The 126,546-nt window shown below is 36.5% G+C and overlaps 4 long non-coding RNA genes across 4 annotated transcripts; all 4 read left to right on the top strand.

Annotated features, from left to right (window-relative positions):
• The first annotated feature begins 7,465 nt into the window (after nucleotides 1–7,465).
• Nucleotides 7,466–18,295, top strand: LOC309671151. The gene is made up of 3 exons (XR_014269110.1): nucleotides 7,466–7,669; nucleotides 15,498–15,565; nucleotides 18,263–18,295. It is a non-coding gene; the product is annotated as an uncharacterized lncRNA (long non-coding RNA).
• Nucleotides 18,296–19,470: 1,175 nt separating this feature from the next.
• LOC309671407 lies at nucleotides 19,471–37,769 on the top strand. Its single transcript, XR_014269132.1, has 3 exons — nucleotides 19,471–19,539; nucleotides 25,298–25,486; nucleotides 37,730–37,769. It is a non-coding gene; the product is annotated as an uncharacterized lncRNA (long non-coding RNA).
• Nucleotides 37,770–45,422: 7,653 nt separating this feature from the next.
• Nucleotides 45,423–84,134, top strand: LOC309671041. Its single transcript, XR_014269098.1, has 5 exons — nucleotides 45,423–45,450; nucleotides 46,782–46,962; nucleotides 47,567–47,611; nucleotides 49,543–49,642; nucleotides 84,070–84,134. It is a non-coding gene; the product is annotated as an uncharacterized lncRNA (long non-coding RNA).
• Nucleotides 84,135–112,410: 28,276 nt separating this feature from the next.
• On the top strand, nucleotides 112,411–126,119 carry LOC309671309. Its single transcript, XR_014269122.1, has 5 exons — nucleotides 112,411–112,785; nucleotides 117,361–117,568; nucleotides 122,769–122,859; nucleotides 123,364–123,633; nucleotides 125,959–126,119. It is a non-coding gene; the product is annotated as an uncharacterized lncRNA (long non-coding RNA).
• Nucleotides 126,120–126,546: the final 427 nt, after the last annotated feature.

Genomic DNA, 126,546 nt, shown 5'->3' with positions numbered 1-126,546 from the left:
ACTCTACATAGAAAACAAGTAGCTTCAGAATTAATCGTGGCCCCTGAAAGAGCTGAAACTACATCTACTACTGCTTCATCCTGCATTTATTGCAGGTGTTTCACTGGTTTACTTAATATTTTGTGTGTAAAGAATGGTGCATTGGGGAACGCGTTTTGGTCAAAATAAAAGCAAAAGGAATTTCACGTGTTCCACTGTCTTTGTAACGAGACAACCAAAAGCTTAAAATGTCACAATTTGAATCGAGTTAGCCATTCCTTAGTCCCGTGTCCCTACCATCATTAATATCAGTATCTGATTTTATACTTTAATATATGAAAAAAGCCCCCCTGGTTTAGACCGAATATGTTTGCCAAGTGCCAAATATATTTGTCTGTCCCCCTGCTTTTTTTTTTTTTTCTTCACTGAAAACACCAGATTGTATTTACTCAGCTGAGCCTCTTATGCCAATAAACTGCAGGCGTGCTGACACCTTACCACAGGTCACCAGGGATCTGGTTTCTTGAATGTATTTGAATATTCTGTTGGCTGATCAAAATACTGATGTTGTCAAAAGTAGAATATGGATGTGCACGTTCTGCAGCTCTTACTTATCATGGGATGTTTCACATGAAATGAGAAGCAGAGCAGAGTTAGTCATGTGAGAATCTCTCCTGCTTTCTCTCTCTGCTTCACTGCTTCTTGTCTCCATCTGTGAAAGCTATACACAGCCTTTGAACACCCAGAGTGAAGTGCTCAAATAATAAAAGATAAACTCTTAAATAAGTATGTGGAAACCACCAGCACGTATGAAACCTTATTTTCATAAATCATAGGTTTAAATGGGATGTACTGGATTTTTAAAGAATTTAATACATAGACAAATATTGTTATCATTTTTTATTCATTTTTTTTAATGGAAACAGCATAAAAGGTATTAGAATTAAGCATTTATTAGAATTCTAATAAAAAAAATCTTCAAGCCATTACAAATGAAAATGGCACTTAGAGCTCATATCTTTATTTCTTTGTCTGTGACCTCAAACTTTTGTTTGGCAGTTCAACATGCTGGAGAACTGGGTAGACGAGGAATTGTTTAGGCCAGAGGTTATAGTAAAAATAGGTGGCATGGAAAGTTAAGAAATATTTTTGGTGGGAGGTGTAAAGTCTGTTTATAGGAGAAGGAGTAGATAGTTCAACTGAAAAGAAGGATATACTAACGGATTCTATTTGACAAATAATTTAAAATAATTTGGTTTGTTCGCATGTCGTGTTGTTATTCTAATTTAAGTCAGTGTCTGAAAGAAGAGTGCTTTGAGATAAAGAGCAAAGTTTCACTCTGAAAATACTGAAACAGAGTACTCAAAAATCTGTTCGAAAAAGTGAAATAGATACTTGACATTTCATATTTTTCCACATCCTTTTTTATGCTAAAACTGTCTAATGGAACTAAAGTTCATGTCTGTGACATGACATATACCAGTTTTACATATATACAGTTTAAGCTCATCCAAGAGTTTCCATACTTTAGTTTTAGAAACAAAGAAATGAATATTATTTTTTTACTGTTTAATGAGTTGCATAAAATTAAAACCTGGTTATGCAGCTTCTGAAATGAGTAGGCCTAGACATATTTGCTTTCACACAGAGAGACATAATGAAAAGCAAAGATTTTCATATTGCGAAAGAGATTCAACCTGTTATGTTTAATTGAAATACTTCAGTGACATTCCAAACAAAATTTTCAAATAGTGCCAATTCAATTTCATATTACTATTACTAGTCATCATTACAAATTAATGTAGTTTTCTGACAGGTAATGATGGATATTCTTTTTTACATATACTTTAGAATAAATATATTATTTCCCAGTAAGTGTGGAGGATTTAATGTGAAATACAGAATATCAGGACTTAAATAAATGGGTAAGATTGTGTTTGATTACTTTGTAAAGTTTGGTGTTTTGTTGGTAATTTACCTTTTTATGTTTTTCATGTTTTCTCTATTTTCAATTTATTGGCGTATTTAACTTCTCTTAGTATTGAGCAGACTCTATGCAAAGTTCTAGAGCATAAACTGAATGTCGTTACTTTCTCCTGATGGATCATACTTATAGCAAATATTGCATCTCACACTTCTTTTGCGACACATGCGATATGTGTCAATGAAGTCAAAAGCCTGACTAGCTTCTTCCTTCCTGTGAGTTCATTTGTATGTTAAAACCAGAAGCTGTAGACTCTCTGTTAAGCAGTAGAAACCTCTGTGATAAATATTATTAAGTAATATGAAATATAAATTGAAGAAGGGGGAGGCAGAAGAAGCTCGAAAGAGATCTCATTCCTTTCTGTGGTTTGAATGTGATATGAGGGAAACTCCTGATAACAAAAGAAATGTAACTGTGCTGGCTTTATAAATCTGAATGCATATGAAGTACATCTTCTTCGCTTATTTTACACATGTAATTTTGTTTGTGTTGCCTGTGTTTTAGCGGTGAACCTCTAGTATGCCCTTTTATCCAAGTTATCCAAAAGCATTATAGGAGAAAATGTAGTCTAAGCCTTATCTGGAAAATAAATTTTGAAAAGCATAGAAAGAAAAGAGTTATGGGACAAATTAAAAGTGGTGTCCCTGTACCTCAAATTACCAGTACTAGAAATTGACATCATACATTCATAAAATTCAATTTTGTGACTGCACCGTATCTTTCTGTTTGTTATTGACTTGTCTTATATCAGATAACTATGTAATATAGCTTGCCTATGAGGAAGTTTATAAAAACAGTATATGATCATGGCTTCTGCAATAGTTTCATGAAAAGAATAATTTGAATAGTCCTCTTTCATTGAAATAAATTCTTGGGAATTAATGATAACTTTCTGGGTATTTTGTAATTTAAGTATTAATTATAAATTTGAAATATACCTTTTATTGTTTGGTATGTAGGTCTTTTAAAAATGAAATAGCACACTTTGAGCATTTTTTCTTTGAATTCCAATGTTATTCTTCTCTTAAAAACAACAAATTCATTTTACAGAATTGTGTTACTACTTTTGTTTTTTCCTGTTCCCTGTGCCCCATCCCACCCCCCACCGGCTGCCCGTAGTTGTAAAAAAAAAAAAAAAAAAAACCCAAACAAAAAATCAGAGTAGTCAAATGGCCTTATATGAACTTGTTTGCAACAATTTTAAAATAAGCTCTTTTATTGCTATTTTAATTTGGAAGTGAGCCTTCTTCCTTCTTAATTTAATTCCATAAACTCTCAGTTTAAACTGAAGGTTTGTCTTAATGGGTTTTTAAATACCATTGTCAGGATGCCCTGTGGCAATCTGGTTCTGATCCTTAATGGCATCCAGCTGGGCAGGAATGGTTGCATCAAGATGTCCACTGACATCAAAGAATCTTTTCAGCTTGGAAGTAAAAATCCAGTGTTAATTTTTTGAGTGACTCTAATCTGCATTTCATATTCCTTTATGCAGGTTGTTGAAGGCTGTCTCCAGAAAAGCCATAGCCAAAGTAGGTGTGCTGACTTGGAGCTTGAGGACCTCAAAGAGATAAGTATCGTGGAAAAAATGTCAGAGGGAGAAAGAGGTTTTCAGTTCACATTGAATTGTAATTCCTATAACAACAAGGAAATTCTGCCCTTGGTTTATTCCTGATAAATTGACAAGAGAAAGGAAACGTCGTACTTTGAGGGATCTGTTACCTTCCCTTCACTACTTCTGTTTGCCTGCTCTTAGTGACACCCTTGCTTCTATGAACAATAGGTCTTTCAGCATGGTATTAGCAGATTTGCTAGCATTACAGTTCCATATCACAGCTGCTTTATGATGTAGGCAAAAGCTTAGAAAGAGGCCATTTGAGCTCACACATGGTTATACCAACTTTTCAAACAGCCTAGTGTGGTGAAAAGACAAAAGAAGAGTACAGTTATACTCCCTTTGAGGATATTCAGTGAAAAAACAACCCTATCTACAGAAATAGGATTATACAATCCACACTTTCTAATTGTGGAGAGATGAACAGTTTATTGGTTCATTAACTCAAATTAGTATTTTTATCCCAGGATTTTCCTGATTTCTAAATTGAAATTGATTAAATATGGTATATGAACATGTCCCTATATTCAGAACAGAAGGACAGGAATTAGTAAGCACACTGAATATTTTGTGAGGAGGTTTCCGCATCCATACTGGTCCACAGATTTGGCGATTGTTTATAAAATGTGATTAACAATATGAGAGGCTGCTGTAACATGAGGTTAATCCTCATTTTCACTTTTAGTGGGATTTGATAATTGATTACTGTTGTTTTGCTTTTCTGATGGTACAGATGAGACTTTCATCAGCTCAGATGAGCAAATCACGATAAATATCATTGCTGTGTGTGCAGTAAAACTGTTTTTTATATTGGTAAAAGTGCAGATTTCATTTGCATCAAATGCACAGCTGCAAGTATCCTATGATGCATGATAAAACAGTTGTTAAAAGCAAAGAGATGATAAATATCGGCAATCTCTCCAGTTACACAAATAAAATGTCATATTCAGATTTAGCATGGAACAATTATGATATCCCTGAAAAATTATGCATGAGCATGTTGTAAACCTATACGCTGTTCTTTTCCATTGAAATAACACTCAGGGACAGCGAGTGCATGTTGATTTGGAGATGCTGGATAGAAATAAGTTAGTAATTTTATTACAATTCTTTAAAATGCAGCTGAAAGTGCAAGAAGACTTCCTATGGTAGTGCAAGCTCATTTTTCTGTCACTTGGTACAGGTCGAGTTCCTGAAATAAAAGACTATCATATACAAAAGAATAGGTCTGCTTAGCTATGGATAGCTTTTAGTACACTTACTAATGTTTTTTTTAGTCATTTCATCTTCAGTATCATTCGTTTTTTTTCATTGCTGAGCTCTTTGTCTGTTACCCCAGTCCTAGTTTTTCACATGCTGAAAATCCTTTGGACTGTGATTTTAAAAAACACGTGCAGAATTAAAACACCTGTTTGATGAAACAAACAGAGAAAAAAGCACTAATCACCACCCTGCTTCCTTAAAACTCCTGCGTAAGGACTGTAGAAAGAAAGATTTTGGAGACTTCCCTAGTTATTAGACCATCAAATACATTTTTATTTCTCATCCTTTTTTTCAGATTTGTTGTAACCTTTAAGCACTGTCTTTTCCTACTTCTAGTATTTCCTTTTCATTGCTATTTCTAGATTTCATTTTGATTTTCATTCAATTTAAATGTCATTCTTTCTATGCACCCAATAAGACTTCGATCAGTAGTTACTTTGTCATCTTAAAACGTCTCTGTTTATTTTTTCTGCTACTTTTTTGGCACAAAGTAAAATCCTTTCTCCTTCTCCATTCTGATTTTTTTTTTCCTTTGAGTTCACAAGCTACACTGAATAAACTGCTTTGACTTTCAAATGCCACACTTTCATTTTCGTTCCTTGCAGATTCATTTGCTTAGGACAGCTTTGAGATCAGTACATTCTGCTGAGGACCAAAGGCAAATTTGAACATATGGTAGCACTCCTAAACTGTGAAGATAATTCACTAACCTACTGTTTCTACCGACAATTACTTCTATTTCTCATTTATTTCTATTATATGCTGTTTTTAAGAAGCATAAGTTTCCAAATATACTGATATCTCAAGCAATTTCCATTATTTTCTCATGAGTACAAACATACAGCTCATTGTCCTATATTGAAGTCTAGAGTAAATTTTTCTCTGTGTTTACCCAGTATTTCAGCATAAGCATGAGCTAAAATACTTGCAGCCTAAAAATGGAGGAAGCTATTGAGCAATATTGAGCCCTTATATGTGTTTTTTATTCAGTGAGTCATCGAATCTGAAAAAAGTATATGCAGCTTTAACAACTAACAAGCTCCCCCGTAAAAATGGACACAATATTGGGTTGTAGGCTTATTTTAAATAATCATCGTTTTCTTTCTCTCTTCATAAAAAACCCAAATCATCTTAATTCAGAACATAAAAGTTTATTGTTTGTTAAATTAAAAAAAAAGAAAAAGCACCTTTGTTTCAGAGCAATTGTTTTTATAGTACAATAGCTGTGATTTAATATATGACTGCAAATATTTTTTCATAAAACAAAAATGCATTTTAATAATAGACCTCTGATCAAACACAGACTGCGATGTAGGAGAAAAGACACTTTGATCTTTGAAGTGAAGAATAAAAATACAAATCTCGCATTCAATAAAAAACATTCTTGACTTGGAGAGAAAACAAATCGAATCTAGGATAAACAGCTTACTAAGTAAAGAGAAGAAATGACTTTTTTGAAGTTACGTTTAGAGTTTATAATAATGGCACAGGTAAAAACACACTTTTTTTTCCGTTGCTGGGATATTTAAAAATCTGCCATTACAGTAACTGTCATCCATTTCTCTTTTAGGTAGAATACATACTAGATGCTGAGTAAATTAGTGTTTATTATTTTACTTCCTACATTATATATGATTTTGTACTTGTCATGGACACTGTCAGTAAAGAAAAGGTACGAAAGACAATGGTCCTGTATATAAATAGCATACTACAGCTGATAATGGTAAATAACATTGATAAACACACAGGTTCTGAGTATATTTATTAAAATGGATACCTGATAATTAAATTTAACAGGCATGCCATTTTCAGTGTTTAAAGTAGAGTGATATTACAGAGAGTAAGATAAAGTACATAAGAAATGTACAATTTCTATAAATCATGTTCCCGAGACTGTGTTTCGGAAGAGGCATAGTGGAAAATAAAGACAAAGAGATCTTAGTCATGTTGAATTATTCATATTGTAGTAACTGGACAATATTTATTCTCAGTAATGCACTTGTACCTCTGGAGAGCTGAAATGCATCAAAGCTTGTTTATTGTTGATTTATGATGACAAAAAATAAGAAATATTCTATCGTCATAATTTTGGAAATGATCAAAATTTCCTCCAAGAAGACAAAGGGGGATGTTTGTGGTAAGGAATTCCACTGAAAAAATAAGGCTTATGACAAAATACTAATCATGACTTGCTTCTGGCTGGAGCTATTAAAATTAAATTTCTCTGTTCTGAATACAAGTATATAGTGTGTTCTACTTTTCTGAGTAAGAAAAACTACGTATTTGTGGGGTTTTATATCTATGTAGACTAAAAATAAATAATGAAATGCTTTAGCCCTGGAATCTCTGTAAAGTCTGGCATAATTTTATGAGATCAGGCCACTCAATTCAGCACAGGTATACTCACTAAGGCTACTTATCACCAACAAGAAAACCAACATTTGATAGGCAAATAGATTTTCAAAGCTATTTGACACTGGTGAACCTCCACTGTAACCAACAGCAGATGTTGGGTTAAGAGCTGTGAATGTGAGAAAGAAAATTAACTGCGTGTTCTGGGTTTTTTTGAGCTGCTTTAGCGACTTTCAGGGTCACTGCTCTCTCTGGCTGCCTCCCTTGGCTGGTGACAGGGGACTTTTCACGGAGGATGACCTTCGGAGGATTTGCCTGCCGTTTGCATCAACCAAAGGAAGAGTATACTGCCTTTGCAAAGGAGTAGACTGATTCCAGGAATCTGCAGTCCTTACAGTCTGCTCACCATCATCTTTCACGAAATATCCCTCCTTGGCTGTCACCTGGGCTGTCCGTGTGAGATGTCACATTTCAGTTGGGTAAGCAATTGACTTACAGCTCTAAATTAAGAGAGGTGTTTAATTACCAAGAGTAGGGCCTTGTGGTTGTTTTCTCCCTCTCACCCCATCAAGATGTGTCTTGTAGTAGATCAAATGTGACATGATAGAAAAGTGAAAGTTGCTAGCAAAAATGTTAGAGAAATGTCTTTCATATACATGGATAACTTGGCATGATTGACACGGCAAGGAGGATTGAATGGTTGCTGCCTATAAATGCAAACAGTGTTACTCACTAAGAAAGGGAAAGAACTAAATACAAATAGTATAAAAAGATGAATAGTTATCACCTGAGCATAAACAAAAATAAATTAGAAGGCCCTTAATGTCTTGCTAAAGCTTGCTAGCAAGTAAAAGCTGTCTTTGACTGGAAATACAGGCAACAGAAGTCAAATGATAAGAGGCTTCTAAGACAGGGATCGATAATTTTATGAAGGCAATTTTGTGACATGGGTGTCTGATGTGACAGAATAACTTAGGAAATCCATTTCTGTTCAACAAAGCCCATATTGGCTTTTTTTATTGGCTCTATAAAATATAGCTTGCTTTAAACAAAGAACAAATCAATAACACTGGAGAACACTAATCAGTAATAAGGGAGTTTATTAGGTTAAGTATTGTGGCTTACTATGGACTAAAAATCAGATTTTTTTTTTCAAGGCAAATTTTGAAAAGAAATTGACAGTCATTTAGAAGGATCTGAACAAGGTATTGGTTTCAAAATATGCTCTTCTCATCCGGTGCTCTGATTTTCTTTGATTTCAACGGAGGCTAATGAGTTCTGTAGTTCTGTTCGTGAGCTATTAAAAATAAGATCTTGAGTAGCAGCCATAAGCGTGAAATTCTTGAATGATTTGAAGTCTATTGAAAGTCTTTGCTACAGCCTTTATACATGCTTCAGTTTCTCTGCTCTCCATGCTGTAAGGTCGAATGAATTAACCTCCACCCTGGGTTTAGCACTGAAGAAACAATTTTCCAAGGCAATATAAAGTCTTAGAACTGGAGATAAGGATTTGGAGTTGGAAGGCAACTTGTAGACAGAAACAATAGAAGTCCAAGGGGGATTGTGTGGGTTTTAGTTCCTTGTGGGTGCGGCAAAAGTGTGTTTGACAATACAGTCCCACAAAACTGAAGACCATTTAGCTGAGGGCTTCTACGGGACTTCTCGTGGCCCTGACTATCTCCACTTTGCAGCATGTGTTAGCACCAGTACTTGCGTGACTTCAGAGTGAGCCAGCGTGGGAAGGCGATCCAGCTGAAAACAGAGTTGGGTGTGGTTTTTTTTTGGGGGGGGTGGGGGTGGGGGGGGTGGGCGAGAGTGCCTATGTTGGTGGGGGAAGATGGCAATTTTCATTTAGAAAGAACTCCCCGAGCTATAATCCTCTGAAGTCACAGTGGCATTTGTGGTGGCAAAAAGGTGATGCTGGGAATGCATAGTTGAGGATCCTGCATCAGCTGGATAGACTAAAATCTCTCTAAATTGCTGAGAAGAAAAAGACAATGAGAAAAAGTTGCAGCAGGATAGGTGTTAGTTCCTGTCCCTCTCCTTGGTACAAACAGAATTGGATTGAGTCTGCTGCACAGTAACTGACGGGTACTGGGTCCCTCATTACAGTTTACTTTTGGTCACATATACTTCTATTCAAGGTTCTCCTCAGGAACTAAGCATATTTCAGCTCATACTGGGACTATTGGGTTAAAACTATACTGTGGAATTCTGTTGAATACAAAATCTTACAATGAAAGAATCTGAACATTTTACAAGTTGCATCTGATTTTTTTTTGTTTAAAAAAAGCATCTGTGAAATGCTTCTTAAAGCAATCCAGGAAAAAAATTCAAAATATGTGCTGTCTCATTCTTTATGAAGTTTATAAACCAGGCCTCCAGCTCAGCAACACACACTCCAAGACTTCAAGTACTTAAACAGGCCTTTCTTCAAGGCATGTCGACAGACTTTGCAGCATCAGAATGTATCAAACACTAAGTAATAATGACTACAAAACAATAAAATTGAAATTAGTATGCTGAAGGAAGGAGATTAAATTGATAGGCATTTACTCACTAAAGCTTTGGCAAGCAAAACCTTTCTTGTATTTTTTGCTACTTTTTGTTCTGATCATCCTCTGAATTGACAAGACTAAAGGAAGCTGTTAAAAAGCTTTAGTGAAACTTGACTATGTTGTGGATTGGAAGTTGTCAGTGGGATGTAAGCAGCAAAACCCTTACCAAATTGTAATCAAAATCATGAAACAGAAAGTGTTAAGTTTGAAAACCCTTTGAATTATTATAGTTCTCATAATTTAAAAAAATCAGTGCTATCACCACCAAGAATTCTGAATTAATAATTATAAAAATTTCATTATTCCACTTCATCTTTATTAAGAGCTAATTTCAGGAAAATTGCGCTATAGCATGAAATCTTCGTAGCTATTTCAACATTAATGCAGAAGAACTTTTCCAATATGTATAATATGTGGAAATCATATGCATTGACCATGTAATAGGAGAGCAAGTGAGATAATTTTTAACGTTAAAAGTTAAAGTTTTAATGTTTAATGTTTTAAAGTTAAAAAAAAGTCTGGGAAAAGAAGGGAAGGGACAGCTGCATCAACATTCAATTAGAGTAAGATTTCTCTCGGAATTTGGATGATACGCAATTGGTAGATTTTTGGGTGGGGTTTTGGTTTTGGGTGGTGTTTTTTTTCAGACAATACCCAAGACGTCATTGAACATTGGGCAAAAGAACAGGAAAAGATAGAGTAATTTAGTGGTGTTCTCTAAGAGGGTTCTTAACGGACCAGCAGGATACTGAAAATTTTGTCAAAAATCCATCAATTGACTTAAGAGCAGAGACTGGAAATATTTTAACATATAACTTCTCACACACACACAAAAGATGTTGAAATGATAGAGGAATCCATTATGTGAGCTTTTCTATTATGCTTATGATAATGTTAAAGTCAGAATATTAAACAGAGAATATTTAAATGCACTGTCGTACTGATTAAATTAGATCAAGAAGAATGGCAGACATAAGAATACAATTGCAAAAAAGCAATCGATGTGTCCAAACCCATAGGCAAACCTGTAAAAAAAAGTGAATCAACTTTACAAAAAAGAAGTGATTAGAAAGCAAGATGGGAAGCGATATATTGTCAATAAATAAGCACTGTTTCTTTGGATATCAGTGCCAAAAATATGTCACATGGGCTCATATCCTAAGGATATCTCAAATGAATTAAATGAAGAAAACAATGTGGTGTAACTTCTGCATCTGAATGAGGCAGAAGGAAGCAATGTAAATGTTGTTTTTATATACAAAATACAAAGAACAGCTTCTCTAAAGGACATAAATTACTTCCCCCCCCCCCAAGTTATGAAGCATGGAAGTTCAGCTCTAGCCTACTGTTATGTGTGTGCTCTGAAACTTTATGAGCTTAGTTACCCGAAGACTCTCAGATCTAAAATCTTGAAAGCTTTAACATCAAAAACACATTTATGTGGTTCATAAAAAGAGTACGTGGTAGATAAGTGTTTGTCACATGGACAAAAGACAACCAAAAAGAAGTGCTCTGAAATACATTGTTCTTAGACAGGAGATGTTTGAAAATAAAGAAATTTAGAAACCCAAGACCTAATGATTTTTTTCCTGGGAAAAACAGCTTTTGTTTGAAAAATCACTCTTACCAAAGGATATTACTCTCCAGTTAGTACAAATTAGCAGGGATTGAGTAAGCATTGTGTTCTTCCACAATCTTTCTTCTGCAACATAGCATTCTCACAACAGCATTGCTTTCAGTTGCTATTGGTGTTTTTGAGGCTGCTGTCATCTCACTGAGGCTGTCATATTTCTGCGCCCCTAGGAACATGTGTACCCAGTGGAAATGAGTGTCAAAATGATTTTGACTAAGGGTTCTGGAAAACTTTCATGTTAAATCACAATTATACTTACATTTTAATGTGTAGTTTGTTCTCATACTGTGCTGATAAATTTTAGTTTACTAAAGAAGAAAAGTTATTAATGAGAATGGAAATACCAGTTTTCCTTCACTTGTGTTCTCAGAGTATCTAAACCAGTTTCAGAAATTTCTGTTTAATGAGGTGAATCAAAAACAAGGATTGTCTGAAAGACACATCTCAAGGAAAGCCAGGTAGGTAGGTAGTTCCCTGTGATTCTAAATCAAATTCTGCGGTTCAGTTTTCAAAACCTATTTAAAGAATAACTAGCAATCATAGAAACCACAGTATGCAAATAAACTGTTCAATTTGAAATCCTAAGCTGGATGTTCTTCCAACAGCTGAAACAATATCAAAGTGTTCCTTTGGTAAATCTGCAAAACATTTTCAGGTGTGTGAAATTTTATATTTACATTTTTGTCGGGTTCCTGATTGTTTCTCCATCAGTTTTCTGTGGGTTTACTGTATTTCAATGAAAAGTGAATAAAACTGTGAAAACCTGTGGAATATTATTCTTCCACAGTTGACATTTGGAGAATTACAACCGGTAATGTGATTATCCAATAGGTTCCACATTACAGTTGTCATACATGATTTCTCAGAGCCCCAGTGTGTTCTCAGACGTCTTGCCCTTGTTACCTGTAGAGCTTTGCAGAAATTAATCTGGAGGAACATCCAACACCCCGTTGGAATGCCTCACTTAAAAGGAGGGGCAGCTGTTCTAGGAAAAGAGAAATATATGAAACTTGACACGGAACATTTAGGGCATACCTGAGTATTTATCAAGCTTGATTTTTTGATAAGTACTTAGTAATTATTTTACATGATGGGACCTCTTTATATTTTGTACATTGAAAAAACAATGAGGTGTTTTATTTATGTATTTAAGATGTGATTGTCATGAAATGGTAAAATTTAAATTGCATGTTGTATTACAGTTTAGGATTAATTTGATTATCCTACCATGACTCTTCAGGTGTAGCACTTGGGCCAAACCCTACCTATAAAGCCCTGATGGGCACCTTCATGACTAAACGCTGCTTGTAGTGGCTGTTGAAGTTTAGGGAGGGGTCAGAGGACTAACGTCGAACCACCCAGTAACAACAGAGCCATAGGTGGTAGAAGAAGGAAGGGAAGCCAAAGAAAATGAAACTGCAAAAATTTCTGTCACGTGTGGGGTACTGGAACAGGGATTGTGTGAAATAGCCCAGTATCACCTTGGAGCTACATACATAGAGCGTGCGGCTATGTCTAACCTTCTCCCAATTTAACTCCCTTAAAAGCAAAAAAGCCCAAATAAACAAGCGCTGTCATTGATCTTGGTTTAAGAATATTCGTAACAGTAGCTGTTGTCCTTAGACATGACAAGCACTTAAAAGAGATTTGATGTTTTAAGTGGTAGATGAAATTGTTCTTTGCTATAACGGATTCGGTGTGCCTGTAACTTAAAAGTGGAATGCCTGTTTGTGTTGGTGGTTGCATTTGGTATAGCGTAATCTGTAGATTACTGGAGGCAGTATTTCTTTAAATTGTGTTTCGTCTCTCTTTGGAAATTGCTGTAACTTCTCATAAACACTTAGACTGATCTGAATCCTACCGTGGTTTCTGGAACTATCGCGTTTGTTTAAAAGAATCGTTTCCCTCTTTAAATATTTTCAATTTCTGCTGTTTGCTGGGTCCCTCGTGCATTTGAAAGGTCGCTGTCAAGCATCTGTTTTTTTCCATAAATTAAAATCTGTGATGCAAAAAAAATTAACCATATTCCTTCACATTGCTGAAAAAACTGCAGTGTGAGAAACAAAATATAAAATCTGCCCCATCTGAATGTTTTTCAGTGTTTAAACCCATAAATATATTTTGATAGGTACTTGACTAAAATGGTATAAAGTGAGTGTTGCTGTTGTTTTGGAAACATGTAACATTCTGAAAAGTAATAAAGGGAGCTTGTATTTACCCAGAGAAGGAATTCCCCCATCTCTTTCCATTTGCTTGTTTTGCATAAGAAAATGAGCTTTAATAGGGGAACACTTGATAGAGATAAATTAGTGTCATTTTATTTGACGCTTTTCTTAGTTTTTTCTATCTGAAGTAAAGAAAGAAAATAGAAAAGCAAATTATGGTGTTCTCTCACATTGTGTGAGACTCCTCTGCCACTGTAAAATCACAACAGAAGAACATTACTTCAATAATCTGTGTTATTTAAAGAAGCTCATTAGCACCTTTGTAAATTGCAACATTGCTAGTGTTGTAACTTTGCATCCAGAAGAGCTATTGTAGGAAAAAAAAAAAAAAGCATGTCCCTTGTGCAATTAAGAATTGAAATGTTCTGAGTAGTTTGAACTGAATTTTACGTTATAAAACTTATCGTTTCAATTTGAAATAAGGAGTTAGCAGTGATAGGCATTTATACTGCTTGTAAGGGATTTATCATCTGAATAAACTAAAGGTTATACAGTTTTTGAAGGCAAATAGTGAAAGTTCATGTGGGCAGCTCTGTGAGAATAAGAGTCAGTGGTCTCTGAGTGAGTCTTATGCTTCAGCAAAATACCTTTTTTTTTTTGGCTCATTTACCCATCTACAATCTGCACTATCACTGTACCCAGTCTACTATCCAACTGAATAAACAGCTTTTTATTTCAGAACTATTATCTTTCTTTCAAAGTACACTTACTGTTTTTTTCACGCCGTCATGAATTGAAAACAAAGACATTGCATGCAAAATTTGAAAAATATTCAACTATGCAATTCTTAGGAATTTTATTTCTATACATTATTACTTATGCTGACACAGTATTATCAAATAGATTAGGATTACTAAAATGTTTTTCCTGCGATCAAAAAAGGAGAGAAGGACTGGATCCCTTAGTGAGTAATTTTATACACTGTATACAGTTGGAATTTAATTTCGTCTTGCAATTTGAGAGATTTCCATCAAGAAATGTTTGATTAGCCAGTTATTGCACAAATACAAACAAAATATAGTCTCTGCTCTCTTACTGCACAAATTAAATGACAAAGCAAGGCTATTAACTGGTAGAAAAAGATTGCAGTTTGAATACCAAACTTCTGTTCTTTGAAGCAGAGTTTATCTGAAAAGCCATGTAAGGTAAGCTTTTTGTATTATTTTTTTTCTTCCCGTTCCTAAACTCCTCTTAGCCCTGTAGATTTTGTCTAGTAAATTTTTGTTAGAGAGTTCCTTATGGCAGAGATTACATGTTTGTACTGTACTTGGTGTAATAGATTCCTACTCTAAATGGAGTCAATGTATGTTGTCAAGTTGGAAAGATAACAAGGTAGTTTTAATATTTTACTTCACAAATGCAATGAGAGTTTACATCGTCTCTGAATTTAACTGAAAGGGTGCACTATAGAATGAGTTGGTTTATACTTTTACCCCTCATGCACCTCAGGACTTATAAATCGAAGAACCGTTTTTAAAAAATAGCACAAAATTAAAAATTAAAACAATGAAACCCTGTATAGGGGATGTAACAATACAAGAAGTCCTGTAATTTATTTCTGCTAAGAACAGACGTAATAACTCTGTCTCCTACAACCGATGTGGATAAGGTGTTCATCTGATGAGAATGTAATTGTGATATTGCTGAAAAAGGAGTCCCTGAATCAGAGGTGTCCGGAGAACAGTTCAGTTTCACTGCAGTTTTCGAGGTTCTTGTTTCTGTTCTGTGTTGGAATGAAAACAAACCTTTCCGATATTTCCCTGTTCTATGTGGATTGAGTCTTTTTGTGTTTTTTCCACCTTGGTGGATCCCCCTATGTCGTCCTTCAGTCTCCACACATACTTGCAGAGCAACACTGAAGACTGTTCTCCTTTCTCTCTCTGTGTCCTAGGAGGTGGCTCTGGTCTCCACTTCAACATGAGGCTGTGAATTTCTCCTCCGTGCTGTGCTGCTGCTTCTGTAAGTCTCTGATTTCATTCCACATACTGAAATCCTGGTCACTTACACAGAAAGGCACTGGTCTTCTTCAGTGGTTTGTGATTGGTGCTTATTGTTAACCCTTGAAGATGACCTGGGTCAGTCTGTGTAGCCATGGGTCATCAACTGCTTAAACTTGGGCCAAATGTCAGTTTGTAATGTAATGCATATCAGTTTCTCAAATCTTCTTAGAATGTTCCTAGAATTGCACTTTTGCCAAGGTTTACTTTTGTTGAAAATATGACCCTCTCTATCCTCGAAGTTATCTTACACACTTCTTGTAGCAAAATAAACTTTTAAGATGGTGTTTTAAGCAACCTTGATAGAATGCTTATGAACTAGTTGAGGATAAAAGATACAGGAACTGTTAAATTCTCTTGTATTTCTGTAAGCAAAATAAAACAAGGTTTGAGGAACCAGAAGATGGAGAAATAAAAGGCTCACAGAACAGAAACCTCTTGAGACTAACTTATGCTCCCAGCTTCTTTTGCCACCTACCCTTTAAAGATTTCTTTCTAGATGGTATTTCAATCAATTCAGTGTTGAAATACTAAAATTTAGACCTTTCCCATTACAAGAAAGTTGGCTGGTATAATTCAATTTTTATAAAGTCTTTTATAAATCCACAAAATCCTACTGCTGCGGACATAGAGTAGAAGTAACTATGTACGGTCATAGAAGGAGAAATATTTATCATTTTTTTTACTACATAGCATGCTTTTTTTGTGTGTCTGATATTACTGGAACGAGTCCTGAGTGATAGTTCCATTGCTGCTTTTAAGACAGCAGTTAATTACAGCAGACTGACTATGCTGAATATAATGTACACAGTGTGCTTGACATTTAGTCAGAAGTTCCACCCCTATTCTATGTACAAATACAGTGAAGAAGCTGTTGTCTATGGAAGCTTATTTTCTAGATTATAAATGTAATATTGCAATGACACAGGAAAAAAACTAAGGTTGAATACTGTGTACTTCTCTCATATAAGGAAAAAATAAATAAAATAAAAAATTAGAAAAAAAAAATCCCAAACCTGTTTGCCTCTTTAAAAGAACTATGGAGGTCTTTACTGTGCCTTAACTGAGTCATTCATTATCCCAGGAACAACTAATTTTATTTTTCTTATCTTTGGTATAATTGTTACAGGTGTCATAGATAATAAGAGAATTATCAGAATGAAATGATCTACATATCTTTGAATGACTTGAAGTTCAAGACATGTTGACTCAGTGAGTTACATTGATTTCAAAAGGAGAAGTATTAATTCGAGTGGAAGCTGCTTTATGTTCATCTGGTGTGTAATTAAGCTTATCTACACATGCATTATCTATGGAGAAACTTCCCTAGTTTCCAATTTACTTTTTTAAAATGTTTTACCTGTATAAATGTATATAATTAATACACGTGCATACAGGTGTGCAAATTCATATGCATATAAAATCTATAAAATTATAAATATGAAAACCAAGTATAGATTTAGGAGACTAAGTTGAGCTTTTTTTAAAATACAGTCTGTGCTTTCAAGATTAAAAATAACTCTGATGTGGGTGATGTAAAGGAAAGGATATCTGCCCAATCCCTGGAAGTGTTCAAGCCAGGTTGGATGGGGTTGGATGGGCAAGCTGGTCTAGTGGGAGGTGTCCCTGCCTCAGGCAGGGGGATTGGAACTAGGTGATCTTTAAGGTCCCTTCCAGTCCAAACCATTCTGGGATCCTATGTAATATGTTGTTTTTACATTGAAGCAAGCAAAAGAAAGGAGAGTGTTTAGATAAAGAACTTTTTTGTAAAACACGTACCTTGCTCTGTGTTATTGGGGTACCTCTGACATCCATCCTCTAGATCCGAGGTCTAGAAAAGCTTTATTGCATTGCAGTGGAGGCATAGAAAAATAGTGACAGTTATTTCATTTAATAAGTTTGAATAATAGGCAGTAAATAAGTTTTTTACTCTCACTTCCATTGGTGAAATTAAAGCAGAGTAATTTATGCCTTGCTTCCTTGTTGAGTTCTTTGTGCTGCACTTCATCCATCTCACATCAGCCTTCACTCATACGAAAAGAGTGTAATTTTATGTGAGAAAAATGGTACCTGCATCAGACTGATTGTATGTTCATCCTTGTTTAATTCCTTATTTCATATTTATGAGAGGGTGAAAAAATAGTGGATATTTATTGTTTAGCAAAGTACATTTTTTTCCCCTAAGAATTCACTATAATTCTGATTAACCCAGTATCCTGAGGAACTTGACATTCTAAGGGTCTTGTGTGTTTGAAGATACAGAGGGTGGTGGATTGTTTAAAGGGAAAAAAAAGCTAGATCAAACAGTAACACATTAATCAGGATGGACACTTACAGAATGTGTTCCTAAGAGATACATTTGATTTTGCTGAAAGTGAGATCTTATTGTTTGCATCACTGTCATTACAGAGGGAATTCAACTAATTCTTCCAGAATGAAGCAGCAGTTTATAAAATAATTATTAGTGAGGAATAGCATTAAGATCCAATACTTCTTTAGGGCTTGCTTCAAAGAGATTAAATGAGAAAGATTGACATTGCATGCATAGAGATCAGGGATTTGAAACAATGCCATAAAGTAATTTTTTTTTTTCTTCTGTGTGATGAATAAGTGTGTCAGTTAATAATTAAGAGGAATAATTATGCCAAATATTTTTTAGATATCAACGGTGCAAAGTGAGCAAGAGGAAGTCTGCTTTTGGGAAATGTAAGCTTGGGGTTTTTTTTTGTTTTTTTTTTTTTTTTATTTTACTGCTAAAAGATTAGGTAATTCTTTATGGGAACACTATATATTATTAGTTACAGTCAGGCTATGGTAGAGTCAGGCATCCAGTCCGGCCTGAGTAGAGAAGGCAACAAAGCTTACTCTGTTCGTAGACCAGTCCAGAAAGAAAAATAAATTAACTCTGTGAACCCAAAAGTCCACTTTCCCCACAATGTCCTTTTTTCAGTGGCGAAGCAGTATAGAAGAGAACAGAGGAGTACTACTCCCTCTTCAGATGCTGAGTTTGGGTTAATGAATATATAGGAAGTGAGAAGGGAAGAATAAATTATGTTGCTACCAAATTTCTGGTCTTACCTTTGCATTCCTTTTTATTTCGGCAAGTTATTCAATAAATATAAAGTAGTCCCCTGAACCAGGACTAAATAGTGATCAAAAGCAGAAAAAAAAAAAAAAGGGGGGGGGGTGGGTGGGGTGCAGGGGGTAGAGGAACACAATAATTTGTTGCATGTTGGGTTTTTTTTTTCCGTTTTTAAACAAGCTATGATTTTCCGTTGCTTTTTGAGTTAAGAAAAGGTCTTTTTCTAAGACTCAGACTTTTTGTTTCACTTTCTGAATAGTTTATTGCAATTGTTTTGCCCTTCGTATGCGGGAATCTCCTGCCATTATGCACCACTTCATGAATGGATGAAAGTATCCAAAAATTAGAAGTTTCGAAGAACAGTGCAATGAGGAAACGGAAAAGAAAGAATTATTTTACCTATTTTTTCCTTATCTGAAGAGTTTAAAACTTGGAAATCTTTTTTCTTTAATTCTTTCTTTTTCTGATCTTTACAATATTAAATTAATGTCCTTATTAAAAGCAAGAGTCCATTTAACTACGATCAAATAGTCTTTCAAGATACAACGATAACTTTGAAGAAGCAGACCTGGTCTCTAAATCAAGCACAGAAAAAAATTCTTGTAGTCTTGTGGTGTTTGCGAGCCTCTTTCTCTGACAGCCGATCTGCTGTGAACCTCATTGGAAAAGCAAAGTATAGGAAAAGGATGGTGAATTGCCCAGAACAGCTGTCAAAAGAAAAGTCTATCAATATGAATGAAGCAAGATATATTCCAGAGATACTCTTTTTTTTTTTTTTTTACTAGGAAAACAAAGGAAAAGTCAAGTCACACATCTGCATATTGGGGTTTTTCTTTCCACTCTTCGTGACGCATGTACGTGAGAACTTGCCTGCTTTTTCTTATTCCCCATTTTCTTACATACAAGTATCATGAAAAGGCTTGAACTTTAAGAATACTACAAATTTCAGGTAAATGTATTTTTTAGATAGCTGTACGTCTTGCCTAAGGAAAGATTTTGGAAGCTTGCCTAGGAAGTATAACTATTGAGTCATGTTTGAAGGTCAACTCTGAATTTACCACGGACCTTTCACACGTTCTTACTGCTGTAGTTACAGTTGTGTAAACAGACTGAGATGTAATGGAAGTCACCCTTTATAGGAAGGGAGACTGTCTGTTGTCTTGCATACTGATTTGGAAAATGTCTTAGATGTCCTGGTTATAGCTATTGCTGTTGAAATACTGTTTTGAGAAGACAAAGGTCAACTTGAAACTGTAGAGAAGGAAATAATAAGTCAAATTAAGTGGATAATATATTCTGCTGAGGTGGATAAACAAGTCCATAGGACATTTGCTGGAGTGCAGTACCTACAATACAGAAAGGAAGTTCACAAATTAGAAATTATTTGGAAGGGGAAAAAAAGCCATCAGAATGATTTGAGAAACGGAAATTCTGATGTACAGATTGAAGAGTTTAATTCTTTTACTCTACTTCATCTGTCCAAGGCTAGTCTGGGAGATAATTAAATTTATGGTATATTAACATAAGTATGAGGAAAAAAAACTTTTGGTGAAGCTCTTTTGTCTGAAGAAAAAGCCATAGCAAGGTCAAGTGACTGACAACCAGTGGTTCTCTGGTTAAACTAGAAGTATTATTAAAGGATTTTTCCAGTGATGGTAATAAATCACAAAGCGAATCCCTCGCTCAGAATCTTAAATCTAGAAGGTATATCTTTCTCGAGGTTGCATTCTAAGTTCAATCAAAAATTTGATGTACTGTTTACTTGACATGCACTATGCATTAGCTCAGAATTGATTTTAATAGTCCCTACTGGGCATAAAACATACAAATCTTTATATGATATATGATACCATGGTTCTGTGCTAATCTACAGTTCATGCAATGATACGGAGATCAATTAAGATCAATTATGGAGATAAAATTAAGAACAATTAGAACAACTTGTAAGCACAACGTGTATCCAAATTCATCCATATAGGATGCTACAAACGTAAGTTGAAAAAATATTGTAGCACTCCAGGGACTTATTAGAGCTGGATAACATTTAAGTCCTTTGAGAAAACAGACTTAAGTGGGATTTTTGAACTAATGCTGACCTTGGGATTTTGGGACATGAACAAACAATGAAAGCAGGCAGAATAGAGACCTCGGGAAAGAAAAATTCAACAAAAGATGATCAACTTCTAGAAGGCTGTCCAGCCTTTAGAATACAAGGCAGGAGTAGGAGAAATTAGCATACTGTTTATTTGCTTGCTTTCCAAAAAGGAAGGAAGCTGATAGTGGACCCACTAATTAATTTTATGTTTTCTCATCTCCCTCCTTCCCTTTCCAGCTCTTTAACATAAATATTAAGGCTACGAAAAACAAAAATGTATAAATAAAACAAAGCAGCCATGGCTGAATTACTTACAGCTCCTACAGTTACATATTAAAAATAATTCTCAATCTGGTACTAGTCAGTCTTTTGATATGAAGGTACTGAGTCATCAAAAGGATTAAAACTGTTTCCCAATTTTAATAGAATTGAATAAATACAATTTTATTTCATTAAATATAAACAGAAATGTTAAGAACAATCTAAATCATTAGATTTTTTATTTTTACTTTTAAGTAGTCTCTGATATTACAAAAGTCAGTGCACATAGAAGATACCACATACTGTGTGTGTGACAAACCAAGATCTCACCTGGTGCAAGTCAAAGAAAATATTTGTTCTGTACCATTTCTACTGATTTTGTTATTTCTTTCTTGATTCAGATGTATAGTGATGACATGAATATTTTTTAATGTCTTCCCCCCATAAAAGAATAAATATGTGTCAGTCTTGTAGGAGACAGTGTTTTTATTCAGCCTCTTCTCCCAGACGAGTGATAAGGTATATAGGCAAATTCTTAAAGGAAGACATATGTCCATGGTTTGCCAAATCTTTTACAGCTTCCATAGATGACTATGACTACTAGTAATTCATAGATAAACTCAGGAATCAGTAGATCAAACACGTATGTGCCTCTGGTTCATGCACTTGAAAAGTGAAATACGTTAAGCATTTTTATGTATCTTTTTGAAAACAGTCTTCTATTCATTTATGAACACAGGGAAATATTGACATATGCAACTTATTTTATAAATTATGTCATCTCATAATGATGACATCAACACTTTGATAGTAATAGTTTCTAGTTGAAAAGTTGTATTTCTTTACATTTTGAATTATACATTAAGGCAACCTTTTACAGTCAAGGGATTTCATGGACCGAGTGTTATTTAGAGAAGTAGAAAGCATAAAAATCCACTGTTTGTGAAAAGTGGTGATCCTTAAAATAAGTTTACCTGCTTAGCATGGAAAGCTCCTGCTACTTACTCAAGGAAAAGATGTTGTCCTTACCACATATTTCCAGCCAGTCCAACATTTTAGCTTCTTTGTCATAGAGGTCAAGGAAGGAATTGTAAGCAGAACATTTTTTTTTTTTTCTTTTTCCTGAACCTTTTCATCTTTCTTCGTACTTGTCACTGTTAACAGTTTCACACAAATTCATTCCTTGCATCTATAATCTGGGGATTATTTTTTGTATCTTTTTCTCCTTGTCCAAAGTAGTTAGGGTATTTCTAATTATTACTTTACACTTTACACACACGATAAATATTTGTTGCTTGGCTTCTGTCTCTTATCATTGTTTAGGATGATGGATTCACCACAGTGGATTCAGTTAGGCAGTTTGGTGATACTTCTGAAAATATGAAACCTGCTAGGAATAACTAGCAGAAGCTCTCAGGGTGAAGGTGGCTTCAGTACATTATACTACAGATTTATGTAACGTTTGTCAGGTTGAAAGCATGAAATCTGTCAACTGATTCAAGATGACACGATAAGAGCTGTCATCTAACAAATTATGAGTGAGTTCTGCTCAGTGTGATGACAGCTTCTGTAGCCTGGTGCACTTCATATTAACTTTGTAAAACTTGAAATTAGACTTTCCAGAATACTGCTCTTGGACTCTTTATTCCTGTATGCACCTCTTTCCTTAGAAACATGAGAAAAGTTGGAGAAGGTGGAGACTGTGTGTTCAGGAGACGATAGTGAATTTCAGACAGGAAAGGGATTGGCAAAGCAGTGAGAATGAAGGAATGTGATGTATATGCTTTTTATCTACTGGGTTTATTCTTCCTTTAGAGTACCCATATACCTTGCTTTTAAACAAAATAAATTAAGTCACTGCAATTTTTTTCCCCCACTGTAAAAAAAGTCCAGAGTTGCGTTTCAACATTTAGCACTTAGAAAGTTTCAAAATGTTTTACAAAATAAGTACCATCCTATCCATTCAACAAATAGAAAGATTGTGGTAATCAGCTGGAACACAAGGAAGAGCAGGAAATGAATGGGAAAATATCTACATATGCTAATTGCTAAACATGATAATCCTTCCAAAGACCGATTCTTACTACTGGACAGATGCTATCATCAGCAATCTTACCTTTGGTGAAGTTAGCTGCTTCCAGCCTTGTTTGCACAGTTTGTAATGTAGTGCACTTTATGGTTTAAAATTGGAAGAACTGAACTGTTTTGCAACATCCAGGAAAACTGCTGGTTGTTTTTAAGACATCTGCATAACTAAGCAGATTTCTAAAGTGTTGTATTTCCTTCAAAAAAATTACCTTGGAAGTATTACTACATTGGAAATTGAATTCTTGCTTTATGCAGTTAATTTTTCATGCTAAAATTCATTTTGTATTTATAAAAATAAATAAATTCTGTCGAGATAATTATGGTCTAAAAATTAAGACAGCTAGTAAAGAAAACTACTTGAGATTGGAATTTAGAATGAGGAAATAAGGCAATTCAATTTCTTTTCACTCACAAGTGAAATCTTTCCACATACTAAGTAAATTACATATCTTCGAAAGGATTGATTGAATGCTATGTCACATTCCTAGCTTCGAACAGAAAGTTTTTGTAAAATCCTGGAGGTTGAGTGAAATGATTCCGTACTCTTTGTATGTGTATTCTGATGAAAACAAGAAGAAATTACAAGAGGCTGAGATCAGTCCTAACAAAGCCACATCAGAGAAGTCTGGTGAGAAATGGAGTTGGCCATTTTGCTCCAGAGTTTGTGCTACCAATTCTGTAACGAAAGAGTCTTGTTACATACCTGCTCCACAGAACTGTAGAAAATACTTCTGCTGTTTCACAGCAGAGCTATTTGACAGGATTAAATGTCCACTAGCATTTTAAAGAAGTTTTCAACCCTGAGGACTGATACATTCTCTTATTAAGCAAACCATGTTAAACCTGTACTGAAACTTTGCATTTTCCTGTTTTGTAAACATCCAAACCTACTCAGAAGAAAATAGCCAAATAAATTCGAGAGATTATAGAACAGGAAAATATTTAGGAAAAAAAGAACATCAGAATCCTATCTCTGTCCAAGGATGATTGGAAGGTTGTACTTGTGCTTGTACAAACCTACAGCATAAACATCACATATCCAGAAAGATCCAGCACTAGTTGATCCTCTCAACAAAAGGAATTTTATTTTGATGTAAACGTGTTAATTTCTACAATGGTAGTCTTCGTATAACTGGAAGGTGAGCGAGGCAGTGGTAGAATGCCAACTTTTTGCAACAACCACCTCTTAATGACCATTTCTTTACAAAAATGTATTGAGTAGAATATCTAGATGATTCTGAACTGAATAGGAATTAATATCAGCTTTATTTCATCTCTCTGGGGGATATATTTTTAATGAAATTTTTTGGAGAATGTGGACTCTGATTCCAGCTGAGGATTAGTCAGCCATATTTTAACTGCAAGAAATTTGAGGAGATGTAGCCTTGAGATTATATTCTTATTTTTACAGTTGGGGAACAATGCTGATTCCCTAAAGACAAAAGGAGAGCGTGAGGACGTAGGGAGAAAAAAAAAAAAAAAACAAAACACAAAACCACAAAGGCTTAGAAAATGGATTCTTTTTCTTTTGCAGACTCGTAATTTAAACTTTAATACTGAGGGAAGAGAGACATCACGCACACCAGCACATGATTTAGTTGTACAGGTGTCAGGGTTTTTTTTTTAAGTCATTTCTTCTATCACTGCTTCTATATCCATGGACTCACAGCTGTGTCAAAAAAAAAAAAAGTCCTTTCTGATGAGACCAGGTGATGGAAAAAAAAAAAAAAAAAAAAGAAAGAAAGGAATAAAATAAACTAAGAGAGACAAATAAGGAGTTTTCAGGGAAAAGGGAAAAAGCTAACGTGAGTGTTGCACTGGTGGTGGTCAGACTTGAGCTCAGCCTGGTGGAGGGTAGATACCAGACCCAAAAAAAATAGAGAAAAGCCTCTTTTGTTTTTTAAACTTCCCACTCATTGGGAGTATCAGTACACTTGGGCTCTATGAATAAGCGATAAAGAAAATGTAATATATTTGAGGTTTAATTGATCAATGTGCTTTCAGAAGTGAGTGTCAGGACAGAGTCATATCCTTTCCCTTGTCAATGCCTTCTTTGATTTGATTTAGTATATATTTTGTGAAAGGGATTTGGGTGCAAATCTGGAACAGCAGTTAGCATTAATGCCGTATATTAACTCTTCATATCTCTTCTGTACTTTTTGTTGCAGAGGCTCTGAACAGCGAAGAAGTAACTGACTGAGAAACTAGGTGCTAATAACACTGAGGAAGCCATGGTGATTATAGAAGATCTCTTGCAGATACAACCTGAAGATAATAGATGCTGGAGGACTGGGGGCCCTATCGGGCACTTTGCAGGACTGCTGGTGGCACAGGTACAGGTGTCTGCTGCTGACAAGGCAAGAAGACGTTTTTGTTGTAGAGGGAGTACCATAATGTTTAGTTGGCTATTCTGGTATTTGTTTTGTTCACTGTAGGAATTCAACAAGGAATTCAATTGAGTTACAGTGAAAGTTCTTTTAGCAATCAACAACTTCTGAAGAACTGCTTCAGAAATGTTTGGCATTTTCTGAATCAAAACTGTTGTACTGCAGAATTCTTAAAAAAATTTAGTCTTAGCTATTCATCTCTGGCAAAGCAAATCAGAATGGAGTACTAGAAAGCATTTAGTCACAAAATTCATCTTCAGCGAAAAGTTAATGTAAATGATCTCAGACACCTTGTTGCTCTCTTTAATAATCACATGTAACAAGCAACTTTTGTTTTGCAACTGGGGATGTCTCTTCTGATTTTACTTTAAATAGCAGGAAAAAATGTTTAGTTGCTTTTCAACTAAGGAAAGTGTGATGATGAAGTCTCTCCCATTGGAAGATAAATAGGTTTGTAGTTTATTCTTTAGAACTAAAACTCAAGACTTTTTTGTTCCTAATATTGATATACATAATTAAGAGTAGATTATTTTTTTTTGTATATTGTACTGCTAAGCTTGTGATAAACTAATTGCCTGAAAACAAATGCTGATTATGCATGTGTGTGAACTTTGAATCACAGTTACTTGGATTATACTGATAAAGTTTTTATCCTAAGGTTTTAAAGAACCTTCAAGATCAGGGAAAGTTTCTTAAAAAGGAAGACCATTATAAAGCTTTGTCTGCCCCTTCTGTTTAAAACCTGTTTGTTTCTCATATGCATTTGATAGCTTAAATGTCAGAAAGACTTACTTGCAGTTTTGCCGCTATGCTAATTTTCTTCAAGGGAATACAAAACAGTTGACCATTAGAACAGAGTTTTACTGGGCAAAATGCCAAGTTATGTCGGCAGTATGAAATGGAGTTCTTAAAATATTTAAAACGCTATTCCCTTAACTTTGAAGGTCTATAGAAAGGCCATTTATACTCAAGAAGGAAAGATAAACAGATTCATTTCTATTTTCTTCTCAGAAAAGTAAATGTATATCGGTTTTGAAATTCTGGCTGTCTCCTAGTGAATTTAGAAACCATAAAATTGAAGTCAAGCATTAAACTTTTATGAAGAGAACAAATTAGAAATCCCCTAGTAATAACTGAGCTATCACTACTGTTCTCAGTCATTTTGGCTGTCAAATAGACGTCTGTCTTTGTCTGCCAAGGAACACATTTAAAATTTTGAAAAAAAATCTTTTTCTTTATCTTTGGATATAAAGTGTGTATCAACTTATGTTCAATATTTGTAATATCTGGACAGTTGTCTAAAAGAAAGGATTTAGATGGGAGTTATAGTCCAGAAACTGTTCTTTAAAAAGTAGTTTGCTCTGATTTATGATCTTCTCATTAACATAATTGTTTTTTAAGTACTGGCATTGCCTAATCTAAGGTTTTTTGATTCTGTTTGATCACAACAAGAATAAGGGAAAGAGAAAATGCAAAAGCCTTTCACTACTTGATACTTTTTCCTACTTTTTGGTATGTTTCGCTGCTAAATTTAGCACCTAAACTGTACAGACTCTAAGTACTTCTCCATGCCAGTCATTACCATGTTCTGGAAAACTGAGAGGGCAGAAGAGGAAAAACACAGACTTGTCCTGTGTGGTTGACAGTGTTTTCTATTCAAGGCCATGTCTGCGTGACAATTCGTAACGTGAAATTTTGGGTGCTTTTTAATTTAATGAACATTCAAAGGCTTCTATATATGGCAATATATGTATTTTTTCTTCTAAAATAGGATAGTGCAGCCCCACTTTTATTCACAGGAGTGTATCCTGATAATAAACTGGGTGGCCATGGAGTACTAGATTTTATAGAGGGATATCTGTTTTGTGTAGTAGATATCAAACCCATCTGTTGACCACAATTTTAGATAAATAACTTTGCTGTCTAATTAGCATTAGTGTGCATTCGTAAGAGGAACTGGCGATACTGTGGAGTTATTTTAAAACATTGAATATCAACACTTTAATAGGGTCCCTGCCCACTGATGATTAAAAACACTTGAGCAGAAATTGCAACTAGTTGGAAAAGTAGTTGATCGAGACATGAAGCGGCTAGTCACATAAACTACTGGTATCTTTGCAGCTTTTAGAGCTTGCTGAAACGAATATATTTTAAACAAGGAAACATAAGTGTGTTACAATGGAAGTCATCACACAGGAATACTGACTGGTTTTTATTGGCCCATTAGTCACCCTTTTATCATCTGTTTCTTAAGATACTCTGATCTGATAGGATGTACAGCAACAGAATTTGCTGAAAGCTTGAATGCTTCCAAGAAGTTTTTCTTAGAATCATTTTTAAGCTAATTCTTTTATCAATCCTTCCTCGCTTTTAAGTAACATATTCTTGAATATCAGTTGCAGAGACCAGATAACATGAAAGTTCATTCTTTCTTTTCAATATAAAAAAAGCATCCTAATGTCTAGAAAGATAGTATAACAATAACAAAACCAACCAAACAAGCAAACAAAAAAAAAGAAGAAAGAAAAAAATAATTGAAAAGCCATAAATCTCTTAGTTTCAAAATGTCTTCCATGATCTGAAAACTGTTCACTTTCCACTGGGGAGGTGACTCTCTAAAGCCTGTTGAAGTCTGCAGTTCTCTAATTAATACTTTAATATCTCACATTAGGAAATTTACTACTTATTCCTAAGATTTTCTGCTGAAATGATCCAGCTTGTCTGCAATTTATGTTGAACTCTTTACTACAGAATCAGTCTGGTGTTCTTTCAAGCTTTTTTTGATTTAGAGGAAGCTGGAATCAAGATTGCTCATGTTCTGTTAAAAATACAGAAGGAACTTGATGGTACTGTCTCATTGTTTTTCATAGGAGTCAGCCCATTTCTCTTTATAGATTTTTATAACTGAAATTTCATTAGTCAAATGCTATGTTGGAAACCCAAAAAGAATCAAAAGGCTATCAAGTGTTTCTCTATCTAAAGGTCAGAGTTGTTTTATTTTATTTTACTTTGAGCTAGAAAACCTCTAAAGCAATACAAACTGCTTTCCAAAATGCGAAAATGAAAATGCAAATTCATCTCTTGATGATGAAGGATGAACAAATAAGTTCTTAATTTTTTAATCATCCATATTAATGGTGTTCATTTGGCATGCACATAATGGTATTTATCAAAGCATGTGAAAATACTTGACAGACCCTTTATTGAGCCTCTTAACACTTCATAGGATTAAATCTGTCTTCCAGATAAATGTACTACTACTAATAATAATGTGAAAAATACTTCTTCTTACTTCTTTCTAAGCTATAATCAAGATTCTGAACTCAGGCTGAAAAAATAAAATGCTTCTGGTGGTCCCTGTTTAAAGTCATCTGAAGTGAAATGTGGTGATGCAGTTAGTAGATAAGATCTGAATAGATGACACTTTTTGTACGACAAATGAAAATTAATTCACTGTGTGACCTATTTAGAGAGCTCGCTGTGTGGAAGGATCGAAGGGTAGGGAGAGGAGTTTGTAAGCAGTAGGGGAGAGAACGGGAGTAAATCAGATTGTCAGCTCATACAGAGAAATTCTTTTGTATTGGAAAATGGAATTTTCTAATGGAATAGCTAAAAATTCTAGGCAATAACTAAACTAAGGGGAAAACTCTTCAATTACTGCAAAATACATTATGTTGGTGAGATTTTGAGAAATTTGATTGCACCCTTCTGGTTCGGGGTTCCTTGGCACCTGGCCTTGCCCATTCCTGGGCCTGTAATCTACTTGGTGGTTTGTTGCTGTTAGTGTGAGCCTAACAATGTTTCTCTGAGGTTGGAGCAGTTTAATCTTTTTTCAACAGGTTGCTGAGGAGAGGTGACTGGGGAATGGGTTTGAAACACTCTTCTGAGCTATAATCTCTACAAATAGACTGTGTAACAGTCTGTAAGCCCATTCTGTAATGCCGGCCAGAAAACTAAAACAAATTCTCAGAGAGGTGAGGCAGTTTGCTTACCTAAACTTGAGGAAGAATAGAGAGTCAGGGTTAAGACAACAGAAGACCAGGAATCCTGCACTGACTACAGATGACTGATATAGGGTGGTGAATGAGGATTTGGGAAAACTGCAGGAAGCATTCAAAGAACATGTCCCGTTCTAATGAAGGTGGCACTTTTAATTGCTTGAATATTTACTGCTAACACAGCAGACATGAACAAGTTCTTGAAACTGTGGAGGCCAGTTTCTTATCTCAGAGGAGGCGCCTTAGGTGTAATGGTCACTGCAAAGGTAGGGGAGAGCAGATTGAGCGTGTGAAGGCTGAAAGGCAATTGAAGAGAAATAATCGTTGCATGATGCAGTTGCAGTTCTAAGAAATCATAGAATCATAGAATTGGTGAAGTTGGAAGGGACCTTTAAGATCATCGAGTCCAACCATTAACCTACCCCGACAAAAACCACTTCTAAACCATGTCCCTAATGGAAAAGAAGCAAGAACAGCAGCATGGGGACAATTCACTTAAAGATTGTTCAATATTGTCTTGAGAATTTAAGCTGGGGTGACACCCTTTCACTTACAACTACTGCACAGAAGCATTCTCTTCTGAGTACCCATTAGTACAATATTCACTTGTTAAAACTGTGGCCTCTGAGAGCACTTGGCATGGGAAGTGCAGAAGAAATGGTGGTTACACGAGAAGGCATAGCAGAAGAAAAGGGAAGCATTAAGGTCTCTTATAAAATCTGAAAATAAAACCAAAGGAGTCCTGTAAAAGTAGACACAAAGAAGATAGGATCGACTATAAAAATTAAGGCTAGCATAACTATGTGAGGCTAACCAGGAATTCTAAGAAACGGTACAAAGGAAAACTAGCAAAAGACATAAAAACAATCAGGAGTGTTCATATAGATACATGAGAAATTAGAGGAAGGCAAAAGAAAATAGAGTTATACTGCTTAATAGCATCCCGTATAGTTAAGAAGAGAAACGGAAGACAAGATGGAGTACTGAAAGGCAGGTGAGGGAACATTTATGAGTTGGATGAATTAAAGTAGTAAAGTAAGGTCAGTTCCTTACTTCACCGTAGTGTGTTTAAGGAAGTAGCCTAAGAAGTCTCTGAACGTTAGCAATTATCCCCTTGAACTAAGGGAGCGTGGGAGAAGCCCCAGGGGAGCGGCAAAGGGCAAACATAGGGATTTTAAAGAAGAGGATGTTTCTTGGGAAATAAAGACCAATCAGCTTAACTGGGATACGCAGAAATTTACCTGGACAAATTATAAATAAATTTATAAGCATCTAGGGGATAAAAAGGTGATAATGACAGCCAGCGTGGATTTGCCAAGAACAAATCTTACCGAGCCAATCTGATTTTCTTCTTCAACCAGAAAACTGGTAGAGTGGGTAAGGTAGATAGAGTAGATATGATATATTCTGACTTTAGACTTTCTGCATAGTTTCATATCACATTTTGGTAGCTAACTAGGGAAGTGTGGTATTAATAGCTGATTTCAATTTAAGATGAAAGTGCAAATTTGGGAGAAAAATACCTCCAGGGTTAGTTACTAGTTGCAGGCAGTCAAAGTGGAAAAGGTTTTCAAGTGAATGATTATAGGTATCTCTTCTGAACATGATTCTGTTCTCGGTTTTTGTCAGTAACTTGTATGTTGACCTACCTTCAATTGTGTCTTTTTTAACATGTATAAGAAGATGCAGATAAAGGTGCAAGCACTTCAGAGAGCAGATTTCAAATTTTCAATTATCTTTATATATCAGAGTAGTATTTTTACAGGCCTAGGCAAAGTACTGTATTTAAGAGAGAAAAGTCAAATACGTGCAGAAAATGTGAAACAGCTGTACTAACCTAAAAAAGCTGTTAAAAAGTATGGTCCTGATGCATCAAAAAGTTAATTTTAATTTATTATAACATGCGTATCTCATTTCTAGTTATATTTAACAGGACTGTTAGATTAATATACTGACGGTATTACTGCAATTTTTTTCATGCTTGTAATAATCTGGATGAAATATTGTTTGTATTTTGGGCACCTCGGTTTTAAGAAGGAGATTGACAAAGAAGGTAAGCATACTACCTATGTTTAGATGTTCTTACTTTTCTTCTAGAAGTGTTTAAGTGTCTCTCTCATCCTTAGATTGTATCTGGGCATTGGTGAGACTTGTTACCAGGATAAATATTTTCCTTCGGTACCTAAAGTGGACACGTTACCAGTGTTGCAGGCAGCTGCCTAGCACACATCAGAACTGACTGCAGGCCCAGAAAACTGGAGCTGTTTGGGGAATTTACAAGACTTTAAAAGAGAAAGAAGAGGCAGACAAGTCTTCTCATATGCAAATGTTTACTTCTGGCTCCATAAGGCTTAGGGTAAGACAAAATAGGTTTGATTTGCAGGGAAGATGATTTACGTTCCATACGAGGGAAAACTTTTTTGCGAAAAAGGATAATTAAGCAGAAGGAAATAACTTCCCTGGGGAAATTATGAAATCTCTCCTTTAATAGGAACTTCTAAAAACAAACATCTGTCAGAGGTAGTCCAAGTCTATCTAACCATGCTTCAGTGCAGGTGGATGGACTGTGTCAGTCTCCAGATCAGTTCCAGCCTTACTCCTTCGATTCTGTGACATCGTGGAGGATTTTTCTCCCTGACTGCACAAAAACATCTGCGTGCTCCAAGCTTGTAATTAAAACATCTGCTGAACAAAGCAGGGTTGTAAATTTCAACTCATGAGAGACACACAATTAACGCTATTGATGGGCCAATCGCCTTCCACTGCAAACTTTTCCTGAGAAGAGTTTCTTTTTACAACACTTTAGTTTATCAGTCACTAATTTCTAATAATACATTAATTGCTTTAGTATTCACCCACTAATTTAATAATCACGTCTTGCCCTTTGGCAAATATTTCATATGAAAACCAGTTATCCTCAAATAGTTATTCTGTCATTCTGACCCAGTTATTTTGATTCCTAACTGTCTTTACTTAGTAGTTATACAAATGGGATTTTCATACAAATATAATCCATTTCTATTGTAATGCAAAAATAATTTGTTTGACATTCAGTGCCAGTTGCCTGGCTTAGTGTCTAATAATTATATGCCCGCCATCCTCTGAATTTACTGTTATTTGATTGCTGTTAGTTTTCATTCTGCTCTGTCTACAAAGGTAGAATATCTGATGCCTCCTGAATTAGGCACTGTGGGATTCATTTCTTCTTGCCTCACAGACTGCTCATGTTTTCTTTGATCAGGAGAACAATAAAATGGTTTATACTTTTTAAAAACATACAAAAGTAACATTTTTAAATGGTACAGGCTCGGTTCCACAATTTACAGGAGTTATTTTCAATAAAACATTATTATGAAAGTAATAAGTAAAGTCACCATATATCATTAATACTTGCTGTAGAGAGTGATGTTTCTCTGAAACCATGATCTTATAAAATATGTTTCACCATTTTCATGTCTCGGGAAGACATTCATTCCTAAGAGGAAAACTACATGGCTTTCAGTATGTTTGATCATCCAGATCATTCAGTTGGTGAGTGTTCTGCCTTGACAGTGGAATAGTTAAGCACTGAGAAATAGAGAGAGAGAAAGGAAAAGAGAAAAAAGAAGGGAAAGGGGTAAAGGAAAGAGGGAAAATGAGAAAAGGAAGAAAAGAGAAAGGAAAAGAAGGTTCTTCCTAACCCCAGTAAAGTACTGGGCTATTATAAAGACGATTCTTATCTCGTCAGAGTCAATATTCGTGTCTTGAGTCTTGCTGCATAATAATAATATATATAATTAAGGGAGGCCTTTCAAATTACTTCTGTTGGTTTAACAATGGTGAGATTTAAACTGACTTCCATGGGATCAGAACCAAGTCAACAATGAGCTCCTGTGTAAATATATTTCCAACTGAGAAAGATTAAGAGCTCATAATGCAGTGTTACTGTACATGTCTAATACAATATTTGCATTATTTCTGGTAGAGTATTTGATAATATTTGCAAAAAAACAATCAAAACAATCGAAATAGATACTGCTTCTCAATTGTTGAGTAAGTTCTATGGAAATACTCTATTTTTCTATTGCCAAGCTTAACAAATGGCTTGCTTTGATATTCTCCCTTTCCCACCCTCATCAAATGCAATCCACTTCTTTTAGAAGCAAGTCATGGAAGACAGGTAGTACAGGATAACGACCTCCTGATGAATATTGAATGTGGACTGTTGTAACTTAGTTACTGTTCCTACTACTATCTGTATTCTGCCAATATCTGACTCTAAAACAGAGAAAAAGTCGTCAATCACACTGTCATCTTCTTAGCCTTGTGGCAACCTGAAAGTTTATGGTCTATAAAGACACAGCAAAGAAAATATTCTCATCACTCTTATGAACTCTGACTGCTGTTCATAGTAGGACTATCAGAACTGAAGATGACTTCGGTGTACATGAAGTTTTTCTCCAAATAACTTCTGCCAGATGACAGTCAATTTGTGTGCTGTTCCTCCTGAACATAGCACTTCTTTCCTGGTAAAATAAATGACATCAAGCCTTCTCCTGCAGCTGAATGCATTTGCCTATCTGTTCTGATCCCCATTATCCTAGTTCAGTGCTGCCACTGATATCTTTCTGCTACCTGCAAATGAATGTCCACAGCCACTGAGTATGTGAAAATGGGAATCGCATTTTTCTGTTGGCACTAGGGGCTTTCCGATAAAAATATTTTTATATCCAGGCAGCCTTTTGGCCAAATGTATGTTTTGCAGTATGGTGGCGAATCCAACTTGCAGTATTTGATGCTCACAAAATGTTTAATGGGCTGGTAAAAGACTTATCACTCCCTATCTCTTTTTTTTTTTTGGAGAGGAAGAAAAGCTTCAGTATCCTATACTTAGCCAAGTACAGATGTGATGATTTGCCTGAGAGATAAGTGTATTTTTTCCCTGAATAGTCTTTGTATCAAAGCATTTGAGAATGCATACACCTTTGCAAGGAAGAAACTGCTCTGGAAATTTTCTTTTTATGCTTTTAACTAGAAGGCTATGAAATTAGTAGAGATTGAAAAGGTGTTTTTTTTTCCTACTGTTAGAATTATTTACCAAAAATCTGTCTGTGTGTTTCATGTAGCATAATAGACCACTATTTGCTGCAAGATAGAAATAATAGATCTTATAAAAACATAGGATAAGGCTTGCTTTCTTTCTTTTTTCTCTCTTATTTACTAGTATTTTGCTATGGTGATGGACACCTAGCCTAGAGCTCACCAAGCATATAACATTCTGACTATACGGAACAGTTGGAGAATGGCACAGATGTTTATAAGCTAAACTGCTTTTGGTGAGTTACTGTTAAAGGTCAAATCAGCAGATCCAGTCTACCTAAAGTATCTTGGTGCTACAAACTGAACCTTTAGTGTCTGCCACAACCTTTAGTAGAGACGCTCACTGTGTTTGCCTAGAAGCTGATATATCCAGTGATGAGCGGAATCTTAACTCTCACTTTTGTCAAAACCACTGCAATTTATTCTTACTTACATGACTAAAGTGAGACATCCAGCTAAACTAAATGATAAAGCACACCAAAGGTTTTTAGAAAGCAATAAAAAAATCTGTTATCATTGTATGTATTTAATAGCTTTACTCCAAAAGGGGTTATGGGCAGCAAATGAGAGCATTTTGTTGTGTAAGTGTATAAGCATGCTTTTCTCAAAATTAAATTATTTAATGTTAAACTTTATAACTTATGGACAGAAAATGGTAAATTAGTATGTCGTATGTGTATCATAAGCAGCTGAGATAGTTAATTTTGTTTGCTTTAGTAAAGCTCCCTGTATCAGTTGTATGCATCAAGGCATACAAATACAGAAATATTATTTACATTTTAAATGTATATTCTGTTATACATTTGTTCAGGAGAGAATGGACATCACTGTTTAGAAACTTGTAAGTTTGGTATTTATTACACTTTACTTCTTAAAAATGTCTTTGAATGTCACTTTCAGTTCAAAGAAAATCATTTCTAAGCTTTTCCATCTGGAAACAGCTTGCTTCACATGATCAAAAAGACATATTTATATACTTTGATTAAGTGGTCCTTTCAAAACAGCAATGTGAGTGATCATTCAAGAACTGTAAGCAAGTTAAGTTTTGCATATGAAAATATACTTCTGTGGAGGAAATGAGATTTTTAAAAAAAACCCAATCATTTAGAAGACGAAGTTTTTTATTGCACTTGTCTTTGTATTCTTGTTGCTAAGTAAAAGCTGTTAATTGTGGATCTTCTGATAAAACTGATAAGAATGGAAATTTATGGGGTCACAGTAAACTATGAATGGTTAAGGACAGAAAAAGTTGAGTGTTCAAAAATAAATGGAAAAGTCTTTTTTAAAGAAAGTGAAGTAAATATGAGTCAGATATTAAAAAGTTTCCAAAAGTAGTATAGGACAAATTTTGCCCTTGGAAGCATAAGGAGGTCTCCTGTTGAGCTCAGTGATGCATGTGAGGGCAAAATTTGACTTAATGTGCCTAAAATGTGAAAAGGAAAGTTTAAGAAAGAAAGGGCATTAACTTTGCTAACCTACAAGGCTGTCACGCTGCTCACCTTTTTTACTCCTGATGAGCAAGCTCCCAGAACAAAAACCTTTCCTGCTCTGTCCTACTTGTTTCAATGAGATTTTTCATCCGTATTTTGTTCGGGAATTAAGTTCCAAACATTATACTGGCTGATGTATATATTTGAGATTGTTTAACTATTTGGAACTACCTCCTTAAGAAGCAGAAACTTGTTCAACACTTGTCTGAGTACAAGCCGCTTATTTATGAAAGATGTGGTAATATTTCTGTTTGTTTAGATCTGATGAGTCTACAATAATAAAAGATCTAAAAACTGATGGAAAAGATGATTACCTGAATTCTGAATTTATAATCTTAACTACCTTTTGGCTTGGAAAAAAAAAGGTGTAGTTAAAGGGAAGTGACTAAATGTGCCGCAGATGAGACACCTAGCTCATCCTTTTAGTGTTTATCATTTTTTTTTTTTTCCTTCCTGAAAGGAGTTTGGCTAAGAAGAAGATCCCATCATTTATAAAAACTGAAATCCTGAAAGTAGAAAAGGAGAAATAAGTGTCTGATCTTTGCTGTACAGTAGCAAGCTGAATTTTTATGGGATGTGGGGTTTAATTAAATCTGAAATCTTAGGGATTCAGCTTTTCCTGATTCTGAGGAAGCCTATATTCACAGACACCTCAATAGTCTGGCTGCATAGTGTGGTCAAGGGTGAGGAGCACTTCCTTGTTGTTCCTGTAAAGGGAGTTTCACTTTTGTGAGAGATATTATATATATTGGGCCAGAGGGACACTGAGAGATGGTAACTAAGACTATATCCAAGTAATTACAGAATTTAAAGTTAAATTGTATTCTGTTATTTTATTTATAAACACCTAGCTTCTTAGTGCAAGACATTCATATATTTGCCTCTTGTATCCACAGCAAGTGGGGAGGGAGAAAAAAAGGAGAGAATAAAATCTGAATAAAAATGCTAAAATGATATTTTAAACAAAGAAAAGTGTATTGTGTAGGCATAGAGAAGGGTTATAGACCTTTACATCAATGTAACATTGTCTGAGATGTGGAACGAGTAAGATTAGGAACATCAGAATTAAGAATCCATAGATACTAAACTTGTCACCTTTTATGCATATAGTATATGATACAGAATTTAATCACCTGCCTCCTTTCATTATCTGAGTTACCTGAACATCACAGGAGAGTGGTGAGACCTGATCAGACAGGGGCATCTCTGCACAGTTTGGAGATACCCCAGTCTGCTGAAACTGGGAAAGCATTTCACCCAGCAGAGAGACCCAAGTCTGCTCGTCTCCATTTCTTTGCAGAAGCACGGTTAAATTCAAAAGAATTGGAAGGCAGGAAAAAATAATCAGCTCTCTGAATCTGAATCAGCATTTCAAAATCTATTTTGTCTGTTTTGCCTATTATGTATGCATATACAACAAAAGACTGGAGCGGAAGGGAAAGAGAAGGAGGCTGAATACATTGGTGGTCTCATTTGTAGTTTTTTAAGAGCTTGGGAAAGAAAAGGAGAAAGGAGGAGGTAGAAGAGGCAGAAAAATAGATGAGGAAAATGAGTACTTCGATTGCAAATTATAGATGAAATGCCTCATAGATACTTATAAGTAGAGTTGCTGGGAACCTGAATTTTTACTTTCATGATTTTTTAAGTTTTCAGGAAGTCAAGTGACAGCAGAGAACTTGTCTCCTAGGTCTTCTTTAGAATACGAGTGTTATGGAGTAAGTACTCTAACCTGGGTCTTACTGTTCTGAAGCTAGTATTCTCACTACTAACACACTTTCTTCCCAAACTTATTTTTCTTTTTGTAAAATAATGTACAATGCTATAACAGTAACTTTAAAAAAAAAAATAATCAGTGAAACAAAAAATAAGAACTAAGTCCACTCTTTCAATATAAAAAAAAGGTGGGGGGGGAGAACATGAGAAGAGAGGGAATTCTACCATGCATTTAACAAGTTGCTACGTTGAAAAATGGAGAGATTATTTACAAATGAATTTGTCACTACTAATCTTGCATCACAGCTAGTAAACCTTACGTTATTATTCTAGCAAATACTGCCCCACTACAGGTGTTACTAAAGATATTTGTCAATGGTTATAAAATATCCTACATTAGTTGCTTTACTGCTGTGGAAGCGTTGTATTATACCTTATCATCATAGGATTTCATACTGATGGCAGGAAAAGTTGAACAAATTGCCTTAATTAACTGAATGTTGAGTCAGCTATAACTGTTACCTATGTAGTTTGAGTGTTGTCGCTCATCAAGAATTTTTGTAAAGTATTTTGTGTAGTGCTGCATGTTTACCATGACGGTATGTTATTTCTTTGACATCTTCCTCCCTCACCTCCAGTCTGGAACTAATCTATTTTTTGAAAAGGCAAATCATAACACTCATTTCCTTTCCCATTACAATATACTGATATTTGTTGTTCTTAGAAGTGTACCTTTGCTCCGTGTTAGTTGTTTAAGCTAAGACGGCTTCCACATAGTCCTTATGTTTTTTTTTCTCCCTCCTTGTTTAAATGCTGTATAAGTGACATGCTACCAAATAAAGCTTGCAATTATATTAGCAGTGTGGATGACTGGTGGAGACTTAGTGAAGTCGAATTTCATTTTTAAACATCTGAAATATGCATGACCATTGCAACGATTCAATAGAGCTTTCGATCATGGATGTGATTTTAATAAAGTAAAATGATGGCCATATACAAAGACATTCTATTTTATTGATGAAGCTGATGCAATAACTTGTGCTATACTGCACAAATTATCATTTTTATTTCTATTGATTTCATCTCTTCCTATTAAAAATGTCAAATTTATTATGTTTTTATTCTAGTTAAACCTGACAAACCTAAGGCAGGCTTTATTGCAGATACAGTAAATGCAAACATTAAAAGTGACAAAGAAATGACAAAATTTTCTTTTAAAAAAACAACAATCATTCAGGTTAAATTGCAGTTATAAAACAGTAACCTTGTTTTTTACTCCTCTTTAAAAATTTCAGAGTATCTTACCTTGTTTATGTTATGACATGGCTACTTTTACATATTGACAGCTGCTCGCACCATCAAAATACATATTATAAATTTTGTTCTCAGGACAAGATAATATGCTTCCAGGATAATCCAGTCCAAACCCAGAAATGATGAAATGTAAATTTCTTACAGCATAATTAAATGTGATTAGGCAAATCCAAAATATCAGTACTGGCACACTATAAAGGAAAAATATGTTTCATAATAAATATTATTCCCTATATATTTAGCTTATAGTCTTACTGCTAGAAAATATCTAGGTAACATTTTTTCCCTACGACGTAGGGAAAATATCTCCCATCTTCTTAGGTGATACTGCTTCACTATTGAGTCAGCAACAAAATTTTTTCCCAAAGGAAAGCTTAAGTGAATAGTAATGGATTAAAAGTCAATTAAGTTCTTGGTTAAAGACCAACACAAATTGGCATGACTAAAACTTTCCACCACCTGTTCATTTTTCTTTATTAAATTATTATAATAGACTCAATCCAACTCCCAAAGGAATAGTGTCCATATCAGAAATATCATCATAACTGGCATTAATTGTCACGTTTTTTGGCAGATCTGGGGAGAAGTTAACTGGTGTGAAGACTGAACTATCCCTCCATCCAGAGAAAAGTTACCTTAGTGTGGAGTTAACACTGGCAGAAAGTCTGGTGACTGCCTGTTGGTCTACTAACTCTACCTCTGTGAAAACAAGCCTTCTCTCTCCAGCTATGAGAGTCTAAAAGCATTCAGTAGTCGCTATACTTGCACGTGAAGGGAAACAAATAATTTGCAGTCTTATCAATGTAAGCAGTAGCTAGAATCACCAGCCCGGAATTCTTTAGACTCTTCCAAATCATTTCATAAACTTCTGTGGTTTTGTGATTACAACTAGTGCTTTTCCAAGGACCTTGAATGGAAGCTGCATGGATGAAAACAAGTGTTTTAACTACACTATTTCGCATAAATATAGTATCGTAGATATAATCTCTGTTGCCTTTGTTATGAAATATCTGAGTCAGTAAGAACAGCAAAGCTATCTCTCCATAAAATCAGCAAATGGGTGCTTGCTTAAAATGGCGTCTATGGAGAGTAAACCAAAGCCATAAAAATAAAACTGTAAAAATAAGATAGCTGGGCAGCCACCATTGTGATTAAAATAAGGAAAAATGATAGGACCAACATCAAACATGTAAGAGAACATATGAGAGAAAAAACATATTTCTCAAAATAAAAATCGTTCAGTAATAAAAAAATAACAAGCAGCAAAGAAGACTCGGGGTTGTTTTTCCTAATGGTTTCCCTTCTTGATCAGTATAAGGACAATTTACCCTGTTCTCATGATAGTATATATTCATTTTATTCAGAAGTAGAAGAGCCTGTTCAGATGTAGGAGATAATATGAAGCTATTAGGCTTTATAGATTTTCTCGTTGAGCAGTAGTGGACACTGTAATTATGGCACAATGTATAAATCAGAGAGTCATAAATTATGAGACTGAAGTAGTCACAATCATCAGATTAGAGCTCCTGAATATCACGGACCATAGGACCTTATGTTTTATGTTTCAAGCAAATCTTTTAGAGTAAAAGTCAAATTTTTGTTATAAATTTAAAATTTAAAATGCAGCAACAGAAATTCTGGCTCAGTCCTAGAGCAACAGTTTGAATGGGTGATTATTAGAGTTCCTGTGATTAATGAAGTTTTGGATTGGTGATGAAAAAAAGATTTGAATTCTAAACAGAAATGTTTGGTTCAATCTTGGAACAGAGCATATGGTGTTTCTCTATCTATACTAAAGAAATAGAGGCTGAAAGCTGCCAGATATGTATAATCTGTATTCTAGTCCTCGGCTAAAGAATAACCCTGGGGGCTGATTTCAGCCTTTTTGTTACTGATCATCTAGCAGCCTGATCATAGCAGCAGGTAGGAGGGGAGGATAAAGAAGGTTTTCTCTTGATCCTTCCTTGCCCTTTTGTCATCATTTTCTTTTCTGTCCTCAGGCTTGTTTCAGTTCTTTTTGTTGTTGTTGTTTCTACCAATTGTACATTGTTGGGATTCTCTCTTAAGTCTTGGTGACTTTCTCATAAGCACCCTAACAACTCTCACGAGGCAGATGCGTATCCTAACCAAAAGGAGGACAGTGTGTCCCAGCCAAACAGTCGGGAGGGACAGGGATCAATTGCACTTAAGGCGCAACATATTCCTATCTTCAGGTACAAACTCTGAGGCATTCCAGCTGAATGTCTCGGAGACATCTTGTCTCATCTGGTGTCGTGGATTTTAGTCCTCTGTGGTTTCGTTTTTTTCCAAGGAGAATGTACCTATCTACTAGAGATCCAAATGAAACTAAATAACCTACAAGAGATGTGTACTCATAGAGTGGTCATCAGCTTCTTGTGCATTACTGTTTTTTTTTTAACAATGCTAACTACTCATTCTGATAAATTTCAGATGCATTCTGATAGAAAATTCAATTTAAGGATTTTTTGGGAGACGCTGCGGAGAATGGAAATGAAAGGGGAAAGAAAGCCAAAATCAAATAGAGGAAAATTGACCAGAGAAAATGCAGTAGGCAAATCAAATGTAGAGCCAAAATTAAAAGTCTGAAGGGATGATGAAATATGAAACAGCTCCACACTCACGCTGCATCCCGGAACCGGGATTGTGGGGAGCAGTGCAAAACACTCCAGCTTCAGCTATAGAAGCCTGTTTTGGAAGTTTCTGCAGTCCTGTGAGCCAGAAGGCATGTCTAGCCCTGAATTAAATAAAATCAAATTACAGCAAAAAGAACCAACCTTTTAATACTCTTTGCTCATTTCCTGTTTTTCTGTAATTTCAGGAGATTTGAGTTTGGAAATGTTGAATTTAATAATCTCTTGGACACTACATGTCACTATTAGCAAAACTACGTTCTCAGCTTTAAAAAAAAAAAAGAATGATACTTATTCCTAGCAATTCTAAGTGGTTTTGTGCAGAAGTGTCCTAGTTTACCACTCTTTCTGGACTGGCTTGGTCAAAGCGTTTTGGGGGAACTTTTTAGTTAAGAAAATAAAGCTGAGAGGATACTGTCAAGATTTACAAAATCAGGAAGGTGGTAAATGCAGGAGTGTTGTTCACCATATTTCACAGAACTAAAATTAGAGGGCAATCACTGAAACAACTAGAAGACATGATTAAATTAGACAAAAGGCAGTTTTTTTTCTCAGTAGGAACTAAACTTGTGGAATTTGTGGCCGCAGCAGGTTGCAGAGTAAACACTATCAGTAGGTTCAAAGCAGGGTTAGACATGAATAGGTAATATCAGGAGCCGGCAAGCATGTATCTTTGATGTCCCTGACTCAACACGAATGCTAAGGAATACAGGGGGAATGGATTATGCGCAGTGGCCATGTTGTGTGTCCTCCCTAAATGGCTTCTCTTTTCTCTCTGTCTGTAAAGCAGACCAATGTTCTTAATCTCTTTTCAAAAATCTGCAGAAAATATAAATAATTTGTTTGTCAGTTTACCTGGATTTCTCACCAGACACAGTCAAAACTCAAATGCAAAATTTTTGGTGTCTTGCAGATGTAAGCTGTAGGCTGAAAACAAAATAAAACAAAGCAAAAAACTTTCAAATGTTTTTTCTATGTTTTTTTCCAGACATTACTGGAAATGACAGGAATGAGAAACAGGACTTGCAAATAACTGTCTTAATCTTTCAACTAACACGATAAAATATTTAGCTAATTCAGTTTTCTTTTCTTTTAGATTACTTGCAGTCTAGATTCTGCTGTTTGCTTCTCTCATCATCCAGAATCTTGGAGGTAATTTATTTATAACTAAATTTGTTTCATTTGTTAGGTTTTTTTACATTTAAGTTAGCATTAAAGAAGCACCTCCTACAGACACATGAAATTCTCTGCCAACTGAGAATAGAATTACAGGGTCACTAAGCTGCAAACCTCCCAAATCTCTGTCCATGTCTATTGCTAGGAATAAAAAAATAATTCATTTTCTTTGCCTTTTTTGGCTATCAGCAGTATATATGAGAAACTAGATAGGTAATATACCGGCATGGTAAGTCAAGTTTTGAACATTATATTCCTTTGCAGTGATATCCAGGGAAAATAATCACAAATCATAAAGCTATTCAGTGCTACCTGGTTTTCTCAGACCAAGTACCTCACAGTGCAAAGTTAAATTGCTGAGAACTTCCTGAGAATGCAAAGAAAGGATATGCTTCTAACAGTATGCACAGATGGCTTCATCGTGCTTGTCACTAAAAATACTTCTGCAAATGGCTTTAGGGTGAAAGAACATTTTTAGGGAATTCTAATTCTTCTAATTCTTAATTTCTAGAAGAAAATGGCAAATTCAGATTTTTGTGTTTTTTACAAGGGGAAGGTATATGCAATCTAATAAATACTTTGCTCGGCTAATGTCATGTAACGTCAAAAACATGTGACTTGAATATTCTTTTTTATATAACTTTGATTATAGTGCCACTATTGGTCTTACTTGGTAAAATCTTTTCTCATAGACAAGGCTTAATCATTCTTACAGGCAGAAGAACAAATACACCACATGTGTAAACTTTATCTTGGATTTAATGTTTCGGTCTTATTAGGCAAGTTCTCTGGAAGGGGTCTCATATTGTCGCTTCCTCACGTGTTTTATCTCCTGGCTATCTCATGGATTTATTGCTGTTTGTGTTACTTCAGCTGTAACCTGGACAATGTTGTCAATTGTGACTCGATAAATCACTACAGCAAACAGCAGACGTGTAAAGAAGAGTTCAGATGTAAAAAGAAGTGAAACAAATGGGGTGGAAAATGGTGATTTCATGTTTGCCCATTATTTTTTTTAAAGATTTAAATAGAGTGTATTACTGAGGGTGAGAATATAAGAATATAATAAAACGTATTATTGAGATAATTCTTTTCCAGAAATTTAAATTTTCAGTTAGCACCACCATAGCAGAAGCTAGGCTACTGTGAGTTTACCAGACATCTTTCCAATATCTTCTAAATTTGTATAGAGCCTTCTTGTTTACATGCTTATTAAATTATTTGTTATTCCAACAGTTTCTGGCAGAGAATGAGTTTTAGAAGATTAGTAACATCTTAAAAAGCTGGAAATAAACTCAGTATATCAATGCTTAATTTGGCATTATATCACGGTGTTTACATTAGCATAAATAATAGTAGAGAGCATCTGAGACGGAAGCCTAGGGACTGTGATTCTGCTAAGCGGAGTCTTACTGTACAGACAAAGGTAATACAGAATGCATTTTGAAGGTGTAAGTGTTGTAAATTATGATGCCGTATTTTTCCAAGAAGGAGGAAGGAAAAATTTGTGGGATTATTCACTATTTTCTCTATGGTACTTGCTGTCCAAAAGTCTCCATTTTAGGTGATTCTTCTTGGAAAGTGAGGTAGTTCAATTAAACGCTTTTAGAAAGATTTTATCTTTCACTGTCATACAAAACTCTAAATGTGAGTACAAGGACATAATTAGAACAACATCTATTTGCAGAAAAGCAAATGCTACTTCAAAGTGTGTTGCAAGTTTGTAATGTAGACTCAGTTACCTTGTAATTATTATTGACAGTATTTCTTTTAGAATCTTTGATTATTGATTGTATTCCTAATTAAGAACAAGTATACCGTTATGTTTCAGGTTGCATGCCAATAAAACAATGTTCAGGACATTATGAAAAAGCCCCCTGCTCCTGGGACCCCTTGGAAATCAGACACAAATTTTTAAGGGAACATCTTGAGCCACAGATTTGCCAAGGTTTACTTTTATATTTAGGTTCCTAAACTATTGTAATAAAATTATTTTTAGTGATTTTAAAGGAAAACACGTATGAAAAATGACCTGGTGTTTGCATATCGGGTTCCAGCCCTTTTTACCTCCAGCGTAAGTCTGACAAAGACCATGTTCAAAATGAATTAATATTTCTTTCGTTCACTGTGTTTTGTTTGGTTTTCTTGCTCTTAATTAAATACTTCCCATCAGCACTGTGAAGTAGAAAGAGAATTATTTTAATAGTATCATAATTACGAGATTAGCGAAGTTCAGGCGATATTTTATCTCCTACCCTGGTTTACTGTCACATTAAACTCATAACGTTAAATTTTATCTCCTCTTTAAACGCTAGGAATACTTTTCAGCTGTGAGATGGTGCGGAAGATTTAGGAGCTGTAAACCACTTGGGACATCTTTCCTGTGTCCTTACACCTCCTGGAAGCTTCCTCGGGAAGGCCTGATAAGTAGTTCTGAAATGTTTAGATTAACATACTTTTTCACTTCCCTTCTTTGGAGTAGAGGATCCAAAAACGGAAATGCTTAGTCCTAGGTATGTCGTATGCCTCCAGCTATAAATTATGGAGCAAATCAGCAATATGTTTGATGACGTGTCTGAAGAAGTTTTCTCCTATTCATAGTAGTCATTTGAAGTGTCAACAGTAATGTAAGCAGAAGAATAATTAGGTCTAAGGTATGCAACACTGTTAGACAAGGTCGTTTAGTTCTACTTGCTTTAACTGGACAGAATTTGAAATCTTTCTCTAGTCCACTGACTACAATGGGAGTGAGGCAAGACAAGCAAACTGCGTTTTGACTGAACTTATATTTATCACAGCATAATAGTAAAATAATTTGAATGGTAAATTATAGATTATAATTGTAAAATTATAGTGAAAAGCAAAATTATTAAATGCACGCATCTAAATAAGGTAGCATTACAGTAATCTAGCTGATTTTTAAGGTGGTAGAGCATTATCTGGTAATTTCTGCACAAAGTCATACTTTTGTTCAGCTTCAGCATCTCTGTTTAGACAGAATGAAGAGCTATTAGAGAAGTTGCTTTTAAGTCTAATTAATATAATTAAAAACAAGTGCTTTATTTCTTCTCTGTTTTTGTTTAATTTTGAAGGTGAAACTGAATTTTGCTGTCTTTGCTAATCTCACTTTGTCTGCTAGACAGAAAACGCCTGTCATACCTCTTTTAATGCAGATGTGTGACGATCATAAAGCTACAACCTAAATTTGTCTTGAATAAGCAAAACAGATGCACTTTCCAAAACTCATCGCATTACTAAGCTGTTTCAAATATTTTGTCTATCGTAAATTAAGAATACCAGGGTTTTTCTGACCCTTGTTCCATAAAAGTCTCAGTCTATTATCTAAAGAGGAAATAGCACTTTCCTGCTTGCTCTGCTCTTTATACATTGGAGAATTGTGTTTTCTCACTTAGTTACCGTTTCGTTCTAGAAACTCACGTGCAGTCAACCATCTACCATGAACCTGAAAGTCTTAATCCTCCACCCCATGCACTGTGAAGTGACTTAGATTCCTTGTTGCCAACAATGAGCTTGTTTCTAGATGTGGAATGTAACCCTAGGTCTTGACATTAGAGATGCCTGACAGTAACTGAGCTATGAATTTTTCCTTCCTTTTGACATTGTATCCTTGTTTAATTTGTTATGAAAGCAAATAAATTTTAGTTTCAGCTCTTAAGGGTTGAGGGAGGTGGTGGGGTGTTTAGGTTTTTTTATCATCAAAAGCATTAATAATAAAAGTTTGGGTTATTTTAAACACAAACTTATGAAATTGAAAGAATACTGATCAAAATTTCCTGTCTTCTTGTCTCTGCTAACAGTACAGATTTTTCTCTGCTTCTTTCAGGCTTTGAGAAAAGTAGTATGAATTCGGCTAAGTCATGTTAAGTGGAAAAAAGAGACTGTTGAAGTGTTTGCCTTTGAGAAAGGAGAAAGTTTTGTGACATGCAGTGCTTCAGCATTGAAAGAGTTGAATAATTCTGGTTGCGAGAGTTGCAACTAAACAACTCACATCACTACATCTTGAGGTACATCAACAACAAGTGATCTGTAAAAGAATCCTTATGTTAGTTTTCTCTCACGTTTTTGCTGATTTTTGTGGGATTTTTATTATCTGAAACTGTACAATTTCAGTTTTCATTGAGTGAGTGGCAATTATTGCTATAGCCAGACTAATAATTCAGGTAACAAGCTGTTCATGGACTGAGAACCAACTCATATTTTTTGTTTCTGGGTTGCTGACGCATCTCTCTCTCCTAGATGTAGTGGCAAAATATTTGAGACTCAAGAGAAATGCAAGTCATAAACTAGACGCAAAGGAAAACACACAGCCCTGCCCAAATCCTCAAAACGCTCATGCAGTAGTTAATTTGTTCTGAAGTAAATTCAAAATGTATATGACTTTTTTGGAGGTAGGAGGGGAACAATAACATTTTTTTATTTCATTCAGCATTGTCAGCGGTAGAATTTGGTTAAATATTTTATTTACGACGGTGTGTAGAGTATGGTAGAATATTTTGCAAAAATACATATTGTGTTATATCCATGCACAATTAGATAAGTGTGCAGTGTTTTGCAGAGAAAGCCAGTCTTGGAGGCCTTTATTAATTCTTTTCTCTGTTTTTCTTTAAGCTGCTGGCAGCAGAAGATGTGATTGAAACCTTGCTTTATTGATAAGTAAGTCACCTACAATAAACACCTAATTTACTTTTGTTATAAATTAGAGGGGATTCTATTGTGGATTCAGTCATGCACAGGTGACCTCATTTATTTCTTAATTACAACCATGAAATTCTGAAATGCTACTGAGGTGTCACAGCTGAGACTGAAATAGCCCAAAATGTGACTTTTCAGTCCTCTGACCGTAGTGAAGTCAGTTCAGGGATACTGAAGTTCTTTCTGTGTAAGCTGTGTTTCATCACAAATCCACTTGACTCTCTTTTTGGATTATCAGGTTGTGGGGATTTACTCTTACAATTCAACCTGAAGTTTTTAGAATCTCTGGCGTGTGGTTTTAGCCATGCTTGCTTTTTGAAATGTCTATTGAAAATATGCCTGCCACATAGTTGCTTGTGACAATCTCAGTTTAAAAAATTGTCCATTGGAGATCCATGTGAAAAGAATCAGTAGGCTAGTAACACTGATGTCGTGCATCGCCTTTATTTCTGATGCTTGTGGTGGCTGAGCTGCTGCCCAGACTCCTGTGGGCTTCAGAAATGTGCTCGAAAACAAGGTTCCCACCCTGCAGTTCTTCTTGCGTCTATGCAGACAACTTTTCCACTACAGATATTCCTGTGTTTCTCTCACAGGACTAAGAAATCATGTTGTCATAGAAAATTTTTTCAGACTGTACCTGTAAATTTTTCATATTTGGAAAACAAATTGTAAATCTAGCCACCATTAACATCCACAGATTCAGCAGTAGAGAACCTTTTACTACCTGAACTGAATGTGCCGGTTCTAAAGTGTTTCCTTCACTGGTCCTACAAAACACCTTCACCCCTAGAAGTTCTTGCTAACCGCTGCTTTCATGTTATTTGTATTGATCTTCTGTGGCTTTGGAGAGAAGAAAGCATGCTGCTGCTTCCCTGTTGTATCTGCACTGCTTGTGGATGTTTATAAATGTTCATAGGCATGCGGTCCTTGCACATGGTATCTTTGCTTTGTTATTTATGCTGATGTTTTGACCAGAACTTTTATACTAGTAAACTAACTGTACATTGACAAGGAATCAGGTAAGGGATACTGCTGATGCAATATATTCGTTGGGATACTCTTAGAGGAGTTATTGACCACTACAGTTAGCTGTCTCAGGGCAAATAGAGTTTGAAAATATTTTGAAAGCACAGAGCGTGTCCAATTCTGCAACTCCTCCTTTGGCTTTATATATTGCACGTATCTTGCCAAATCATTGAGTTTGTCTAAAGAGATACCTAAAAAACATAAGTAGGTTAGAGAGGGAGGGAAATGAATACTTTGGGTAATAGATTAGAGATGCAGAGTTTCTGGAAGTGACTAAGAGCAATCCTTATTAACATGAAGGTTAACGAGTTGCTCCTTGCATCTGTGACAAATAGACGGTTTAATGCTGAACTCAAGTAACAGGAGCACCTGGCAGTCAATGTCGTTAACAGGAGTGGCTAACATTAATTTGGTTAATAAGCGAGCAACACTAGAGAGTTTAGCTTTTAAGCATTAAGTGCAGTGAGGCCTTCCTACCTAGCAGAAGAACAATGACTTTCTAAAAGTTAATTTAAGCTCTTCGTCAGAGGCAGAAAATCAACCCAGACATCAGCTGTATTTCTTAGAGAGTAGACATCAACGTTTAAGAGGGATGTAATTGGGAGTGGGAGAGAAATATTGAAAGAAACCCTCAAAAACCCTTAAAGCGTAGCACCTGGGAACCTTCAGGTGCATGCAAGATTGTAAGAGAAGACTTTAAAACAAGACAGGTGAAGCCCTAGTGTGAATTAAGAACAGCTGTGGTGAAAAGGTGACACAGCTGCTCTCATTGCCTTGCAGTCAGCTTCAGGGTGAGAATTCAGCCTGCTGGGGGATGTGTTTCTTGGTGGTTGCTGTACATTGTCTATCTCGTTCCTTGTCTCCAGGACCTGAAAATAATAATTTGCCAGTTCTGTGGTGAAGAAGTGAGACAAGTACCGATGGAGCAGAGGAGCTGAAGATAAATTAATTTTTACTGATGGTCAGGTACATGGTTGATGTTCTGTCGGGTGCTGGTGGTGTTTTCGTGCAAGTTTGTATGCTGGTGTTTGGGTTTGTTTCCTTTTTCCTTCTCCATTTGCTGGGACTCAGATGCTTAATCTGCAGGCAAATATTCCTTACTTCTTGCGTAGGCTTCTGAAGGGGGGAGAGAAAAGTATCAGGATTCAAGGCAGTGCCATTTAAAAGTTATAACGCTTAACAAGTAGAGAAAAGAGATCTAACTGCCTCTCTGTGTCTTTCACCCTCCTGTTCATAATCCTTTTACATAGACAGTCTGTGATGAGTAGATACTCTTTTATGTTCTCCCACTGTTTTTTTTCTGCATCTCTATGTATTGTTTTTGAAAAGGAAGGTAAGGGCAGATGAAGTCAAAGAAATAATTTAGGCAAATGGATATTTCTAAGGTTATTTTGTGATTATTGGGAAATCTGCAAAGTTCTTCCCTGTCATGTCTTATGTTTCTTGGGTTTTTGGGTTGCATTTTTTTTGGTTTGGTGGAGAGTTGTTTTCGGTTTGCTTTTTATGGTTTTTTGGGGTTGGGTTTTTTTTGTGTTCCATGAAAGGGTTTTAAGTGGTCAGTCCTGGTAGCAAATTTTTAAATTATTAAAACCTACCTTATATAGAGTATACAACTGTGGACAATAATCACCCTGAAATGACACTGATCTCTGTTACCATGGTTTTTAAATTGAATAAGTACATTAGGATGAGGAAAAATGTTTTAGAAAGGTGCTTCTTCTAGCATTAATGAGTTGGCTACAATATCAAAGATAATGAAAAACAGACAAACTTGTAGGTGTGTCAGGAATGTATTTCAAATGAAAGACTTGGTATTTTGCTTCTTATTTCCTTTCCTGTCTTTACACTTCCCCCATTCTGGTTATCTGTTGGAGTGCTGTAAACTGTATTAGCTCAGAACGATGCTATCTAAGGTGGTTTGATCAAATGAATTGGTACTGCTATGTAATTAGTATGCACTGACCAGAACCATAACTGAGGGATTAAGATAAAAATGCTTTGCATGCTTTTATGTCTATAGGAGGTTGGTAATTTTTCTGATGACGTGGCTTTCTTCAAGTTGGGGGTAACTGGAAAACATACAGCGCATTTTAATTCTGCCTGTACCGTATCATACGCTGTAGAAGGTTTTCCAATTTTTTCTTTTTAAACTTTTAGTCTTTGATTTTATTTTAAAACATTTTGCTGGATTTATTTGATTTGCTTTTTATTTGAATTTGTAGGAGGCTGAGGATAAGGTCGACAGGAAAGTGGGGGTGTTATTAGTATATATGATATAACTGTATTCTGTCTTTAATGAGTGTAGATGTCCACCAATAGTTAACTAACTTTTAGGTAAGGCATAAATCTTCACTGTTGTGAAATATGTCAGAACCATGTTATGAACAACTCTGAGTCATTTTGTTTATACACTTAAACAAATCTTTTGGTGAATGTACTTCAATTGTGAGTTCCATAAGGAAAGACACGAATAATCACTTCATTTTGAAATTCTGTGTTTCTTTCTGAAGATGTCCACACTGATTTATCTTGTGCGAACAAATCAAATGACAGTTTGCCCACATTTTGTTTGTGTTTATGTAAATATGCTGTATTTGCAGATCTAATCTAAAATATTTCATCACACATGTTTTTCTTATGCACAAGAATAACTCCTACAGGAAAACGAAATCTTGCAGCAAAGGAGCAATAATAAACATAGGAGGAATTTCATAAATAGCTGCTTGTTTTCTGAATAAATAAAACAATTTCTTTCTATTGTTCTCTTGTGTCACTCCAGAAGCAACTTGTTAAAATTCTGAGGATAGCTAGAATGATGACTTTTTTTTTTTTATTTATTTTTTCAAACTTGTGATTGAGTCTATCCTCCAGGTACTGCTAACTTATTCTGGCTGATTGTAAGCTCTCCATTCACTTCTGAGAAGTAAAAAAACCTTTGAGGTCGGCCAGACTGTGCCTAAATCAAAAGTATTTAAAAAAAAAAAAAAAAGGAATAAATAAACCAGAAAGAACATCTCTGTTTTTCTCGGCAAGGTCAATTGCTTAATCCTTTTCCTGAGATTATACAAATTCATCAGTGCCCAGTGGGCCTGCCTGTCATTGCCCTGAACCTTACACAGTCGCTTAGCTTGTACAAACTAAGTGAAAAGAGACGGAAAATGCTATCAAATCAGAATGGTTTCCTTTCACATCAATTCTATAATGACATAAATGACTACATAAATTACAGCAGAAAGTGAGATTTTTCCATCACGACATTTGAAGCAAAGTGCAGCCTTGGTATAAACTCAGCAATTCCTTTCTGGTCTTGTTTGTTTGTATAAAAGACTTGAGTTTTTCAGAAGAAACACTAACCTGAAGTGTTAAAACCTGCAAGGCTCTGGCTGAATCGTGCTGACAGGTGAGAGTAAACAAATACAAAAATGGAAAGTGTTTGTCTTTGGGTAGGGGAGGGAGTTTCTAGTTGAATCTGGAAAAAGGAAAGGGCTATCTTCTGATGCTTGGTAACAGCTAAATCTGAGTTGGAGCTGGACCTATCTTTAGCTGGTGGCTTTAGTACAGCCATGATTGAACTTACTGTGTAAACAAGCTCTTTTCACAGGGAAATTACTAGATGACCAAACTCCACAATCCAGACCTCTGGTAAATTGTCTAAAAAGGATTCTTTTGACGTAAAATTCCCTATCGTTTTGTCATTACAACCTACAGAGAAAGTATTTAAAATACTTCCAGTAACTCAATTCTGTCATTATTTTGTATAAAACTAGCTATTTCTCATACACTTACGATCTTTTTTTCTGTTAAATAACCTAGGACAGTGAACATCTTTCCCTGCAACTAGAAGGAACTGAGAGGAAAGTCATAATTGTGCTCATTTTTCTCACCAGTTTCTTCCACTCCATCCTTTTTCTTTTTTTTTTTTCTTTGTACTGTCCAAATCACAAATCCATTCTGCTCATTCTCTAATGTAACTTGTAATCTTGATATGCAGGAGAGGCGAAATGTACCTTGCAAAGCAGTTGTCAGCCAAAGTGAAGTGGGAAGGCAGATCCCCAAAATGCGCTGGGGTCCTTGACCTGCTTTGATTGACGCAGATACGCATGACTGGTGCAGTGACAGGCTCAGCAAGCCATGAAGTAGTTTTGTTTAACCGGGGAATTGTCCAAGTCTGGGAGTGTTACTTATCTGGTGTGTGTCTATGAATAAATATTTAAGTTTGTGTGTTAATGGTGCCTTTACAGCTGAACTGAATCTCTCGCATCATGCACTGCGATCTTGCCGTGTGTGCTGAACAATGAAATTTGGGGGGGGGGGGGGGGGCAGCTCCTTGATGTGTGAAGAGCTGGTAGCAATTCACTTTGACACTTGACCTGATCAAATTCAGTGTTCGTAAAAACAAATAAAAAACCTTCTTTGAAGGCCAGCGCGGTGCTTGTATTACTTATGTTTGCTAACAGCTGGGATAGCTCCTACTCGTCATATTACAGTGTGGCTCGGTTTTGGATTTTGGGTTGGTTTTTTTTTTTTTAGGAGCTTCACCAGGCTCCACCTTCTGTCCATTAGGCTGTAGAAAATTATTGGGGTCCTGACTGGACACACTTTGAGCAGCTTTTTTCTGTTAGGAAACAGTGGATTCCTCCCAGTAGTGGATCCTGTAGCATTATCCTGGCTAATCCTAAAAAATCCCTTTCCTCTTGTACACACTGCATGATGGTATTTCAGGCTTATCCTGCACCATTAAGGTGATTAGGGTACCTGCTATTGAAAAGCGGTGTTCAGAGCCTGCAGTAAAACGAGAGGGAAGTGGCAGAAATACAGCAGTGAAACAGAGGGAAGAAAACCAAACCATTAGTTAACACAGCATTTAAAATATAGCAGTTGAGTTCTTGAAATATTGAAGGATTTTAGACAGCTGCCGCACCTCAGCTATTAAATACTGCTCCATTACTGAAACGTGATAACTGGGTGAGAACTCTCTGTTAAGTTAACGTAGGGCGGGCAGGTTTTTTAAAACGGTATTTTTACCTTTTCTAAGGTATGGTAGGAGTGCCCGCTGTTGGTTGTTTTCTGTCTTAGGGTAAGCCTTTTAGACCTGCACCCCTTAGCTAAGGGGTGGTTTAAACTGAAGTGCCATTTTATTTCAACAAATTAATAACTTTCTCAGTTTAATCCTTTCTCTACTTCCTTGCGTGTGTATGTGTGCAATACGCTTAAGCAGTTAATGGTTTAATACTTAGTATTTTATGTGTATTTTGGTTATGTTTCTAAGTATGACCATCTGAAATTCCTTGGTAATGTTTATTATTTATGATATTTGAGTGAAAATATATAGGTAAGGATAAGTCTGTGAAAGAGCTGTCATTGCAGATCTTTTCGGAATGGTTTTCCCCAGGATCAGGATAAACCTGTTCTTCCCCAAGCATCATCTAAATCGCACCTTTCTGAATGCTGACTGCGATTAGTGCCCTCATAGTAGGTATTTCCCTCAACTGTGGCTCCTAATTCTGCACTCTCGCCAGCATCTGCGGTGTGTGGGAGTGTTGTTTGGAAACCTCTGTCTTGTTTTGTGCATCTCCCCGGACTTATTTACTAATGGCTGTCATCTCTCTACCTTTTGCACCTCTTCCGATACTCTCACCTTTTCTGAATACCTTCTGCTGTTTCCGCAGCCTGCTTGGGTTTTTCCTGGGCTACCTTTTACCCTGCTGCTGCCTGGCAGACCTGCCTGTGCTCTGCTCACATATCACTTTATTATCTCAGTATTGAGCGTCATTTGGAAAGTGCAATGCTGTCTAAAGTTATAGTCTTCACCGGCCAATCTATCAGGCTGAGGGATAAAGATTGCTTTGCAAAAACTATGACCTTTATAATGATAAATATGTTGTCCTATTCATCACAATAAATATAAAGCATTGTCCTGACTTGCTGATAGGGCAGTGCATGTGCTATGAAGAGCAATGTTATTCCATGTATGCCATTTCTATGTATGCAGGACTTTGATTTAAGAATTAAATAGAAATAAACACAAGCGTGAAGGTTGAATAAGACAGATTCATATAATTTAAGAGATGTAATTAAAACACTATAGACAGGAAATGTATTACTATTAAAATCATTTTAGAAAGCATTTTTCTATACTAAAGAGCTAATTTGTATTTTTATGGCTTGATTAATATACTGTGATGAAATTCTAAAGCTGCAAAGCATTAATTGTCATAGAACTAAGACTAAAGCCTAATATTTTAATTTTAATGTGTTCAGAGCAGTTTAATGCTGTTCAGTTCTCTATTGCTGTGTGCTTTAAGCGGCTAAAAGATCCTTTGAAATTAGGAAAGACTAATTGTTTTAAATTTAAGCACGTTTGATGAACAGGGCAGTGCACTGTGGCTTAGAATATCAGAGTTCAATTTTGGCACCTTTTTACTGCTCTCTAACATGATCTACATCAATTTCTAACCCTCATTTTCTTTGACTCTTTTCTGTTGTTTCAGTGGTCTCTCCAGTTGTTGTCCTTTCAACTTGTTTGTAAGATTCCAACCACCTTGGCGTCCTGATCTTAACAACTTTTAGAAATATGGGAGAAAATAAGACAAATGTGAACAACTTTATTAAATAGGAGACTGATATTAATTCACTATGTACTCATGATATTTCTCTCTTCCTTTAGCCCCAAATTGTATTTCCTTAAAGTTTACACTAGGCAGTTTAAATGTCTTATAGCCATCATAACTTTTACAGTAAGAGGGAAATATACTGCAGATTTAATTTTATTTTTGCCAGTGCAATGCAAAACTTCCTCTAAGATTCATAAAAAATTAAAATTTGCTGAACAGTAAACTTTATAGTTACTCAAAATTGAATGTCTACCATACCATGTTTCTGTTCATGACTAAAAATGACAATTTTATGCAATGGAAAAGCAGTCACCCCTAACTTTCCAGTACTACTTCGTACCTTGAAACAGACACAGAGATCGGATTTTAAGCCTGCAATACATTTATGTTTATGTGTGTCTTTTGGGGGATCTATGCGCTAAAGACAGAGGTACTTTATAGTAAAGAGAACAGAATTCATGTATATGATGAAGGAATTAGGGGCTGAAATCCTATCAACATTACAATGGAGGTTAGACTAGATTGTAATGTTGTTATCTTCTGATTTTAAAAACTAAGTCACTGAGCTGATTATATCTTCCTTTGTGCTCAAAGAAGCATTGCTTTATGATCCCTTGCTTTTGAAATGAAGTATAAAAAGTTTCTAGTGCATTTGAAATATAGCAAACTCTAAAAGCAGGGATTTTGTTTGTTTGTTTGTTTCTCCCAGTATACATGATATGCAAAGTTATCAGCTTCCATGTGGAATGATTTGAACTCACACTCTTGTGCATTTTCAACCCAACAAAATTTGTCAAGTGGAATCTCTATGCTATTATGAAATAGCATAATAGTATATTCTTTCTTAGTTCATAAGTTTTATCTTCCTGCCTCAACCACCACACTTGCAAACAAAAATTACCAGGGGAAATCTTAGGATTTTTTTCCATTTTATTTTCCTTTTTAGTAATAGTGGAATACGTTAGGGCTGGGGGGGTTGTTTGTTTGGGTGACCATGGAAACACCCATTTGTCTTTTCCTTTAATAAATCGGACTTTCCAAGCTTTGTTTTTACTGCTTAAAAGTGTGGAAGTATTTAATGTTCATTTAAAATTTGCTTCAGGCAGCTTCTGTGAGTTTATCTGCTCATTAAAGAACAACAGAGCATTTCAAATAAGCAGTGTTGCTGTAGTGTTTGGTACAGAAAGATTTCAGCTATATATATATCTATATATCTTTATTTTTCCCCTGGAGCTTCTCTCAGATGAGTAATGTTTGGGATAAAGCTAGGTGGAAGAATAATACAAACTGAAAAAATATTGTTTATATATTTGATCAAAACCAATTATATTTTGTTCCTTAAAGGTTTAATTAGCTCTGTTTTTCTTTGAAATTAAAACCAAGTTGTTCTGTGGTAATATTCTCCCAACAGCTACTTGATGACATGTGTTAAGTCTATTCTTTAGCATTATTAAGGAATATTTTATAACTGAATTGTTCTGAAGTGTTTTCCCCTTTCTCATACCTTGAAATTTTACCAGAAAGAAGAGCATTCGGGTTAATGAAAAATATTTCAATTGGCTACTAGTCTCTTTCTAGCGCAGATGGGTTCCAAATTATGAAAATGGTTTACTAAGAGGGTTTATCTGGAGATACTATCAGCCTGATGAAGGTTGAACGGAATACAGCTGCAGGCATAAACACTCAATTACCTGAGAAGCCTTTGTCCACTATTATTTTCAATTTGAGCCAGAAACCTTGTCCCTGATAGCTCATAACCCATCACCCGGTCTCTTTAGTTATACTAACCTGAGGGGAGAAATCAAATCTCTGCTGAAATGTTAAAGAAAATACAAAAACACTCTTTCTGACTAGTATGTAATCCAGGCAAATTTTCTCACTCTGCTGGGACTTCATTGCTATGGACCTTTTGACCAAATTTATCAGGCTGATGGAGATTTGGTGAAGCTTTAGAGAGGGCCATTAAAATCCATACCCATTGAAATGAAAATTACTTTCTCTTCCTGCACAGAAAGTGAATGCAAACTTGGTAATAAAAGTGCCTTCTATTAAAGAAGATTGCTTATGTCAAAAATGCGCACTTTAATCTGACTGCCTTTGAACTCATTAGGTTTTATCAAACCTGAATATATTGGAAGCTAGGGAAAAAAAATGAATTTTAAAATGAAGTGTAACTCAGATATGGGGGCAGGGGCAGTAACGAAGATGAGTCTGTACAAAAGTTATGTATTCCAGAACCAAATATAAAAATGGTTTGAGGTTAAAAAGTGGCTTGAAGGAAAATGATTGTTAAAGATTGTAGGACTGAAAATTAACTTGCATGATTTCACCTGATTAAAATCTGCTACCTGTATCTTGCTTCATCACAGGTGTGATGACAGCACTCAGAAGCAAAGGAAAGCAGATATCCTGTTAGGAATAACTTCTCAGCATTGTTTCTTTCGCTCGTTTTGGCTCATATCATGTACTCAATAGTAAAAGTACAAAACCCAAAGATGGTACATAAAGATGTGTTCCAGGATATCTGTAACTGATACATGTAAATATGTAAAGAAGTACATGATTTGCCTTGGTCACTAAACTAACACTTCTGCCTGTTAGGTAGACTTGAGATCAACCAACATTAATATACAGGCTGTGTAGAAAGGATGATGTGGCTCCAAACCAGTGGAGATGATGAGCACTGCTGGTAAGACTGGCTAGGAATTTCAGGGTACTAAATATTGTAAGTGAAACAGCTGGGTTTTGGTTAGCCACATTGAGTTGTACCAGATAGAGCATATGTAGGGGGGGTTCAAGTCAGTGTGAGTACAACAGAGAAATCTTCCCCACCCAAGCACACATTTTATCTAGTGGGACAACACTGATTTCTGAAGTACTTTGGATTGTACCAGTGCTGAAGGAAGAATTCTGCAGTGACTTTAATAAAGTAGTAGTTCAGAATTTGTTTTCTTCTCTTACTTTTCTCTGTTTCACTTACTCCCTCTATGCTCTGCTTCTTGCTGAAATAGAAATATCAGTTCCAGAATTGTCTCCAGCATCTTCCAGGTGAAAGCTATCTGGCTTACAAGCCTTTTGCATACTGCTGATGAAGAAACTGAAAATTACTTTTCTGTGCAAATAGTTTAAGGTTGTCGTTCTCCTATTGCAAGTTCAGAAAGGTCAATAATTGAAAGATATTATCAGAATCTTGCATATCATCGTTTCTAAGAGGAAAAGTTTTCTGGGGCTTGGGATGAGTTTCATCTCGGTTTTTAGAAATGGGTAGGTAGGAACAGCTGAACTCAATCTGACTTCTTGCTCAGGGGAAAAACTCATCAATCTCTTTTATGCCATTGAGGTGGGTAACTCAGGGCTGTCTGGAGATCTTGCTGACGGGTAGGGTGTTATGCCGCTAATGTCTATGGCTGGGTAAGATGGCTCCTGCTGCTGAGATCTCAGACAAAGACATAACGGGTGTTTTCCTTGAGGCTATAACAATTTTGGGGGTTTGGTGGTTCAGAAAAACTAAAGACGACCCCCTACCCTTCACCAAGAAAAAATAAAAAAGGCTGTTGGCGAGACAGTACATTGTTTCAAGGGAGCAGATTTAGGAAGCAGACAATGACAGAAATAGCTAAAGCCCTCTGGTGGCTGATATCTGTTAGGGCATGAAGAATATAAAGTTTCATGAGGGAGGCAAGGGGGTGGAGAAATTATGTGAATGCTGTCCCCTTCTCTGTGGGGAGAAGGTATTTATATCTCCGTGTGTGTACACAGTATCTGTTCTGAAGCAAAAACCTCGTTGAATGCTAAAATCTCCTTAGGCAATTAAGAGAGAGAAAATAAATTTGGGAAAGCTGAGTAAAAAACGATGAATTGGGACTGATTTTGAGATTTATGTCCTGTCATCAGTTGGATAATACTAATGCTTTTGCATAGGTTAAGCAAAGTAAGAAATAGGTCTTTTTGTGGGGTCTTTGATTCTTCAAGGAAACAGAAAATGAATGGGATAGTTAAGGCCATATTTCATTTGCTGGTGGAACTCACTCATGTTTTAAAATACTATGGCCTCTGAAAATGAATGCTTTGCATCATCTGTATTGTAGAAGGTGGCAAATTCCTGTTAATTCCAGAGTATTGCTTGCTGAATTTAGGTTTGTGTTGGATGCTGCTGTTCTTAGAAACTGTTTTTCACGTTACTCTTATGCTCAGCTTATGGGTAACATGTTTTTTATCCCAGATGGTTTAAGAATATTTCCTTAAATGAGCAATCAGCTAAATGTATTTGAAGGGGCTCTGTGAAGCAGACTTTTTCAATTTCATTTTAAAAAAAAAGCGTAAGTCTGTGTTATAAGGGATGTAAAATCCTATCCTGATATCGTTTATTCACAGTGGAATGAATCTCATAATTCACCTGTGAGAGCTGAAATGTGGCCATGACATGCAATGGAAAATGACTGCAGATTGGCAGAGTGGGAAGGAGGAGGAGGTCTGTGAGATAATGAGATCCTGCAAGTGACTTCTTTGACATACATAGGTGTGTGACAAATGTGACAATTAATAAGCATACAGTTCATGTTCCAAAAAGGCTTGGGAATCATCTGTAATACACTTCATTTTTCTCTGGGAAACCACTTCATACTGTGTTTTGTTTATTTATGATGACGCTAATTAATATTTATACATAGTGTGGGTAAAACAAAGAATCGCTTTTGAATCCTCTGGAATGCAACTGATTTCCCCCTAAAATAGAATTCTTTCAAAATAGAGAAAATCCTATATTTCTGGCAGGGCGGCTATATATGTGTATGCCCTGGATAAAAATAGTAAGTGTATATATAGTTTTTATCACTTAAGTCCTTTCAGCATCTCCCAGAGATAAGAAACATTTGTCACATTTTGAAGGGGTTTTCATTGACAAAGGCTTCAATCATGCAGAAAGCTGTTTTCAGATTTCCATAAAACAAAGCAGACACCATTTACATGATAAATTGCTCCTAGACAACAATCTTAGCTGACTACCCAAGTGCTTGATTCTGTTATCACTGATTTGTCCTTCAGTTTTCAGCAGAATGAAAATGAAGGACTTGCAACTAATTGTGCCAGGAAAACAGAGCTAATTTGCTCATACTGCCAAAAAAAAAAAAAAAAAAAAAAGGATTGTAAGTCATTAGAGTTGAGCGTAAATCATATCATATGCAATAACAAAGCATTATTAATGGCTGTACTCTCCTACAAAGAGCCTGAGGGTGATATTTTGTAGTAAAATTACTTCTTGAAAGGTCTAACACTTTTTTTTTTTTTTAAAAGCAGAGACATGTATTTCTAGATGCTGCAGAAAATTGTCTTCCAACAAAAGCTTTGAATCTGTGTTATTTTTTTATCATTACCAATCAAAAGGAGGAAATAAAGTTTAGATATAGAAATGCGTTTTAGACTCCCGTTATTACCAAATTTTATTCTGGTAAAGATATTGGAAACTGGATACACTTTTAATTTTAACCTATCAAAATGCAAAGCAAGAGGTTGATCGATACTTTAACTAGTATCATGCTGAACTGCTAGTCTGCTTGAAGTACTCTGTTTTATCTCTTCCCAGCCAGACCGACAGTTCCGAATATCACAGTTGTTGAGTATGCCAAAGGAGAAAATCTGACCTCAACAGAGAGTTCAAGCATTCCCTTCTTAAGAATGCCAGATTTTTTTTCAGAACTGTTTGGGAATGAGATTAAACGAGCTTTGACACTGACGTAGACACTTTTAGCGATTTTGGTCACAGTGAAATATTGTCCCTGTTAGCAAATATTATGCCTAATGTTAGCTGTGCCTTCTGTTCTATGATTATCTGCTCTTAGGCTTTCATCTTGCGCCTTTTTATTGTACCAGGGAGCGTTTGTTGTTGCATTATTTTTTTTTTTATTATTTTAAAAAAAGCCATTTCCTGAATTTTTAACGATCATCTTTTTCTGCTTTTTGCAGTTTCTGTTGTTATTGTAACCGTGCTTTTGATTAAGAAATAATATTAGGGCAATAGGCTTGAAGATGAAGCAATACTGTTTTTAACTTCAAGCTGATGAGTGTAATTTTGGTCTGTATGGTCTTGGTTTTAAATTAGGCTTGGATTCTATTGCTAACCAAGAGATTCTGAAACAGGATGATGTTGTGTCTTGCTTGAAAACAAATAGGGTAGAAAATAATAAAATGGAACTGGGAAGGAGAACTAGAATAACAATGAAAAGATGTAATTTCATAACTTTGTGACGTAAACAACTGGTTCCAAGTCATCTATTAATATTCCAGTCTCTGTTACTGTGCAGCTAGTTCACCTTAACTATTACACTGAAAATAGATCTTGAGAAAAGATACTCGGAAGAGTAGCAACATAAAGACAAATTTTTTTTTTTTTTTGTATTAGTGATTATTTTGTGTATATTTTTATTTCAAATTCCCCAAACACAAGAAGAAAATAGCCCCTACTTGGACTTCCAAATAAAACAAACATAACCCCAAAGTGAAATATAACAAGGTTTGGGTTTCAGGATTATTTATTTATTGTCAGCAGTTCCTGTGTGAATTTCTGCTCAGATACTATGCTGTAGCTATTTAATCCTAAACTATTCCAAGACTATTCGGTCTGACGTAGGCTTGAAAAGAAAAAAATGAAACTCAACAGTTGTGTTTTGGGGTTTTTTTTGGTGTGGGTTTTGGTTTTGCTGTAATCTTTTTTTGTTTTGTTTTGTTTTTTTTCTCTCCTGATTTTCTTAAATAACTTGTATGTGTGTCTGAGCTCATTGTGTAAACATTGATGGGATGCATGTGCAGCTTCAGGTGGAGTTGTCAAACTTCGGCTATGTTGTCTTCAAGGCCAAATTGGAGTCCTTATACAGTCTGACTTAGTAATAAGTGAAAGGAAGGATAGCTTTTAGGAGTAAATATTGAAATTAAAATCAGAAGCATTCCACATTAAATTCAATGAATGCATGATTAGGAGGAAAAGTCTGTGACAGAAAAGATACCTGACTTACTGGTAATTCTCTTCCTCTTGTGCCGTCTCATGGCACGTGTACAGGATGATATTCGAGCGAGAGCTTGTAAGGACTACTGGACTGCACCTATATTCTAAATTTTGTGAGTAGTCTTGCCTGCAACTGTTGTATTTACTGTGTTAATAGTTACAATACTGATAATCAAATTAGATCATAAAATTCACCATGAATCACATGTATGACACCCAAACTACCTGTGTTTAAAAATATCCCTTTTCTTTCTCTATTGCATCGTGAAGATATTGAGGCAATAGGTATAGCTAGATGACCCTCCCTTACTACTTTCTGAAGCTCTGTATGAAATTCTTTGTGCTTATGTGAAAAGATCAGTCTCTTTCAAATAACTTTAAGATTGCACAGTGTCTAAGAAAATAAATGTTCATAAGGACATGAACAGCCAAGTGGATTTTCTGTCCTGTAATGACTTCAAAACGTATTTCAGTCCAGTTATAAATGTGGGCAGTAATAATAGTACTATTTTTGAAAGAGTCTGGTCAATATTGCAACTTCCCGAAATGACTCTTCGGGACAAACTTTTAAAAATAAATAAAGCTCTTTCTAACTGGAGAAACAGACTGCAAAAGGAACAAGTTCACATATTACAGAAATTATACTATAAGCAATATGTTATTTTAAATCTGGTCACATCTGTATGGAAGATTTGAAGGTTTTAAAAGACGGAAGGCTAGAAATTAAGTAAATCTGAAATTTCTGTAGCAGTCACGCAGTTCCAAACACAGTTGATGAGACTAAATTCACTTGTGTAGAGGAAAGCTGACAAATATTTGTTGGAAAAATTGCACAGGATATCAGAAAGATTTATAGTAGTTATTCAGAATGGCTCTATAGGATTCCACTTGATTGCTTAACTGAAGTATTTTGTGTAATTGCTGTTATAATATAAATACTGGTAGTCATGCAGTACGTATCAATAAGAAACTGTATGCATGTGAAATTTGAACTGAGATACTTTTCTTCCATTCACCATTAGGAATCATCCAGAAACTGTTATTTAATGTAATCTCAGACTTAAAATTTCCCAAAATGCCCTTAATAAGTGATGGGGAAATAGGGTTTATTTCATTATCATAAAGAGAATTCTGGAATCACAGAAGCCATAAAATATATTAAAGTGCTTCCTTCTGGAAGCATCAGAAATAGATTAAAACTACTAAATCTGAGTGCTTTGAAAGGCAGGAGTGTGGCAGATGACATACCTCTGCTCAGAAAGGAACCGTGGGTGTGAACAGGGAGAGCGGAGGAGGAATTTGGGCAGTTCACTGAACCGAGTGAGCACTGGTTTCCCTTTGGAGACAACCTAACATGAACAATCTAAATAGCAGATAAATAATTATATTTGTCTAGCATATTTAAAAAACGCATAGAGGAACAATGGATTGGTATAACACACTGACTACATGTGTGCATTCTGTTCTACCTGTGTAACATTTCTGTGCTAGGTAAAAATGAGGACAAAACTGCATAAACAAATTTACATTTCCCACCTAAAAACACCTGGTTTTTTAAATAATCTAGGATGCCCTCCATAAACGTATGGATTAGTTGTGTCGGTTGTGCTTTGTATATCTTGCTTGATAACCATGTAGCCACCAGCTTGATTTCCTATTTCTCCCCTAAGCCTTCAGTATTTGATTCTTTCTCTGCCATCTCCTGGCAGAGATGGACTTGGGAAAAAAACTTGGATTGAAATTTCTTTGTACTCAGAAGAAGCTGCTAAAATCCTTCTTTCCTGATTGAAGAATTAATTGAAAATTCTATTGGAAGACATAGCATCTGATTTTTATGTTGCTTTCTAGGGGTGGAATTAAGGGGGTTTCTATGTCACATAGTAAAAGAATCTTTTTTTTTTTTTTTTTTCCTCTTTTGAATTCTGCTATCCCAAACAGTTTTTCTCCAAAGGAGTGTCTACCACTTCTTTTTTTTGTTTCTTCTTGACTGTTGTTGTTCAAGCCTGAGTTAACTTATCTGGGTGCCAGCTGTCTTCTGACTTGCCAAAAAGACTCAAATATTATCTAATTTTAGAAGAATGAAGTTTGGGAGCCTTAAGTAATCCAATGTTTTTATCTGAGATAGGCTTCATCAAGATGCAAAGAAAAATGCTCCTCCCCCCCAAAAAAAATAAATTAGAGACTTGTAGAACTGAGTACTGGTTGTAGAACAAGGATTTAGGTGGGTGACAATTTCTAGTCTGGAAGCATCTGGAGAACCTTAGCCTGCCCACATTATCAGTGGGCTGTAAGGTGGCATCGCCTGTCCCTGCGAGAAAGCTAACAAAGTTCAGCAGCAACCTAGGTTTACTAGAGGCTGGTTCACACCCTACGTGAAAGGGCAGAAGGCATAAGTTTCCACATCAAATGAGTGATGAGTCACAACACCTGAATCAGGACCACTTGCAAAGACTCTCTTGATAATTTTGACCTTTCTAGAATTGTATCTGATGGAAGTGAAACTGCTCCCTTCATTTACTGAAGTGATTCCATCACTATATCTCTGAGTTATGGGATTCAGAAAGGTGTGTTCCCAACTGTGTGACTGATCAATGTTTTCTGGTTTGTTAATTTTTTTAATTTTTTTAGAGGAGAGCCTAGATCCCACTTCATTCTCTGCCTTCCTTTTACCCATATGGATGTTTCACAGGAAAGGAAACTCTTTAGACCCCAGGAGAAAGCCTCACTGCATGATGGATGTAATTTGGTTGTGTGCTTGACGGGGTCTGTGGGATGCTGAGTGGGAGGTGCACGTTCCCAGAGTTCAGGTTCTTTTTTTCTTTTTTTTTCTTGGTAGTAGTTAGGAGACTTGAAAAAACTTCTACACTGGTGTTCCCAAACATATTGACATGATTTTGATTAGGCTATCTTACGTAATAATTTTTTTTTCTCATTTCATTTTTATGGAATCATATTCCAAATGCTTCTTTATTACTTAAAAGGTCATCCTCTGTTTTCCTTTGTCTGTCGCTACTTATGCTCTTCTCATTAGTACTAATGTTCCAGTTAGGTCCTCATCAAACTTGATCTATGTTAAAAAGCACAAGGATTAGAAAACTGACAGTTCTTGATTTTTAGTTCTGCCAAATATAAAAAATTGTGTGTGTGAAAATTTCTGGCATGTCTCTTGCTCTGTATAGGCTCTGTTTGGGAAGGGAATACTGATCCCTAGAACTGAAAGTAAGAATACGCTGAACTATATATATAAAAAGAAGTGGTTTAGGGGTAAAAACACAAATTAAAAAAAATGAAGAGAAAGCAGAAAGTTCTCTAAGGAAATAGAATTCTCAGATTGCATGGATTTGTCATTTGCCAGTAATCTAGGATGGTGTTTCTCAGACTGTCCTCTGTAGAGCACTTTTATGTAGTCTGAGGAGTTACTTTTGTCAAAATTGTGCAGCAATGATGAAAAATTGAAATAAGAGGTCAACCCAGTATCCTAGGAAATTTCACTTGGGTCTGGCTTCAAGGAGAATTGCCACTGTTCCCTTTTATTTCTGTCTTATGGGGTTCCTGGACAAGAAATGAAGTTAGCTTCTCTTTCTTTAATGTGCCTGTGCTGTAAGGACAGCTGAGTTCGGTGCTCTTGGTACTAAAATTGGAAGGGAGAGACAAAAGAGAGCAAGGTAAATAGCAGGATCGTCTGGAATCATGTAATTTAAAGTCTAAATAATATTAGTAAGTGTAAAAACGTTAGTAAATGAAATAATCTGTTAGTGGGGCATCGGAAACAGAATAAACATACGATTTTAAATTTACTTTCCCCTCACAACAATGAGAAAAATGGGTTCAGTTCTCATGTTAATTATTCTCCTAAATATTGTGGTAACAGTATTTTTAATGTAACTGCAGGATGTTGCTTTGCAAAGAATCTGCAGCCAGGACGTGCATGTAAATTACTGAATAACAGCTGACATAGAGGAAGGAGAGAGAGGAATACTTTGTTCATAAAGAGATTTCCCCTCCGTGCAAATAAGACACCAACTGAAATGCATCGTATGAGTAAAATAGGATTACGATCTTAGTGCAATGACAGTTTCCTTTCAGGTGAATTAAATCTGATGGTGATGCATTCCATTATAGAGAAGAAGGAATTTTGTTGCAGCCTAAGATTCACAGGATACTGAAAGGGAAAAACGTTATGGCAATGGAAGATAAACCTCCTTAAAGGAAACTTGGGAAGTATTTATTTTGTAGAAAAGCAGCAGAAATTAGATGACTAGAAGGGAAATGATTAAATATTCACAGAATTAATGCAACAGCCACAACTATCGAATGTTTCAATTAACCATTTTTTTCCAGTGTGCTAAATTTCGTCCTGCGTGTTAGGCTAGAAAGTTTTCCCAGTAAGCTTTCTCATATTTTGGCTACTCTGCATTCTTTGAATTGTGTCATCTTAATTATACATTTCTCTGTCATCTTTCGTGTTTCTGCATTGTTCTTCCATATCAATACTTATATGGGAAAAGGAAGTTTAACTCTGTTATTTACTTTGGAGTTAGAGAAAATTTCTCGTCCTTGAATTTTCATATGTTGAGAGCTTGCAGTGGTGCTGAAAGAATATAGAGAGACAAGCCCTATTTCTGTGTTTTTATAACACAGAATTGAGGGATGGGACTGTTTAGATTAAAACAAACAAACAGAAGATCAAAACTCTGAAACCTTAAAGGGCTCTTAATTTCAGTTACTGAAAATGTAGTCATGCGATCTCATTACCAATAGTGGTAGTTTCGCTAATTGAAATATGATTTGCTTTAACCAGTTTTCAAACTTTGCCCACTATTGCATCTCAACAGCTTCTCAGTAATGTTTGTAGAAACTAATGCTGCAAACCTTCACTTAAGCCAATGTAAGTTTTCTCTGGTTTGGAACAGCAAATTTTCCCTTGAAGTGTCTCATTTGTCAGTACTTTCCATTCGTTAGCAGCTACTCATTTTGCAGTTTGAGCAGGATGTCATCTCTGTAGGTGTATCAAATGCTTCCATCCTTATTTTTAAATTACTTTATATGGCAATTGTTATAGCTGTCTTTCACTGATGTCTCTGTTTCCACAAATCTATTTTTTGTTGCAATAAATAGTACCCAAAAAATCCCAGGAAGTTGAGGGTTCATCTAGGAAAGTTTATGAACTTAAAATGTGTTTTCTACATCATAAATTGCAAAATTATGTAGGTCTGCCAAAGATAACTGGGTAAGAGTGTTCGTGCTTTTCCATTGTCAAAAAAGAATAGAGAAAAATTTCAACATTAAAACCAAAGAGATGGAAGACGGAGGTGTGCTGTTTCAGTAAACTAGGTACTTTACTACTCAGTCATAAAAGTTTCTACTAAGGGCACATTTTATCCTAGGATATAACAAAAACAACTTTTCTATGAGAAAACTAGTGTATTTTCAATAAACATTTCTTATTCAGTTTTTAAGTGTGTCTTTCTCGACACACACAGAATTATAACACTTTCAATCCCCTCTCTGTCATCAAAAGGACACTAAGTTTTTCTAAGGTAGTGAAAATACTGTTCACTAAATAGTATTGTGGGTTAACTCTGATGTGCAGGTAAGCACCACACAGCTGCCTGCTTACTCCCCTTCACCCCCAGTGGGACAGGGGAAGAGGAAAGGAAGAATAAAACTGAGGAAACATGGGAGTCAAGACTTTAAAAAAATAAAATAAAATAGTTCAATAAGTGCAGGATAAGTGGAAGAAGAGAGAACAAAACAAGTGATGTAAAGGCAATCATGGACAAGTGATGCCCAGCCAATTTCCAAGCAAGAGCTAGTTAACCATCCTTAACCGCCCCCATTTTGCCTCTTCTTGCTGAGCTTAACTTTATATGGGGGGTTTTCTTTTTTTTCCAGGCTATGAGGACAGCTTTGCTACCCACGTGTACCCATGCATACGTGTCTCCCTGTTACAAGCAGTGCTGTACCTAACAAGCGTAGAGAACTAGGAGAGACGTTCTTGTAAAATCTGAAATTCCTATATAATGGCCTGGATTCTCTGCCCTTCTGAGGCAAAGCTCTAAGTGATTCTGTTTTTCTCCCTTGTGAGCGGAGTAGAATAATTGTTAGTTTTCTCTTGCAGATAAGCAGAATGCACCTATCATTCAAGCATAATTTAAAAAAAAAAAAAAATTTACACCATCTCATTAATCAGTTCTCTTAAACTTTCCCGGTGTTAGAAAAGTAGAAGCAGAAAAAGAGAGATAGAGCAAAGGAACTGCTATAAATAAGAGAAGGAAAAAAGACATAAGGCCTTGTCTGAGTAAAATTATGAGTTTCAGCTATTGTCTGGAGGTGGTTTTCTTCACTCATTACCATTCTAACCAGCTGCAGAGATGGCCTCTGAAATCTATATAAAGGCAAGAGTTCAAAGGTTAGGAAATAATGAAAAGATGATGCCTACAGTCTAGTAAAGTGATAGCTTTTTCCTATTGAGGGAAATGCATACAATAAAAAATCCAGAAATTACAAAAGATGTTAAAATAACTGTTACAAGTAGCGTTAAAGGGGAGAAAATTAGAGAAGATCACATGAAGATTATGGAAAACGATGTCTATTAGAGTGACTTGTGGTTACAGCACTAAACAAACCGTTCTTTTTAACAGTTTGTTCTAACAGTCCTTCTACTGTGAAATCTAATGCAATATTTCCCTTCATCTCCTTCCTCCTTGCATCCCCTCTCTCCACTGCAAATAGGGGATGCAGCTGGTCACACTTCCAATCTTCCTTCCTTTCTTCTACCTGGGCGATAGCAGCAGCCCTCTGGGATTCTTTGAAATGTGGCTGGTGAGCAAGATATTTTGCTGTTTACAATGACTAGCAATGCTTGCGAGCATACAGAGAGCTTAATTAGTTTTTCTTTATCTCTGTTTCTGTGTGTCTCGAAGTCTCTCAGTGCTGAAATATATGCTCTCGCACACGCTCCGAGAAGAAGAGAGAAGCACATTGTGAATGAGCTCATTTTGAGCATCACCTTATGGTTTCAGCAGCTCTGTTGGCTCTGTGCTTGGAGCAGTGGGAAATGTTTGGCAGCTCAGTTGCGTGATTTTCTACATGCTCATCAGTTTGATCCAAATGGGTGAACAGCTGGGATCGCACCATCTTGGAGACGATTGCTTACTGGAGTTCATTTCTCTGGCAGACGTTATGCTGTAATCTTACTGAATGGTGCTTTGCTATTTTCCTTTCTGTTCCTTTTCACCTAATGAAAAGAACACTGAAGTTCAACCAGAGGGTCTTTATTATCTCTAGCAATTCATTTCACACTAAAAAGCATATTATTATATTTCCAAACTTTCAGGGAAGGCATGACAAATAAGATTTCTTGTGGACATAGTTTAATGGTTGGGTTTTTTTCTCCTTTGAAAATGGAAATAAATGGTGTTTCTCATTTGAAAAAATACCCAAACCATATCAATAAACTTCAGTAATTGTATGCAGTAGGCCACAAATGGTCCTATTGAGAAAGTTTCCATTTGTACAAAGGATGACAGAAGTCTTGATTCCCTCAAAAGGAAACAAGTTGAGGCATTCAGGCAGAGATACTCTTGAAGTATTTCTGGTTGGTTGTTTTGTGTGTTTGGGGTTTTGCAGGGGGGTTGTAGGTTTGGGTTTTTTAAAGTCATATAAAGTAACAGAAGTAAGGGTCTGTCCCCACCCCCACCCCCCAAACCATGAAGTGATGCTGTGTGGTTGATTGAAGGACATGCACCTCACTGCCACCAAGTAGCTCCAAAAATGTAAATTAAATTTCAAATCTCAGATTTTTCTTATCATATGTTAGATTTCAGACATTTAATGTTTTTACTTGATTTTTTTTTTTTTTTAAACGTTTTTCCCCCAAGAAACCTATATTAACATGTTTCTCTTCTGGAAAAGAACACCAAATATACTAAAACTACTTATCAGTTAAGGGTGAACAGCCCTGTTCAAGTATCCTGGTTCTTCACAGAGGAAGTAAATTATCTGTTTCTTAGTTTTCATAGTGGAGAAGACTGAGATAAAAACAGGTGAAGCGAATCATCTATGTTCACGTAGAAAATAGTAGAACCAATTTTACTTTTAAAAGTAATAGACAGATGTTAATTTTCTGGATGACTGCTGGTTATTTGCAGTCAGTTGGTCTGATTACCTTAATATTACACATTATAACCTCTCTGTGTAGTCAACTCTAGAGGAGAAGGAGCTGTTTATCTATATCTATTGATAAATTAGAACAAGAAACACAGTGGCTTCCTTGTATAATTTGCTTTGCTTAATTTAAGACTCTATCCCCAGTGTGATGAAATACTACTGTTGTTATGTGCCTCTTTGGACAACAGTATTGTATTTAATGCATCCTGAGTAAGGAAATCATTATAACTGGAATCTGTGGTATTCCCCTGGGTAATGGAAGTGAAGAGCATGAAGACTTTCATGCCCTTCAGCCTCCCCAGGGACTTGGTGGAGTCCCCATCACTGGAGGTTTTCAGGACAGAACTGATCAGGGTGCTAGGTAATCTCATCAAGGCTCCCTTTTCCGTCAAAGGTTGGACCAGGTGATCTTTAGAGGTACCTTCCAATTTGTTCTATGATTTCCATGACTTAAGATGACATTGTGGCTAATGGGCTTGCAGTCAGCAGAGGGGAGAGTAGGTTAGAAAACTGAGGACCTTCCTCCTCTCTTCCTCCTAATTTTTATCTTTTTTCTCTGGCGCTAAAATAGACCCAAAATCATTCCATCTGAATTAGATGATGGTGCCTTAGGACAGGAAAAGAGGCAGTGTGTTATGGGTGACCAGGGCTGGACCAATAAATGAGTAACAGAGTTCTACCTTGAGTGCCGTACAAGGAAGGGAAGTCAACATGGGAAAGAGAGATCCCTGGAAAAAAATCATATAATTGGAGATAAAGGATTACTTCACAAGCCGCTGCTGAAGAAGATTGTGTGAACACTAATGATTTTGTGACTCTCTTTCTGTTTTTCTTCAAGTTTTTTCCTTTGGTAGCTCTGTGAGGAAAAATTGTGCAGTTTAGGGCATGTATGAAACATATGAAACATATTTAAGTCTCTTCCTCCCCCACTCCCACTGTTTAGAGTGGGGACTAAAATTTGTTTGATCAGTTTTAGAAGTCCCTATGTAGTTGAATGTAGTCCTCCTTTGTTGCAGAAAAAAGCTGGCAGAGAGGTTGCGGATGTATTCTCAGTCCAGCTAGGAATAACCTTTTCAACTAATAATTTTCTCTTCACAGCTTGTTCTCTGTTAGTCCAATCCAGTGTGCAATTCTCTTGAAATGTTAGCTTTCCAAGAGAAACAAACAATAAATCTCTACAGTGCTACTTGGAGCAAATACTTTTTCCCCAGACAGGAGAGAAGATGATCTATGTAGAAAGTTCTTATTTCCAGGCGCCTCTATATCTTCCCCTCTTCCCACCTGTCTCCCGCCCCCCCCCCTTTTTTTTTTTTTCTAACTTTTCCTTCTCTCGTGTTTAATATTTTTACTTAAAATATAGCCACATTTTTGGGGGTGGGAAAAGAAAATTATATTTTCTTTTTTTTTTAAAGAAAAGCTTTATATTAAAAGCATTAAACTTATTAAACTAAATAATAAGCTTTTTAACTGTATTCCATGTTGTTCCAAAAGTTTTGTCATCCAAAATAGATACCTAGTAGAAGTATGGAAGCTTTTATTTGTAAGAGTGCCTCCCAGCTCTAAATATCTCTGCTATCAACAGCTTTTTTGTTTAGGCTTTGGGCAGCAATCCTCTTCAGGTGCAGCTGTGTTGGTAGAAAAGGTCATGTGCTAAATTAACCTTGCTAACTTTTCTTAAAGGAAATTAAGGAGCAATCTCATGAACTGGTTTGTGACAGCCCCATATGTATCAGAGTGAAAGTCCTAAATGCAAAGAACTTCAAATAATTTTTTGTAATGTTGGTATTTAATTTGACAAACCATACTTAGACAGATGCTTATTTGATGAATGGAAATCTGGTTTCAGCAAAGGGATATGACAGTATTTTTGTTGAAGTTCAAAAGACAAACTTTTAGAAATCTGTTTTGGAGGAAAACCCCTGGAAGCTCAGTCTTTCTTTAGATATATCGCAACCATCAAAGAAACACATGGTTAATTTAATGTATCGGTTAGAAGCGATAGGAATTGTGCTGTAGAGTTCTACCTAACAGCCAAGACACTCAAAAACTGAAATGGGGTGGAAGAAATTTGATCCCACTTGTTTCACAAGGGGACTTTTCTATCTGGTGCGTATATTGTGCTGCAAATCTAGCTCAGGTCTTCCACCATTAGTGACATGATGAAACACCTGATATTGTTTGTCCCCACAAACAAAGGCTGACTTTTCACTTGCTTTCGTAAGAGCAGTAATTTTTTCTTAAATTATGGTTGATTAGAATTGTTCCTTTTGTCATCTGCCAGTAAAGCAAAATCCTAAGAAATGCTAGGACTAATATCTAATTCTAAGAAATAATGTTTATAACGTATATGAAAATGAGAAAAAGGAGAAGCTTAAATCCTTTACAAGGAAAAGTCTGTATTGAAAAGGCGTTACAATATAGACAGCTCCTGTTTTACAAGGTGACCCAATGCTGTCCATGACTGCGCAAAAGCATCTAGAGCTGCTTCTGGAGTTTACAGTTTGTCCCATTTCTGGCATCCATGAAGTTCTCCTTTCAAGTATTCCTAGTTTTGCAACACTGAGTTTTGGTCTACAAGCAGAAATATATGCATGTAACTTTGTTCTCTAATTTAAATGAAGTATGAGAGAGAAGTAGAAGAACTCTTACTTCAGCAAATATGTGATGAGCTTTTTATTCTACTGCATTTTACTTTAATGTTAAGTGATGGGAGGGAGAGGCCCTTTTCCAAAGCAATAACTTTGAAAATGTTTTTGATACAAGTAAAGGTATTTTTAATGAAAACTAAAGGTATTGTTTGAAGGTTATAGGCAGGAAAAACAAAATTGGAAGAAAAGTTAAACTGGCAGTATTGTAACTTTTGAGGTTGCAGCTGCATCTGAAATCGATAAAATGGTGTCCAGTCAAGAGAACTTGATGTTCTCTGCAGGGTCGAATAAATAAATAGTGTCTATGACACATGATTATTCTGTTGTGTAAAAAAAAAAAAAAAAAAAAAAAAATGCAAATTTTGGCAGTGTTACACGTGTTGCATGAGTGTTTGGCTGACTTAATACAGCTTCTGCCCTGAAAAAAACCCAGCCCTATGTAGCTTGACAAAGTACTTGAGTTGAGAGAGGCCCTCAGAACAGATGATGTGGTATCTACTGACCGGGTAGCAGCCTCAGCCGCAGAGAAAAACCACTCCGTTCAAATAGTTCAAATCAAAATCAGGATCCAAGTGGTTTATGAATTTATTAATGACTTGTAGTTCACCAATTGCCGGTTGATTACAAGTTCAAGATCAATAGAGCAGGTAAACCCGAAATATTAGACACTTGCAAAATGTTAATAAAACCTAAAATTTCTAGTCCTAAGAAGTTACTATTCCCTATGTGTAGTGACATATGTTTGCCTAACCCCTCCCAGCCCCTGAGGTTACCAGCACTCCCAGGTCCTGAGGAAACCTAGGGAAACAGGGATAAGGATCTCTAGAGAAGAGTGCACGAGATTTTCTTCTTCTTTTTTTTTTTTTTTTTTTAAATCTGGATTTAGAGTTGGATAAAAGGTTTTTCTGCCCCTTCGGGACCATGTCTAGCTAGAAGATAACACTGGGAATAGTCTAATGCACCGTATTGACGTATGCATTTCCCAGTTTTGCTGAATTGCGATCAGTGCAGCTGTGGTGTAGACACTGCTCTTTCTCCTGTGCTTGGACACACAAAAAGGCTACTTTTGCAGAAACAAATAGTTCTCACAATTTTCCTGTTGTAATGCCAAGTCAGTTTGCTACAAACCAGTTTGGAGTTGTTCGCTTCAAACGTTCAAATTCCTTGAAAACAATTCTTGGTATATCGACGGACTGCATATATGGTATTTTTCAGAAATACAGATGATCATCAGTGGCGGCTGATCTCCACGTGGCTATAAACTGTTCACAAAGGCCTGCATGTTTGAGACTGTGTGCTTGCTATGCAAATGCCCTTGCATGATTCACAGAATCAGCGTATTTCTAGCAAGGAAGTTGGGATGTATTTTTGCCCGAGGTTGATTTGATCCACTCATTTGGAGTTGGGTTTTTCCCTATCCAGCTGCACCAGGAAAGCAGCGGGTAGCACTTCCATAATCAGGCTAAATACGTGTTGGGCTAATGCTTCTCCCAGGTCACATATGCACAATTTTCATTGATATCTTTACAACAAATTGCTTTTCTGCATTTTCATATGACTGACACTGAAGATGTGGTGGTTATTGAGGTATTTGATTTGTATCTGTATTTATGTTTGTTCATTTGTTTTCCTTTACTGTGCTTGGGATGTATCCATTAAAATAGTGTTATTACAGTTTACTAATAATGTATTTCCTAGTAACTTGCCATGGTCAGTGTGGCTCCAATACAGGTCTCATTGTTTCTAGCTACTTTTTAGCCATTTGATTTATTCTGTTTTAATTGTCTTAATTTAATCCCATAGTGTCCTCTCTCACTCCCCTTGTCTCCCTCATTCAGTGCTTTCACCAGCATCTGTAACAGTTTTAGTAAATTTAGTTTAGCTAGAACAGAATAACTTGGATGGTTCAGTCCCGTGCATTAGTACTGGCTCCCATTGGTCTTCCTCCATTTTTTTACTTCTCAGTTTTTTATGTATTCTAGATAACTTCTGAGAGATCCGGGGTTTTACCTTGGTTTTGATATAACTTCTCTGACTTATTGACATCCAAGCCTTATCGTTATGTTGCAGAACTGTAGCAATGATGGACCAGAAAGCCCATGCTGGCTCTGGTTTCCCTTCTGGTCTCATTAAGATAAGAAGAATCCCATGAGCTGATACAGGTTTTGACCAACGTCTTTGAGAACGAAGGGTTAGGTGTACAGCTGTGAATCTACCATAAGGAAGCAACGACAAACTAATAACAGGAAGAAAACACGTTTATCATTTTTAAGTGATCTTACATTTAATTCTTTGTAGTCCTCAGAAGATGGAAGAACTTGTGTAGTCTCAGTGTTCAGCCGCTGCTGTGTGTGGCACCTCAGCACTTCTGTGGGATGCTTTGGCTGGAACTTGAAGCTCATACAACACATTTTCCTTATTTTCTACCAGTGGCAACTCCCAAGACCGCTTTAAAGATAATTCCTCCTTTGAGTTTTTATTGATCACTCATCTTCAAAGAAGTGATAACTTTCAGTCAACCTTTAGGTGTCAAATGGTTCTCATTTCCTGTATTAAAGCATTTCTTTTCTTAAGCCTTTTTAATTAAGCCACTCTCAGAGAATCCTTGGACTTAATCCGTTCTTGAAGACTGTTTATCTTTACTTGTCCAAAGATTGTTGGAAGAAATTCTTGTCCAACAATATTCAAAGATTCCGTATCAAATTCTGAAAGATAACTAATTAATCCCAGAAATAAAGCTAAAATTTTTATATTTAAATAGTTCTCTTAACTTAGTTACCTCTTTGAAATGTGTCGGGTGACCTTAGTCTAGCCGTCCATAAAATATCTTCATTTTTGTTAAAGTAGAAGTATTGGACTCATCTCTGCCAAAAAGACATTAGATCCTGCTAAACCTTTGAAGGGAACATACATTCATTTTATATAGAAAAAATTAATGTGAAGAACCAGTAGTTTCTACACGCATATGTACAGGTTCATGTATATATGTACATGAATATATAGATTACGTTTGTGCTTGGGAAGTTTTCCTTAAGTCTTGGAAGAACTGGCTTTTAGCATTAACTATTTTTTTCATAAAGAAATGTGAGAGGCAGTCTACTTTGTATGACTTTGCAGTTCTGGAAACAGATCATAAGCACCACTGACTCTGAACCTGGGAAGATGGATTAAATTGGAACATAGATTAAATGGCTGACTGCAATTTTATTTCAACTGCTTTTAAACCCTGCACTGGTCAAATAGGTCAAATAGAAGCCTAAATAAGCTTCTGCTGTGCTCTAAGGAGTTGGGCATCACGTAACACATGCCTTGGAGCTCGGCAAATCTTCATCTGGTCCAGGGAAATAATTTGGCATTCTGCTTCAGTTTCCTATCTGGAAAGCAAGTTTGTGGTCTTTTACTTGGTTATATCTACTTTTTTTTTTTTTTTAATATTTTATCCTGTCTTAGAGGCAGCTAAACGCGTTCCAGTAGTATAAGCAAAATTGCATTTTTGTCACTTGGTGTATGTGGGGCCAAAGCCTGTCTCTTACTCCTGTAAGAGAAGCCCTGAAGTTTTGAATCCACCATGCTTGATGCTCTCATCTTGTTTCCCATCCATCCAGCATCAGCAGCAGTTTCTGGAAGGAGTTTGCCCCTATTATAAATTTGGAATATGAAGGCATAGAAAACGCACAGAAACTGTCCTGAAAATGTGATACTGTTTTATGCATAATAGGAAAGACACAAATCAATTGAAAAGCGTCGTTCATTCTAATACAGAAGAATTCAATAGTCAGGGCGGTAGAATAAATCTGCACATTTTATTGTGAAGACTGTTCTACTAATTCTGGTTGAAATGTGTTAAAGTAACTGTGGAAGAAAGAGGTAAATAGTTAATCGGAATCTGAAAACAAGGAAAGAAAAAAATACGCTGATGCTCCTTAGACTACAACATTTGAAAATATACAGATGTGTTGTCAGGCTCGAAACTGTACTGCAATTGTAGCTGTCATAGGTCCACTGAAATGAAACCTGTACAGGTCAATTCATTTAACATTTTTCTAGTATATGAGAAAAACAGCACATCAGTGCTTCCTGAAAATGAAGAATTTCAAGTCTAGGTTTTGCATGAGTGATCAAGGATTTCTAGCTATGACACGTAAGGCTGTCTAAACAACAACAACAACAAAAATTTGCAAATAAGATCTGTAAGGTTTTATACTGCTACCAAATATGCACATTCTGTTATTATAAAAGACTATATTTTAAATGGGATTTAGTCTTACGTGTGATATCTTGGTTGCTGTATTCATTCATTTGAAACCATATCTTACTGCAGTTAAGAAGGTAGAATCTATCCTAAAACTTACTTTCATGAAATAGGTCTATGAATGGCTTCCAGCAATCATCCAATCCATCCCTCTGCCTCTGAACAGAATCAGATGCAACTAATACCTGCTTGATATAATTAAGTTGCTTATAACAGCTGCTGGAGATGGAGTCTTCAAAGACCTCCTAGATGACTTCTCGGCATTTGGCGCTCTTTTCTCCTGATGTCTGTCTTGTATCTTCCACCCTGCTATTTAAACACACGTTTTCTTCACCTGTGGTCAGTGAGCGTGGAGATCCATTCTTGTACCTATCTTCCTAATCAATATGTAAAAAGAGGAAGAGGGTTAAGAGGAAAATGGAAGAATATATTGCTTTATCAAATAAATACAGGCAGCCAGGAGCACTAAATAGATGTGTAGAATTAATATATTATGACAGAGAGCAGCAAGCTTAAATAATTAAAGGCTTTATCACCTTATTCAAAAGATTGCATGGATCTATATGGGTCTGTGCAAATATATTACATCATCTGCTATTTTTACTGTGTTATAATGCAGAAATGGTATGTAGTTATTGCAGTTATGTTCTTGAATTGTTATAATTGAGGTTTTAAAAATATTGTAAAATGACCCTGAGTATATGGTTTGGGTTTGGTTGGGGTTTGTTTTGGGTTTTTGGTTGTTGGGCTTTTTTTTTGAGGGGAGAGGTTCTTTGGTTTTTGTCTCTTTTTTGCCAGTCACATGTGGTAGCATTGGTGTTTTGCAAAGAAACTCTAGCATATTTGAGTTTTAGGAAGCATTAAAATAATGCAGCATATTTTTTTAACATGCTAGTGGTATCAAGGAAAGGTTTAAGTCTTTATATCCACAGTTGTGTCACACTGGAAGCAAATATCAATCTATAATTTCTATTTTAGAATATGGACAGTAGATTAAATAGATATTTTATCTGTATGCAAATTACATTTGGCTTTACGAATATAGTTCCTGTTGTAGCATATTATTAGCTGAATTGTGCCATTAAGCATGCAGCATTTTTCAACATCAATTTAAACAGAACTAAATGTGTCCTCTTAAACATAATAATTGCATCCTAGCATCTTTTTTTTATTTGAAATAATTCATTTTACAGACAATAATATGGTTTATCTTCTAATATAAATTCCTTGGGGCACAGATAATGCATTATTCTCTATTTGGAGGACAGGCACATCATGGGAACTACTGGAAACGAAGGATAGTAATTACGTTCCTTAAGGGGAGAGGGAGAAGCTTAGTTTAAATTTTAGGAGAGACATATAAATGAGTTCTCTGCACAGAATGAATTTCAACCTGGATGAACAAAACCTTTGTCTATATATTTAAAGAAGCATATTGTGAATGAAAGTTCCAGGCTGTTTTAAGTAAACAGCTCGAAAATACGCTGAATGTTGGTTTTGCGTGTGTTTAACATCAGATAAAATGAAACAAAATGCTATTATTCCATACTATTGTGGAATTGAAGATAACTGATCTTTTGGCTTAAAAGAAAAATCCGTTAGTTTAAGACACATTTTATTAATTGATTGGGGGGGAAAAAAAAAAAAAACAACCAACCAGAAAAAACCCTTAGGGTTTGTGAAGACACTACTATACCCTTTTAGTAAGACTTTCTTAAGAGGAAAAACAATAATTAAGCGTGTCTGTGTTTGTCTAAGCTGATTGTAAGCTGTATCGCAGTGTTTGTCCTATGCCACTGAACTCCGTCCATATCAATAGATGTATAATCAACATATCAAACTCTTTGAAAACTGAAAAATGCAGGACTTCAACAAAGAATCAGAAAAATGAAAGGAAGAACGAATGCCTGTTTTGTTGCTAACCTCTGCATGTTATAACTGAATGCTCATTGGCACCATTTTGAATGAATGAACGTTAAAATCAGAGATATTGACCAAACTTCTCATGCTGCTTTACTGATTTTTTTAATATAAGACCACAAAGCAAAGGATGAACTTGTTACTTTTGTTCTGGTGTCCTAGAAAGTCTTCAGCATTCTTATAGGAGCAGTGAATAACTTTGTAAGAATCCACATTCATATCTTGCCTTCTTTATTACCTAAAAGTAATTGAGTTACATTCATGGTGGTTGATCCCAAGTTTGGCACAAAGGTGGCTTTTTTAATGCAGATTCTTTTACTAGCAGTTGCGCTCTATGGTTTAAATAGATTTCAAAAGAAAGTTACTTGCATTGTCCTAAAACTGCTTCATTCTTAAAATGCCTCAAAATTTCTAAAAATCATTTATAAACAGCATGCCACCATTAGCCACTGTCAGTAACAGCTGTACCTCCCATGGGCTTTTGCGGTCTTAGGGCACAAAGAGCTTCATGTATGTATTTCTGTTCACGGAGGATGCATTACTGCCTCCTCTAGGTGTATATAAAAGGTAGGCTACTTTATCAGCCCGGGTGAGGTCGTTTCAAAGGAAAGATGATAAATACCTAAAGCATGCAAATTATTCTTTGGTGGAAAGACACGTGGTTGTGTACAGTTGCCCAGTAAGACCATGCTGGAGGTCTACAAGCCAACAGCTGCCTAGGTCATGACAGCAAAGAAAAAAATCAGATTTATTGTTTGTTTTGCCGATAGTTAAATCGCATCGACTTAGACCTGAAGTAAAGTAGAAGTCCATGTTCATGGACTGGATCAAAGACGGGAAGATCCTGGGGTCAAATGCTGTGTATGCCTCAGGGAATTATTTGTTCCATTCACATTGAATTATTTGTACGAGTCAAGTTCCTATTAGTGCAGGCATTTGCAAGATCAGATCCACCTCTCTTTTTTTTTTTTTTTTTTTTTTTTTTTTTTATTCCTGCTATTTTGTGGTATTACAAGGAGCGTTAAAGCCACTCATTTTTTTCATTTTTTTTTTTAAACACTCTGGTAATGTAAATGGTAGGTTTTTATAGCAGTATGGGAGTTTATGTTTTGGATTTTTTTCTATTTGAGTAGAACAAATGCTATTTAATGAATATATACAATGAGGGCAGAAAGTTCTCCAGCTGGTCTAAAGCTGGGAAAAGTTGAGTCTGCACTGATAATATCAAACAATCCCAATGCAAATGTTTGTTCTTACCCTTGAAAGGAAATAGTTCAGGTAACAGATAGGCGCTTACTTTCAATACAAGTATTTTAGAGACCTTTTTGAATTTTAATGGAAGAGCTGCATTTTAATTCATTTAAATGTAATCACTTTTCTTACAGTTGCATTTTATGACAAGTTTGACAATCAGTCACCGTAAGGGAAAATTTTCAAACCATAAGGCCTTGAATACATTAAAAAAACAAAGGTAGTTTTGTTATCAGAGAAACTGATAACGCTGAAAGCAAGCCAAAGCGCGTGCAAAAAAAAAAAAAAAAAAGTCCTTTCAAGACTTCAACCTTTAGAGATCAGTTAATCTGAAAGCGTTCTGCCCTGGTTATGTTTTAAAGCGTGCACACACAGAGATACATAGACACGCACACAAATTCAGTGGTGCCCTCAGGGTGCCTCCGTTTGTATTACAGGGCGTCTCATTCACAGTTCACCCAGGATAGAACTGCTCAGCTTCCCTTTGTGCTCTCAAAGCCACCTATAATAATACAAATAGAAGTACCCTCAGGGCACTGCATACAATGCATCTACAAAAGCCAGAGGTCCTTTGGGGTACGAAGAAAATACAAAAATAGGAAAGAATTTTTTTTTCCCCTCCATGGTAAATAAAACCCAAGTATTTGGCAATTTATATTTCTGAAGTTGAGCTTGTCATTTTCTGAAAAGTTGAGACTTTGTAGTATCTTTTAATTTCAACAGCCAAATGATTGGTCACAGCCTGAGAGATGTAGGTTGTTCCCTGGGAGATTTGCCTGTTCCTGTACACAGAGAACATTTTCAGAGTAATTTACATTTTCTTTAATAAGAAACCAGAAGCTTCAAAATAAAAGGCTGAGCAGTACCAAGTAAGATTCATAGCTGGAATTCTGCATCACAGAGACTCCCTTTACAAAATAAGACAGAATCATTATTAGTGTTCTTGGTTTTTCACAGAAAATAGTATAGTGCTTTTTTAAAAAAAAAAAAGCTATTTCAAAGCTTCCCTTTTTCTGAGCTACTCCTTATCTTGTCTACCACATTAAAAAAACAAACCACCAAAAAAACCCAGGAAGCTTTAGCTAGTCACGCTGCCTTCCTTTAACGTGGGATAAATTAACCTTGATATCTTCCATATAATAAAGTTTTCATGATAATTAAACAGAATTGTATTGCCAATAGCTTTAGCCTTTTATTTTTAGAAAAGGTGTAGAAGAAGATGCTTTTCTACTCTTATTTCTGGAATACTGACTGTTTTCTTATGTTCCCTTCTAAAATGTGGAGGCCATATTTCAGGCTTGGTAAGATGACAAGAAAGTCTATCACAATTTGAATAATGTGCCCTTTTGTGGACACTTACCTTGTGTTTAAGATTTTTACTACTATTTTAGAAGGCTGATTATGAGCAAGGTTATCAATGAGCTTGATTACGATTTCCAGTGATGTGAATTTATTTAAGGTGTCCTGCAAATGTTACTAATTCCCCAGCTGCAGTAAAGGGTTTCATTTACACTGAAACCAAGGGCACGCTCAGGCTTTATCGATAACGTGGTCCTACAGTTTTGCCGCTTTCTCGCTGAATATTTGATACAGCTTTTTATCTTTCGTGCTGTATTCTGCTTGTATGTTTTCACATTGCTCCTTTACCAGTAGTGCATCAGCTATTTGATTTCTGCGGTTTCCTTTGTGCATGGATTTGAATAAACGTGTTTACTATGGATTTTCCCCCATATTTACCTCAAATACATATTGTCCTGACTTTCTAATTTCTGTACCCGTGGTAATTCTGAAAAGAGTCTTTCTAGCTACAGTTTCCTAACAGGTCAGATGCTTGTGTCCCTGAAGCCTGGCCCTTTTGGGTATACCGCTCTTTGGATGGCGGCAAATATCTCCCTTGTTTTCTAAGCCTGTGGAGAGTGTGGGGAAGACTGGAGATGGACCTGGGAATTGATGAGCCCTCCTCCTAAGGTTTTTATTTGGGTAAGGCATTGTAAGGCAAAGCTCCCGGTCCTGGTGACCCAGTGCGTAGCCACCCAGAACACATAGCAGCAGGACTGATGCTTGAGCCATGGAGGTCCCAAATGTTACCCCAAGGTACCGCGGCCATCAGAAGTATCGCCCTCGCCTCCTCAATTCTTCTTGGGGGCTGAACAGTGGGGAAAGGTCAATTAATTGCCACATACTGCTGGACCGTGCCGTAGTACTGCAAGCTGTAGCATCAGCTTTTTCTGTGATAGTCATTAATGTAGTTTACCATAGACAGCACTACCTTTGAGCTAACCAGAAGCCTGAAGAAAACTGGAACTGTAAGGAAAGAAAACCAATTCAGGCTAATTCTGGAGAAGATTGGAAAGCTGTCAGCAAGAGGAAAACAATTTGAAGAAAGACAAGTATTTGCTGTCAAGAGTCGTTATCCTTTAAGAGGGCTGCTCTCAGATTCTTGCGGTTTCTTGACAACTAAATAAAATCAGAAAGCCAAAATACATATTTGGCAACTCGGGGATTTTTTTGTTGTTGTTGTTTGATATCACCTCTAGACTCAAGCAGCAGCATGATATATGTTTTCTTGCTTCCGACCACTAATGTATCTGATATTGGTTACAAAAGCCCGAGGAAACTCCTTTTCTTCTAACCTAAGCATCCTTTCCAAGGTATAAAATTATAAAGTATTGGGTTTTATCTGCTTCCACTTTTGCTTCAGGCTGAGAAAAAATGGGAAAAAGGCTTGCTTGAAAATTTGAAGTCGTTATGTAGAAGAGTTACAGCACCCTTTGGTTAAATGCTACTAGAGTAATTGTTTAAATCGTTATTACCCTGACTGAATGTTGTGATTGCTCCTTTAAACATTTAAAAATCTCTTATCTGTGAGAACAGAGTCAAACATGAATATAATTTTTGAATATTTGGATATTTCCCTATGCTCCATAGCAAAATTAATAAAATGCTTTTTTAAAGGACGTGTTACTGGTTACCCTTTATGAAAATGAATTCCCTTTTCTTCTGTAGCTGGTATTTTTTCCTTGCCAAGATACATCAGATAGATCAAGATTCAGGCATAGGCTTTTTTCTTGTTTCTATTTTATTCCATATTCTGTTGCAAGTTCCTAATTTTCATTTTTCATGTTATGTCTACTATATGTATCATTTTTGAGGACAGAAATGAACAATGAAGAAGAACAAAAGGTAAAGCTAAGAGTTTTGCCTTCCTGACCTGGTTTGAATTTTATATCTGTGTGGGGTGATCACTTTTTTATAGATGAGCTTGTGGAGAGGTGAGGGATTGAGGAAGAACAAACTTTCGTATCAGATGCAAGTTGGTACCCTCGCAAGCCACACGATGTCTGAAGTAAATCAATCCATCATTGTGGGTCAAACAAATTTCCTGTGGCTGAAAGGGAAATGATGAATTTGACGGTATGGAGTTAAAAACGCTACAGTCATAAAGTAAAAAAGAAAAAAAAATCCCACAAGAGTTCCCTCAATGTGTTGAGATGTCTTTAATAAAGAGGGATTAACTTTGCCATTTTTATATTTTTCAGGAGTTTTTAATTTGATGCAACCTGTGGAACTTTCAAAGTGATAAAGCATGATTTGGAAACTTTGCTGCTAATTACAGAATACAAGTGAAATTAATTGGAACACACCACAAAAATATAACTGTTCCTTGTTTCTTACAAGTATTTCCAGGTAACTTATTTTAGGTGTCACTATGCTGTCATCCAAACTGTTCCCAGTTTGGGTTTTGAACCTTGGAGAAATGCTTATATGCACAGTGGTTAAGTCAAAAGCTTTATGATTTACTTCATTTCATGGCAGTAAACATTAAGTGAGTATTTACAAACTCCACACTAGATCTGACTTTTAATTTATCATTCTTCAGGTACATAAACACAGTGCTTTAGCCCACTAAAAATGTTGTTTCACCTCAAGAGAAGTCCTGAATCCAGTCCCCAAAGAAATTCCTATGCTTCTACCCCTGTGATTGAGTAATAATAAATAGAGCTTTGGTTGCTTTTGATTTTCTCCTGTATTTATTTTTCCAATTTGGAATTTTTTAGCTCAAATAAGAGGGTGAGACTGAGGGAGTGGATGGGAGAAGGTTTCTGTATGAACACCAGTAGATTTAACTACTGGTAGCACAGAAATCTAAGATGCTTATGCTTGGTACAAATCTCTATAGACAAAAGGAGGAAGTACATTCACAAATTTTTTGATGTACAAAAAGCTTTTTATTTTAGGTTAAGCTCCATTCCACACATGGTAAGTGAGAAATTAATATTTGTTTTAGTTGCGAAGGTTTTTGTGTGTTATAATTCACTTTACAGGCAATTCCTAGCTCAAAAAGACAACATATAACTCAACATTTCCAAAGGTGTTTCTTTTTTCTGTGTGGATAATCCTTTATGAATCATTGACTCGGACAGTCACTGCAAGTTGCCATCCTCTTGGATATTCAACATTAATTTATTAATGCATGGTTGGGCTGGCTAATTAGGGCCCTTGTCTTCCACATTTACTACAACGCTGAGCTGTGGCCAGAATCAGTTGTCCTGTTTTGTTTTGATCTGTTTTGGTTTGGGGTTTTTTTTGGTGGTGTTTTTTTAATTATTTTTTTAATTTCTTTGTTTATGTTCCTAATTTGCAGATGTACAAAGTTCTTATTTTTAAGGATAGAATATTGAACTATGTTAAGAGAAGGAGAGAAAGCTTACCATATGTCAGCCTTGATTACATTGGAGACCATATTGATGTGAGTGTTGAATGTGGGTATGTTCTATGGCAGTCATTGTATGTGAGTATATACTGATTTATTTTTTGTTTCCTTTTTGAATTCAAAACGAAGCTGCTGACAGAAAACCAAACCTCTTGGCTCTGTGGGTTAGATCATTTTAAACTACCATCCCTGATGAATTAAAAAAAAAAAAAGTGTACTAGCAATGCTCCAGAAGTTGTTGCAAAGAAAGGAATGAAGGTTTCTGAGACATTGAATTTAATGTCCTGTCTCTGTCCTACAGGAATTTTTACCCCCTTTTTGCAGCTCATTCATCACTTCAGCTAAACCACAGTGCCTGTAATTTAGCAACATCAGAGGGGCAGAGAAACAGAAGTGGGCTGGAAACCCAACCAAAAGGCTTAAATGAGCTAGATGCTCCTTTTTCCCCTCTTCTCCCTGTTACTTCTTAACCCAAGACATTTTGCAGGGTTTATATTTTTGCTGGATTTCACCAGGACAGCATATTTCCCCTGGAAGGCACCTATTTTGTATACATTGTCTCTTACGAGTGACAATTTTTAATTGAAATCTTTGAAAGGAAAAACTGCTATGACTTAAAATTGGAAGACTGTCTTCTGCATGAACTTAATGGAACACCATTCATTTTGCTGAAAAGGCCAAGGCTTTATGCTAGGCTTGTGCCAGATTTTCAGATATCCTTTTCTATATGTTTGTTCATATTGTCCTTTCTAGGTCTTCAAGCAATTAGTTTTTATTTGCATGCATCATTTCACTGCTTTGCTCCCAGGATACAGTCCTCGCTTTCTGGCTGTCCTATGAATTTTTTCCCCTCAGCATTCCACTTGGGCTTTTTCTTCAGGCTTCTGTTTGAATTCCATATCCTCAGGCCCCCTCCCTTCTCAATTTTTGGTTGCTGGCAGGTTGTGCTGCTTACTCATGTAAGAAGGTACCACACCAATTTTTTAGTTTGGGGTTGGTTGTTTTTTTTTTTTTTTATCATCTGAACAATGAAACCAGTCACTTATGCTTCTTTCCCTAAATGAACAATGCCCTTTTTTATTATTCTTTATTCACATGACTGTTTTGAATTTGACTGGTTCTTTGTTCTCAAAAATTCTCTAAGAAGGAAGAAGCAGCAATTTAAAAAAAAAAAAAAACCAAAACAAACAAAAAAAAAAACAGACAGAGAAAAGAGACTTTTTTTGTTACGTATTCAGGAGTATCACAGGTTTTCTTAAATGTTGATCGATTTTTATTTTTGTTTGTGTTATTAGAGATTAATCACTTCACAAGGTGATATGACTGGGTAAATCGTATTATATCCAGAGGCAAACCTCAGAAAAGGATAATTGGAAGAAACCAAAATATATTAAAGTACGTTTTTGAAACTTAGTTGATTCTTTTCAATATCTGTTTTCAGTTAGCATTTGATTAGTCTTTCACATAAATATATTTCATTTGTTCAAAATATTTTCTACCACAATCTAGATCAAATTATGATCTATGCGTTCATTGTATAATTTCATCTAATACTACTTTTATAAAAATGATTTAATAAGAATTTAATACATATTTTGTACTCAAAGTTTATATTTAACTTCAAGCAAGTATTTATAAATTTAATAAGCTGTTATATACTGAACTGTATTACATTTGAAAAGAAGTATTTTAGAAATTATAACGTGGACATTAATTGCGATTAAGTTTTTTTCCTTTCGCTTGAAGTAGTTTTATATATTTGAGTAGTGATTCTCTTTGGATATTCATGCATTTAAATAATTGCAATATAAAAAGTTTGGCTTGCATTTTGTCACTTAAGGCATTAGCAGTAGGAAACTTTGGGCCTCAGATGAGCAGCTCTCTGGTGTCTGTGGGTTTACCCTGTACTTACACTGCACAAGTATGTTAATGTTTGCAGAATTAGCAGTTGATTCTTTAATTGTAAACTTTTAAATTCATTCATATCTCGCTTGAACTAAAACTTGGGGGATGTTGTGCTACAATAATAAATGAATAAAAAAGATGGTTGAGTACTTATAAAAAAAAAACTAAAGGTGTTTAAAATTGTTCCCAGTAGTGAGTAACTTTGTTGGTGCTGTATTGGTGACAATTAGAACAATCAGTGAGATGTGTATTATTGGGGGGGGGGGGGGGGGGGGGGGGGGAGGGCGGAATATAGAAAATACAAAATATAGAGTAGCTTCTTCCCCCCCGCCCCCTTCTCCACATGTACTGTATTCTTTAGACATTCAATTATTTAATTTCAAGGTTTTATTCAGCTTCAAAAGGTTCGTGTCCTTTGACCTGTTCAGTCCCCTTAACACCAGCTGGAACTAAGAAATGTTTTTGCAGGACAAATAGACATGAAAAGAACAAAGAATTGGATGCAAGGTGAGAACAGGACATTCTGGTGCTATACTTGGGCTGTAGGATATCTTTTGAAAGAAAAAACCCTGATGTTCAAATACAACGACATTTTCTAAGGTGAAGCGAGTTTCCTGATATCTGAACTTTTTTTTTTTTTCGTCACTGGGAAAACTAACCTAACTTATGACATGAAGTGCTACTTAAAGTATTTGTGCACTGGGGAAGAATACCTTTCATTATTTAGAACGTACTTTTCTGGTTATCTGTTCTGAGGGTCTATTTAATGAGTACCTGGACAGAGACTATTGATCAATATCTCATCTTTGTACTGCATTTGATCCTCTGTTCCCATCGATATTTTACGTGTGTAATTCCATTCTTCATGTTGAAGTTTCTCACGAGCTGTAGCAATGGACAAGATAAAGGGATCAACGCCATTACATTGACAATTGAGAAGATAGAGTAGTCGGTGTAAATTAAATGGTCGTTACCTGGCACAACTGTGTTTGTGGCAAAATGTCTCTATATTTTAATTTTAACTTATGCAGATATTGAGAATGGAAGCACTCAGATGTGTAGTCACGTACAAGTTAACGGTGACATCGGAAAAGCCAGGCAAATTAGCATGAGAAGTGGTGTATGAAGGGGACAGTTTGTATGGTGCTTCCTTCAGTTGTGCTGGTAAATATTGGACTGATATTCGATTTTGATTATTGGCAATAGTCTGTTTTAAAAACACCTCTTTTTTCAAAAAAAAAGACTTATTCTTTAATCTTACATTGAAGTTACCCTCTAGGAGAGGTTATTAGTGAGACTCTTTGTAATTTCTTATTATTTTTATTTAGTTTGATTTGTTGATCTTACACTGTGCTATTGAGGCTCTTTAATCATTTTGTGTGATAAAAACAGAGTGATCATCTTTTGATTTTTCAGTTTTTAAGAGGGCTTGTGGCAGGTTTACTTGTAATAAGTCTTTGAATTTGCAAAGCATTCCTTCCTACATTTGGAATCTGCTGAACTTTAGGGCAATCTATTAAATTAATCTTGGTGTATCTAGTTTCTATTTTATAGAAAGATAAAGGATTAAATAAGAACTGCAGAGTGATTACTGTAATTCTGTGTTATATACTCTGTGCTACATTGGATATGCACCTATTAACTAAAATGGGTTTTAAAAACTTGAAGAACTTAAAAACTGAGGCAGTGTATATGTGCGGCACGTATGGGTATACTTTGGGGTTCTGAAATTTGCACTAGCTGAACATTAGCTCATCGCTCGTTCTTTCTTATGTGCCTGCTTCTGTTTCTTGAGAAAGTGGAGGAACCCTGAGCTTAACTTCTTCATAAATACCCCAGGATTTATGTCTGCTTTAATATTTTTAGTTTCACTAGGACCCTTAAAATATAATGTAAAAGTATGGGGGGTGGGAGGTGGTGAGGAAAGCTTAAAAAATTTAAGTCATAGAGACTATTTAGCATGCTTTGAGATGGAAAAAATAATTTCACTGGCAGAAGCATAATCAATATGCTGTTCTAGTACAGTCTGGTCTGGCTAGGTGTTTCTAGTGCACAAACACTGAAAGAATAGCACCATTGCACTTCTTGGGAGTGCATCGTGGCATATACTGTCTGTGCACATTGCCCAGAAAAGGTTCTCATTGCCTGAATTTTTTCGACCTTTTCTTACAGGTCTAGATTAGGGCACAGCTGGAAGGTGACAAATAACTACTAGGGCCTGGTATAGAACAATTTCTTCAATCATCTGTACGTGACTAGAAATACTATTTCTCCTCTTGTGGACTTGTGAAGTCCCCAGCTCGGTTTAAATGCGTTATAGTGTAGAGGAGCATCTGTTGATCAAACATCTGAGTTGACTGAGGAAAGCATCTCACGTGCTGTTGTCAGCCACAAGACAATGCTTCGTTCTGCTTGTACCAAGAACCCTTCTAATGCAAAATCAAGAGGATACCTTCTGTTCTCTGGCTTCCTGCTCCCCTGGGATGATCAGCAAGAATATCAGATCAAGAGCTAGAAACTTTTATGGTCTGCAGTTAGAGTTCCTGTCTAGTTAGTCCATATTAATGTCTAATTATAGAGTGTTACCCATGGATGAAGAGAGCCACAGTCGCTCTTACTGTCATCGTTCCTCTTTGAAGGGGAGGATGAGCTGAGTGACACTGTTTGACTGCATTGGCTGCCTGCACTATGAAAACCCCTTGTCTTTCCTTTACTTATTCATTGACTGGTAACGTGGTCTACATACGCTTTCAAGAAAGTTAGAAATTTCCTCTCATTTTCTTCATAGCAAATTCACAAAAACCATAGCAGGCATACGTTTGCCAAGCTGACCGTCGCCTTTTAAAATATTTATTCTTCCTTTGTCTGTTAAGGTCCCAGGTAAAAACTGATGAGGTTATCCTGGTGACACGGTGTGTGTGGTCAGCAGCGGTACCGCTTCGGAAAATTCATCTTCATAGGGATAAGGGTAAGGTTACCCTTAACTTAAATAAGAGCAGTTGGAGCTAATTAAGTACAGAAATGGTTAAAAGAACTTACAAACCTGTTGAGATAATTGGACACACTAGTATGATTTATAGATTCACCAGGATAATTAATTTAGTTTGTACTCTGATGGCTGTATTCACAAGTAGAACTAAAAAGCCTAACTTCATTAGATTACATCAAATTGCTAAATGCACCCAGACACGCTGAACCAGGAAATACTTAAGACTTGTCAAGGCTGTGGATTTCTCTTGTCCCAGATCACAATTTTTGTCTTTTAAATTCCTTTCTTTCCTACATTTTTCTTTGTCAAAAAATTGCTTGAAAACTGACAGAAGTTAAAAATAAAATTGAGCATATTAGCATGTTAATGTATGTTATGGAAAGGCCTTTTCATTAATGTGCTGATAACAGATGTGTTTTTATAGAGTAGTCTGCTGTGTTGAAGTACCATAGCAGCCTTTGTGTTTGGCAGCTTGGGAACCATAGGAATTACAAATGGTATGTAGATGTTCATTTGCATATCCTTAGTGCATCAGTTGAAAAAGAGTTGCTGTCTCTTTAAAGCCTCTGTAAAATGGCATATTTTATTCTGATATCTTCATTTTTTTATTATTACAGAATAGAGAATAATTAATACAGTACTAGAATTCCTCTACAATTATTTCAGGTGCCCATTGCGCATTAAAAAATATATTTTTGCATGAACAGCTTTAACAAATGAAGGAGAAAGGTCTCTAGGTAACTATGCAAGACTGAACACTGTAGATTCCTCCTTTTATCAGAGACTGCTCCATAGTTTTGTCCTTGTAGCTTAATCACTGCCCAATCTTCGTACAGGGATCAAAAACAATTGTTTCTTCAGAAAACTTGTTGACTTGTATTGCCTTTTTTTTTTTTTTAAGGGGGGAAAAATGGTAGAATTAGATGCCACTTTCTTGCACTGATTTTTCATCCGACACACAAAGACAAAAGTATTAGGCAAGCAGAGAATGATCCCTTTGCGTATGTTTTGGGTTTTCTCGCAGGGTTGCTGTTTGCAGAAACTTTATGGAACAGGGAAATACAATTCAAGATGAAATGGTTTATTTAAAGAAAATATTTCAGGCAACTTGTTGAAAAAGGGAAAAGTAGAAAGAGGTGAAATGCAGCACATCATCTGGGAATTTTACCTCATTCAGTTCTCTTTTGACTGGCATGTTTCTGCCTTTCCTGGTCCAATTAACATACGCAAAGAACACAGATACTTCTATAAACAACAGTTTGTATGAAATACGTGTTCCTAGTTTGCTGATTAAATATTATAAATATAAGATATGTTTATAGCTGAGTGCATGACATGAAAGGTCAGGAAGTGCACATGTTGCCTGATTTACTTCACTTTGGAGAAATTAAAATTAGCATGTATCTAATACTATTTAAAAAAAAAAAAGAAGAGTAACTTATTCTGTCATAAAGTATCTCTTATTTGGAACAGCAGGTAAACCACAGTTATCAATTTGGATTATTAAATACAATATCACAAATTATTTTAATCTGGCATTCCAAGCATTTAAGATCGGTGAAGCAGGAAAATAACATGTTTCTTAGTCAACACGTTTCAGTTCTGATATTCATCAACAGTAATCTGATGGGACAGCTAATAAGAGACTGCTTCAGGTTTACTGGTTCTGTGGTTAAGAGACAAATCACCTGATGGTCATTCCTGCAAATGTTTTCGTCCTTACTTAACCTAGATTCTTCCCTGGAGATGTCTTCCATCTGTATTTTGAGAGTTAGTGTTTTATCATCTTTTACCAGAAGCTCAGTGAACAAAGACTATGATTTTACTAGCTTCTCTCCACTTCCTCCTTTCTTCCCACCTCCTTCTGGGCGAATTTGTTTGATGTTGCAGTAGCACTATAAAGAACAACCTTCAGAAATCTCTTGGAATCCATGACTTTTTTTTTTTCCTGAATCCATCAGAAAATTTATTAGATGAAATAGACATCTTTTTATAAATTCAAATTTGATCTCTCTCTGTATTCTTACTCATAAAAATTTTTCTGAATTGTAATGTGTGGAGTAGGTTTGGGTTTGATTGGTTGGTTTTTTCCTCTTTCTTTGGTTTGGTTTTTGTTTGAGTTTTTGTTTTGTTTTGTTTTGTTTTAGAAATATTCCACAAGTTAATAAAACAAAAAAGTCTCTCCACCCTTACATTAGGTAATGGTACTAGAACTAGTAATTCCTCAAAACAGTAGAAAAAAAAAATCACTTTATTAATAAAGAAAATAAAAGGAAGTGGTTGAATATTCTGATAGCCAGTCAAATTTCCATGGCTGTTGAGTAGGTGGTTTTCCCACCCAGAAAAAATGAGAACATTTGATACAGAATGTATTGAGACAATAAAGTGGATGGCCTGTAAGAGCTCTCTGGGTTATTGCTCTGTAACAATGAAGAAGAAACAAAAAGACATCTTATTCAGGAAAAAAAAATGGATTCTAGACTCCTGTGGGTAACCCCACATTGCTCTCATCGTTATAATTAACATAGTTTGACACAAAAAGAGTCTGTTGAGATATCAAGGCAGAAAGTTCTCAGGCCAATGTAGATATCCTAGTATAGGGCAAAATCATAAGTGAAACAGCAGAAGATGCATCAGCTCTGCTTCTTGCAGACCAATGAATGCTTCCTATTGTTGTTTGGCCATTAATTCATAGTATGATTTATACAGAGACGTCAAACCTGCTCTTTAACTACTACTTTGATTAAATTGTGATGGAAATAAATGATCCAAATAAAATTAGTAGGTTTGAGGACTGCTGGATCATACTGTATGATGGGTTTTAAATAATTCAGTCCTTAATGGGTACCCAGTATGCTTAAATTGTATTTCTAATTTCCCTTTAAATAGTTTGCATCGCTAATTTGCTTCTAAGAGATTTCTGCCAATCAAGTTAAATACTTTCTGCAAACTGCTTACATTCCTGTCAAAGTGTACTTGTTATACTAAACACCCACATTCTGTTCTAGTTCCATTTTAGTTACTGCGTTGTTTCTTTTTTTTTTTAATCTTTCCTCCCGCAGAGTGTTAGGGACTTCTTATTGATGGGCATCCGGGAAACGGAACGCAATATTTATTTTTAAAATATATTCACTGAAGCTGTGCAGATCTAGACAGTACCTAAAAAGGCAGATCCCAGGTTTTGAAAGCTGTGCGTGGGCGTTCTCGCTTGCTTCCTTCCAAAGCTGCTCTTCTGCACCGGTGGTTCTGCCACTCTTGCAACGAGGCACAGTGCACGCCAAAGCCAACAGCGCTGTCGAGTTCTTCTTGAACCCCGCTTAGTAAATATTCCCTTCCAATATTTTGCTTTCCAGGTATCAAAATGTGTCAGGTAAACAGTGGAGTTTGAACAGTTCATAAGCCCACATGAGAATAAACGGTCTTTGGACAGCATGCTTGCGCTTGAAAGGCAGCGCGAGGAAGATTCTTTTTTCTTAGCGGATAATGCATTTCTTTTGGTCTGTGTATTAAGATATTGTATGGTAACAGCTATTATCCTGTGTAAACATTATATTGGGATAATAAGAACATTGTTAATGCTTTAAAAATGCTCTCTGCATCTTCTCATGCAGGGAAACCTTAAGAGATTTTGGCTTTAACCAGCAGAATTTTCCCCTTGAGAGCATCAGTATAGAAAGCCAGCCAGCTCAGCTAGTTTGTCCACTACGATAATTTAAGGCTAACATAATATATTAATGCAAAATAGCAGCATTAAGAGAATTTATAATTTTCAGGCAGGTTTTCATTCTGTTCAGAATGCAGAATGTGCAAACAAAGAAAGGAAGGATTTTTTTTTTTTTTGGCAGTGAAGTACCTAATAAAAAGTGAAGGTGTTGACCCACTATTCATTTCTTATTTAAATTCTCCTTAGCCAAGCAAAATTCCCTTTTGAAATTCATCACTTGACTTCCATTGAAGTTTTGATAAAAGAACTTTGGTCTTTGTTCCCGATGGTGAATTCTTTCACTTTCTTTCCTCCCACTTTTTAAAAGGAGCTTTATGTGTATTGTACCATGATATTTCATATGTGCTATCATTCATGTTTACTGCAATTCTGCAACAGCAGCTTCCACCATGTAATTTCCCATTCATCCTTTCAGCTGGTGAAGAAGCTTTTTCAGGGACTTGTAAATGTGTATTTTGTGGCAATTTTAGAAAACTTCAGCTGCCAACTTGTACTCTCAGACTCATCCTCGGTAACAGTTTCCCTGACTCTGCATGTCTTAAAGATCAATGTCGGGAATGGTCTGTAATGTAACTAAGGAGTTAGTTTGCCCTCTATCTCTCAGACTTTACTTCCAGTGACTTAAAGAGGAGTTGTATCTCAGTAAATGGGAACAGAATGGGACTACAACTAGTAAAGGGCTTCTGCTGAGTAGATCTTTGGAAGGTCTAATGAAAAATCTGCTGGAATCTCACGGACAAAATGATTCCTAGTGTCCCCAGGACTATGCATCAGATGTCTACGTGTGTTTTGTTTGTTTGTTTTGGGGGGGGGGGATGTTTTTGGTTGGTTGTTTTTTAGGGGAGTTATGTAGTTATTTGGGTTGCGTGTGTCGTCTACTTCTAGTACTCTTTAAAAATGCTGGGTTCAGTTGATGGTTGGTTTGTTTGGTAATTGTACTCTTAGTGGTTTGGGCTTTGGTTTGGGGTTTTTTGTTTGTTTGTTTTTTTAAACTTTGTATTAGATAATCAACATTTGAAGAATTCTCTTTCTGGAGACCAGCTACGAATAGTAAAAACCTTCAGCCCCTTATACTTGGGACATAATAGAGAATTGCTTCAAGAAGTCCAATTAACTGCAGGTAGTTTGTTCTCAAGCAAGTCTTCCTTACTAAGCTTATTTTCTATTTTGAGCTATGGTCTGAGCCCATATTTACCTCATGTCTGTTTGGGAGTACCAGCCCTTGGGACAAACAAATTAAAACTCTTGCTTCTACACAAGGACACATCACTAGATTTTTAAAAAGCGATAACTATTTTTATTCTACTTCCTTAGCTCACTCTAAGTCACTGTGTCTAATGCTCTCAACATGCGAACCAACCCCTTACCTTTAAAAATAGCAAAACCTATGAGAGAAATCAGATTTATTTGTCTGGATTTTGTAGCCGTGCAAAATTTATGGCTCTGGAAGTTTTAGCAAGGACTTGATTCATTCAGTTTTCTTGGCATCAAGAATGTCTTTGGAGCGTTTACTGTGGTTTGTTTCCCTCAATGCAAATAACGAGGTCGTCATTCTGATGTGCTTTTGCTCTTGAAGAATATAATCACTGATATATGTGGTTTTGAATTGCAATGCATGTAACTTAGAGTGCAATTTAAATCAAATTCTGATACATCATGGTAGTTATTTCTATTACCTGCTGCCTTCCCCCCTGCCAATCTTGTGGAGTAAGATTCTAGACCAAATTAAGTCTCAATCTCTGCTATTGATAGTAGAGGTTTTAGTATGTTAGAGACAGTTGCAATATGTCCTTTCAGTGTTCTTTGTTTTAAAGATGTTGAAATTCAGGTATTTTGGAATTAATCAACGACAAAAGCATTGCTACTCTGAATTTAAAATGTTTTGGGACACGTATGATTTTCTGGTTTGGATTTATATTGTTGTTCAGTTTAAATCTACTTTAGTCAGTTGGGGTCCATTGAATGTGTGCTTTGCCTCAAAGTCATAATTCTCATGTCTCCTGTGATTCTTTTAGTTATTTTGTATGGCTTCAGAGTGACAGATTTAAGTCTTTTTATAGTTATTGAAGTTGAAATTTATCTTGATTCTAGTCTCTCATGTTTTAGTGGAATCTGCAATAGAAATAAAATTTTACATCTAGGAGAACTCTCTGGTGATCTTTTTTTCTAGTACATCGAATATAGAGTTTGATAAACTTTTTTTAATCATCTGCTGCAGACGGATCTTGTGAGAGACTTCACCTTGCTATAGTTACATTTCTTGTTAACGGAGGCATTTGCATGTCTGACTCTGATCCTATCGCTGGTTTGCAGATATTAAAAATACTCGAAGCATACGATCGTTGATTACTGTTGATGCCTTGGTATGCCATTTTTGGTGCTGGACAAATTCTGCAATGGAGACTTTTGAGGAGTACGTTAGGCATTTTACTTAACACGTTATGGAAAAGAGGGTGAGTTCTTAGCGGGGTTTTTTGGTGGGTTTTCTCTTGCGTTCAGCTTTTTGAGCTGTCCTAAAGTACGTCTTGTAAGTACTGGTTTTTTAGTAGCTCTTATAGTAGTATTACAGGTTTTACAATTTATAGGGAAACTAGTTTGCTGAGTGATCTTTTGAGTAAAATTGGGCTGTTTATTTCTTTTTAGATGCTTCATGTGAATGGGTACACACTTCCTTTTGAAAGTCACTAAAAGGATAATGAATGGTAGTTGTGGTTAATAATGAAACAAGGATGCAAGAAATCAGTGTTCTGAAGATTTTGATGAAAACCCGAGACCTTTTTTTAAAGATCATTGCATCTTTTTAGTTTTGCCTTTAAAATGACTGACTTCAAAGCATGTGAAAAAAAAAACCCACACAACTAAACACTTAGCTTTGCATGTATTTAGGAAGCTGTAGATTTTCTCAGGCATAAACGTAGCAAGAGGTTTACTAGGCCCAAGAAATCTTGCAGTAGGCAATTATTTTCCTATGTGAACAACAAAATCCCATGTTTGCAACACTTTTCATCTGTGTACGAAAAGACATGGGTTTAGATCTTTGATTTGTGCCTATTAACTCCTAACGTTTTCCATTTATTGGTAAAGCGGTTTTGAAACCTGAAGTAAATGGCATCGATCAAGTTCATCACATTGTATTCTCAGAATAGAATATTAGAGCTTCCACAGAAGGACTATGGCAACCGATTGTTTCATTTTAGAAACTGTTTTTTGAGCCCGTCACAACTCTTGGGCAAAATTTCTTAGCAAAGCCATGAATCACTTCTTATTGTGTTCCTTCAGGTATGGCAGAGCCGTTTTTCACTTTGTTTAACAGAATAAACTGATAGTGACAGTTCTACCTGTACAGGGTCCTTTACTACAAAAAAAAGTCTTGAGGATATCTAAAAAAATAATAGTAATAGACAAGTTTAGTAAAATGACTCAAGCTTTTCTTCTGATTTTTAAAAAACATCTGGCTTTTTCAAGGTGCTTAGCAGACTTTAGCATTTCTAAAGTAACAGACAGGGATGCTCTCTTAAACAGCAATCAGTCACGTTTTGCATCAAAGGACGGCAACCAGAAACTTTATGCACACACTTAAATAATAATTATTATTTTATAAATCCTGATCCAAAGAAATTAATAACTTAGCTTATTTGCTCAAGGGATGCATTTCTTTTTGAATAGGATAGAAGATATTAGCAAGTTAATATCTTCCCACTGTGGTGGAAAGTGAGTGAAAATTAATGAAGATAATAGGCTTTACTCAGATCACTTCATTATTGTCATAGCTTTACCTGCCCTGTTTTATGACTGCCTTATTGTCTGCAGTGGAATTATTGTCTTAGCTCTGCCTGAATTACTTTATAAAACAGCTAAAAGGGATCAAATTACATAGATTAAGTATTTTTACATCTTGCTTTCATTAATTGCTCATGTGTGTTGCAGGGCTTTTTTGTACGGCTTCCCCGATGTTTGTAGAAGGTAGGGGGAAGGTATTTTTATTTTTGAACTACATGCAGGATGCATGCATTCAAATTGAAGTTTCTACTTGTGGACTCTGCTCGTTCCTCTTTTTTCAATGGACCATACGACTGTAGAGATAACTTAAGTTCCCAAAACAGGAATTGAAAGTTTCTCCTTTCTTAGATGATTGGCGCCTCCGGGGCCATCCTCTGAAGGATGCCAGGATTCATATGTCTCCACTAGGACATGGGGAATAAGTAGAGTACATAAGTTGACAGTCTCCCTAAATAGTTGTTCATGGGAATACTCAAGGACTCTACTAAAGATGCCACTAGATGGTGAGAGGTTCAAATTATGACCTTAAGAGCATGCAAAGCTCATATTTTTCCTTTTGAATTTTGCTGAGGTATTTAAATATCTCAAGTAATGCTCCTTGCATGAAATGGCAGCTTCAGACAAGAAGCTCAACCAAAAGCAGAAAAATACCTGAATTGGTCCAAACGATTTGTTTTATTTTTCACCGTCTAATAGAAAATTGAGGCATTTGGACAAAAATTAACAATGCCTACGGGAAACGTTGTTTCTGTGGGAAATTCATTGTAGGAATTGAAAAAGCTTTTGAAACAGAAAATTCTCTACTAACTCTCTGGGGTAGATCATTAAACCTTTCTTGTTGTTGCTGTTGTATTAGTTCAATAAAATACAGTAATATCAACACATCTACCACATTTTTCCGTGTGACATGAAGTGCTCCCTTAACACTTGCATCAAGTAGCATCACTACTTGCCTGTAGTAGCCAGGGCTTAGCTGGTGTTGCCAGCCAGCACATGTGTTTGTATTTAGTTTTCTAGGCATGTTTGCTTTCCCTTCAGCTCTTCTCCTCTGTATGACATGCCAGCATTTCTTAGTCCCATCACATCCTTATGCTTGCTTTCAGTTTTCATTTTTTCTCGTGCCAAATTTTTTGCCAAATGTTCTGTTTCTTCTATGGACGCGTTTGCAGCAGGCTCCCTCCAAGTGTCTGTGTTTCATATTTGAACAGCTCATCAGCGGGCATATCAACTTCTCTTGCTGGGAATTTGTTTTCTTCCTCAAAGAGATCTTTGCAGCTTGATGTTGACAGCTTTTGTCTTCCCCTGAGGCAATTTTCTTTAGGGTCTCTGGGTAGTCTGTCAGCTGCTTTTGTAGAAATAAAAAGGCAAACAGCTATGCTAATTACTTCAAATATGGCTTGCATGTAAAAATTGCTACAAGTGGTGAGGACATTGTTTTGACCCCTTTTTTTCTGGACGTAATCATTCAGACTGTGTATGCATCTTCATGCCCTGCAAGTATCTAGATTTCTTTCCAAAAAATTGTTTAAAATTAAAAGATTTACTGGGGTTTTGATTTCTTCATAAAGCTCGCAGCGTCTGTTGATTTTGAAATACTCCTTTTAACCAGGCTGAAAATGAAAATGTTTCCACTCCTCTTCCTTTCTCTTCTTCTGCGCCTCCTATCAGATAAGTGACACACGCGGTCATAGTAGGGGGGAGGGATCCTTCGCATTCTGACAGCTCCGGATCACTTTCCGTTCACGGATCGACAGCAAAAGCTCCATGACACAACGGGGGTGGGACCGGGGGAAGCGCGAACAGAGTTTGACTTCTTGGTGACATTGGAGGAGGTGTTCTGTGGCAGGTGGCAATGTAGCAGTCTTGTGGAGACCAGTCAGGAGTAATGGGCTGGAAAATCCAAGGTCACTAGTGCGGTATCTTCCTGGTGCTTAGTACTGGTGTTGCGTAAAGCGGTGGCTCAGATTATTTAAAGCACAATTGGAAGGGGGTGGGGGGGAAAGGAGAGGGGGATGGCACGATGCAGCATGATGTTCCTTTTTGCAGAGACTCTGGGTTTTTTAGGTAAGACTTACTTCATTTCTCTTTTTAAAGGCAATTGCTTTTTTGGTCTCTCCTTTGACAGCTGGACGCTGTTATACATGGCAACTGTCGCCCTCTCCCGAAGTCATGCAGGCTTTGGTGCCAGGTAATGGGGAATCCAGCCCACAGTCTGTTAAACTATTTAGAGTACTATTGATTTCCACACACACACCCCACCCCTTAATTTCAGAAGTGTTTGGTTTTTATGAACCAAGATTGATAGGGATAACCAAGTTACCAGGGCAAGAACTACCTCCCAGTGAAAGGTCGTGGGCAGCCAGCTCTAGGTGGCCCTGCTTGAGCGGGTGATTTGGACCAGGTGACCTCCAGAGGTCCCATCCAACCTCAACCATCTTGTGAAGTTCAAAATCCCGGAGGATTTTTTTTCTGACCAAACCTTTTTCTTCCATTTGAGCACAGTGAGCTTCTTACTCTTAGCTTGCTCCCACACACTTGTGTAGGCTGGATGTCACTCTGTAGTCTGATGTGTTGCTATGTTTCTGGAGGCTGATGGAGGATGTCAGACTAAAAAGAGGGGAGAGTGAGCTCTGCTGCAGAACAGCGTTTTTACTTTTTCTATTTAAAGAGCTAATTATAAAACATTTTCTAATTTTTGCCTAACTGTAATGGCAGATATTTGCAAATTCTAGCAGTAGATTATATAAACCACCATCCTGTCCATCCAAGTAGTTCGGAATACGTTTTTGGTTGGGTGTTTTCTTGCAGCTTGATCAGTTTTATATTCTTATAGGAAGACTTAAATTCATCCCTGTTTTTGTATTTTGCAGTAGAGCTGTCAAAAAAGCAGTTTCTAGTTTGGACGGGTGGATTTGAGGGGCAAGGAGAACTGGTTTCAGACTAAGTCTGAGAAATCACACATCTGAATTCTCTGACAAATAAGAACTTTCTGTCCCTTTAGATTTTTAGTTGAAACTGATGTCCTTGTCAGCATCCCAGATGATACCAGTAATGAAACTGCCAACATTGTCAACTCCATTGGGCTAGCTGCCTGTTTCCCTCGTGGTCTTGAGATCCAGGACAGCCCTGCTAGCAGAATCCCTGGGGCTACTGCTCTGCAGATTCACGAGGCCCTGGCTCTGGGGTAGACTAATAAATTATGTCTGACAAAAGGTGCAGTTGTTTCTGCCTAGGGGCCAGAGACATCAGGGATCCAGGTAAAAAAATAAGCAAAACTGATGATGCCCAGTGTACTTAAAACATAATGTTTGTGGAGCAGCTCTTCTTTGAAGGCGCCTGGTTTCATAATAATGTCCCTAACTAGTTCTACCTTTCAAACCAGATCAGACAGATCTGATAAGGTTGCAAGGGCTGAATTGTGCAGCAGAAGATGTGTAGTAGCTTTGTGTAGCTAAAGAAGGGGGTAAGATGCTCAAGCCTATCAAACAGATATTTATTTATTTACCTTTCAGATCAGATCAGTTCAGCTCAGTAGATATTTGAAGCAGAGAGACTCTGCCTACATTTTGAAGCCTATGCAATTGAAACATATTTTTGCTATATTCCAGATATCTCTTTGACTTTTGATCATCTTCTGCTATGACACAGGGAGGGTAGCATGAGCTCACTACATCACTCTGTCTTTCACGTCTGCCTCTGTGGCTTTCCTTGTTCTCACCTCAATCTATGTACTCAGAAGATGAGACAAAGTTGTCCCACAAACCATCTCTCTGGATCAAAAGACTCAATTCTTTTTTGAGCTTCATCCTCCCCCTTTATTATACAGCCTACCGGCCTCTCCACTTCCTCTTTTTCACTGTAGTCCATTCATGTCTTTTACCCCTACATTCATACTGGAGCCTTCATCATCTCTGTTATCCCACCTTTTCAGAATTCACTTGCTTATAACCTGTAAGTTTCCAGAAACAAACTCTTACCAGCTACATTTTCCTGTTCTCCCCTCTCCAATACCTGCAAGCAGATGCTCTTAAAAAGCCTTCTTTAAAGAAACTGAGAATAGCAGCTCCTCTGGAAGTTAGCACGATTTTCCTGAGGGGGTTCAGAGTACTTCTGCTTATTGAATTCTGAGACACTGCATGCAGTACACCCGTGCTACGTCTGTGTTGTCGTGGCTATTCAGCATAATGGTGTAAATTTAAAATTAAAAAGTAAGAGTTTTATTTCTTTAGCAGAAAATTAGAGGAGCTGAGACAGCTCATTTGGCGTGGCAGCATTCCATTGAGCCGAAAGGTAATTTTCAGGGACTGCGTCTTCGGTAAGTATTCCTGCAGCAGTGGGGTAGTGATTTTAATGTGCAGTGCTGCATTTTAATAGCCAATTGAGATGGCTATTAAGATATAGCATTGTACATTAACATCACTGCCGCACAGAGAGCGGCTGGTGACTGCTCCTCAGATGACGGCTCTCTCTGCATTCTGCTTCATAGCAGTGGTTTTCTTAGTAGCTTCTCTGATCTCCTGCAAGGGAAATAAAAATCAGTATCCAGTTAATATTTCACGCTGTGTTGGACATCCAGATCCCAGGGAAGAGAGAGCAGGAGAGTAGGGACGTGATGCTGGGGGGTGGCAGGGAGCAGGGGGGTTGAGGCAGAGGAGGAAAGAGCGTAAGAGAGAAAATCCCCTTGTGAAAGGATCATTTCTTGGTTTTCATCTAGTAGACTCGCTTTGGCTCAGTGAAAACGTGGTTCGCTAACCCTGAAACTTGGGATACAGTGCTTAGAGGAGGACGATGTAGCAGAAGTAGGTGTGTGTAGCTAAAAAGGCAGTAAGATACTGAAAATTCATGAGACCCTGGGAAATGTGAGAAACTGCAAGGAAAAAGGTACAGCTGAAAAACCATATATACTTGAAAACTTATCAGAAGTGTTTAAGAAAATAATTCAACTTCTACCCTTTGCACTTAGAAGAAGCTAATAGACAGTGAGGGCCTCATCAGTTACTTACATAGGATTAGGCATTTCCTTGCCTATAGTTTTCTGCTCTGTTCTGATAGGAAAAAGTTTTATTTACTGTCAGTCTATGCAGTTCACAGGCATCTTGCAGCATTTGCAGTGCTGAGATTTTGAAACTCTGTTTTCCAGTGAAAAGAACCTGATTGCACCTGAACAACCTTCCTCACAAAAATGCAGAAATTACAGGAAAAGGGTCTGTGACAATACGGTCTTCTGTCTCTCTTACAGTACTTGTGAAATGACTCAGAACAAGGGAAACAAAATTAGTCCCTGGAACTGCAGATAGCCTAGGATAGGGAAGGATGCTGTGGCAAAAGTTTGTCGTAACAGAGGGAAAGATGTATTCCCAAACTCCCTTGAATGGCCTTATTCTATCCTTTTATCTCTGCGTTTTCCTTGGGAGCAAGCTATGGCAATTATCTATCACATGACTTAGTTTCTGAAAACTTGCTTGAAGCAGAGCTAGAGAGGACACTGAGATCAGTAGCTCTGCCTTTCAAATTCTTATAAATTCACATTTTGGTGAATAGAAACACGTATGAGTTTACTTGTTAGTTAACAGATTTTTTTTTTTAAAAAAAAAAAAAAAACACGATAGAGAGACTTGCCTGGAAATTGTGAATTGCTTTGGTTGGAAAAAAAAACCCAACCATATATTGTTGCTTAAAAACAAATCAGTATCTGATTCTAATACGCGAAACTTCAGGCTGCAATTACTGCCTAAAACTTCAACCTGTGAGTGTTGATGTTTTTGCTAAGCATTTTGAAAGGCAAAATCCAGTTTTTGGCCATGTAGAAATACCACTAGCAAAACAAATAGAGGATGTGTACAGAGAGATAGCTGTTTAACATTTAACCTGCTAAAGAATCTATTAGTGTTTAATTGGCTACCTGTCTGTACTTTCTAGTATGATAGTAAATCCCATCAGCTGCGTGAGCCTTCTTACAGGTCTCTGGGTTATGAGATGCCACATTTGTAAGAATAAGGTAAAATTATTTTGGTGTTTTCATTGTTAGGAATTAATTTACAAAGAACTGTCTTTCTCTTTAAATTTCAAAAATACAGTGATGAAAGTCTTTTGAACATGAAGGACTAATTCAGGCTAAAGAATATCTGCTCTGTAAGCACCTTCTCTGCGGAAAATCATAGATGGATTTTATCTCATTCAGTATCCCCAGCATCCCAAATGAATTAGTGACTGACAGTACCAGCAGGCTAAAGCTTAACCGTGCAGAGTGATCAAAAGCCTGGGAGAGAGAAAACAATGTGAAATGGTAAAGATTTGGAGTATTTTTTAAAATGATTTTAATGTAATGCTCTTGACTGAAGGAATTTTTTGTTTGTTACTATGCAAAAAGTGATGAAACATTCACATTCTTTGCTGTGTGCCATATTCTGCTGCTCTTCTAATTCAGAAGAGCCAATTCAAATGTATGTTTGTTTTTCTTACATGCTATCTTTAAAACTATGAGGAAATAGAGTAGCAGTTCAGCATTTTCATGCTGATATGCACCACTAGAGGCCATCATATACCTCCTTAAATATTAGATAGATATGCAAATTATTCTAGAGATGATGTGAATACTCAATGAATGTAAAAGTCTGTATAAAAGGGCATGGGAAAAATTCTTATTTGAGAGAAGACTATCACAGCTGATTAGTGTGAACACCACGTCTTCTCAGGCCAATTCTAATTGATTCAGAGCACCTATATTCTCTCGTACGTTCCTGCATAACCTTTTAGTAGATCATCAAGTATGTGTAATAAGTGAACTCTGGAGATGGTAACTGTTGTGTACAGTCTGCAGGTCTAAATCAGTACATATGCTAAAGCTTAGAAAATAAAATGTGAATCTTCTACGTTGATTTTTAGTCTGCTTGGATTAGAAATTAAATATTTTTCCCTTAGTTGTCTTCCCATCTGGAAAATGGAATGTCATTCTTGATCCCCCATAGGCTACTTATCAGGATTCATTTATGAGCTAACATGTAGCTACTGCTTTGAGTAACTGACTGATATATACAGTAGTCTTTATGTTATACAGTGATACTCTTTTGAATTGTGGAAACAAATGATTGACTTTATAGATAAGGTAGCGTGATTTTAATTTGAAAAAAAATTCAAATTAGCATTCGTTTTATACAATCAAGACGTGTTACCAAAAGTAGTAATACAAAAGGGTGGTAAATAAAAGAATTAGTTTTTTAATGGGTTTGGATAACTCTATGAAAGGGCTATCGTGTGGCATGGACCTTATCCAGGAGATTTCCTCTAGTCCTTTGATTTTTCAGTTCACTTCTTCAGGCAAACTAACTATTCAAAGAAATGTTAGCTTATTTTACTTACCTTTTGAAAACTTGCTGCATGGTACTTTATATTATTAATAGGTGAAAGCTTTGCGTGTGTGTGTGAAAAGTGAGTAATTAGAGTAGAAGTACTGCATTATCTTAAGCAGCTTAGTATTGCAGTATTTTCTCATCAAAATGTTGAATGGAGAGAGAAGATCAAGATAAACAACAAACCTCAAGTACTGTTGTAGTACCTCCAAACTACTTGTCTGATAATAAAAGCAGTAGCAATCTACATGCTCTACAGTGTATTCAAGTATTTTTAAAATAAGAAAAGGATAATGTATGATATGTAGCCAAAAATGAAAAATGTCAAGTATAAAAGTAGCAATACAGTAAGTGCTTTTGTCCCAACAGTCCATGCTAATTTCTGGGGGCTTTGGGGGGGGAATTTGTTTCATAACTCTTAGTGATTTTATGAAAATGAATTTGTGCTTCAAAATTATAATGGAAGACTACTCAAAATGATTGCAAAAGATCACCAGATATCCTGAGATTATCAGGAAAAAGAAGTTATGCACAAGAAGGCACTATGGCAAATTATGTATTTTTTCACTAGATTTGGAAAAAAATATCTTGCAAAGCTCAGGATCATTGATAAGTCTCTTAATAAAAGAAATAAAATTTAGTATTCTATTAGATGAAAGGAAAAAACAATAGAGAAAAGAGACTAATATGACAGCATAACTCAGTTTCCAGTGGCTTCTGAACTGATGAATAACAGTGAATATTATTCAGTCACTGTACCCACCATGTGTAATTTCACTTCAAAAAGACAAGTGAAATATCTCATTTCTGGTATAATACTTTTGAAATAAGTTCATTTCAGAAACATATTTTTCCTCAGAGGAATTAAAACTATATGCGATTGTCTTACTCTTTAACTTGGCATATTATTTTTCAAATATGTACAACATTCTTCATTTTAAACAGGTTTCCTAAACTGATATATAGCAAACTGATGCACAACATGCCATTTGGCTTTACTTTCAGATCTTTTCTGCTATGAAAAACATGGGGATTTTCTGCGCATGCTTTGGAGTGTAGCTCAACAGGATTGCTGAGAAGGCAAATCTGCCTATTTCTCATTTTAGGGGAAAAAACAACGCCGTAAAGGAATGGAAGGTGGATTTTAAAGAAATCTATTTGATCGAGTTTTGAATCATTTCCATTTCTCCACTACATACTTTTCATGGATACCTGTGAAGTGCGTCCTGAGTTGCCCAGACTGAACGGAAGTGAAAGCGTGGTGCAGGCATCCGACTTGGTTGTACTGTAAGCCTGCTTCGTACAATGGTTCTTTTCAGGACCTGTTGTCATGGCCAAAATGGTGCATTTCCAGTCTGTAGAGTTTCTGGACCCAAACTAGCACATCAGCACTTCTTTCTACCATGTCAGTTTATCAGCTTAAATGTTTGTTAACTCCGAGAGGACCAAATCATGCTTCCTGGTGTAGACATGTCTTTGGAGCATGTTGCTTTTCATCTTTGTGACTCAATTTCCCACCTGGGAGATGGTGATAACAATGCTAATGTGTCTCATTATTGTCTTGCCTATTTAAACTGTAAGCTCTTCAGGGCAAGGACTGTCTCATACCATATGTCTTCACAGAGACTGGCAGAATGAGTCACTGATTGCATTTGGGGTCTCTTGGTGCCACTATAATTAAAAGAGAGACAATAATATTAAAAAGGAAGAAAAGGGGGAAGGTAGGTCTGGTATCAAGAGGCTTGCAGATTTCCTGGTAGCAACCCAAAAGCAAGAGAAAAGTTTATCTCCGAGGAGAATCCTTGCTTTTTCAACTTTCTCAACTCCAAATGTCATATTGTTTTTCAAAGTATAGTAGGGAAGCTGTGCAAGCAGGGTCATCCCAAAGCTAAGGGGTGGTAGTTTACCATTACAGATCCTAACTGTAAGAGAAGGATTAGTAGTTTGAGCTATTGCAAGGGCGTGGGTTGGAGAACAGATCATTTTTTTTAATAGAATTGCACCTATAAAATTAGACCTCCTTCCTCATTAGAGGATGAACAGATGTTTCTGAGAGTGGATGAGGTGTTTGCACTCGCAAGTGGAGAAAGGCAAGCTGATGTGAGAGGTGGAGGCTGATTCCCGTTCTGCTGGAGCACGTCAGTTGCTGACAGAGCTCTATTCTGTCACAGTTAATGGTAAGAAGTCTTTCACCAGGTTTTTTTATGCAGTAGGGGAAGACTAACGAAAGGTGTTCCTGTGGTTACTAGAGATGGCTGCTGAAATGTAGTTCTATACGCTAACAGCTCCTGCTTTGGCATTTCTAAATCCATGTCTTATTTGAAAATGTTCCTCAGATTTGGGTCCAGCACCCATTTTGTATCTCAGCTCTGCAGAACTAGTATTATTCCCCTGATTCTGGACTTGATCAAATACACCACACGCAGTAAATCCCTGTTTCCACTTTGTCCTACTCGCGTAGTCTGTTCTATCTCTGGCTGATGTTAAAACCAAGAAGTGCATTCCGTGTCAGAAGGGCAGCTTTTTCTCATTTTTTTGCCTGGCAACTCTTTGGCTAGATTTGGGTTTATAGCCTATAGGAGTGCTTCCCATGGATTACGTAAAGTGGGCAGCAAATTGGGATTTGGTCTGAAGGCTTTTATGAATTTCTGTCTACACCCAAGGTTTGTACCCTGGCACAGAAAGAGTAAAATACATTGTTATTACTTAACTAATCCACGCAGTTCACATTTTAGACTCTGGTTTAATACTCGGATGCCCCAACAATGGCCCACAGTGTTCGTAGAAAGTATTAGGAACGTATTTGTAAGGATATTCTGTGCTGAAATGACACAGATTACAAGAGCCAAAGTTTCATGTCAGCGCATCCCTTTTATTACTCGTAAAAAGCCACAAGCTTACATTAGAGTTTTGACAAGCTTCCAGTCTGAAATATAAAACACAATGTTGGCTGTGCATTTAGATTTTCCAAAATGGGGTTACTGGGTTAGTAATGAAGAACTTCTCCTTTGTTGCACTGCAATAGTTCAAACCCGATTGGCATAGAACTGAAAAACTCTAAAATTTGTTCTCTGCCATAATGCAGTCCTCAAGACCCAGGCAAGAGGAGCTCTTGACAAAGTAAGATACCTTCTGCATCATGCAAGCTGATACATGGCACGGCGGGGGAAAGCAAGCTTGCCTGAAAGAAAACTTACTTAAATATCAAGAGCTTAACCAACCCTTGATGGCCATGCACTCATGCACTTTGGTTTTATTTCCCCTTCCTTTCCTTCGAGAACAAGCACTGCTTTCCATTTATAAGGGTCAATACACTGAATACGCTATCAGCAATTGTTTAAATGTATATTGGTATTCTTCGTTTAACATCTTGATCCAAGTTTGTGTCCTTATCATCTCGCTGAAGGTGAGAATTTTGATTACAGGCCATTAGAAGCATTTAGAGCAATTTTAAGTTACTGAATGTAACTTTTCTTCCTGCCTGAATGGAAAATCGTTGTTTATAGAGAAACAAACGGTAAAGAAGTTATGTTTTAAAAGAGAGCGCTCTAGAACTAGCTCCATTCTCTACTGGAGGTGTGATATCTTTAAAAAGGAAGGATTGGTAGTGGCTGTAGTCCATCCTTCCCGCTCTCAGCAGTGCTGGGGCAGGCAGCAGTACTTGTACATCCTGCAGTCCTTTGCAGCGTAGCTTTCAGGCTGAGGGAGGTGGTATATAGTGGGTTTCACGCCCCTCTCTGCTCAGGAGAATTTGTCTGCTTCCTGAAAACTCTGCTGGTAGCTGACTGCAGCAGTGTCCCCATGACTTATGTTAACTTATTTAACAAATAGCTCCTTGTCTTTGGGAATATATAAGATTTTGTAATTGTCTCTATCACATACTTTGATTTTTTTTAATAGGATAACTTAAACCAAAAGCCTGGTCTTGTACTGGTGAGACTCAAAGTGATAGTTAGAGTTGCAAATTATAAGCAAATCTGGCTTCTCCATAAAAAGTTATATTATAGTTCGGTTTGATACTTAAGAAACAAAATATTCCTTTCCCTATTACTTCTAAATGAAACTAATTTCTATTTGTTAACTATCCTGTGCCAATCAGAAAGTTTTATGATTAGCAATAGAAGTTCTCCTCAAATCTTCCTCTTTTCCATCATTTCCTCCTTATTCTAGAGAAAAAAAATTCTTCTTAGGGAACACACCCGCTTCAGTGGAAAGATATAACTGAAAAATAAAAGCAAAGCATATGTTGAGTGGGAAGGAGATAGATACAGTGTATATGAGAGTTTTGTCTTTTTTTGTGCCTACATTTACAAAAAGGGTGACAATTCTTTGTAAGCGGAGTTGGATGGAGGCTTGGAAACAACCCTTTAAGTCATATAGATGTTCTGTTTATCTGCAGGTTTTGCTTTGGATATGTCATCACTATTCTTTGGGAATCTTACTGTTACTTCTACAGTCAATAATAATATTTAAATTTTTATTCCTGACTATAAAAAGAGAATTCTTTATGCCAAGTTATGTGACTATAAATGAAGGCTACGGAGACTTAGCAAAGCACAATAATAGTACCCCTGGCTCCACTAGTCATGACTAAGATCTTACTCTGAATTTCCCTATTGTCTAAGGGCAATAACTAGTTTAGTTTTGATTTGTTAACCTGCAGCTATGGCAAGTATTATCAGTTATTTGCTGATTCCTGTTTTTGTAATTTATCTCCTTCTCTAGATCATTATGGCTTGGTATTTTCAAGATGGGTTTCAAGTAAAAAAGTAAGGTCCAAATTAACACATGCTTCAGTTAATAGTTTACTTTTATGGGATTTTCTATTGATTTCAATAGAACTACTTATTATGCTCAAAGGTGATTATTTTCTGGGTCAGGGGCTAGTATCGCATAATTCTTGGGGAAAAGGACCGCATTTATTATGTTCTTTCTAGTTAATGAGGCTTAGTTAAAATTTATCTGTGAAGTTTAGATTAGGAGGCAGATTCAAATTTCCCCAGCATTTGGAATTCAGTAATTTTCGTGGAGATCATCCGTGGAATAAATTTCAATTTTTAAAAAGCACCTATTATCATGCACATTTATTTATCTAAAAAGATCCTCTTTTAAACCCGTAAGAGCTTAATGCCATAATTGCTTTTAATGTCTTGGCCAAATGTGAATTAACAAAAACCCATTGGAAAATGTGATTATCTGCATCCTTAATTGTAGGGTGACCCCTCTCTTTGTGAGCTCCAAATCACCTCATTATATTCAAGTCCTACATAGGTACAACCACTGCAAAAGGTATTATGAATTCCCTATAATAACAATAATAATTAGTAATAATTAATAAAGAAGATGGACCGGTTAGCTTGGTATGTAGCCAAGGCACTTCTGTTGAATTAACAGGGTTTTTTTCATTTTTGTCTTACTGCATCTACTGAGCTTAATCACTAAATTATATTTTACTACATGTTAGTAGGTAGATAAACTCCGAAAGCACACGCCTCTTACCTGAAAAAAGTTCCAGCTAAATCCATTCGGCAAAAAAGTAGGGCATGAAGGGCACAGGAAATCTCCAGCTTCTGGCTTTCTTTACCTCATTTGATCAAATTTCTTTCTCTAATGAATTCCTGATTATCCTAATAAGCTTCTGCTGATTGACTGGGAAGCCAGGATATGAGCCTGCATGGGTCAAGAAGATCACGAATTTATAAAACTCGGGTTTTGGAAACACAGTTTCAGGTTTTGTTCTGCTCCTATGCAAATACCTAATCCAAAATAGTATCGGTAGATTTTTTTAAAATCACTATTAGGAACAGATCTGCTAATAGTGTCATTAAACACTTGGCATCCTGATACCCTGTTGAGACTGGACCTGGAGCCACATCCCAGTTGTCCTTCATCCTCCTAGCCTGTATGAGGTTTTTTTCTCTTGAAAACTCGGGTTTAGCAGACGGCCAGAGGGAGATCTGTTAATTCTCCTTGCTCTAAAATTGAAATTCGTTCATGATGCAGACAGAATAAACGCCTACAACTGGGTGTTCATGTTCTTTCAGTTGTATACAGCCACTAATGACCTTCAGGGAAAACTACTGTTTTTTCAGTGTGTTTTATTAAGCAGCCAAATGCCATGCTAATTAATTTTAAAAAGAATCCTAGGCAAGAGCAGTGACTGTTAGGGTAGGGAACTGCAATAAGCAAGGGTAATGTTAACGTGTTTTACTATGAAAATTACTGAAGCAATTTACCCAGAAACTGTAGCCATTATCGGAATTCTTAACACCCAGATTCCTCATTCTCTTTTGTAAGCATTAATCATATTTTATTTTTAACCGAGAACCTCAAAGCAGAATTAAATTAAGTGAAAATTTAATAATGAAATTGCACACAATATTATTCAGAAGTTATGCAGAGAAGCTTTAATATACTCCATTAGGCAGAGAAAAGTGTTGAAAGGATATGGTTAATGTTCATCTGCAGTCAGTTTCTCTTTCTGTTACAAGAATTTTGCTATTGACTTCAATGGGAGGAAAAGCCGCCTCTGCTGAGGTGGTGTAATAGTGTGGGTTAGTGTCCTGAATCACTAGAAAAGCATTACAGAATAAAGTCAAACTGAAGGATGATGCCCGTTACCACGCAGGAAAGAAGATACTTAATAAAAAGGGCAGAAGCGTGGTTGTAGGGCCGAACTGGGGCCGGCGTTTGGGTGATTGGCCTCAGCAGGGGTGTTGGGGTGGCACCAGCGAAGCAGAAGGGAATGCGCCTGCGGGACCGGGTACTCAAAACCTTGGGTCAGCTCTGCCAGCCCGGACCGGGGTGAAGAGGGGCCACCACTCCCCCCAACTGTCAAGTGAAGATAAAGGTGGTGGGGAGGATGGGTTTAGCCTCTCAAGCGTTCTGCACAGGGTTGTATAGAAGGGGAAAGAGGATGAAAGGGTAAAATTTAAAGAAGAGTAGGATGACTTTTCTTCCTTTTGGGGGGATTAATGAAAGCTATGGGCTTGGTAAAGTATTGAAGTTGCTGGAAGGACTAAGATCAGTGGGGAGAGCTAGCGGTTCCGAGAAGCACTATGTCTGAAAAAAAGGTACGCTCTGCTGAAATGTGTTACTGCATGTCTACCACATGCTTCAGCAGCGTGTAAAGTACGTGCTCTTTTTTAGCAATCAGCTTTGTGGCCTTAGCCAGACCCTCCGTCTGCTGCCTCTTAAGATTTCTGGCAACGATGTCATTGTTAGACTTTAAAGACTTTACTCCTTAAATGAAGGGGGGCAATCACTATTTTTCATTAATTTCCATTTTTCCACAGAAATGAAGTTATCTCTTGTTCTCAATGTTCACATCAAGTATACAGTTATCTCTAACCTGAAGAGAAGAACGTCGGAGGGCCTGTATTTACCAGACTTGTTTGTGTTTTTCTTGTTACAGCTAAATCTTTCACAGAGAAACAGAAAGGAAACGGAAAGAAACCACGAGGAAATGCAGTGTGCAGGCAAAGCACCTCCATCCAGTAGGGGGGTGGCCCTGGAAGTGCACCTCTGGGGCTTGAGACCTTGCTAGAGCTGCTCTTCAAGCTTGAGTAAAGATGCCCTCTCCTCTGACTTCTGATTGCTGAGCGGAGACAAGACAGAGCACAGACCATTTTTTTAACAGGATGGAAAGAAAGAAATGAACAAATTAGAATTTAAAAGAGAAAGAAGGTACCCTACGCACATCTAGGGAAGAAGGTAATGGTGTGTACAGCCACAGAAGACGACTGGAAGAGCTGGGAGAGTGTGCTTACCAGCCTTACTGTTGCACGACAGGAGGTGAGTGTCTTAATGGGAGACAGAAGATGAGACATTCTCACTGAGCTTTTAATGTCGGAATTCCTTGCTCTCCATCTCCTTTCTAACAGCAGTAGAGTTCAGCCGATACCGATAAAGCTGTAGAAATTAATGGGGAAAAATGTGATCTAAACAAGTAATCTGCAAAAGGGAAACCTGCATTTGCACTGGCAAGACAGCATACCTGTGGAAAAACTGCGTGTATGCGTAAGCCATTCTGCAAATTTCAAACATTTGATGAAATACATTAAAAAGTAAGGTTTTTTTTCACTCCTCTTTCCCTGCCCCAGTAGAAATCCTTATAAATAATAATGCTTTTACAATGTAGTTCTCTTCCCATCGCTTACATCAATAAAATGGGTTCTTGGTGTTCTGGTGTCCAGAATGGCACAGCTCTAACCGCTTTCTTTTCCTGGTTGGTTTCAGTTGCTGTTATTCCCTCCTTTCACTCTGTGCATACTACTAAGAAAACAGATGAGATGTTCAGTGAGGACTAAAGAATAAACAAAAACAAAGCTCCTAAGAGGTGGAATTCACAAGTCAGCTTGAAACGAACAGGAAAATCTGAGGTTCCTGATAACAAATGAGTGGGGGCTTTTTTCTTCTCAGTTAATGGAAATCAGTGTGAAGGAAAAGCAACTGACTTGGAACAAGTAGTTGACAGAGCTTCATTTTTTTTTATAAAATATTGCTACTGTCGGTGGCCCAAGCAGTGATCAAGACAGGATGTTGAAACTGGGAAGAAGACCAAAAAGAACTAGTAACACTTTTTATGTGGGAACCAAGATAAATGAGTAATAGTAAGTAGGCTATAACACAATGATAGAAGGGCAAAAAAATTGCTGATGCTTCTGCTAAATAAATCGGTAATGTCACTATGGTAGTTACAGTACTATTCTTTATATGGATATTAGACCTGCTAATAACTCCCTGCAACATATTGCTCTAAGTTCTGTCTTTAAACGGTACCTTAGGCAGCATGTGTATAAATTCTGTACCCCATGAGAACCATTTCTTTTATTAAGTTAAAATGAAACATCATATTCTTGTAGCAAAACCAGGGATTGAGTTAGAGCACTTCTTTTTGTTCAAATGAGAGAAATTGCTTAAATAGCACCCTTGAACTATGAGACTGCAAAGGTTTACTTTGAAGCTATACAGTGGAAGAAAAAGCACCATCTCTCTTGCTCTCTCTAAAGTTTTAAATACTTATTTTCCCACATAAAGACTCTGAGATTCCTTGTTGGCATTAGGACAGTAACCTTGTCATATTTCAAATACGCAATCTATATAGAAGCTCCTTTTTTCAAATGGTTTATAGCTGTGACTTTCCAGATACAGCTGTGATTTAACAGATCAGCTGTTAGGCAGATGTCTCATGAAAGGTAAGAGGCATTGGTAGGGTTGAAGGTTAAATGTCTTTGAAGTCCCAAACAGCAGTAACAGCGGTCAAATAATACAAGCCTTGTGAGAGCTGATTCTTCATTCTGTGTATCTTGATAAAAAGTTGGACTGCTGTACAAGTAGTGCTGCAATACAAAAGTAACAAGAAATCATCTTGGGAAAAGTGTTGGAGTCCTTACATTTATGACAGGCCACAACTGGTATCCCTAAACGTGGCACGAACAGCTAAGATTGTCCACTACTTCATGTGTTACCAGTGTTTAGAGATACCTACTTTGTTTTAAGTGTAAAACTAAAATAAGCTTACAAGTGTAAATTAAGTCACTTAGCACATAATCCACAGGAGGTGGGAGGAGCCTATAAAAGTAAATTAACCTTTTGAGTCCAATAAGCCCGGACAGAAGTATTCGGCCTGAAACTTGAACTAAAAGTATTTTTAGCATTGGTGGAAATTCAGTTCCTAGGACAAAATCATTAACGTGCTGATTTTGCTGAAATCGTTTTCTTAGTAGAAGGAACTTCTCGCTGCAAATGAGATTATTTCCATCCAGTAGGAATTTTTACTTTGGGATTTTTGGTGTGGTGTTTTTTCTCCTGAAAATTGATGAGAAAAAGCATTTTTTTTCTTTTGCCAAGTTGCAAAATATGAGGACAGATAGGCATCTGGTAAAGCTGTCATTGCTCCAGAGAATTCTTTGGAGCTGTAATGCTGTCTGGGCTTGTCACAGCGCTTCTTTCCACCAGTAGTTAGGGGTTTTCTGTAACGATCAATTAGTGTGCATGCAATATGTGTGATTTGGCACATGCCCAATATGAAATTGTGCCTGAATTTTTCTGTAGATGCTATCAGGTTGCCCTGGAGTTGGTTTCTGGAGTCTCTGAAGCTTATTTTTTTGGCAGTCAGAATTGTGGGTTTCTGATGTTAGAAATAAATGCAAAGTTATAAACACCACCACCTTTTCTTAATTTTTTTTTTTTGAGGGAGAGGTAATAAACAATAAAAAGAAATATGGCACAACAGACACTGTTTCTAAAACAGAAAGAGTGAGTCCTTTCAATTGTCCATCTGGAAAACATTGATTTGCATCACTGAGAATATAATTGTTCTACCAACAGGCTGGGTTTTCTACATGATCAAACAACAAAGGCAGTTATAATGCTTTTCAATAAGATGAAAGTCTTGAAAGACCTGATAAAGTGAGCCACGTGTAAAATTCAGCAAGCACGTTCACACAGGTACACATGGAGGTTGCAGATATAAGGCTATCTATACGGGTGACCTCTAGTGTATTTAGAGGGTTTTAATGACATCAGTTTCATTACAGATGCGGATTACTCTACTAGAGTTAAAAGGAATCAATTTCTTGCTGTTAAGGTTTTTTTATTTGTATTCTTCTTTGATTCTGGGGGTTTTTTTGTTTGTTTGTTTTCAAGAGCAAATGCGATCTTTTTACATTTGATGATTTTTAACATGAATAACGTGAAATACACAAAAATACCTTAAGGCTTTTAAAACTATACCTATACAAAGAAAGGCGCATTTGAATGCGTGTGCATAAATACTTACTGTTTAAATACCACTGTCTTCGGGAACAATTGGGAATATTATAGAAGGTCTAAGTTTGGGGAGCAAACTAAAGTTGCCCTTTAATTATAGTCCTGTTAAGGACAGCAAGTTGCTAATAATCAAAAGTATATGAAAAAAGAGAGTCATAAAAACAAAGTCCATGTGTACAAGGAATAGCAGGACTCACCCAAAATAGGTGGGGTTCGGGAGTAAATTTGCAAACAAGCAAAAATTTTGTAAGTACAAACTGTCATGCTTTTGTTTTGAAGTCAGCTTTCCCAAGTTCATAATAAATGAAGTTCGTGCTGTGTTTTCTGGGCAACACAGGAAAGAATTCCCTGAATGACTTGTTTCCTTTTACTTTGTTGAAATGGGCATCTCTTACAAATTTTGCACTTATCTCTTATTAACAATCTAAATGTTATTTCGGGTAATGTACTTTGAACTACTGCACCCTCTCCTGCCCATAGGAAACTTTCTAGTGATGGTCCATTAAAGAAGCACCATCGCTGTGCCTTCTCTACCAGAGTAGGGGTCACATTCCCAGCTGTTTGAAGAAGTTGCCGTGCCATGATCTTCATCACGTTTGTGTCGTGATACACCTGCTACTGCTTGCAACTGTGCTTTACCTTAAAAATACTTTCTGGCATAGAGTACATCCCTGTCGATATATCTATATGGATAAAAGATTAAGAGATTCTAATAGCATTTTTCCACCACTCTACAACAAGTTGGACTAGAACTGTATTCTCTGTATGCATGCATTTTTTTTAAGTTTGGATTTTTAATTTTTTTTCATCCGCAAATCTCGTAAATCTCGATAAGAATGCATTCGTAGTCAGAACAGTCAACTAACATTTGCTGAACAGGGGGAAGCTTTACAGCTTCAGAACTCTGTAGCATTTCTTTGAGTATCATTCAGAGTCACAGCAGGATAAGTTTGTCCCCTCTATGGATTTTCCATCAGCAAACTCTCACCCACAAACAGATGCCGCCCTGGCATAGGAGGACTGTGAGCGCAGTTGCCATCTGCTCTCTTGCTGTCCAAGCAGCTCCAGCTCTGATGCCTCTTTCATCAGAGGTCTGTGCAAGCTCAGACAGAAAATATTCAGAAACTTATCTTCTTTATCCAGAAGGTCTCTCACTATTGCTTATCCCCCTGGAGAAGATGTGCCACTCCTTTGTGTCAAAGGAGGCAAAAACACTGTGCAGAGCTTGTAACACACTATGGAATGGTGGGGTATAAGGTATGTTAGAAGGATGAAGAGGATTTGGGGAAAATATTAAAAACTGTAGTGGTTCTATAGGCCACTAAGTGTAATACTTGCTCACCGCACTGGTTGTAGACATGTGTGAAAAAGCATTAGACCTGAAAGAGTGGAAGAGGGCACTGAGGTTATCCTCAGTACCAGAGTCCTACGGTGAAGACATGCACCTCCACAGCATTAACCAGGTACCTGTAGCACCTATTGGTGTGAGGTTGCGTAGACGTGACTCATTATGGAGGCAATGAAATGACTTTTTGAATATGTCAATCCAGTTTGGAAGTATGTTTGCTATACTCGTGCATTTACTCTCCATTTCAGAGCCCTACGTAAGAACATCTTGTTTGATGCGGAGCATTTTGTAAGTTGGGAGGAATTTTTCCAAGCGATTTGAAGTGATCCGGTCGTTGCAGTGGGAGGACAGGGATCACCGTGGGGAGCAACTCACAACCCGGCTGGAAGTCATAGGATAAACTGAGATTCTGCAAAGCAGAGCAAGCTGCTCAACAGGAGACTGACCTCAATCAGGGTAAAGAGGAAGTTTAAGACTAAAAGGATGGGAGAGAGAGCACCTTCAGTTGTTTGATGTGTTGTGTGTGTGCGTTTGATGTGAAGCTTTAGCTTTTTGCTTTCTTTTATTATTTTTTTTTTTCTAAATCCCTGGAAACTAACTGCACAATCCTGCATAACTATACCAAGATGCTATGCATTCCTTTTTTCTTTTTCTTTTTTTTTATCGTGTTAAAAAAAAATCAGTTTTGCATTACCATTGGCCGTGCTATACATACAGGATGTGGTATACATATGAAAAATACCCCAAGGAAACAATTCTCAAAATAATGTATTGTCAAACTAGTGCCTAGAAAACTATTAAATCAATCTTAAAATGCAGTTATCTAAGAAAGGTCCTAAATGACTTCCATATTTAAAAATGGAACAGTACAATACTTAGCTGTTACATGTACTACATTTGTTTTTAGGTACGCAGGAATTTTGACAGAACCTACTAAAGGCGTGAAAATATAAATGGCTTTGTGAGTAGGCTTGGAAAAAAAGCAAATACTGAAAGTGGAAATGTTCTGTCAGAAAGAAAAAAAAGAAAAAAAACAAGGCAAGAAAATACTCTATTCCTCTAACTTGTGAAAAGAAGCTAAATTGTAGTTAATCGGATCCTATTTTCCTCACAAACATGCATTAATATGTCCTGAGGACATTTTATTTCATTTACAATAACGAATAGTTCATGTCATTGGCAGCCATCAGAGACTAATTATTTGTTATAATTGATATGTATTGTAGAAATATTTCAAGAGGTTACTACCTATATAGTAATATAGGTAGGTATAGTAGATATAGTAATGCACACTTTAATGGTAAATCAGTGAAGAAGCACTTGGAAAAAAAAAAAGAGAAGAAAGGGGTAAGGATAAAAAGAGAGAAAACACCTGGAAATAAATTGGAATTCAGTGTAGGCCCCATTACGTGGGGAAAATCTGGGAAATGGCTGAGAAAACATAGCAGTTGTAGAGCCAGTTTCCTGGGTGATGGAGATAAACAACTCTACAGCTATACCTAGCTGTAGGGTCGGTGTGGTGTAGACTAAAAAAATTCATTTTACTTATGCACGGTTTTCATGTCCCTGCTGGCTTTCTCAAGGAAATTAAAGAGTCTGAGAATTGACATGAAAGTAAGTTTTATCTTTAGGATGTACTAGATGTATACTGAAGAGAACTAACTTTAATCTAGGTAACAATGGGTATTTTCCCCTCTGATTAACTCACAGCACTACCATTTCCTTTTCAACTAGTGTAGGCTATGCCCAGCTATTGTGGCTATTCAAATTTTGTCTTCAGAGTGCGTCGGTGAAATCTCCTATTCTGGTATCTGTACCATAAGAATGGTTCCTTTTTCCCAATAAGTATCTGGAGCTTTCTACTCTTACATTGATTTTTCTTCCATGAAGCCACATTTCTTATATCCAGTAATGGCTGAAATGAGCATTCTGAAGGTGACTTTTATGTCTGAATGATAACTAGTCATCAGATCCCTATATGTTTTAGGTCTGGAAATTATGTTGTACATCCTTAAGAAACTGCTTCTAAACAACAACAGTAAAAAGGAAACAAAGCCCCAAATCTTTCGTTAGTGATGTGTTCTGTGTGAACATGTGTATGATAGCTCTTCAAGAAGAGCTGTGATAGTTCTTGGAGATCATACAATACTTCTTACATTACTTTAATATTTTAATATTTACAGTTCCAGGCCGGGGGGGGGGGGGGGGGGGGGGGGGAACATTCACCAAAACAAAAAAAAACAATCCAAACCAAAAATGTACAACAGCTGCTCTGCTTATTAAAACCCATCAAACTAGTAGAGATCTTTCCAAGTTTAAAATTCAGTCAGATTTATGTGTTTTCAGTTCACATGTACTTGAATGAATAAAGGGTGTTTATTTGGACCTGTAAGTTTAAAATGGAAAAACTTGATGACCTTGCACAGACCATAAAAGGTTTCAGTTGAAATTTGAGTAAAAATTTGTATTGATTTTTTTTTTATTTTATTTATCAGGTTCACTCTACTGAAAAAATGTTGAGCTATTTATAGATCCTGGTTTTCCATCTTTCATAATGCAAGAATTGAAAATATCATGAGGATTACCGAGGCAGTGCCCAAATTTTATTTAGTTTTCTAAGTGAATAAAGTAGAGAGCTGTGTCTCTTCATTTTCCTGTATGTCACACAAGAATTAATCATATTTTTACAAGATATTTTTTATTTTCTTTTGTTTGAATGTCCCAAATTCAAATGGGGACTCGGATACAGAGAAGCAATATTCCAAATTAGCATGAAAGGAACGTGATAGTTAATTATCTGGTCCAAAAGCTTGCAAGAAATAGAAGTTTTTCTTTTTTAGGAGATCATAGTTTTAGAAAGCAGAAAGAAGCTGGAAAACAGCCATACACATGACATAATTCCCTCAAAGACTGGAGGTTGTCCAGATAGGAACATCAAGAGGCTTTTAGTGCTGTTAAATTAGAATCAATTTCCCTTGTGGGAGGGGGCTAATTTGCAGACAGAAAAGAAAAATAAGCTGCAGTAGAGATTATACCTACTAGGTATGTCATAGTTGATTACTGAATTTCTCCATTTCCAGCCCTTCTCAAGATACCACTGCTATGAAATAAACAAATCTTCAATTAAGCAAATCCACTGCAATGCATATTTTTGGGTTTGACTTTTTTTTTCAATAGTTAACTTCACCAATATAATAAAAATGGTGATAAATGTAAATGTCTTGTAAGCATATTTAGTTAATTATTTCATATGGATTCAGGAACACATCTTCTCAGGATAGAGGAGAAGGATGTTTCCAGAAAGACTTCAAGTGGAATGAGAATTCAATATGTCTTTTTATTGCAGACTATGAAGGATAAAAGGTTTCCAAGGTGCTGGCAAATTAGTCATGAGGATTTCAGTTATTGTGCCTGCTAGCTAAAACCCGAGCAGAGCGTCAAAGTTAAGATACACTGGTGTGAACATTTAGATCTAGAGGTCCTCTGTATCTGAAGCTTAGTAAACAGGTGCTTGTATAGTGAACTGCTAATGGTGCATATTAAACCGTACAACGGCTATGAATGGAACAAACCAGATAATTGCAATGTGTATCGCAAAGTTTCCAGGTCCTTGTGTTCTATATTGAATTCTTTTTTCTCCTCTTCCCAAATCATCTTTCAAAAGTGCGAGCATGAAACATGAAAAATAGGTCTCCAATTATACTGATTTCCCCTGCTTTTATTCCAGTAAATTATTTAATTGAGGACAAGGGCTTACATGTTGATTAAGTTTTGTACAGATTTGCAGGGTTTCTGTTAACATTCTGTCCCCTTAATTCCTTGATCTAATTCATTTAGGGTGCAAACCCAGATGTTGCTGTCTCTAACATGTGACCATGTATTGCCCCAAAATGCACTCTAACTGCGATGCTTTATGCCACTTTCTTCAACGTTACTAATAAAGATTCTGGATATTAAATGATATCCATATGTAAACTTCTTTAAAACTGTTGTCTTAAAAATTATGTTTTTGACCATTTGTGCTAATCTGTCTGACTTCAGCATGTTTTTATGGGTAAAAATGAAGATTTAAATAGGAGATGACAAGATCTTAGAAATGTACCAGGGCAATATTGCGTCCGGTATTTGACAGGTGTGAATGATGAATAGAATTGAGCAGTTGCATTGAGTTACAGGAAGGACCGGTTTGATGCCGGGACATATCCTCATCCCAGAAATAACCTCTAGGCCCCGCTCACCATTCGGTAGGCATGCTGATGCTTTAGGGCATACAAACAGGTTATACATGTGTGTTTGGTCACGTGGTGAAACAAGTCAAGAAATGTCTGTCAGCCCCATTTCAGAAGGATCCAGCCAGGTGGATTTGGATGTGTGTGAGCTTGTAGGCCTGGTCATGTGGTGAAGGACAAGGTCAGCCCTTGCGAGCTATCAAGGAAGCCCGTGCACTCAGTTTTGACCTATTACAACTTTGATCTAAATACCACAGGTAACAAGCATTCTTCACATCCGTAGAGAAGTTCTTCCGCTATTTGTCTGCATTTTGTGGATTTTTTTCTTTCTTTATTAAGTTTCTCAGTGTTCATCTTCCACTGGGTCTCATGTAAAGACTGGACTCTCACTCAGACCTGTAGGGTAGCTCTGTATTTTGATGGTGAAAGATGACACAAGTATGTTTTCAAGAGTTGCCTGAAGGAGGAGGGGAAAAAAAAGGAAAAAACAGAAAGCATTATGAAAAGCAAATTAACATCCTTGTTCAAATCAGCTGCTTGTAAAGATTTAAATTTGAATTTCTCATACTCTAAATAAAATTATTCTCAGACTCTAAATAAAATTATTATTCACTAAGATAAAAGAATAGTTTTGTTTTAAAATCAAAAAGCCATTTCACATTGTCCCTGATGTGTTACAAAATCAAGTTCCCTAATTATAGAGCAGAAAGTTACATTTTCAAAGGTTCTTTTTTCAGTCAAAACCAGAGGGAGGAGATGACGACCCTGGCAGCCTTCAAACAGGGCTTTTAAATAGAACAAGACTTGAGTTTGTGTAAACAGGATCTGTCCTTCAAAATTCACTTCTCAAAACCTGGTAGATATTGAAATGAGCAGGTTGACAATATTCAGTCTATGGAGTAGTTTCTGACATTTTTCTGTAGAGGTAATAGCTGGGAAATCTGTCTCTATTGCAGAATCCATCCTCAGGAAAGCCAAAATTATCTGCGACAGGATACATAACGTTTAATGCTAGAAACGAACTTCATTCATTTAGAAAATGCCTATCAGCACTGTATTTTGTTGCATACTGTAATTACAAAGTTAATTTTGCAAATCTTATAAGCTGAGCACTTTGAAGATTCATTTGAATTCTTTAAGTGCTGGGCCTAATAATGTTGCAAGTATTTTGAACAACTTTATTAAACTCCAGAAAATTATTCTGAAGACTTTAAAAAAGAAAAAAGAAAAAAAAAACTATTTCTGCTTTTCTGTCATTAAAAAGAATAAATCTATGGATAAAAATAAGGGAATTTTGAAGGGAACCAATTCTATTTAAAATTGATGTTATGTTAATGGAGCTTATAATTCCTTTTATCTGCCTCCTGTTTTATACAATACAAAATATTTTAGAAACGTATGTTTTTTTGATTCTTAACCCTCAACAGAACTGAGAAATGTTGCTGAAAGGTCTTGGAAGGAAAGAAAGATGTTTTTTCTTCAGTCTTTGGAAAGGACGGGAGGACAGGATGCAAAAAGGCAAGTAATGCAGCCAGAGGAGAAGACTTAGGATGTCAGGTCTAGCATTGACCGTCTGGGTAATGATGTCAAAGAAGGATGCTGCAGTAACTGAAAATGGGTGACAAGACCTCGGGCAAAACCTGTATCTGTGCACAGAAAGATGAAAGGCTGTTTACTTCAGCTGTTCTTCAGAAAGAGTCCTCAAGATTTAGGTGACGTACGTGAGGACAGAGAGGTGTCCAGGTTAAGAAGGCTAAATACAATCTTTAAGTCTATGCTAAAAACTTCTCTTTCTTGATGGAGATTGTCAAGTATTGATTGAGAAATCATTATTTATGTTGGTATCACCCCTACTATAATCAGCAGAATCAAAAATGAACTTTTAAAAGCCCTTATTCTAAGTGACATGAAATTATTACTAAGTTGAAATGACCTGAATATTGTAGGTCTGCATGCATTTTCACTGGTATTCCACTGCTAAGAGCTGTAACATTTTTTGATTGATTATGTCTTGCCTTGTAGTATATAAGATGGAATTTTGGATCTGTGGAGGAGCTTAGTATCTCAAGTGTATTTATATCAGAAGCAGAATTTATGAGGATACTTGAAATGCCATATAAAAGATGCTACAGAGGAGCTTTGAAGGTTTCCTTCAGCCCTCCCGATGCAGGAGTGGCCCAAAAAGCTGGCTATTGAAGTGCTTCGAAGCTGCGCAGGAATCAAAGCTGCGGATTTCATCTTCAGGTGGAGCTGTCTAGATCTGATCAGAGATACTCCAGGAAAATATATTTGGTGAACATTTTGATTTCTTTTATACTGTGTTTCGTTAATCATGGGGAGACTTTACAAGAAGGGTGTGGGTAAGAAGGGGGAAGGTGTTGAAATAGTCAGGTTGCAAAGATATCCGGTTGCAAACCCAAGAGCCAGAAGCCTATTTTCAGACCAGGCAGAGCAGGTAACTGGGTTTTGTGTAACTCCTTATAGATACAGAAATCCCAAGGCTATAGGTCCGCTTTTTCTGTTTCAGTGACTGTTTCTTTATGCAAGCAGATCCCATTAAGGAGCATGAGAGTAAGGCGAGCAGCTGTGTAGTTGGCAGTATCTGTGCATAGGCTGTGGGAATAATATCTGGATTAAATAAAAGACACCTTTTCTCAGGCAAATGTTATGACATTCGGGCAACTAGGAATCTTTTCCGAGAGAGTTTTAAGAGGATCTTTTAATTTTTTTCCTCTAACGAACTGTGAACCCTCATTTCAAAGTATTTTCTGTTGCTTTTTTGAGAAGCATTATTTTTATTTTTATTTTTTTAATGCATTGAAAACAGATTCTAACCTCTCAGCACATTGAGCCATTATGGCAGTCCAGCCTATGCCATGGGGTATGCTTTACATCTCAAAATTCCTCTGTTCCTCCCCTTCCCGCCAGAGGGTTCACAGCTTCTGGGATTTACATGCTGTGTAGGAATTAAGTATGAAAGGAAGACAAAGGCTTTGAGACTGTATGATGGTACATAACCACTATTCATGTGGTTACAAATCAAGGAGGTCTACCTATCCTTAAATAATGGTTTCTGAGATACTAATATCTTCTGTAAAATGCTGTATGTGTGTATGGTAGGTAAAATGTAATGTCCTTGATGACCACGGGTTGTCCAGACCTCACTCAGAGCCAAGGCAGCAGGCAGAGGTTGTCTTACTCTGTCTGTGGTCATGCAGTGAAATATTGTGCGATATGGGCAAAATAGCACAATCTCTTGCAACTAAGCTTAAGAGAGCCTCTAAACCTACTGTTCTGCACAGTTAGAGCAGCAGAACTAAATAAAACAAAGCCTTTTGAGAAATTGTTTTCCTAAACAGAAGGTGGGGATTCTGTCCTGATGGTAGGGAAAGGTCACTGCTAAATGTTTCCACTCACTGTGCATACAGTGCACAGCTATAGAACAACTGTATGTCAAAGACATGGGGTTTTACTAAACAGGTATTTAAACAAATACTGAAAAATGTGACTATGTATGCTTATAGAGCAGCTTTTGTGTTTCCTCTCCACTCTTTCTTTTTTTTTTTTTCCTTCCCCCTCCCCTCCAATCCTGTTGTCATCTCTCTTTCATCAATGCTGCTAAGTGTGTATGTGAATTTTGAAGTGTGCTTTTTTTTTCTGGATTTTAAATTTGGTTGACAAAGGGACACAAATCTCCTTTAAAAAAAAAAAAAAAGAAACTCTACTGCTCTGCTGTACTAGATCAATTTTAATTCAAAGGTATCAAAAGGTGTTGCACTTCAGATTTCAAAGGAGGTTAATTTTTAAATACTTTCAGCTCAGCATTCCTCTCTTTAAGAATTTAATTACAGATAGTGTCAGGCCAAAACATTCTTTCCTGACAAAATCTTTCTTTAGTGTAAACCTAATTTTCATTCTCACAGTGAAGGGAGACAGCATTGCATGTTGTCCCAAATGGAGACGAACATGTGACAAGCTGGGAAATAAGTGGAAATAAAATCAATTTTTCCCTATTAGTGTCAAATTAAAAGCAAAGTAAGCTGTAGAAGTTGCAATAACAGAAGTGACAATTGAAACAAGTGTTCTGAACAAACAAACGAGACCAATAGAGAATCAATTTTAACTTTGTTAGGTAAAAGGACCTTTGTTGTTGGTGATCTTAGAATGCAGAAAAGAGTATCTGTTCAAGTTCCAAAGCAGCAGCCAAGGACTCCACATCAACAGGCAGGAAGTCAAAGATATAAAAATGGTGAAAATTAATGGGAAATTATTTTTACAGAATTTAAACTGTTAATACAGCCCAATATATACGTCATTAAGATTTGCAGTTTATGGTATCATAAAAAAAAATTGCTGTCTTTTTCACCTTGATTTGAACTCTCTTACCTTTTCACAAATTCAAAGAAATCTTTACATGAAAAAGAAATAGCATAGAAATCTGGTTTCTTCATTTTTCTCCCCTCTTAACTTTCCCCAGCTTCTTCCCCCTTCTTGTAATTCTTTTATTTCCCTCTGTGTGCCTTGAGGATATTAATTTTTTTTTTTTCCCTCCCTTTACCTTGTGTTTTGCCCCACGTATGGTGTCTGATGCTCTCTCCCTACATTGATTTCTCCTAGCTGACTGCCTGTCCCACTGTGGCTCATGGTTCTGGCTGATGCCTCCAGTCGTTTACAGCAGCTCTGGTTTCATCCATCTCTTCAAGCCCTTGGCGGCAGTATCACCTCTTCCTGGCTTCCATCAACGGGTGCCGGCCTAAAAAAGCCTGTTGCCACCAAAGGTAGGAACCAGAAACGTGGTAGAACAGATCTCCGGAGATAGTCTGTAAGTAACCTGAGAGATGTTTAGCTGGGGATTTGGGGAGCAGACTGCGGATGGGTGGAATTTCTTTTGTTAGGGTCATCTAATGACGAGAAGCTGACTCTTGCAGCAAGATATGATGTACGTTAGGGTTATCTCCTGCTCTCTGGATGCTCTGTCAGAGAGAATAGGTATCAAATGTTTTTTCTCTTGTGCAAGAACAAGTGTAAAATCTGATAATTGCTTCCAGATAGCTTTCTTGGTGGTTGGGACACGCTTCACGCTGGTCACTTTCCTGTCCCAGGCAGGGATGGATAAATATTCAAACTGTTCTAGTTGAAAGATTCCCTTCCAATCCCTAGCATACTGTGATTTAGAAATCTCTGAGTCAGTCTCTGTGATGAAAC

Source organism: Vanellus vanellus, assembly GCF_965231255.1.
Source record: "Vanellus vanellus genome assembly, chromosome: 4".
Lineage (NCBI taxonomy): Eukaryota > Metazoa > Chordata > Aves > Charadriiformes > Charadriidae > Vanellus > Vanellus vanellus.
Note: the sequence above shows the minus strand (reverse complement) of the source record. Positions and strands in the feature narration are given on the sequence as shown.